At 40.8% G+C, this 128,897-nt stretch overlaps 2 protein-coding genes across 3 annotated transcripts; both read left to right on the top strand.

Annotated features, from left to right (window-relative positions):
- Window positions 1–7,244: 7,244 nt before the first annotated feature.
- Window positions 7,245–33,163, top strand: gtf2h4 (general transcription factor IIH, polypeptide 4). 2 transcript variants are annotated; one of them, XM_055157586.1, is made up of 14 exons: window positions 7,245–7,372; window positions 9,281–9,399; window positions 10,714–10,818; window positions 11,251–11,382; window positions 11,973–12,158; window positions 12,657–12,765; window positions 16,796–16,864; window positions 19,532–19,615; window positions 22,986–23,160; window positions 25,258–25,388; window positions 26,587–26,634; window positions 26,982–27,060; window positions 28,435–28,496; window positions 32,979–33,163. In XM_055157586.1, the coding sequence occupies exons 2-14, from the start codon at window positions 9,281–9,283 to the stop codon at window positions 33,087–33,089; spliced, it is 1,410 nt and encodes a 469-aa protein (XP_055013561.1). In that variant the 5' UTR covers window positions 7,245–7,372; the 3' UTR covers window positions 33,090–33,163. The 2 variants fall into 2 exon arrangements, with proteins under 2 accessions (XP_055013561.1, XP_055013562.1); XM_055157587.1 differs by lacking the exon at window positions 7,245–7,372 and adding an exon at window positions 9,860–9,940.
- Window positions 33,164–35,475: 2,312 nt separating this feature from the next.
- Window positions 35,476–80,416, top strand: sh3bp5lb (SH3-binding domain protein 5-like, b). Its single transcript, XM_055157111.1, has 7 exons — window positions 35,476–35,721; window positions 39,186–39,248; window positions 40,444–40,572; window positions 56,237–56,398; window positions 68,637–68,810; window positions 78,289–78,519; window positions 79,991–80,416. Exons 1-7 carry the CDS (start codon window positions 35,476–35,478, stop codon window positions 80,414–80,416), a joined length of 1,431 nt encoding a protein of 476 aa, XP_055013086.1.
- The last annotated feature ends 48,481 nt before the right edge of the window (window positions 80,417–128,897 follow it).

Genomic DNA, 128,897 nt, shown 5'->3' with positions numbered 1-128,897 from the left:
TTGTTTACAAAAGATAAAAATTGTTTCTTGGAGCACCACACTAAAAAGTGATGTTGTTCTGCCACTGTAAAGCTGTTACACTCTGCTTTATGTTTCATTGTTATGAAAAGTGGTTTACACATAAAGTTAGTGTTAATTTACCACACCAGACCAATGTTGAAATCTGCAACATCCCCAGAACACACTGGATGTGAAGCTCTCTCTCAAAAAAAGAGTCAGGATTGTATATTACTACCCCATATGATCATTTTCCCCAAATATCAGATTTTTTTCCTGTTACTAAAATCTAATTTGAGCCCGAGAGGGTTAAAACTGCATTTTGTGTTTAGTTGTGAGTTATCTTTGTTTAATATTTAAGTTAAGTGTGTGTGTGTTTCATAGTTCAACATTAATCATGGATGTGATTGGCCAAGGACAAAAAAATCAGGAAAATATATAGACTCATAGTGTGGCGGCGCGACAACAGTGCAGCCATTACACACACTGACCTCATTTTGACACTTTTAATGAAGTGTTAATATGCAAACACTTAGTGGCAACTCAGAAATCATTGGAAAACAATTTATTTGAGGGAAAAAAACTCAAATACATGCCAAACAATTGGTGCTGACATTTAAGGGGAAAAAAATCAAACAACCGAAGAACACTGTGCAAAGAACAGAGAAAGAGAGAAAGATGTTGCTGTGTTGGACAAAAATTGCACTTGCTGTGACAAAATGAGCCAGTTTAAGTTGTTCAGTTGTTTTTATGTATTTAATTATTCAATTTATTATCTGATTAACAAATGACATGACAGAAAAACCTGAAAATAAGACATGCCACCGGTTACCATAGCAACGGGGTCTGGGTCAGCTGACCGGGGTGGGACAGGGTTATGACTTTTCAGAAAAAAAAACAAAAAAACAGCCTATCCCATAAAACAATCAAGTGGGACTTAGTAAAGAAAAGCTTCATTCTGTTGTTGTTCAACTTATTCAAAAGTGAAATCAAAGGCAATTTAAATTTATCTGAAATTTCAATAAATCACAACTCTGCTCACGGTCAAAAAAAAAAAAAAAAAAAGAAAAAATAGCAATGTACTTTGTAACCGTGGATTTCTGTTCGTTCAGTGTTTGAATATTGTGAATCCGGAGGTCTGGTTCTTGTATTTCTTCTCCAGCAGATGGCGCCACTGCTCTGGGCGACGCAGGGGACTTGGTTCTTTGGTTTTCCTCTGTAAAACTCAGTCAAAAAGTCAAAAATTCAAAAGTAAAGCACAGCCGTCAGATTTCCCCACATTTCATAATTTTGAGATGTTACACATTTATTCAACATTACGATATTTACAGATTTACTTTTTATTCTAGCAGCAGGAGGCATTTTGGTCATGACTGAATGAATCAAACCTATAAAAAATAACTTATTTAAAGCTGCAAGATAAAAAACAGATTTAAGTTGATACAGATGATATATTAAAGTGCATATGGCATGTTAGAAATTATATTTATTAAGATTTCTACTCATTTTATTTCCTGGTTGAACACGGACAGCAGATACAGAGCCAATTTCATAACTTTTACCTCGCAACCATACTGTGAAAAAGGGTCAAGGCTTGCCTAAATGACACTATAGTTCAACTACCCGTGCATCTGAAAGTTTTAACATAGACGTATTCCTTTTTAGAACCACTACGTCCTTGATTTTTGTGCTTTTCTTTTCAACTTTTGTCCAGAAACTAACACAAAACTGATGTAAAAGTATGATAAATATTCACCACAAGTAAAAATAATTAGAAAAACTTGCCATACACACTTTCAGATCGGGCTGAAAGAGGCAGGTTTTACGCCGAAGCAACCCTCTCCATTTATCCAGGCTGGGGACTGGCACAGAGGGACACACACAGCGCCCCCCTGTGGCTGGATTAGACCCACCGCCCGTGTTCGTACAGAGTTAGTGTGTTAGTGCGTGCAGACATACTCACAGTAAACAGCAGCAGCCTCTGGACCTGTGAAGACTAGTTTAAAAGTTTAGTAAAACAGTTTAGATCTGCAATGAGAAGAGTCAGAAGAGTTAGGGTTAGAACTGTCATAAATAAGACAAGCCCAAAACAATTTTACAACAAACACAAAGGCAACGTTAATATGAGATTTAACCTTTAACCCTGTAAAGTCAAAAAAATGGTTAAACAGAAATGTCAACGTATTTCAAACTGGTTAAAACGAACAGACCCTGTGCAAACCTGTGGAAGAGTGGATTAGGATACAGTTTTTCAGTTTAGTCAGGGTTAGGACCAGAGCCATCAGACTCTATAAACCAGTCCAAATCTGGCCCACGTTTAGACCAGTTCAGACCAAACCAAATACAAAACACATCTTTAAACAATCCAAGACTCAAATCAGTTTTCAGACCTTTTTAAAACCAACTGAAACTGTTGAAGTGTCAGTTTCACCCAACCATAACATGTTTTACCAGCCTGTTTAAATCTGGCCCATATTTAGACCAATCGAGGCACACACCAAAAACACATAAGGGCCCGGGCCCAAACACAACCTGTGGAAATTATGGTCTAAACATTTAATCTGGCCCACATTTAGACCAGATCAGACCAAAAGAGACCAGCAGTCTCCATAAAAGTGAGTCAACATTTAAATATGGCCCACTTTTGGACCAGTTTACGCCCAAAACTAAAACCCTCAGCGTATTCAGGCCTCGTTTTGAGATGATGATTCACACAGAAATGTCACCTACCTGAGTTAAAGTCTCCATGAACCAGTGAAACCTGCAGCAGGGAAAGATCCCTGTAAGATGATGTGGGTCACAAACCCAAGGTCAAAGGGTCAGAACTATTACATTCAGACCACAAAAAAGTGACAGAACACAAGGACCAAAACCCAAGTCAAGATGAGTGGCTGAGCACTCACTCACAGCAAGAAGGTTCCTTTGTGTGCAGAATCTGCACAGGTGTACGGCAGTAGTGCACTGCTCCTGACAGGCTGCCCCAGCAGCACTTTGCATTTGACCCATTCCTCATCAACAGAGGGAGGATTTCCCTCAAAAGGGATGACTAAAATATACTGTACCTTAAGATTGTTCCAGATGATCAGGTTTTAAAAACATGTGGGTTTCTCCAACCTGAAAACTGAAGAGTTAGTAACATGACAGTCAACACATTTTAGCTTTAGCTGTTTTCAAATAAAATAAACTAACATCTGCTGCATTTGCCGCAGATGATTTTCATGTCTCACAGTTGTAAGACATGAAGTAAATTTAGCTTAGTTTAACTATGAACTAATTAATGATGATATTAATAAAAGTGATACCTGTAGAAGAGTTAGAGGACACGACCCAAACCTGCAAACACAAAGTAAAACAGTCAGTAACAAAATACAAGAAGTGTTTTATCTTGAGAGTACATAACTAAAACTATCTTAGCAGTATTCAACAAAGCATGGTTTCATTTAAATGTTTCTGAAAGACTAGTTTATTTCAGTAAAACCGTTTTATACTCACCTTTGAGTCTTTGGGGGGAAGCTGGCTGAAGCCCAACCCAACCCAAAACACAGAGTTTTCCTTCCAGCAAGGTGCTCTGGATCAATTCTTTCATCCATTCCATATTTTGGAACATGGCCTCTGATGTAAGATTTTCCATTCTTCTTCTTCTTAGTTCTTGAGTACTTTTTGACTTCAGATGGAGGCAAAGGTTCATTTTCACTGGTCAGAAGCACTGTTTAGGTTATATATCAGTAGTAGATATCACAGAGCTGCTGTAAAAGGGTTAGACACCAACCTAAAACCTGAAAACTAAAGGGTTAGTGAGTAACATACCACAGACATGTTTTAGCTTTAGCTGTTTTCAAATAAAATAAACTAACATCTGCTACAGTTGCCGCAGATGATTTTCATGTCTCACAGTTGCAAGACACGAAGTAGATTTATCTTAGATTAACTATGAACTAATTAACAATGATAATAATAAAACTGAAACCTGTGGAAGAGTTAGAGGACACCACCCAAACCTGCAAACACAAGGGAAAAGTTAGAAACAAAATTACAAAATACTAGTGTATTTCAGAAAAACAGTTTTATATTCACCTTTGGGTCTTTGGGGGGAAAACTGACGGACGTTCAACCCAAAACACACAGTTCAGGTAAACTCTTCCAGCAAGGTGCTCTGAGTGTGTAACAATTTTCCTTAATTATGCACTTGTTTCAGTTTTATTATGACCAACCACCCAAACGCAACACAAGAACCCAAAACCAAGTGCCACCTGTGGAAATTAAACATTCAAATCTAGTCCACATTTAGACCAGATCAACCCAACAGAGACCACACAGTCTCCATCAAAGTGTTTAGAATATGAAACATTTGGACCAGTTTAGGCCCAAATCTGAGCCATTAAAATCCTCAGCCTTCAGATTTTGTTTTGAGACGACACAAGGTGAAGAATAAAAAGAAAGATTAGAGGTTTTAGGATTCGAGGGTTACATCATGACCTTTGTACAGTTCAATGCATTTTGTATGGTTTTAAATTTCCAGGATAGAGGAGTTGATTTTTTTTGGATGATTTTTATTTTCCAAGTAGGTTTTCATCCCATTTGAAGACATCTTTCCACTTCTTGTTTTGCACTTGTTTAAATTTGCATATTTCAGCATTTTACGGCAGGTCCTGAACCATCCTTATATCATTCGTGTTTGGAAAGTGACCATTTCATATAATTCTGAGTCATTGTGTTCCAGTTCATTGACCCAAGCTTGGTGAATGTTTATAAACCTTTTCACTGCAGTTTATTATGTTTGAAAAACACATTTTTCACAACACGGTTTCTCCTTTTGTGATAAATGACATTTTCACACATTAAAATACCGAGAGATTTTATTTGAGACACGTTTTGATTTTGTTTCTCGAGTTTCGTTTGTGGCACAATTTCCTTCATTTTACGGACAAAAACCCTTTGCATTTGTTTTCCAAAAAAAGACTTTTCTGTAAGTTTCAGCACCTTCATGTTTCCTTTTATAATCCACCTTTTTCAGTGAACCATCATTTAAAACACATCCACACAGTGAAATTGATTTCCTTTCAACAAAAGCATCATTATTATTTGAAACTCATCACATCATCGCTTTATTTATTTCAATCCACGTTGCACATTGCATAAACGTGAATCAGAGCGCGGAGTAAATATGCACCAGCAGCAGCAGCTTTATTCATCAAACATTTACAACCGAACAGCGATTTCTTATTGCAATAATGATTCCGTATCGACAAATAAGACTCACCTGGACTTGTAAGACTCACCTGGACTCCTCCGTGTTGTTCGTCGTGCTGATGGTGATCCGGGTCCCGCTGCACTTTTGGCGCGTTTTCTTGAATTGCACGGGTCCTGCACCGATGGCTCCACACCGCCTTTTCTTTCTTTGTTGGTAAAAACGTCGCGCTGCCGTGAGAGGAGCTTCCTCTGACAAAAAGCAGCGTCTGAAGTGACATCAAGAGGGACTTAAGTGAAGCTGTCGACAAACAAAAACGAGTTGGCTCGACTCCCAGGGGCCAGGTCATTTAGTGACAGATACCTGTGCAGGTGAGCGCCATTTTTAAAGAACCCAGCATACCTCTGTGCCCATGTGACCCTCGCCCACCTGGAGGGAATCACCATGACAACTATCACAAGGTACCGCCCCCATGGATCGATCTATCTACCATCCATGTATCTATCTACCATCCATGTATCCATCCATCCATCCATCCATCCAGTGTTTCCCGTAGCACTTCGTAGTTGAAGCGAGCGCCTTGACTACGTTCCTCCGAACCACGTAAATCCTGCGAAACTTCGGTCCCCGCTCCTCACTTGTTCTCCATGCAGGAATCTCCCCTTCTCACTTTTTCTCCATGTAGTGACTATTTGTCAAATAAAAGTAACAAACAAAAGCGTGGGCAAACTCAGAACTAAACATAACTCAGATAATCACCTTTGGGCACCATGGGTATGTGGTTTACGCAGTACAAATCAATGTCCATGACAAGAGATGATTTTCCAAGGTTTATTTTCCAGTTTGGGCAAACAACAAGGAATACATGTTTGAGGCGACTCCTGCTGCCTCTCCTCGTGACTGGCAAAAAACCATAGGCCCACCCAGGTGCACTCTGGTCTACGTGTACCACCCTCTTTTATCCCCTAGGTGACCCGAATTAAACCAAAACAAAAAAGAGGTGCTAACGTAAATAATACCAACTTAGACTAAGAAATTAGTAAGAATAATATTAACACAGCAAAAATATATTATACACATTAACAAAACTAAATTAGTAAGCTAATTAACAAACAAAAATAATAAACAAATTTTAGAATCAACAAAATAAGCAAATAGCTCCTACACTCCACTACTGCCTTGCCAATTTTCTGTGGGAAACGCTGCTATCTATCTATCTATCTATCTATCTATCTATCTATCTATCTATCTATCTATCTATCTATCTATCTATCTATCTCTGTATCTATCTATCTATCTATCTATCTCTATCTATCTTATCTATCTATCTGTTTTCTATCTATCTATCTATCTATCTATCTATCTATCTATCTATCTATCTATCCATCCTGTCTTTCCTGTTTTAGTCCCATTTTAGTCCGATTTTAGTCCTGTTTCAGTCCTGTTTTTGTCCTTTTTCAGTCCTGTTTTATTCCTCATTTAGTCCTTTTTCAGCCCTGTTTTATTCCTGATTTAGTCCTTTTTCACTACTGTTTCAGTCCTGGTTTAGTCCTGGTTTAGTCCTATTTCAGTCCTGTTTTAGTCCCGGTTTAGTCCTTTTTCAGTGCTGTTTTATTCCTGATTTAGTCCTTTTTCAGTACTGGTTTAGTCCTGATTTAGTTCTATTTTAGTCCTTGTTCAGTCCTGTTTTAGTCCTGATTTAGTCCTTTTTCAGTCCTGTTTCAGTCCTTTTTTTTAGGCCTGGTTTAGTCCTTTTTCAGTGCTGTTTTATTCCTGATTTAGTCCTTTTTTTAGTCCTGTTTCAGACCTGGTTAAGTCCTGGGGTTCATTCAGTCATTCTGATACTGTGAAAACGAAACTCCCGTACCAAGATGGCGGCGGTATTCCCTTATGCCAAGAGGCTGAAGGCGAGATCTACTGTTTTATATCTGTACTACTGTAATAACATGTAACTGTCATATGAACCGTCTTCATCAAGAGGAGAAGTTTTATTTTTCCTGTTTCTCTGATTGACCGTGAAGTACACATACGCGCTGCCGTCCAATCACAGCCAGCGTCGCGATCACATGACCAGGCGGCATGGCGGCGTAGCGGTGAGGAGCTGCAGGACCTGGAGCTGTAAACAAAACACATGTGTCCCGATTTTTATTATATTCGATGATTACCTGACCGGTTTTAAGTCCAAAGGTATTGTATTCTAACTTTTTATAATGATATTCGGGAGTTAGGCCCTGTCGTAACTGTCCGTAGGGTGTTTGTAAGCGAAGTTTTACGGCAAAGTTAGCACAATGCAAACGAATGGAGGAAGATTAATGCTATTTAAGTGTTGTTTCTGTGGAAATGTCTTACATACATGAACATTCACAAAGACAGTGGCTTCCTCTTTTCTGCATCACTCGAGGAAAAACTTAAACTTAAACCAGGGTGACCAGACGTCCCTGTTTACCCGGAACAGTCTCAGTTTTGAGCCCTGTGTCCCCTGTCCCAGTGGATTTATCCAAAACCTGTAATTTGTCCCAGTTTTATACAAGAAATGTCCCAGGTGCAGTGTTGGGAAGGTTACTTTTAAAATGTATTCCCCTACGGATTACAGATTACATACCCCAAAATGTAGTTTGTAACGTGATCCATTAAGTTACTTTAGGTGAGTAATGTAATCTGAATATTTTGGATTACTTGATTTACTGTAGAGAAACAAAGACGAGGATATCGTAACATCAGATGTTATGTTTGCTTAAAGAAAATGAAAAGCCCAAATTAAAAATATTATTGATAGAAGAGGAGACACATCCACGCAACATGGTTTAGTCCTGTTAAATCCTGATTTAGTCCTGGTTTAGACCTGGTTTTAGTCCTGGTTTAGTCCTGGTTTAGTCCTGGTTTAGACCTGGTTTAGACCTGGTTTAGTCCTGGTTTAGATCTAGTTCAGACCTGGTTTAGTTTCCAGCAATGAGTGGAATTACTGGGAAAAAAAGAAGGATATAGCCTAAAATGTGAAAACAGGAAAATACCAAAGTGTAATCCATTTATTTCAACAAAGTAAATGTAATCCAGTTACCACTCACTGAAACAGTAACTGTAACTGAATACAGTTACTCATAATTTGTACTCTGATTACATAACTCCGGTACATGTAATCTGTTACTCCCCAACACTGCCCAGGTGTTACTATTTTTGACCAATCTGATTCCTGGCAACAGTAAAGAGAGGCATGAATTGTCATTTGATTATGTAAAATACAGAAAAAGCTCCTTAAAAATGACCAAAACACAAAGAAAATGTGACTATATTGACTCACATTTTAGTAATGAATGGTTTCTGCTTAACAATTTTCCTTAAGTACGCATTCTTTACACAATTTTATTATTAACAGCCACCAGAAAAACGAGGATATCCCAGTTTTTTATTTTGAAAATCTGGTCACCCGAACTAAAACACAACTTTGCCCACGCCAGTCCATCTTTCTCACAGTCAGGGCTTCATAAAATAGCTCCATAAAATACTTCTTTATAAACAAAAAATAGATATTTATATAACTGTATGCCGTACCTATCGAGCATAAGACGGGGCACGGTTTGAAGGGAAATCTCCAAATTTAGACTCTGGTTAGAAACAATAAATTATTTAGAAGAATATTAGGTGTAGTGAATCTTTGTGCCAACATGATCTTTTTGTCAAAGAGTTCAAATGCAAATAGAAATTTTTACTGGGCATTCCTGATATAATTTACATGTTACTTATTTTAAGGTACATTTTATTTGCTTGAGCTTTATACCTATTGCCCATGTTTACCAAAAGTTAAAAGTGTTGCACTGGTCAATTACTGTTTTATAATTGTGGAAATGGTCAAATATTGTTTTCAGGATTATTAGACAGTTGAGGATATCTGTTGTGACGTCATCTGAAACGCAAAAATCTGAAAAAAATCCCATCAAGAAAACTGTAGTGATGATTTATTCTTAATTACAAAATGGCCATGTTGTTAATGTTATATTTGTTTGGTTCTCAAGATGATTATCCAATCGAAAAGCAGAATGAGCCTCATATAAGTCTGTTTTGTGTGTGTTTGTGTGTGTGTTTGTGTGTGTGTTTCAGATGATGAAGCTGAAGGTCCAGCTGCAGTGTAAGAACCTGCACGAGTACCTGCGCGAGCTGAGCCCTGAGCTCCTGGACCGGCTCTACAACCACCCGGCGACCTGCCTCGCTGTGTACAGGTCACACGAGCTTCACTTCTATCTGCTGTCGTCTTCAGAGGACAGTTACAGTTATTTGTGTTTCATAGATTTGATCCTTAGTTGTGTTTTTTTATTTACTTCAAACAAAATGGCATTAGAAAGCAACAAAACAGTTTCAGGCATTTGGTAAAGAAAAAGAGGTAGAGCGCTTCACTGGGTCATAAAAAGTAAAAAAAAATAACAGTACAGGTGCTCTACGAGGGTTAAAACAGTATTCTTTAAACAGAAAATTACCCTTACTGGAAAATGTAAAAATGGGCAAGGTACAAACCCGAGGCATGACATGTTGTCATGTGATGTTGTCATGTATATTCAGTCGGAGTGCCTCGGGTTTGTACCTTGCCCATTTTTACATTTACCAGTAAGGGTAATTTTCTGTTTAAACTTTTAGGCATTGTGTTTTGCACTAAATAAAATGTAAACAGTGAGCATGTTTCAGGGGCAGGACGTCTGCCATTAACAGATGTGTCCATCACACAAAGGCAGAAGAGACTGAACTTCATGCATGCACCTAGACATAGTAAGACTATTTTAATACTATGAGAACAAAACTCCGTATGGAGTGAATTACTATATTAGGGCTGAACGATCTATTGTTTTGGACCGAAAATCGCAATCTCAGACAACACAATTTTGGGAGCATCAAAGCCACGTTTTTTGCAGTGCTCCAAAAGCCCAATTTATGGATTTATGGATCTGTGTCGAGGTCTATGTGCCGCGAAGTTATTCACTGCCACAACGCAAGGTCTAGGATTTAACCTGGCATTTGTGTAAAGTTCCACGCAATAGAAGCACAGAACAGACTCACCATCATCAGCACCTCTGTCACAGAGAGAACACTCATATTCCACTGAGTCGTGTCCTTTAGTCCAACAGAAGCTGAACTAGTTGTAAAACGTAAACAAATGTGCTCAAAGCTGCATTAAACACATTATTACTCAATGTATATTGAAAGAAATGAAAGTGGAGTGTATGTCTGTAGAGCGGTGGTAGAGAGGAGCATTCACAGCCCTTATTGTCTGCGTTGTTGCGTAGTTATGGTCCAGTGTCAAATCATCAGTGCAGGACTCTGGTATGATGTAAGTTTCTGTGATGTTTCTAAATGTTCATGTGCACTGAAACTTGATCTGAAAAAAATCGTGAATGAAATCAAAATCGCAATATCTGTCAGAAATATCTCAATTCAGTTTTTTCTTAAAGTCGTTCAAGCCTTATTCTATATGTTTCATTTCACAAATCCGAGCAGTGGGTCCCCCCCGAACACGGGTGTTACAGTCCTCTGGCTCTCCACAGGGAGCTGCCGTCTCTGGCCAAGAACTACGTGATGCGAATGCTGTTTCTGGACCAGCCTCTGCCCCAGGCCGCTGTGGCTCTGTGGGTGAAGAAAGACGGTCAGAAGTGAGTCTCAGCAATACATTATCTCCTCTCTTCTTCTCCTGCTCTCCTGTCCTCCTGTCCTCTTCTCTTCCTCCCCTCCTCTCCTCCTCCTACAGCTCCTATAGTTTTACCTCTACAAACATGTTCTGAAATGCAAGAAAACAGTCGCTGCAGAGTAAACATATGCAATGTTTTTTTCAGTTCCAGTCCATATTTTTGTGTTATTGTATTTTTGGTAAATTGTGTTATTGTGTTTTTGTGTTATTGTATGTTGTATTTTTGTGTTATTGTATTTTTATGTTATTGTATTTTTGTGTTATTGTATGTTGTATTTTTGTGTTATTGTATTTTTATGTTATTGTATTTTTGTGTTATTGTATGTTGTATTTTTATGTTATTGTATTTTTGTGTTATTGTATTTTTGTGTTATGTGCCAGTGTTGTTTTTGTGCAGGGATCATGACGAGTGCGTGTCGATTCTGAGCGGCCTCCGTCTGTGGCACAGTCTGCAGCTCCAGGGAGGGCTCCAGGGCTACAGCCTCAACCCAGTGTTCAAGGACAACCTGCGCATCGCTTTGCTCGGGGGGTAAGGATCTGTTTGCCCCCGGGGGGGTATCTGGGGGTAAGTGTGGCTCCGCTCGGGGGCGAGTGTGACTCTAATGAAGGGTAAGGGTGGCTCTTCTCAGGGGGGTAATATTTGGTGAAATGCTTTAAAAAACTGGGCGGTTTATAAAGTTTCAAAACCAGATTTAAATTAAAAATAACTGGAACCAGGGGGCAGGTGGTCACTGTTGAGTTTTATATCAGTTGGCCGAGTTTGAACTAAATTCAGAAAGAAAATGGATTTATTATCATTAATTTGTCATTAATGTTTTAATTATCACTGTAATTAGACAAGTGGCTTTGCTCCAGTCAATCACAGCAATTCTGTAATTTTATAATAGACTGGAGCATTAATTGTGATTGTCGAGCATTAATTGTGATAAATTGTGACTCCATTTTGATTAATGGCACAGTTCTTTGCTCAGATGCAGAAACGCTTCCTGTAATGAAACCAAGAGATAACTATGTAATGTAAATTAAAAAACCTCTCACCTCACAGAAAGACGGTTTGGGGTTTGTTTTTGTTGATTAAAAAAAATATATATATAGCGTTGTCTGTGTGGTTGTGTGCAGGGGTAAGGCCTGGGCAGACGAGGGCAGCAGTCTGGGTCCGGACCGTCACGCGCGGGACATCGAGAGCCTGGACAAATACGCCCTGGAGCGCTGGGAGGTCATCCTGCACTTCATGGTGGGATCCCCCAGCGCGGCCGTGAGCCAAGACCTCGCACAGCTCCTGGTGCAGGCTGGACTCATGAGGAGGTACTGAATCGGGAGTGGACCGGGACTGGTCCAGGACTGGGACAGGATGGAAGCAGGATCAGGACTGGATCATGATTGGATCATGATTGAACCAAGACTTAACCAGGACTCAACCAGGACTCAACCAGAACTGAACTAGGACTGAACCAGGACTGAACCAAGACTGGGCCAGAATGGAAGCAGGATCAGGATTGGATCAGGATTGAACCAAAGACTGAACCAAAGACTGAACCAAAGACTGAACCAAAGACTGAACCAAAGACTGAACCAAAGACTGAACCAAAGACTGAACCAGGACAAGCATTGAACAACGGTGGAACCAGGACTAGGCCAGGATGTAATCCGGACTAGGGCTGAATCATGACTGAACTATGACTGAGCCAGGACAGGATCAGGATGGAAGTAGGATCAGGATTGAACCGGGCTGAACCGGGACTGTACCGGGACTGTACCCGGACTGTACCCGGACTGAACCAGTATTGATCTTGTGTGTCACAGTGAGGCTGGAGAGGCTCCTTACATCACCTCTGCAGGATTCCAGTTCCTCTTGTTGGACACGGCCTCCCAGCTCTGGTACTTCACTCTGCAGTACCTCAAGACTGCCCAGGTACACACAGTACTCCAACTCAAAGCACCTCAAGAGTACACACAGTACTTCAACTCAAAGCACCTCAAGAGTACACACAGTACTTCAACTCAAAACACTTTGACCACGATGACCAGGGATGTACAAAAGTATTGAAATATCGATTAATTTTATGATACAGTATCGATATGTCGCCAAGAGCATTTTTAGGTATGTTTTACTAAATTATTTTTGTTGACATTTTCATAGTTTTGATGAGTAAACTTTGCACAAACATAATTAACTTAGCAGACTTTTATTATCACAGCCATGATTTCAGCTTTTTTTGGAAATTAACTGGAAAGTTCCCCTGAATTGTGCACTTTATAAAACTAAGTTAGTCTATATACTTAAAAAAAAAAAAAAAAAAAGCTAAGCATTTTGGAGTAAGTGCCACAACTATTTTTTCTCTTACATATTTCAATGAAATACATAGTTAAGTCCTTAAGTGATTTTGAATGATTTTTTTGTGAATTCTGTAGCTTTTTAATTTTCTTGTGTTGTGCTGCTTACAAATTATGTTCATGGCAGCAGGTAAGAAATTTATATTTTATTTAATTAATATTTCTTCCCAAATCAGCAGTTGCAGATGTTATAGGACAGACATGGCAAACTCAGGCACGGGGGCCATATTTGCCCTGCGATATAATTATGTTTGGCCCGCGAGCTCATATCAAATATGTATTAGAGCTGCCCACCAAATACAAATAGACTATAGAGACATTATTTATTTAAACATTTTTTATTACCTCCGCCAAGGAGGTTATGTTTTTGCCGGCGTTTGTCTGCTTGTTTTTTTGTTTGTCTGTTAGCAACATAACTCAAAAAGTTATGGACCGATTTTGATGAAATTTTCAGGATTTGTTGGAAATGTGAAAAGGAAGAACTGATTTCATTTTGGGGGTGATCCGGAAGAAATCCTGGATTCTGGATCACTTTGAAATTTTAGTTAACATTGTGGTAAATGGGGCCAAAAATTTTGTTTCTCAATATCTCAGTTAATTATTGACCAAACCCCATGAAATTTGACTCAGGGATGGACAATGGGATCCTCTTTCATATTCCAAAGGCTGATCCGGATCTGATCCAGAAGACTGATTTTATCGCAATTTATATAAAAAATGGGGGTAGTCCTTGGCGGAGGTCTGCGCTCTCTGAGTGCTTTTCTAGTTATTTATATTTTGCTTGTTCTGCATTCGATGTTTAAGCAAAACTATTATTAAATATTTATTTTAATAAGAAAAGGTTTAATATTACATATCTCGAAAGAAGAGAAAACATGCAGATGTTGTTAAAATTTTTCAATAACTATTTACGACTTAGTCCCAGTTTTTAATTTTGCCCCTCTGTGAATTTGAGTTTGACACCCTGTTACAGGACATGGGGAACAAGAAAAAATTATTTAAAATATGATTTCATCGTAAACTTCTGCGAGCCAATAAGGATTATATTGATATTACAGACTGAAAAAATGTGCACCACTTTGGGAAGATCAGTAAAATGACATAAACAAGGCCAGACATTTGGTCTCGCTATGTTCACATTTCAATTTATCATGATATAGAAGCTGATTTTCTAACTCGATACATCACACACTAAAGGCCAGCGAGATCGTCCCCCCTCTCCCCCGCACAGCAAGTACGCAGAGAATGGGACTCTCGAGCTGGGACTTTCAAGCCAGGGGGACGCTCGAGCCGGTGTTCCTGTATCGAATTGATTTGAAATATATCATATCATATCGAATCGAAACTGCACTGTATCGAAAAACATCGGCAACTTCTTAACGATACTCAGCCCTAACGATGACGTCTCAACACTCTCTATATTTGGGCATTACTTTTGCAGCCCCGCCCTCGGTCTTTCTCTCCTGATTGGACGAGGCTCGTTTAAACCAGAGTGGATTTAGTCTCGCTCCACTTTCTCGACGAGGGCAGCAGCTGTAGAGCCGCCGCACTGATGTAACACGGCCTATGGAATAATAACAGTCATTATCTTCCTTTTAGGCGCGTATAGGAGACACGTACTGTTCTGAAATTACATCACAAAATATTTTTACTCTGTTGCTAAGAGACAAAAGCTCCAGCCGTCAGTTATAAAAGGAGCTTCTGAAGGTTTTAACTGAGGATTTTCCGTGTGCTTTCCCCTCCGCTGGGTTTAAAGTTTCATTGTGTAACTTTTGCTTTACCTCTAATATTCCAGAGTATGGCATTAAACTTTTGTCTCCGTAGAAACAAGCAGGAGACGCCACCTGGCCAATTTACAGGGACACCTCAAAAATATATGCAGTACTTCAGCTCAAAGCACCTCAAAAGTATACACAATATACTTGTAGCACCTTAAGAGTACACACAGTACTTCATAGTTTTCATCCTGCAATACTCACAGCTCTGGTTTTGGTATGAGATACTGGGAATATTATGTTAATCATTATATAACACCTGATATCCTACAATAAAATGCTTTGTTTAAAATACACAGTTTAAGATGTAAAACTCTATAAAACCTCAATTTACAATTTTTTTAGGGGTGTAATGGAACACAAAAATCACAGTTCAAGACAAAATACTTGTTTATTTGGATGTTTATGAAACCGACAGTTTGTTTTAACATTATACAAACGGGAAAATAAAATAAATGCAAAGTGCTGCTTGGTAAAACTAATAAGTTAAATAAAATATTCTCATATAGGCAACAAATGTTTGAAATATTATAAAAAATAAATTTCTTGTAAACTTTAAACAAAACTTTTCAAAAAGTAAAGTGCAGCACAAACAGTTCCAGCGTGAAGTTTTACTCAATCTTCAGATTTTTGGCCAGAAAAACTTGACGACATTGTCTGCAGTAAGTTCAGATCTGCTGCAGTTACAACATCCACAGCGACTGAAAATATACACTTTCGCTAGGGGGGGAAGCAAAAGGCGAGAACCACGATGCAATGGCCGTAGTTTTGCAGGATTCAATGGCCGTAGTTTTGCAGGATTCACGTGACGGAGGGACATAGTCAAAGCGAGGGGCAATTGTTGTCAAGGCGGCCGCTCTAACTGTATAGTGCTGCAGGAAACAGTGCCCCAACCACAGACGAGTTTCCTTGTGAATATTAAAGAGCCGAGCCTCCGTGTAACTGCACATGTAGTGGCAGAATGTAAACAGACACAAATTGCGCGAACTCACTGTCTACATACTCTGGTGTATGAGTTTGTGTGTGAATGAGTGAGCAGTTCCTTGATGTAAAGAGCTTTGAGCCTTGAAGGTGGAAAAGCGCTGTATAAAAATGTGACCATTTACACTTAAAAGCGCTGCACCAGATTTTTACTGAAACAGATCCACTTAATTTTAAACAGTTTGCAGTGGTCCAGAGTTATCCGTCACTTACCTTTTGCATTCAGAACATTCGATTTATTCACCGTAGGGCTGCTTGATTATGGAAAAAATCATTATAATGATTATTTTGGTCAATATTGAAATCAAGATTATTCAAACGACTATTTCTTAGTTACATGGTGCATTTATTTAACAATTCTCGCTCTCAAAAAAATGATAGGCTACAAAGTTTAGCATAAACTATGCTTATTTTCAAATTGAAAATAAATGTAGTCTATAAATATGTATCTTAGAGCAGTTTTGTGATGTATAAAACATAAAATGAATAAAATATACTTTGAACATGAAATAAGGTACAGAAAAACATAAATGTATCCAAAATAAACTATATGTCCAGCAACTTGATTATATGAGTTTGGAGATCATTTGACGTGCAAATCAAAATCGTGCTCAAAATTCAGTTAATTGCACAAACTTAATTCACCGTGGTGAGTTTATAAGCACTTTTTTTGCACCTTTTTTGCCATTATAATGCTAACAACAACTAGCATGGTAACAGTGCACTTCCTGACTCTGAGATAATAAAACACATAGATGCTTATTTTAACCTGCTATTGTCTATTGTTACTTTAAATGCATGTGGGGTTCATTTTGTCAAAGTTCATGAAAGTGTGTCATGTTTGTGTTGTAGTCGAGAGGCATGGACCTGGTGGAGATCCTGTCCTTCCTGTTCCAGCTCAGCTTCTCCACTCTGGGGCGGGTGAGTGACGTCCTCCTATTCAACTATTGGAACTAAATGTTGTATTTTTTATCGGGCAAAAGTCCTCAAAGTGGCGCCAAAAAAACAAGCAACAGAAACCTTGGATTTGTTACTGTAATAAAAGAGTCTCCAGCCTTTTCCCTCCGGTGAGTCACCTTTAGAAAACAGAAATGCCAGAGAGCTGCTCATTTTAGAAGTCGCAAGAAAATATATAAGAGCCACAGCCTGACCCTGGGCTCAGAGTGTACGCGGTGCAGTGCCAGTGGCTGTGAGCATTCTATTCTGTGAGTATTGACCTATTTTTCCTAAAATGCCTGACTAAGGTGACTCTCAATTCAGACTGAATCTGTTTCTGTTTCTGAGGATAAACAAACCTCTGAACTCTTTGTGAAGTTGAGGCTCTGGAGTTTTGGCCTCTGCCGTCCTCTCACTGCCCTCTGTTCTCTAATTTGAATTGGAAACAAGAGGAAAGTCAGATTTCAAATTCGACCGACCTCCCCGGGGGATGATCTGAGAGACGGCAGAATGAGCTTTTGTTGGGTCTTAACATTTCCCAGGTCAAAGCTGAAGCAAATCTCACTAAACACCAGATTTTAGGCAAACAAGTCCAGGAATTTATTTTGTTATTTTTATTTGTGGTTTTGGAGTACAAACTGGTTCAGATTCTCCTCAGAATGGTTGATTTGGCTGAAAATAAGTGGGTTACAGATTTCCATTAATGCTTTACATGTCCATGAGATTGAGAATTTTCGTTTATCAGAAGCTGGACAAACAGAAAAAAAGTACAAAGGCCCTTATCAGCCCCCTGAAGTAACAGAGGCGCTCAGACCAGGGCCGTGGAGTCCGGTGGTCGTGGTCGAGCTGCTGCAGTGCTGTGGTGCTCCTGATTAATTCCGTTGGATTGTATTTAAGTCGAACGCTGGGGCGACTGCAGCCTTTCCCCTTCATAAATAAACAGTAATCGCATGAACACGTGTCTCTGTGCAGCCTTCAAAGGCGCTGACCACAGCAGCACACAGAGCTCTGGTCCTCGTGTGAGAGTCACTGAGACCGACCCGACTCTGAGCTGCAGGAGGACCCGAGGTAGTCTAGATGGGACCATTAGAAAACATAAACCATTATCTATATCTCAGGGACTGCAGATTGAAACTATAATCTGACATCTCTGTTTTTATGAGCCCAATGTCTCTGTAGATTGTCCCTTCAAATAAAGACTAAAGTATGTTATCCATCCATCCATTTTCGTCCGCTTATCCGGGGCCGGGTCGCGGGGGCAGCAGTCTAAGCAGGGACTCCCAGACTTCCTTCACCCCAGACACGTCCTCCAGCTCCTCCAGGGGAACCCCGAGGCGTGTTCCCAGGCCAGCCGAGAGACATAGTCCCTCCAGCGTGTCCTGGGTCTTCCCCGGGGCCTCCTCCCGGTGGGACATGCCCGGAACACCTCCCGAGGGAGGCGTCCAGGAGGCATCCGGAACAGATGCCCGAGCCACCTCAACTGGCTCCTCTCGACGTGGAGGAGCAGCGGCTCTACTCCGAGCTCCTCCCGTGTGACTGAGCTCCTCACCCTGTCTCTAAGGGAGCGCCCAGCCACCCTGCGGAGGAAACTCATTTCGAGCGCTTGTATCCGCGATCTTGTAAAGTATGTTATTAGATTCTATTTTCAGACCAAGAGTTTGTTTTCATACCTGACAGTTTCGGCTGCTCACTCACAGTCTTCCTCAAAGTCACGTGATGTTGCTGTGAGGAACAACTCAAATCGTCCATCTCTGACCACTGTAAGAGAGAGACCCACATTATGGGCTGGGATGGAGCAAACAGCATTGAGACAGAAGAAGACAAACACCGCCGCTGGATTAAATAGCCAATCGAAATACAGAAACGTGCCCACGGGACGATAAACCGGGACGAGGGGCTTTTTTACTCTCACACGCCTGGGATACTGTCCTGAGGAAGTCGGACTGCAGATGCCTGACAGTTTCGACTGCTCCCTGTGATCTTCCTCAGAGTCATGAGTCACGTGATGTTGCTTTGACGTGTCCAGTCAGCTGATTTAAACAGGTTTTGGCGCTGTCTTCCTACCGGTGGAGACAGGACGACAGCGCCAAAACCCGTTTAAATCAGCTGAACGACACGACACAGAAACATCACGAGACTCTGAGGAAAACTGTGAGTGACCAGTCGAAACTGTCAGATATGAAAAATAAAACTCTTGGTCTGAAAAAAGAACCTAATAACATAAATTATCGGAAAAGACCAAATAAACCTCACTGGGCCAAAGACTAAAGTAATTTATTAGTGCACATATTTAGGCCTCAGAACTATTCATTTACAGTGGTAACTTATCTTTTTTTGTTATATTTTGTTATTTTTGTTATTTTATTATTGTTATTTTGTTATTATTGTTAGTTATTTTTGTTTTATTATTTTTATTTTGTTATTTTATTTGTTATTTGTTATTTTTTGTTATATATTGTTATTTTGTTATATTTTGTATAATTCAAAAATCCCTTGGTGAACTGTTTGGAAGATGGTGTAGAGCTACAGGCTGGAGACTCCTGGTGTAATATGTTTCTATCTCACAATGTGCGTCTCTGCCTCTTGTTTATTGTATTGTTATTGTGTGTTTATGTGTGTTTTTGTGTATTTGTGTGTCCATGTTTCCGGCAGGATTACTCTGTGGAGGGCATGAGTGAGTCGCTCCTCACGTTCCTCCAGCACCTGCGAGAGTTTGGCCTGGTCTTCCAGAGAAAAGTGAGTCCTGCTGATGAGAACTTCTGATTAGAACTAGGGATGGGCATGATTAGTTGATTAATCGATAATTGATCATTAAGAATTTCATCGATTACGTTCATTTTAATCAACAAACCGAATGCAGGTTGCTGTGCGTAGCGTAGTGTGACCAAACGTCCGTGTCCGGGGACAAACGGAGGTCCGTACATGTAGCTCTCTGCACTCAGAAGGAGCGAGACACAAACATTCGGTCAGTCTGCAACGTGCCGAAGCGCGAATGCGTATTTAACGATGACTTGTACAAGAAATTCCATGCTTTCCATTCCGGTCGGGACAAGTGTGAGTCCATGTGCACAGTGTACAAAGCAGCACATATGTTTCTGTGTCCAGTGGGAAAAAGTTTTGCCAGGTGAGAATCGCACAATGTCAAAGACGAGTCCTCACCTCCCACCTCCCGTACGGTGTCCTGGTTTTGACAAACGCAAATATGGTCACACTAACCTGTATTCACCGAGTCGTGCCGCATCAGCGCACAAGAGCTGTTTTTTTTCCCTTCGCTTAGTTTATGCAAATTAGTCATGCGGTTTTAAGTTTCATTTCTGTGAGACTTGCGTAAAGCTGCACTAAACACATTATGTCAAACGGGCTGATGTGGCTCTAGAGTGTTTATGTTTATATGTTGTAAAGTTGAATTTATTTAGGCTGATTAGTAGTGCAGATAGTAATAATGATGATAATTTTAATATAAAAACGTTAATGATTAATCGATAATTGATCGTTAATTCTCTCGACGATCGATTAAAAAAAAATTATCGAATGCCCATCCCTAATTAGATCTGAAGTTTACCTTTCATTAAATAAAAACCAGGATTAGCTGAAATTGCAAATAACAAACCCAAACCTCGGGAATCGTAACAGCTGCCAATTTATTAAGGTCCTATGTTACGCAAAACTAACTCTTGTAAACTTTAAGTCATGTTAAAATGGTGTCACCTCCTCAAAAAACAGACCTGGAGTTGTGTTTTGTTTAATTGGTGTAGAAAACGGCGTAATATGGGCACTTTAAATAGCTCAATGCTGTTTTTTAAATTATTATTATTATTATTATTACAGTTTTAAATCAATTTAGTTAACTCATGGAAAAAGATTCTGGGTTTCTTTTACCTGTAATTTTTCACTTTATGGTATCTTATCTTCTAGTAGCTTTTAATAATATTGATAGTTTATACATAGACCTGTTGAATCTCAAAGACTAGCTGTTTAATTTTTCTTGCCATTTATGATTTCTCTCAGGTCCATTGTAAAGGCATAAAAATTATAATTACCCTTAATGAGAGCCCTTTGAGAAGCTGCCCTTTTAAGACTGTACATTTCCTTTAATCATTATAATAACTGCTTTTATCCACACGCCGTTCTGTTCAAATATCAGAGGAAATATCGACTCTTATAACTATTTCCTATATTGTTATTTTACTTACCTGACCAGCCAGCTCCTTCTGCGTTCTGTTTGAATCCAGAACCAGACTGACCAAACCTGAGACGATCCAACCACAGCCTCTAATTTCTGTCACGTGTCTCGAATGCGGAAGACGTCTCCTCTCCAAAATTCTCGTAACATTCAGAAACAAAATATATAACTTATTTTAACGGAGATAAAAAATAGTTTGGTGCTTCGATTGTGGATTCGGTGAAAATCTGCGCTGTTTCTCAGTTCTTAAAGGCGCACTGTGTAGCTTTTTGATCGGGGGTCCATCACCGTCTCCTGCTTGTTTCTATGGATACATCATTGCTCTACCTGGAATGTTCCACAGTATGGCTTTAGACAGCTCTACGTTACATTTATTCAATTACAGGGGGTTTTACAGCTCAAAAATGCAGAGAAAAACAGACTTTCTGACTGTGAGCAGGGTCGCTTCTCCACAGATCTGACCTGTAACTTGGTCTGGTTTGGTTTCCATGAAGATAGAAAGGTTTAATGCCACACTGTGAAACATTCCAGACAAAGCAGAAGAGTTACAAAATGCAACTTTTACTTTCTTCAGTACGAACACGAATTCACAGATGCGACTCTAATGTCAAAAATACGTCGTCACTTCACAGGTACTATTTATTGAGCAGAACAAACATTGATCGAGATGCCGGACTTTTGCGCCACATTCGGGCTTATGTAGGATTAAAACAGGACTAAACCACAACTGAACCAGGACTGAGTGTTGGGACGGGCCCGGAGGTGCGCCCTCATAGATCGTCGGGTGATTGCGGGTGAAAGGACCGAGCAGCTGTCGAACGATCATGCTTTCCAGACATCCTGCTCCACTGGCTTAGGGTTCTCCCTCTCTCTCTCTCTCTCAAGTCCAAGTTTAGTCCTGGTTTAGACCTGGTTTAGTCCTGGTTTAGTCCTGGTTTAGTCCTGGTTTAGTCCTGGTTTACTCCTGGTTTAGTCCTGGTTTAGACCTGGTTTAGACCTGGTTTAGTCCTGGTTTAGACCTGGTTTAGACCTGGTTTAGTCCTGGTTTAGTCCTGGTTTAGTTGGTTTAGTCCTGGTTTAGACCTGGTTTAGTCCTGGTTTAGTCCTGGTTTAGTACTGGTTTAGGCCTGGTTTAGTCCTGGTTTACTCCTGGTTTAGTACTGGTTCAGACCTGGTTTAGACCTGGTTTAGTCCTGGTTTAGACCTGGTTTAGTCCTGGTATAGACCTGGTTTAGTCCTGGTTTAGTCCTGGTTTAGTCCTGGTTTAGACCTGGTTTAGACCTGGTTTAGTCCTGGTTTAGACCTGGTTTAGTCCTGGTTTAGTCCTGGTTTAGTCCTGGTATAGACCTGGTATAGACCTGGTTTAGACCTGGTTTAGACCTGGTTTAGACTTGGTTTAGTCCTGGTTTAGTCCTGGTTTAGTCCTGGTTTAGTTCTCTCGGTTCAGTCCTCCCGGTTCAGTCCTGGGATCAGTCCTGGTTTAGTCCTTGTTCAGTCCTGGTTCAGAGTCCGTATGCGGTGCAAAAGTCTGGCATATCGATTGATTTTTCTTCTGCTCAATCAATATTGTTCTGTGAAGTGATGATATGTTTTTGACAGTCGAGTCGCTTCTGTGAATTCGTATTCACACTGAAAAAAGAATAATCATAAATTTTCTTTTCGTGATTGTAAATTCTTGATGTTGTAACTTTGCAATTCGTATTCTGATGGATAAAATACGCACACAACACTTTATGTATGACTGGACTCATTTGAGAGTTTACAAATATTTATTTTATGCTCAACTACAGACAAATATGCACAGATTTCTATCCTATGCACACAAATATTTCTGAAAGCTTCTTACTCCATATTTCAACATTTGATCTGGTTTAGTTAAAGCCTAGAAAAACAAGCAACCGTCTTATGTGTTTTTCATTACAGAGGAAGTCCCGGCGGTATTACCCCACGCGTCTGGCCATCACGCTGGCTGCAGGAGTGACCAGCTCTTCCTCATCCTCCTCCTCCTCTTCATCTTCATCCTTTAACTCTGCTCCTGGTACTGGAGACGCCGGCTTCATCGTGGTGGAGACAAACTACAGAATCTACGCGTACACAAGTGAGTCCGCGCAACAAGTCCACAAAATGTATTCAGTTTGACCCACAGGTTTTCATGTTTTTCTAATTCTGACTTGGTTTGGTGGGACAGTACCAATAGTAATCATAGTTTTCAGTCGAATTTGCTGGAGAAAAGTTGAGAGATATACTGTATGTACCTTTGACATCAACACTATAAATTCTATCCAAAATGCAAGGACTGTTTACGCATAAGAAGAGTATTTTAGGTCATTTAAACCTTCATTTAACAAAATAAAGGTGTTGCTCAGAGTCAGAATGCGTATTTTTCTAGGTGTTTTTGAGTTAAAAAAAACAAAAAACACCCGTAATTGAATACATGTATAATTGAATAAAAGTAGAGCTGTTTAATGTTTACTGTGGAACATTCCAGGTAAAACAATGACATATTCATAAAAACAAGCAGGTGACGGACCCTCAAACTGGAAAGTTACACAGTACTCCTCTTATGTCTGTTATGTTATCAACACTGAAAATTCCATCCAAAATGTAGAGCAATTTACGCCTAAGAAAGGTATTTTTCGTAGTTTAAACCTTCGTGTAACAAAATAAAGGGGTTTTCTTGTCCATAATTGTGCTATTTTGCAATTTTGGCAAGTTTTGGCCTTTGTTTATATTATGGTTGCTTGGTAACAGTTACAAAATTACCTGTAGTATGTCACATCTCCTGCCCATGTCCAGTCAGAGAGCAAAATTATAAACTTCACAGAAATAAAAATAAAAATTTGGGCCAAACTCTTCTAATATAGCCTACACATTAATAATCATTAACCACTTACCACCCGCCCGCCGGTGGGCGATTTTCCAATAAAAAATGTTCACTCTGTATATTCACCTTCATTATTGTTTTCACTACTGTCATGCCATACATCGTTTGAAAGCTTAATTTATCAATAAAACAACCATATCATTCATTTTATGCCGTACAACGAGCCCAAAACGCTATAACTTAAAAATTCACATCATAAACAAAGAATGAGATACGCGTTTCTTACCTTTGAGCCGGTTCTGTCGGTCCAAAACGCGTTCAATACATGAAAAGTTGTACTCAATAAATCCGTAATAATCCACAGAAAAAGAATATCAAGTTGTTTTTTCCATAAAATAATTCCATGTGGGTAAATACTCCAGAAAATCCTCGTCCGTATGAGTGGATGAATCCGTGAATGAAAACTATATGTTGCATTTCCGAGCCTTCTGCCTCTCTGAGTTCCCTTTCTCTCCCGCTCTTGGGTACGCTTGTTTTCCTCACACTCTTAGCTTCAAAATGAGACCCTCCCCGCTGTTGTCGGTGCCGGGGTTTAGCTGGAACAAGCCGCTGAAGAAGCTAACGCACCCACGTACTTCCTGGCTTTACGCACGCGTCATCAGTTTGCTTACGGGAAATCTCTTCAGTCATTGGATCTTCCAGAAAATGATTGACATATTGTTTTAGCCTATCACCAGAGCTTTCAAACGGTGGGTGGGACATTCAGATAGTCTTTGAAACGGACCCTGTGTTTACAAGCGCAACAAGAGAGGGAGACAGAGAAGCAGTGCTTTTTTCGAAGCAAAAAAATACAATATACATATCTACAGAAACTAGAAGGCCTAAGCTTTAAAATGGTGCCTCACACAAGCATGTGGGTTCTAAGGTTTTCTTTTAATAAGCTATGGCATTTGGGTATGTAGTGCTATTGTGCACACGCCAAAATTAGGTGGATGGTAACAGGTTAAACAAATATATACAAATATTAGTATAAAATGGCACCTTCATTTAATTGGAATATTTTTTTAAAGTGTCAGAAAAAATGTGTTTCTTGTGTAAACTATGTCCTCCTCATAGAACTATAATAAAATCTAAAGGTGAACCCAACATGGTGTCATATTGTTTTCAGTGGCCTGTGCTCTCTGCTTCCTGCCATTTTCAGTATATTAGTCAAGTTTTCTTCACAAATTGCTTCTTTATTTGTGTAAAACTGTAATTTATATTTACAACAGGTATTATCCCACCAGAAAATGAGAGAATGATAAAAACCTGTCATTTTTATCTTAAGTCTATCCATGGTCTCCAGCCTTGTTCTTGTTCTTCTTGTTCCAGACTCGGAGCTGCAGATCGCGCTGGTGGCCCTCTTCTCTGAGATGTTGTATCGTTTCCCAAACCTGGTGGTGGCTCAGGTCACCAGGGAGTCTGTGCAGCAGGCCATCGCCAACGGCATCACGGCCAACCAGGTGTTTACCCCCGTGTGAAACATGGTCTTTGTCAAAACGGTTAACAAATATATAGAGATGTAATGATATCTATATCGCTCTCAATATTCATCTCACGGTACGATTTTTATTGCGATATTTTGTGGAGGTTAACGAAACTGTGAATATGCTTTTCCTTTTAAAACACCTGGACAAGACTTAACCCAAAGAACTAAGAAAAAGAAACAACAACAACAATTTATAACGCACTTTTAACCCTCTCCAAATTCCAATTACTTACTTACTCCACATCCATATTTTATGAGCTTTTTTTACTCAGGAGCCTTTTCTCCCATCCATGCTGATAAACATGGACGATGCAGACTGTGCAAGAATGGCTACACGCAAACGGCCTGCCAGAAGTGCAAAATACTTTTTTTGTTTACAAAGGATAAAAAAGTCAGGATTGTATATTACTACCCCATATTATAATTTTCCCCAAATATCAGATTTTTCCTGATACTAAAAATTAATTTAAGCCTGAGAGGGTTAAAAATAAGGTTTACAAAGTGCTGTACAAAAATCCGTACTAAAGCATAAAAGAGCACACAGAAAAAAAAAAACAGAGGCACATCAAAAATGATAATCAAAAATACGGTCAAACAATTCAATCAATTATAATAAATAAATTCATAAAATGGAATAAAAATAAGTCAAGCTAAAGCCAGTTAAAGGAAGGTCAGTCGGTTAAAAAAATGAGTTTTTTAGAAGTAATTTAAAAGATTATATTGATGGGCCTTATTTTCTCAGGTAGGTTGTTCCAAAGCCGACACGCAGATGAATACTGTTGTTGTGTTTTTGGGCAAGACACTTAACCCACCTTGCCCCCAGTGTCTGTGTACACTGGTGTATGAGTGTGAGTGTGAATGGGTGAGTGGTTCCTTGTTGTAAAGAGCTTTGAATGCCTTGAAGCTGGAAAAGCTATTTATAAAAATGTGATAATTTATGGGAAAAATCAAGAAATGTACTTCGCTGTACCGTCGCTGTTGAACTCCATACACCTGGACTTGTCTATGATCAAAAATAAAGGCCTGGAACAGGACTCAACCAGGTCCAAACAAAGCACAAACACAACTTTAGATCCTGAGACACCAAAACTCCTTACCTAATTATAGGAAATAACCGACAATGTGTAAAATTTGAAGAGTAAAATGACTTTGTTGTGTTTTTGTTTCCACAGATTATCCACTTTCTGAAGACGCGCGCTCACCCGGTCATGCTCAAACAGGTACGAGGAGATCTTGGCCTTTTTATTCTTCTGAAGTACACTTTATTTATATGGAGTGTTTCACATACAGTCACAAAGTTCTTCAAAGTACAAAATCATCAAAAATCTGCAATAAAAATACAGTGAATATGTCAATGAGGTTAAAATACTTGCAAGTCCCTCCCCTCCCCTTTCAAAATGAGGTAAAACTGAATACAACTACACACAAAAATTAAGTGGAAAAAGCAAAAGGATGTCAGAATTAGTCCGTTATATATGGGTAATTAATCTGGTTAGATGTAGACATACAGTATTTTCTCAAGATTTAATTATTTGTTAGACCTGTGTATGACCCTGTATTCTCTTAGACCCCCGTGCTGCCCCCCACCATCACGGACCAGATCAGGCTGTGGGAGCTGGAGAGAGACCGGCTGCAGTTCACAGAAGGTACCTCCAGAACACTTCCACCTTATCACCAGCAGGGGGCGACCTCAGAGCAGCACCTGGAGATACAATTCCAGGTCTTTAACCAGGTTTATATAGTCGGAAATCTGGGACTTTCTTGCAGTGAGACGACTTTTTAGGTACTCGCCGTGCTCCCGGTTGTGTACATGTTATTACTTAATACAGTGTAAGACAAGGTTGACAAAAAATTTAGATTAATTAAAAAAAAAAAATAGTGTTGAAACAAGAATTTAAAGGTGCACTGTGAAACTTTTCAGGTGGAGGATAATCCGTGTATGATTCGTTAATTCGTTTTTCAAAATAAAACCAAAAATAAGAAATTTGTCTCCCAAAACAAAATGAAAAATCAGTCTCAGTCCCGGATTCTGGTCCCTGATCCCGGTCTGGTCCCGGTCTCAGTCCTGATCACCCGACAGTCTGCGTGGGGCCACCTCTGGGCCCGTCCCGACTCTCAGTACTGGTTCAGTCCTGGTTTAGACCTGGTGTAGTCCTGGTTCAGTCCTGGTTCAGTCCTGGGATCAGTCCTGGGATCAGTCTGGGATCAGTCCTGGTTTAGTCCTGGGATCAGTCCTGGGATCAGTCCTGGTTTAGTTTGTTATCTGTTTTTTTTCCATTCCATTCCATTTAAACACAAAATTTAAATGAATAATGGAAAAAACGGATAACGGACTAAACCAGGACTGATCCCAGGACAAAAAATACGGCACTATACTACTTACTATCCTAAGTTTGTGCAAAACCCAAAACACTTGTAAATGTTTTAAATCTGTATAATTCCCTGATGTCGATGCAGAACAAGCAGCTGGTGTCTTGTAATTATTGCAGAGGTTCAGTCACGGTCGGCCCCAGCGGCTCATCGAAACAAGGAGCTGTTGTGAATAATTGAAAGGGCCCAGTGTGACGGGTGCTTCTGCGGTGCCCTCTCTGCGCTCGTGGTGCTCCTCACATCAGTCAGGACCTTAGAGCACCTCGCAGCTACACACGGGTTTATTTAAGACACTGTTTGAGTTTAGGATCCTGTCGCTGGGATTCAGATCACATCACAACGTTCTATAGGCCAATATTTTTAATACAGATGGGGAAAAGCTAAAATTAATATTATTCAGCTACAGATTTTTTGAGTAAATGGTCTAGTCTGTAATAGAAATCATCAGGTTCAACATTATTTCAGGGAAAATACAAGGTAATCAACAGGAAAAGCTGTAATTTTTTCATCAAATTTATTGCAGATAAACAAAAATCACAAAGATTACAAAACAAAGGGGTAGTTAAATGATTCAGATTAATCATAAGTTAAGTAGAGTGTTTATTTGAAAGGTTTTCTAAAACAATATTGTGTTCCTCGTGTGTTTTCAGGTGTTCTCTACAACCAGTTTCTCTCTCAGGCTGATTTCGAGATGCTACGAGACAGAGCACAGGTAAGAATCTGAAATATCATCACTATTAGAGCTGTGATGTGTGGTTTAAAGGTGCACTGTGTAACTTTTTGGTTGGGGGTGGGGGTCTGTCACTTGCTTGTTTCACTGGATATGTCATTTCGAGGAAGAGGCTGTAGCTGTAAGTGAGTTTTATTCAGGTTTTATACTACAATAAAATCTGAAGGTGAATCCAAGGTGGTGTCATATTTTTTTTAGTGGCCTTTGCTCAGTGGTAGTCAGGCTGGTGCCACCTAATGCCTTCACTCAGTTGCATTTCTCTCCAGCGATTAGGTCAGGAATCGGAATACACTAGACGATTTGCAAGAACCCCGCAAGTGCGAGTTGGGGCACCAGCCAATCAGCGAAGAGCCATATATTCTGTGTTGGCAACGATTCCCGAGATCGAGGATTTAAAGCCAGAACAAAGAGAATGTTTTGCTGAATTTTATCAAGGGGAAAGACGTTATTGCCCTGTCTTTCTACAGGATTTGGGAAAAGCTTAATAAACAAGTTAACCCCGTTAGTGGTGTATTACATACGTCATGACCAAATAGCAGCGATTGGTTAAATAAAAAAAGTACCCGCCTACCGTCGTGCAAATTTATTCTAACACTGCGAGGTCAGACGGTTTCCACAAAGTGAAACTGACTGATGAATCAGGCTAGCTGAAAAATAATTTTCTCTTCCACATTTACTTTCTCAGTACGGGCAAGCACCTCCCATCCGTGTGACGTCTGTAAAGTGCACAGCGTGGAGTGTTTTGACTCAGAGCGTGGCTAGGCTAAGTCTTATAAAGGATTTAAAAAGTTAGAAAGTTTATGTTATGAAAATAGATTGGATTTTGTAGGATTCTTTTCTTTGCGAAAGGTGGATTCTCTGTCAGCTGAACACAGGCAGCTTGAATTCCCCAAAAATGCTCTGTGCTTCTATGGGAGAATTCTTCCTGAGCCTAAACTCTCGGGAGCTGCAGTACCTGGAGCGGCCACAAGTCTGTCTCTAGATAACTGGATAAGGTGTTCCAACTTATTTAGTTTTTATTATAGATCCATGAAACCAGAGCCACTCCCGAACTCCACCTGCACACAGCACAAACAAGCGCAATCAGAGATATCAACCTGGTCCCCCATGAGGCGTTATGTGTGCGCCAACTTGTGTGATGATTGGGTGAATATTTTACCCTGCAGATGGTTTAGAAAATTAAGAAATTGCCGATCCTTTATAATGCTGTGACCTTTCAATTGACCTGTGTGAGCTCAAATGACCTCGGATCGTCGCCAAACTTTTTATTGCGACAGCGGGCACGGGGGCTTGACCCACGTACCAAATTTGGTGACAATCGGTCCATAAATGGCAGAATTATCATGGGTGGACAGACACACAGACACACAGGGTGAATACAAAACCTGGTCAACACTTCGGGGACCAGGTAACTATTAAATACACGGCCACAAGGGGGCAGCCAAGACAAGGACATGACAACTGCAAAAAGAAACATCTGTAAAAGTCAAATATGATGTTATTTATGCAACAGTATGTTTGAGATTTCTTTACAAGGCCTATATTTTGTCACTGTTTTTAAGAAATGTCTGCGTAGCTTTGAAATGGAGTGACAGTGATTTCATTTTTTTTAGGACTAGAATTCTAGAAGATGAAGAATATTAAAAATGTCAAGTCTTGTTTGGGGCCATCTAATGCTGACAAAACTTGTGATTGTTCCTACCCCTGCAGTTATGTATCTGTAATCAGAAACACCAGGCTGTTATCAGGGGACAGACACTCAGTTTTTCACTGATTTCTACCAGAAAGCTGCAACTTTACCTGGTTTGCACTAAAATTGTGAAAAAAAAAGGACTAGAAGCTGTGGACAATTTCTATTAAAACACCATATACATAGTTTGGTAGCAAAAAAAAAAGATTTAATGTTTAGTTTTACATTTCTTCTTTGAGTTATGGACGTTAATAAGCCTCTGTTGTGCCTAAAAACGTTTTTAAAAAGTCTCAGAGAGGAGAGCGTCCAGTAAAATCTGCTACATCACCGTGCAGCTGTTTTATTACTGCGCAAATGAAGATAAATTCGTATTTTTTCATCTGAATTGTCGGCTGCTAGATCAGGTTCTGGTTTCAAGGTTTCATCAAGTCTTTGTTTTTACCCCATTGTCTCTGCGGATGGTTCGTGTAAAAATAGATCTCCAAAGCTGAAAACCTAATCAGATTTTGAAACTGCAGTTTGAATGACTGCAATTATGAAATTACCAAAGGGTGCAATTATTATCAACGGTCTCAGGCAGAAAAGTACAGTTCGACGTTTAGTTTCAAAAGCTTTAATCTCTCTTCAAACCTGTTAGAAATGTTATTTAAGGGAAAGTTGAACTAGCAAGTCAGAACTGCTCATTCTTTTGAACCTGTGATCAGAAGTGGATTGCCCATTTACTTAAGTACAAGATCTCGTAAGATAAAATTGCCAGATCGTGCAGACATGTGGAAATTGATCTTGTGACATTGTTTTACATTTAGTTTTACATCTAGATTGGACAAAAAGAGTTAAGGGCTGGTAAATGACATCGCTTGTGGAGCTCTGGTTCCAAAAAGAAGGTCTACTACTACAGCAAACATATTTATATTTATTTTATTTTATTTTACCATATTTTCTGGGCTATTAGACGCGCTCTTAAGCCTCTAACCCCATCGAAAAATTACCATGCGCCCTGTACACGAATCCACTCGGATGTCCCAACACGACTTCAGTAAACTACAAAGCCGCAAACACACACGGAGCAGACAGCGACCGCACAGCGAAAAACACCCACAGACACACTCATCACCCCACGCCGACGAGGAACGGAACGGAGGAACGAACCGAAAAAGCAGAGAGTGCAATGTGCCACTTCTAGACACGACTGAACAACTGAGTCACTGCGAACACGTCGACAATCCGCTGGTCCCAGACAGCACCCTCCCTACACGCCACAACTGAACAAAGCCCAGAGTCACCGTGAACACCACAAACAAACAAAACCACTCACCCATCACACTGTTGTGTTTACTTTTAAAGTCCGGTGCGGTATATTTGTGAAAAAAGTTTGAAAATAGACCATTTAATGACAGTGCGCCTTATAATCCAGAGCGCCTAATAGTCTGGAAAATACGGTATTTGTTTGGTGGATAAGCCCCTTGAGATGTCTCACCATTTCGTTTTTCGAGGGGGTCCTCATTAAATACAACGATAAAAGACAGATACAATAGGGCAGACAGTAGAATGCGTAAATTCAAATAAGTATCAGAACAACAAAATCAACACAAGCACACACACACTTGACTGTTTGACACATGATAAAACAAATTCGAGAGAAAAAAAAACTAAAAAACTAAAACAGAGTTCAAAAATAGTCACAAACAAAATGATCAAAAAAACAATTACATGGGTTCTGTAAATATTGAACCAGAGCATTTTTAAATGAAGGGACAGAAGAAAAAGAATTCTATTAAATAAATTAGAAAATGTTAGGCCAAAACTGCAAACGAGATCACACAATTATTTTAGTTTAAACTGTTTCAGAATCTCGTCTTGTTTTGGTTTCGTGGACCTACTCTCGTGTTTCGTCTTGTGGAAATTGTGTCTCTTCCCATCCTTACGAACTTGATTAATGTTTTTTAAATCAAATTATAATTCCTGGGGTAGTTTTAAGTGGTCATACTTTTACTTCTACTTATTATAATATATGCTGTAATATGTATGAAGTAACAGTACTCTTACTTAAGTAAAAGTAAAAGTGAGTCTATAGTGACAGAAGTTTTATGTTAATCAAATGAAACAGAAAACGCAGACCAAAGTTCAAATGTAAGGAGCAGAAACTTAAAAGTGAAAATATGCATAGCACACTCAGATGGCCGATATCTAAAAGTTTTTTTTTAATTTTTGTTTTTAAATCACATTTTGTCAAAAATCCTTCATCAGATCATTTTTCTTGCTTTGGATCATATTATACCAGTCCAGTAAACTGATATCTAAAGCAAGAAAAATGATCTGATGAAGGATTTTTGCTGAAACATTATAAAACAAAAAACAAAACAAAAAAAAAACCCTTTGGATATCAGCCATGTGAGTGTGCTATGCATATTTTCACTTTTCACATTTTTTCACTCAGAAGTTTAATTTTATGTTGACAGTATGAAATGATTTGAACATTTGTGATTTAATTTGTCTCATTTGTGCGAGTATCATTTGAAAAAAAAAAAAGATTATTATTAGAAACATACAATTTTTTGTTCTGCCAGTTACAAAAATGAGATGGACTTACTTGAGTAGTAGTTTTCTCAAATATTTCTATACTCTTACTTTTAGACATTTCCTGGACCACTATTTCATACTACTTTACTTGAGTACAATATTTCGCTGATGTACCATCTAGCTTTGTGCTCGTCTCTATTGCATGTATGTTTTTCCCCTGATAAAACTCTTGTGTTTGTGTTTTGTTTTTGCAGAGCCTGGGCTGTCTGGTGTGGCAGGACGCCCCCCACAGGGTGATGGTGGTAACGCCTCAGGGACACAGCGAAGTCAAGAGGTTCTGGAAACGACAAAGGTCCAACACGTAGCACTAAACCAATGTCTCAAAATATTCACTTTTTTCTATGTCAAATGTTTTTTATTAAATATGTTAAATATGAAACTCTGTGTTTTGTTTGTTTCTTGTTGTAAATGTGTTCATGACTTCTGAAACAAGTTATTATTAATTTAATTTAAAAGACAAATGGAATATGAGGAAGGAAGTACAAACTGAGTTATGGAAAATGTCTCTTCTTGATTGAGACCAGGGGAACCAAAAAGGGGCCCAGGGGCTAAACTTGGCCCTTCACATGGCCCCCACATGCCAAACTCTGGAAGATTCTAGCCAAGGGAGCAACATTTACATGGAAACAAGCAGAGGAGGTCCTCTTCCAGGCCGGGCAAGACTCAAGTTTATGGAGATGCAAGCCCGCTCAAAGTAAGGACGCATGTTTTTCAGTTTAATAAATGCAACCAATGTAAAAAAAAAAAAAATGTGGCTTTAAACTTTTAAAATGTAAACGTATTCAGTTTTTTCTTTTGTTCAATGTAGACTTGGCAAGACGTGAAATTATTTTAGATAAATCCCATCTATCACCATCAGGTCTAAAGGCTTTGGAGCACTGTTGGTCACTGTCCATGGTGCTAAATATCAATATTTCAATTTCCCTGAAGTTACTGTCACATTTTAATTTTGTACATAATAATGTAATAATAGTTTTTGTTGAGCTGACTTATCATAGCGTTTTCATTAATTTACAAATCACATCAGACAGCATCTCAAATTCAGCAAACACAGGTAACCAGTCGTCCCTTTTTACCCGGGACAGTCCCAGTTTTGAGCTCTGTGTCCCCTGTCCCAGCAGATTTGTTCCAATTTTATACAAGAAATGTCCCAGGTGTCCCAATTTTTGACCAATTTGATCCCTGCTCACAGTAAAGAGAGGCATAAACTGTCATTTGTTCAGGTAAAATACAGAAAAGCTGCTTAAAAATGACCAAAACACAAAGAAAATGTGATCATACTGATTCAGTGCATAATAATTTACCTTAAATACGCACTCGTGTCACAATTTTATTATTACCAACCAGCCCAAATCAGGGATGTCCCAGTTTTTGATTTTGAAATTCTGGTCACCCTTACAGCTGCCAAATATATGGTAATATGCCGTTGGAAATCAGTTCAACCTCTGACTGAGCGAGAATGGCTCTTATCTTACACAGAAATCGTTCAACTGGAGCTTTCTACTGCTCAAACGCATGGAGCAAAAGCCAAAAACGTCTTGCTGGTTCGATCTACTGACCAAATTGAGATCTAAATGTATTATATAGTTCTTACTTGGAGACCTTTATTATAGTACAAGTTCACAGAATGTACACAATATTTATACTCTTAGGTAATTTTTTTATATATGGTACATAATAAGCATGTATAGTGCAATTTCTGCTAATGTTTTTTGATGAAAGGAATTTAAACTTTGACGTTCTTTTTTTAATCTTTTTTTAATGTATGTATGCGTGTGTGTGAATGTATGTTTAGGTATGTAAATGTGTGTATGTACATATATATATTGTATTATGTGTATATGTGTGTGTTCTACATATATATTTGGGGTCAGCCCTATGTTCTCTCAGCTCTATGTTCCCTTATTTCTAAGATTTTTCTCAAAATTAAACTCTTAAGTCAAGCCATTTTTATTTTTATACCATATTTAAAGGGACAATTCAGAGTAATTTCAACCTAGGATCTTTTGCACCATGACCTCTGCATTACATCTGTATTCAACTGTTGCTGGAGAATAGGTTGGGTGTAATTCATGACCAAATTGGGAGAAATGGGGATAAATTCTGACGCACATAGGCACGCTCCCATGTATTTATGTTTATGTATGTATGTGTGTATACATATATTTTCTGTATATGCCCATTGAAAAGGAGTTTCAGGGTGGGAGGTGTGGGGTTTAAAAGTAAAAGGGAGAAAAATGCAATGCCAACCAGAACCTGAATAACAATTTGATTACAAAAAAAAAAAAAAAGAAATTCTGGTCACATTAAGTAAAAGAGTGGACTAATTTGGCTCCATACATCATTGCATTTCATTTAATATTCATTTTCATACTTTACATAAAAGATGATATAGTAAAATTTTTAACATTTGTAAGTGATATAAAGCCTATAAAATAAAAGATTTGTAAAATAAATAGTCGTTGACAGCCCAGAGTGTGGGGCAGACCCGCGGCACGCCCACTGTGATGCTGATGTGATGCTAACAGTTAGCCGCCTGCTACACCCACAACATACCGCTAGTTTGCATCATGTGAACCGCGGACTTTTTTTATTTTTAACCTTTTAACATCAAAAATTTCCAGATAATTTCATTTCGATTTAACACAACCCAACACGGAGCTCCGGTGTCCCATCCTCCGCGGGCCGTAGATGGAGCCGGGGACTGGCGTGGACGGCTCCGCGGGCTCGGGGTGCGCTCGTGCGGCCGGCGTGCGGGAGGAGACCCCGGGGGAAGAGGCGAAGGGCGGAGAGGGGAGCGCCGCGATGTCCAAGCGGAGAGGAGAGGACGGCCCCGCGGCGGACGAGGCGAGGGAGGCCGGGGAGGAGGATGGAGAGACCCGGGGGAAGGCGGAGGAGGAGGGGAAATACGAGGAGGAGCTGGACCCGAGAATACAGGCACGATGGGGTCATTATTTTTATGATTGGACAGTTGTTTACTCTTTAAATTGGAATAAACAATAGATAAACAAAGCTAACACGTGCTAATAGGGGGTTTATATCAGAATTATGGTAAAAATAATACATTTTTAAAGTGCATATTAATGCTTTGCACGTTTAATGACTTGGTTTGGTGAGATAGTACATGTAGTCAATATTTATTATAGTTTTACATTAGTTAAATGGTTTGTGAAAAGAAAAGTTTGGGTGACCAGATGTCCCCATTTACCCGGGACAGTCTCAACTTTGAGCCCTGTGTCCCCTGTCCCAGCAGATTGATCAAAAAACATTAATTTGTCACAGTTTTATACAAGAAATGTCCCTATTTTTGACCAGTCTGATCCCTGCCAACAGTAAAGAGAGGCATACATTGTTTTTGTTTCGTTAAAATACAGAAAAGCGGCTTAAAATGACAAAAACACAAAGAAAATGTGACTATACTGACTCACATAGTGCAAAACAATTTTCCTAACATACTCGAATCACTATTTTATTATTACCAATCACCTCAAACTGAGAGTGTCCCAGTTTTTGGTTTTGATATTCTAGTCACCCGAACATTAGTTAAATGGTTTGTGGAGAAAAAAAAAAAGTTCAAGAGAAAAGTACAAACACTGCAAAAAAGCTTGGCTAAAATTTAAGATATAAACACTTAAATCTATCAGAAAATGACTTAAAAGTAGTGAAATGATCTACCCATGCAACAAGTTAATTTTACTTGGCAAGTTATCTTAAAATAAACAATCTCTAGACTATTTATTTTATTTTAGTTATTCAATATTTTACCAAGTAAGTCAGAGCACCTTCTTATTTACAATGACGACCTGGCCGAGAGGCAGAATAAAAGAAAAGCATAAACAGAAAACACTCACACATAAACCATAACACCAAACAGTGAATAGAAATATAAGACAGTGAAACATTTGCAGATTAAACATATAAAAGTGTTAAAAGCATGTGCAATTATCCTGTGAAATACTCTGGATGGTGTTTTTAAAAGTCAACAGAGGTAAGAAGGAGTAGAATTAAGCAGCTTCAGAACTAGTAAGTAGATAATAAATCTGAAAACAAAATGAATAACCTGACATAAGTTTTAAAATCTTGGCCAGATCAGAGAAATTTGCAGTGAATATACAGGAATTGTTGATTGAAACTAAGCTAAATGGAGGCACAGCTCTGTCTGAAGCTCTGTTACTCAAGTTAGACTTTAATCTGAGCTTTGTTTTAACACAATCTGACCAGAAAAAACTGAATTAGCATGAACTACAGCTTTTTTTGTTGAAAATCAAACTCCTAAACACAATCAGGGAGGCTCATATTGATGTACCTGACAACAGTGTTTGCTAATGTGTGTATTTTAATTTATGAATATTTTTAAGGGTGCATATTATTCAAAATTGACTTTTCTGAGCTTGTAAACGTTTTATAATGACGTTCGCTTATCATTAGCTGACTCAAAGTAGTATTTCCACTGAGTCAAGCATGTAGGAGTGATTCTGAGTCTTGAGCGCCCACATCGCTGTTCTTGGATTTAATTAGAAAAATTAAGATCAAATCAGACGAAATAGGTTCAGACATGTTCAGTACATTCTTAAAAAAATAAAACACCTACGTAAAATTTTGCTGCTTGCTGCTGTAGTGAAAGTTCTGCAGTTGTGAACAGGAAGTCAAATGAGCTGTTTCTATTACTAAGCTGTTTTAGATCAATATTGCATTTGTCAGTGGAAAAAAAATCAACATTATGTCCGACTAATTACCAGAAACTTTATAATATGTCCTGTTTAAGTGTTATCCGGAATTTCCACTCTTGAGCTGATTGTTTCTCATTTAAAACCAACTTATGGCCCATTCAGATGTTGGTTCAGTGTATGAAATGAAACTGCTGTTGCTTTGAAAGTGGTCACATGACTTTGGTTTCAGAATGAGTACAAGGAGCACTTTCGATATGACTGTTAATGTTGCCGATGGTGATTCAATTTTAAACTCTTAACGCGGTGTCAAAATTCAATCACTGTCCTTGTGCCATCTGGAGATTCTGCTGCAAGGCTGTGACAAAGAATCTGCAGGGTTGCCAGATTTTCAGAGAGGAACAAGCAAGCAGCCCCTTGAGAAACAGCTCAAACAGGAAAAAAAAAAAAAAGTGATGTGTCACTGCTGAATGTTTGCAGATTACATTTAGGATTTTTTTTTGTCTAGTTAAAGGTGCACTGTGTAACTTTTTGGTTGGGGATGGGTCACCTGCTTGTTTTTACTGTATGGAGATGTCATTGCTCTGCCTGGAATGTTCCACAGTATGACATTAAACAGCTCTACCTTATATTTATTCAGTTACAGGTGGTTTTCTAGCTCAAAAATACCTAGAAAAACAGACATACTTGCCACAGATCTGACCTGTAACTTGGTCTGGTTTGGTCTCCATGAAGATGGCAAAGGAGAAATTCAATGAACTGAACAAAAGTTTGTTTTGTTTTTGGTTGAATACATTTCGCAGCTCACCCAAGCTGCTTCTTCAGTGCTGGTCAGATGCTGGTGGACACTAGGGCTGGTATCATTAAGAAGTTGCTGATACGATACATATCTCGATACAGTGAGCTTATGATTCGATATGACTCAATATGATATATTTCAAATTGATTCAATATGATTCAATAAAATTAAAGGCTAAATCATGGCTGTGACACTAAAAGTCTTTGTTAAACCACTTCTTGTGCAAAGTTCACATGAAACACACTAATTTTAATAATCAAAACTGTGAAAATGTGAAATGTGTCACATAAACGAGTTTCCTTCCTCTAAACAAACAACAAAACTGCAGTGCTGTAACAAAATAACGTAGTAAAATACACCAAAAAATACTCTTGGCGATATATCAATACAGCAGTCCCTGATATCGATCACTGTATCATCACATAAAACGATACGATATATTGATATTTCAATAGTTTTGCACACCCCTAGTAGACACTGATTTATATCTACCTGAGGGGTGGAGTTAAGTACACTGAAACTACTCTGGAACAGTGTAGTTAGCTCCCTCTTCAGGCAGTGTCCACCAGCGTCTGACCAAAACTGAAGAAGTAACTTGGATGAGCTACAAAACATATTTGACCAAAAAAAAAAAAAGTACTTTTGTTCAGTTGACAAATTGAATTTCTCCTTTGCCATGGATTCTACCTGGACGTCTGAGGGATTTTACCTCCATGAAGATATGAAGCTTTAATACCATACTGTGAAACATTTCCAGACAAAGCAATAACATCTCCATGGAGAAAAGCATCTGACCGACCCTCCACCAGAAAATTTACACTATCCACCTTTAACTTTAACACATTTTACACCTTTAAGATAAGAGATGACTGGGTGTATTCACAAAGAACTGACCTCTAACACTCTGTAACTCTCCTCTCTGCTGCTGTTTGTAGGAGGAGCTGGAGCACTTGAACCAGGCCAGTGAAGAGATCAACAAACTGGAGCTGCAGCTGGACGTGAGCTACTTTACTGAAATATATGAATCTTTATTTATAGAGCCCCTTAGAACACACAAGGTGACCAAAGTACTAAAATCAACACAGTATCAAACATTAAACAATGTAATAAAACAAAGTGCGCAAAGTGTCACTGCATTACTGAGTTTTGAAAGCCAGTTTGAATATGTTTTTTTTTTTTTAAATCAAGATGTTTTTATTGTTTTCAAATTGTCAAATATACATATACAACTCACAGATGTTACATTTCTGCAGAGCTGGAATGAAACTAAAACATCCAAAATGCGAGTCCCCCACCAGAACAGGTCCACATGAGAAATGGCAGCTGCAAAAATAATAATAGTAGAAAAAAAGTACAAAAATAAAGAAACTGCATGGGTAGAATATTTACACCAGGTTCTGTATTTATTCACATGTAACTATGCCCCAGCCTGTTCTTTCTAAAAAGCTGAATACAACTGTAGGAAACGGAAATGTTTTCTCAAATGCACTAATATTTTGCTTCAATGAACATCATTTTTTTCTAGCTTTAGACACGACATGACACCACTATAAATGTGAAGGAGGGTTAATGTCCTTCCACATGAATAAATGACTTAGTAAGTAATGTAAAGAATATTTTTTTGTAGCACTAAAATGTACATGATCCTCCAAAACACCAAAAAGCTCCAGTACAGGGTTTGGTTCCAGCCTTCCAGAGTGTTAAAAATGTTGCTCCAGTAGGTTTTTCAGGCATGAGTGAATAGATAAGTTTAGAGCCTGGATTTGAAGAGGCCAAAGTCTGTGATAGTGAGTATATATATTGGTGTGAAGTTTGTTCCATATATCGCTCAAGTGTCAAGGTACAGTCAATTTAGTGTGTGAATATGACTGTCACTTTTACTTTATTCTTATTGTAGTATTTCTGATGTAAAATGAAGGATGGAAATGAGCTTACACATCACAATATAATATAATCACAAAGAGAAAAAAATAAAATTGTATAATAAATTCAATATAAGTAGCAAAAATAACAAATATAATAAAAAAGAGACTGGTGTCCAATAAGGCATAATATATATAGACATAGGGTTATCTGTACAAGCTGTAGGAGCCTGTTCCTTTATACTGATGACTTGTTGTGTTGTATTGCTGCTGATGTTGTGTTGTTGCTGATGATGTTGTGTTGTTGCTGACGCGTTGTGTTGTTCTGTAGGATGCGCGCTCCAGCTACAGGAGGATCCTCACAGACTCGGCTCGGAGGCTGAACGCTCAGGGTTCTGCTCTGGGCGCCTGCATCGAGAAAGCACGACCGTACTACGAGGCCCGCAGACTCGCCAAAGAGGTCTCACACTGCACCTGTAACACTACTACACCTGTACTACACCTGTACTACGCCTGTACTTCATCTGTAGTACACCTGCACTATACAAGAACACTACTACACCTGTACTACACCTACTGTACTTCATCTGTACTACACAAGAACACTACTACACCTGCACTACACCTGCACTACACCTGCACCACACTTGTACTACACCTGTACCACACCTGTACTATGCCTGTACCACACCTGTACCGCACCGGTACCACACCTGTATTGCATCTGTACTGCCCCTGTATCACATCTGTACTACACCTGTACTACACGAGAACACTACAAAACAACATCTCACACTGCACCTGCATTATACGAGAACACTACTACACCTGTACTGCACCTGTACTACTTCTGTACTGCACTTGCACTGCACCTTTATTACACCTGTAGTTCACCTGTACTACACGAGAAAACTACTACACCTGTACTACACGTGTACTACACCTGTACTACACCTGCACTACACCTGTACTGCATGAGAAAACTACTACACCTGTACTACATGAGAAAACTACTAGACCTGTACTACACCTGTACTACACCTGTACTGCATGAGAAAACTACTACACCTGTACTTCACCTGTACTTCACCTGTACTGCACCCGTACCACACCTGTACTGCGCCTGTACTACGTGAGAACACTACTACACTTGTACTGCATCTATACTACACCTGTACTACACTAGAACACTACATACAGAAATATATTACCTCACCTTTTTCCATGTAATCATCATTTTATAATCACAGTACATCATTTACATTTTCAGTGGCACACATGCTGTTTATGTTTATAATGTGAACTTTATTAAACATGTCATAATGATGTTCCCTGATCGTACCATCGTCACTCATAAATAGTATTTTAATTGATTCATGCCTGAGTAATCCTTTAGTGTGCTGCATTTGAGACTTGAATGCTGTGAAATGTTTTCTGTATCTCCATCCTCTGCCCTGTAATTATGGTGTTCATTGAAAAATTCATTACATTGCATAATTAACATTTCTGTAAACACACCAGATCTAAATGTAAATGTAAAATAGTCTCTAGTTTACTACCAAACATAAAAAAAAACATAAAATTATCTATTTAAAATGTACATTTAACATAAAAAAACCTGATGATTTTATGTTGAATTAAATTATTTTATATAGGATGAAAAAACAACTCCTTTTACTTCTAGTCCATTTCACAGTGCAGTTCATTTTTAAAGCTTTAGGTACACACAAAAAAACATCATGACGCCGATTTAGTGCTATTTTACGTTCTAGAATAATATGATTTTGACTGTAAAATCGAAATAATATCCTTAATAAACCAATGTACCTTTCTGTATACAAATAATAAGGAAGAGATGAAGTGGTTTGAGGAACACGCTGCTGTCCGTGGTGCTGATTCCAGAACATGAGAATTTATGTATGACACCTCTCCTCCCCTCCGCGATGGCCCAGCTGTTTGACCATTTAAAGATTTGACATTTGGGAGCACGGTGCTTAATGTTCAGCAGTTAATTTCCGCTAAACAGAAAATAATAACTGATGTATTGTTTTGTGCAGCCTGGCTTTTTTTGTGAAATATTATACGCATTGATGTGGAAATTCAGCATCTGTTCGGTTGTTGGAAAAGTACATTTAGCGTCTCTTTTCAGTGTGGTTATATGAGCAGTGTTGGGCAGTATCCAGCGAGAAAGTGAGATATTTTTGTTTTGTTTTATAAATCTGACACTTTAGAATATGGAAATTAAGTGATTGGATTACAGTACAGGCCCTAAATCCAGGTATCATTTGTTTATTCATTTTTCAATATAAAACCAAAAATAAGAAAACGAAATAACAACAGTTTTCTTCATTATTTGTCTCTAAAACCAAAATGAAAAAACTGATAATTTGTTTTTTTCAGTTTTCAATTTTGTGTTTAAATGAAAAATGGAAAAAAACAGATCACGACCATTTCCCGTTTCCGTGACTGAAACTGCGATGCCAGACTGAACCAGAACTAAACCAGGTCCGGGACCAGACTGGGACTGAGACCAAGACTTATACTGGGACCAGACCAGGACGGAGACCGGGACCAGATTGGGACGAGACCGGGACCAGGACCAGACCAGACCCAGACCCAGACCAGGACCAGACTGGGACTGAGACTGGGACCAGACCAGAACTGAGACCAGGACAGAGACCGGGACCAGACCAGGACTGAGACCGGGACCAGACCAGGACTGAGACCGGGACCAGACCAGGACTGAGACCAGGACAGAGACCGGGACTGAGACTGGGACTGAGACCAGGAACAGGACCAGGACTGAGACCAGGACTGAGGCCGGGACCAGACTGGGACCAGACCAGGACCAGACCAGACTGAGACTGGGACCAGACCGGGACTGAGACTGGGACCAGACCAGAACAGAGACCAGGACTGAGACCAGGACCAGACCAGGACCAGCTCGGGACTGAGACCAGGACCAGATCGGGACTGAGACTGGAACTGAGACTGGGACCAGACCTGGACCTGACCAGGAGTGAGACAGGGACTGAGACCAGGACTGAAAACGGTTTAGTCCTAGTTTAGTCCTGTTTTAGTCCTGGTTTAGTCAGTTTTGCGGCGCAAATGTCTGCCATCGCAGTTTAAGTCACGTTTTTTCCGTTTTTTCCATTATTCATTTAAACACAAAATCAAAAACTGAAAAAAAAAAAAAAAAAAAACTGAGAATAGTTAACTGTTTTTTAATTTTGGTTTTGGAGACAAATAATGAAGAAAATAGTTGTTTTTTTCCTTTTCTTATTTTTGGTTTTATATTGAAAAACAAATGAACCAATGACACACGGATTGCTCTAGTGACTTTTAGTGAAGTTAGTTAATTAAGGCAACACCGTGTTTTGATGAGAGACACAGATCAACTGTGAACCAAATCCAGTACAGTTTGGTTCATGAATCACCTTTGCTGTTTTTTAATATCAGGCTAAATCAGTGAATGTTTAATAAATGGGAAGATTTCATGCTTTTTAACTTCGTTCGTGAGCTGTTATGTTTCCTTTTTAGTCCAGGAGCCAGACCCCTCCTCTGCGATTATTTTTCTACCTTTTCTTTTAACTATTATTTTTATTATTACACACCTCGGAACATTGTGAGTTCAGGGTCTTTTGTTTCAAGCCCAGTCTCAGCCCTGTTCTGTCTCAGGACCTGCAAAACCCCTTTTGTGGGACCCACCTTGTGTGAAATAATATGAATCTGTTAAAAGTGAATCTATAGTCACATACAGTGTCATATAGTCGGGAAATTTGGAACAAAGAATTCTGACATGATAAGGAATTCAACAATATAACCTTACAGCGGTTTATGTATTTCTGTTTACAGTTATTAGACCATTTATAGAAGTAAATATCAAAAAATTACATTCTCAAGCACAAATCCTCTCCACAAACTGACTGATTGCGAAACATGGAATTACAGTTTCATTTGTAAATAGAAAACTTTTCCAATTTGTCATCCTCAAATAAAGCCCAAGATGAGCTCTGTGTCTCCAGCGGATCATCTGCTATAGCAGAAATAATGTTTATTTTAGTAATTTATAGTGAACAGTAGGAATGTAACGATATTCAAATTTCTCTGTACAATATTTTCCCGATATCTCACGGCATTATATTTATTGCGATATTTTGTATAGGCAAAAAAAAAATTGTGAATATGCTACTTTCCTTTAAAAATATCTTGACAAGACTTTGTTTCAGTCCAATCTGCACAGTGAAATAACTTTGAAATCTTAACTTTTTGGTTTATGACAGAACCAGAGCAAAGGATCATGGTCTATGTAGTTCCCTCTGTTTCTTTTAGCTATTGCTGCAACACAACAATGAATTTAAACAAAGACACTTGAGATTCAATATACTGTGATGGTCCACGATATTATATATTATTGAGAGATTTTTGATAATACGATATCATGATATTTTGGTTATTGTTACATCACTAGTAACCAGTGATCTATTTACTTTTGAAAGTAGTTGTAATTGGTTGGTTTAACTATGACTTAGAGCAAGGGTGTCAAACTCATTTTGTTCCGGGGGCCGTATCCAACCTACTTTGATCCCAAAGGGGCCGGATCAGAAAACTCATGTCATATAAACCACAAAAATAACAATAAGTTCAAATATTTGTGCAGAGAAACACAAATCTATTACAGAAATCTTTTTTAATTGGTGAATTCTTTCTTTTACAAAAATATTATAATATTATGAACAACCTGAAACTTTAAGAAAAATGCAATTTCAACACAATGTTTTAACATTAACTTGTTTGTAAATAGGAATAAGTCGATTTTTCTTGGAAAATCCTGCACTCGGCTCCACTTTTCTCATTTTTGACATTTTTCTGATGAGTGTGTCACGGTCAACAGTCAAAACGATCGTCCTTTAAGAGCGTTTGGAAAGAGACAAGTCTTCATTTGTGCTGCTCTGGTGGGAGGGGCCACGTACAGAGACGCTGGAGACGCTGCTGTGATAAACACTGCAGAAAATTACCAATATTTTAATAGAGAATATAATTAAAATATTTGAGTACAAAATCAGGCGAGGGCCAGATTAAAGGTCTTGGAGGGCCGGATCCAGCCCCCGGGCCGTATGTTTGACACTCCTGGTTTAGAGCATCCACATTTACAGAGGTGTTAGCAGTAAAACTTACAACATATCCAAATAATCCAAATTCATTTTACAGATGATGACTTGGACCACAGACATAGCGTATGTCTTTAAGCTGCATACATTAGTGGAATCGGACAATAAAATAAATACTGTATGTTCTAATTTTCAATATCAAAGGCCCACATTGTGTTATTTTCTGATCTATGTTATAATGTTATTTATTTCCTCACCAAAACACGTTACTTTTAGAAGGCGTAATATTTCAATAATATAAGTCTGGCCAACAGTGTCCACCAAACACATTGTCAGTGTTATTTTCAACATCACATTGGCCTTGTGGTGTGGTTCGTCACTGTTTGGAGGAGCTGCAGTCGTTGTGGGCCTGATCCCTGCTGTCTCATGTGGAAGTGTTGAGGACAGAGCTGTGTCACTGTCCAAGGTGCTGATGCTGAGACTAGAGGCCCAGGCTGAAGGATCCTAATCTATTCCAATCATTTAAGTGGTTGCAATTAGAACATCATAAAAGTACTGTCTTTTTAATGAATTAGGAGTGTAATTAGAAAAGAAGTATCTTGTTTCCATGGGGTTTTATATTTTGTACTTTGCAATCCACTGGGTTTCAGAATGATGAAAAAGTAGGACCACTGCCACAGCAATTAAACTTTTAAACAAAATATTATGGTAAATGGTCACTTTTACATAACATTTTTCCACCTTCTAGACACCCTTTACAACAAGAAACCACTCACGCGAGGTCAGTTAAGTGTCTTGCCCAAGGACACAATAAAAGTATTCTTCTGTGGGAGCTGGAATCACACCACCAACCTGTGTGTGCGTGGATCTGACGCTCAACCAATCATGTTTTTTTTATTTTATCGAGAGCAGGATTCTAACCGCCAACCATCAGATCAGATATAATATTTTCCGGGCTATCAGACGCGCTCTTAAGCCTCCAACCCCATCAAAAAACGACCGCGTGCCACAATCCAGAGTGCCCTATACATGAATCTACTCGGGTGTCGCAGCACGACTTCAGTAAACTACAAAGCCGCAAACACACACGGAGCAGACAGCGACCGCACAGCGAAAAACACCCGCAGCCACACTCGTCACTCCATGCCGACGATTAACGGAACGGAGGAACGAACCGGAAAAAGCGAGTGCAATGTGCCACTTCTAGACACAACTGAACAACTGAGTCACTGCGAACACGCCGACAATCCGTTGGTCCCAGACAGCACCTCCCTACACGCCACAACTGAACAAAGCCCAGAGTCACCGTGAACGAACAAACAAACAAAACCACTCACCCATCACACTGTTATGTTTCCTTTAAAGTCCGGTGCAGTTTATTTGTGAAAAACGTTCGAAAATAGACCATTTAATGACAGACTTATAATCCAGAGCGCCTAATAGTGCGGAAAAAATTATATTTTAAATGGGCAAAAATCCCAAAAAGTTTAAACTCATGAATCCCTCATATCCCTGTAGTAAATGTCTATAAACATCTTCAGTGATGTGAAGTGATGGGATTTGATTGAAGAACTCAACTGGTAGGATCCCCAAAACTTTAATAACACTGGTACCAGGAAGTTGTCACCTCAAATGTGGCAGGATCGACTTGCCAGACAAAGAACTTGACTAGTGCTTATACCATTATGATGATGAGATTACAACATACATCAGACGTGGGAATTGTTCACCTCCCAGGCCACATACGGCTCTTTGGTTGACTCTGACCGGCCGTTTAAGATCATTTGGAATTACAAAATAAACATATTTTATAATTTTACCTCATGCATGGACTAAAGCTGCTTTGCTTTTATTCTAGAGGTGCTTTTTTTAAAATTTTTTTTAACGTCATCCTCATTTTTCATTGCTTAGTCATAACAACCATAATCTCTTACCAGCTTGTCAAAACAATGATATTTTCTGCTTTTTTATAAATAAATAAAATTAATATTCTGCAGAACTGAGTTAAGCGTTCTGGCCCGGCCCTCCACAATATTTTCTGTTTCTCAGGGAAAAAAAGAATTGCCCACGTATAACATATTTTAGTACATAGGGTTTGACACTGTATGGGTAGAATACAGGGACAAAAACAGGAGGCAGCTGTACGGGCTCAAATAGGACAGCAAGTACTAAATGTCCATTAACGAAAAGATGAACTCTTATAGGCACTGGACTGTAACTTCAGTAAATGGAAACACATTGTTGTAAATCTAAAGCACATCTGGATCATGAGAAGAGGAACATTTCATTCTTACGTTCAGTAATTGTCCCACAGTGGCTCATTGTTTCAGTGGAAGTCCAGTATTCAGTTCCCAAATGGAACTAGGGCTGTCGCAGTCAGGGAATTTCTCCTGCGGTGCGGTGTAGCAACCCCCCCGCCCCCCGTCCTCCTGATTCAGTCTTGGAATTAGTCCTGGGTTAGTCCTGGGTTAGTCCTGGGTTAGTCCTGGATTAGTCCTGGGTTAGTCCTGGGTTTGTCTTGGGTCAGTGCTGGTTTAGTCTTTGTTCAGTCCTGGTTTAGTCCTCCTGGTTCAGTCCTGGAATCGGTCCTGGGTTGGTCCTGGATTAGTCCTGGGGTAGTCCTGGGTTTGTCCTGGGTTAATCCTGGGTTAGTCCTGGGTTAGTCCTGGGTTAGTCCTGGGTTAGTCCTGGGTTAGTCCTGGGTTAGTCCTGGGATAGTACTTGATTAGTCTTGGGTTAGTCCTGGGATAGTACTGGATTAGTCCTGGGTTAGTCCTGGGTTAGTCCTGGATTAGTCCTGGGTTAGTCCTGGGTTTGTCTTGGGTCAATGCTGGTTTAGTCTTTGTTCAGTCCTGGTTTAGTCCTCCTGGTTCAGTCCTGGAATCGGTCCTGGGTTGGTCCTGGATTAGTCCTGGGGTAGTCCTGGGTTAGTCCTGGGTTAGTGCTGGTTTAGTCTTTGTTCAGTCCTGGTTAGTCCTGGGTTAGTCCTGGGTTTGTCCTGGGTTAGTCTGGGTTAGTCCTGGGTTTGTCCTGGGTTTGTCCTGGGTTAGTCCTGGATTAGTCCTGGGTTAGTCCTGGGTTAGTGCTGGTTTAGTCTTTGTTCAGTCCTGGATTAGTACTCCTGTTTCAGTCCTGGAATCAGTCCTAGGTTGGTCCTGGATTAGTCCTGGGTTAGTCCTGGGCCAGTCCTGGGTTAGTCCTGGGTTAGTCCTGGGTTAGTCCTGGGTTAGTCCTGGGTTAGTCCTGGGTTTGTCCTGGGTTAGTGCTGGTTTAGTCTTTGTTCAGTCCTGGATTAGTACTCCTGTTTCAGTCCTGGAATCAGTCCTAGGTTGGTCCTGGATTAGTCCTGGGTTAGTCCTGGGTTAGTCCTGGGTTAGTCCTGGATTAGTCCTGGGTTAGTCCTGGTTAGTCCTGGGTTAGTCCTGGGTTTGTCCTGGGTTAGTGCTGGTTTAGTCTTTGTTCAGTCCTGGATTAGTACTCCTGTTTCAGTCCTGGAATCAGTCCTAGGTTGGTCCTGGATTAGTCCTGGGTTAGTCCTGGGTTAGTCCTGGGTTAGTCCTGGGTTAGTCCTGTGTTAGTCCTGGGTTAGTCCTGCGTTAGCCCTGGGTTAGTCCTGTGTTAGTCCTGGGTTAGTCCTGGATTAATCTTGGTTAATCATACCCAAGATTTTTTCCCGAAAACACTCGTCTAAACACGGAATAAAAAGTGAAGACGCTACGCCACTTTTGTGTCTTCTGTTAGGACTGTCATTATGTAAATGTAGCCTCAGATTCAAGATATAGTACTATACTACTACTATACTAGTATACTGCAATAGTATAGTAGTACTAGATATAGTTGGTTGGTCATTATTAGAATTAGACCTGGTGTTTTTCACCTGCATAATGGGTGCAACGTTGGTCTTAATTTTCATATAAGTGGTCTTTAAAAGGTCTTAAAAAAGTCTTAAATTTGGGGTAGTCAAAGACGGGGATACACTGATAACTCTTCAATTAGAGGGTTAGGATGCACAGCTGGAGAATTATCCCTGCTGGGTCAAACACGATCTACTAACCTTCTCTTATGGCAAATCACTTCTGTCACTACTGCAGCTTTTCTCTAAAAACTACTCAGATATTTCTAGACCTGTACGACCTCTTGTTTCGTGAAAGCACTGTCATTATTTGGGCATCACTAAACAACCTGTGAAACTGCCAGAGTCGCTGTCCAAGGTGCTGATCCCATCTTTATTTTAGAATAACCAAGTCCGGCCTCCCTTAATGGCTGTGCTCACTGTGCGGCGTAATGACCAGAGGGAACGAGGCTGAGCACTGCACCAGGGACCAGGCTCCATCCATCACGCCGCAGAGGCACAGCACACGCCTCACTGTTCTGATTTAGTCTTTGGTGGATAGTCTGCTTTGGAGTAATTCTTGGCCCTTTGTCGTGCTGATTAAAAAGTCGATTCAGAAGGAGGCGTGGAAGACAAAAACATCTCAAATCAAATGTACTCTCAAGTCTACACCTGCAGGAGTTCATCCAAAAACAACTACAAAACATATTAGGAAACAACATATTCAAAGTATTTAAATGAAAAAATGCAGATTAACGGTGCACTGTGTAACTTTTCGGTTGTTTTGGGTCTGTTAGTTTCTTGTTTTATCTTTGGAAATGTCATTGCTCTGCTTAAAATGTTCCACAGTGTGACATTAAACAGTTCTACCTTACATTTATTCAATTACAGGTGCTTTTATGGCCCAAAAATACCTAATAAACAGACCTTCTGACTGTGAGCAGGGTCGCCTCTCCACAGATCTGACCTGTAACTTGGTCTGGTTTGGTCTCCATGAAGATAGAAAGGTTTAATGGCATACTGTGGAACATTCCAAACAAAGCAACGACATCTACATGGAGAAAGGCATTTGACGGACCTTCTCCACCAGAAAAGCTACACAATGCACCTTCAAACTCACTAGTCATTTTTTGGCAACTTTAGAGCAAAGTGGAGAAATTTGCAACTTTCTGGTCAAAAACTGTGGCCCCATCCACACTAGTACGTATTCGAGTTGTTTTTGTTGTGGATGCAGTGTTCGTTCACACTAATCCGATGGAAAATGTCTCCAGATACGGAACGATCTGGTTCCTCCAGCTCCCACGAACTCATCTGAGTACAGATCTGATCCTGCACTGTGTGGACACCTGAAAACACTGATGTAGGCGCTCTAGTTGCGTCCTTATTGGACCACATCACTGCAACTTGTGCCTTCCTGATTCTCTGGGTTCGTGACATTGGTCATGTGACGCTATTGTGGAAAACAGTTTAAACAAACCAGAGACAAACAGGAAACAGTGGAGCTACAACTACTAGAACTACTTACACACAACAGACTCACTATCAGCAGAACATCCCTCTGTCACAGAAAGAACACTCATATTCCACTGAGTCCTGCCCTTTTTAAGTCCGACAAAAGCTGAACCATGTCTGGGCACAAGGAGTGAGCTGTTTTTTGATTGCTTAGTTTATGCAAATTAGCCATGTGGTTTTAAGTTTAGTTTCTGGAAAATGTAAACAAATACACGCAAAGCTGTGTGGATTGGGAAGGACTGCGGACACAGAAACAACATGTCTGGACGCAAATCGTTTCAGATACTGTGATATGGTGATTCGTTTCAGTGTAAACGTAACCTGAGTGTGTCCTGCCTCCAATGACCTCTTCAGTGGCAATTTCAAGTACTTCGTGACATCACACATGACTGCCCTGATCACAGCCAGGTGTTTGTATCAGAAACACTTTGGAGAGGCGGAGTTTGAACTTTGTTAGACCAAGGGAACCCAATCCCCGGGCCGGCGACTGGTACCGGACCGTGGGTCGTTTCGTACCGGGCCGTGAAAGATCGAACCCCCTGGAATGTCCCCCCCTCCTGTACGCCAAATGGAACGTCCCCCCATCCCACACGCCGCACGGACCATGCCCCTAAAACCAGGTCTAAAACATGACTAAACCAGGACTAGACCAGGACTAGACCAGGACTAGACCAGGACTAAACCAGGACTAAACCAGGACTAAACCAGGACTAGATCAGGACTACACCAGGACTAAACCAGGACTAAACCAAGGACTAAAACAGACTTAACCATGCACAAAATGTTGTCGGATATAAAACCGGTCTGTGGCGCAAAAAAGGTTGGGGACTACTGCTACTGGTACTACCAATCCCACCGTTCCTTATACCTCCAGACTCCTCCCCCTCACTCTCTCCTTTAGTCCTCCAGGTTCTGCCCAGTTTAGCAGCTCTTTTTGAAATGTGATTGTGGGTGGAATTTAGGTGTTTAGTCCCACCAAAGTAGTTTCATGGCTACACATGTTCTCAATTACAAAGTGAATTTCATTAAACCAGATCTTTGACATTTTTTGCCTTAACAACATGAAACTTGGCACTGCACATTCTCGTACCATTGGGATAACATCCTCTAAATTTGAGATCAGTCCGATGAGTGGTTTGAGAGTTAAGTGTGGAAAAGACCAACAAACAAGAGGAGACACAGACTGACGTTCCTCGCCTTAATAGGTAGATGATTCACTTTCTTCAACAACTTCATCTGCATTTTCTTTTTTTGCTGATTCATTTGGTCCCAGCAGCAAACTCTGTGCAGTGTCCGTAAAGCGTCGATAAATGACTCTAATCTCACTGCGTCCGCTTTTGTCTTGTCCAACATTTAGTAAATCTATATTGGAGTTCTCTGTGCCTGTAAACGTAGTGAGCGGCTGTGTATACTATTGTTTTTAGTGCTGGAGTCGAGGTGGGCGGAATATTTTCAACAACAGAACAATATTGGAATAGCTGTTTTTAAGATATGCAAAGTTAGAGTGTAAAGTTAAACCCAAAAGAAAAAGGAACATTATCAAAAAGCTGTGAAAAAGTTCCTAAATATAAAAGGACAGACACATAATCTTTCTGTAATGTTGTGTTTACCTTTACATTCCTTTCACTTTTCATACAATATGTGATTTTTATTTTATCCAAGATATGTAGGCATCTGTTTATCATGCTTGAAAGTATCCTCAAAGATACAGACACATTCTTTTTGTCATTGGCTCCAGATTACTTTCTGACAGTTCTGTTTCCTGACGTGAGTGTGCATAGGGCTCATTTATCGGTGTAATGAGTAGAGATGGGACAAGAGCTTGTGCCACAAGAGGAAATTTAATTAACAAGATTTTTTCCTTGTATATTTTGATATTTGCCTTGGGTAAAAAAAAGGGGGTTAACTTTGCTGAGCAACTGTAAAAGCTGTAAAACTCTAGCCCGATTTCACTTCGCGGAAACCGTCTGACCTCGCAGCATTAGAATTCGTTCGCTCGACAGTAGGCGGAACTTTTTTTATTTAACCAATCGCTGCTATTTGGTCACGACGTATGTAATGCGCCAAACCATGTCGGAAGAAGGGCAATAAAATTTTCTTTGTTCCAGTTTTAAATCCTTGATCTCGGGAATCGTTGCCAACACAAAATGTCTGTCTTCGTCTACATCCATCTCGACACTTTGTTTACTGTTGTGTTGTTCCACAAAAGGGACACAGACAGACGCGACGAGTTTGACGTCATGGCTTCACAGCTCTTCACTGATTGGTCAGTGTGCGGTCTTCAACCTGCAGGGTTCTTGCAAATCGTCTAGTGTATTCTGATTCCTGACCTAGTCGCTGGAGAGAAATGAAATTGAGCGGATGCACTAAGTGGCCCAAAAGCAGTGCTAAAATGACAGCGAAATTCTTATTCCTAATATGGAACTCGGCTCCAAATTCGCCCCATAACAGCTTGCCTCTTTGAGCTTCATTTGACTGGAGCCGAATGCTGTGGGCGACTTAAAGGGAGAGTGAGGGGAAGGAGGGACAGGCTCTGGAGGACTAAAGGGAAGAGTGAGGGGGAGGAAGGGCAGGGTCTGGAGGACTAAAGGGAAGAGTGAGGAGTGAGGGAATAAACAGCGTCTGGAGGACTAAAGGGGAGAGTGAGGAGGAGGGACAGGGTCTGGAGGACTAAAGGGGAGAGTGAGGAGGAGGGACAGGGTCTGGAGGACTAAAGGGGAGAGTGAGGAGGAGGGACAGGGTCTGGAGGACTAAAGGGGAGAGTGAGGAGGAGGAGACAGGGTCTGGAGGACTAAAGGGGAGAGTGAGGAGGAGGGACAGGGTCTGGAGGACTAAAGGGGAGAGTGAGGAGGAGGGACAGGGTCTGGAGGACTAAAGGGGAGAGTGAGGAGGAGGGACAGGGTCTGGAGGACTAAAGGAGAGAGTGAGGAGGAGGGACAAGGTCTGGAGGACTGAAGGGGAGAGTGAGGGTTGAGGAGGGGCAAGTCTGGAGGACTAAAAGGGAGATTGAGGGGGGAGGAGGGACAGGGTCTGGAGGACTAAAAGAGAAAGCAAGGGAGCAGGACGGGTCTGGAGGACTAAACGGGACAGTGCGGGTGAGGATGGATGGGGTTTTGAGGACTAAAGGGGAGAGCGAGAGTGATGAAGGATCTGGAGGACTAAAGAGAAGAGCGAGAGGGGAAGATGGACAGGGTGTGAAGGACTAAAGGGAGAGTGAGAGTGAGGAGGGGCGGGTCTGGACCAACAGGCTTGCACTTGCCCTTCAAACTCTGCAGAGTTTAACCAGAACTGGCAGCACCCACACAGTTTTTGACAGTTTCAGACCTCAGAGCTGCAAATTAACCTAGTTTAAACTAAAAGGGCAAAAATGGACTCGAAAAACAGGGGAGAATGCGACTAAAAAGCCTTAAATATACACTGTTTAGTAGCAAAATGTAGATTTAAAGGTCAACTGTGTAACTTTTTTGGAGAGGGTCTGCAACTAATCTGTTTGCATTTAGTCAACTACAGGTGTTATTAAAAAAAAAAAAAAATTAAAAAACATCCATTCTTACTGTGAGTGGAGTCGCCTCTCCACAAATCTAACCTGTAATTTGGCTCGCACCAGACGAGTTACACAGTGCACTTTTAATATTTAGTCGCACTTTACTAACAGCAATTTGCGTTCCCTGTGGCAACATTTTGCAAAGGATTTAATCAGTCTAAACGTTTCTAATTTGGCGCATAGAACAAGTCCATTATATTATTTTACAGCGGCAATAACTGATGGAGGCCAGGAAACAAAACAGAATAAAAAAACGTGATCGATACAAAGCAATTCTTTTTTGCCAATCCCTGACAGATTTCATGTTTTGACCTTTCCTTTATGAAGAGGAACAGTCAGTCCACAGGGTCGGATTAGACGTTTGCAATGCAAAAAAGCTAAGATATAAACAGTTAAATCTATGAGAAAGTGAAATTATCTAAAATAAACAACCTCTAGACTAGAACGAAGCAGTCTCTGGTAAGTGATCATGGGCTGGAAATAAGTCTATGGATGCTAAATTTTAGATAATCATACTTAAAACCAGTTTATGATTAGTATGAATGACCTAACTACTATTATGTAAGACTGATTTCAAGTACTTATATCTAGAATTTAGCATCTTTGAATTTATTATCAGGCCGTTCATACTCATAAACTTGTTTTAAGTATGTTTATCTCGAATTTAATAGAATTTAAAGCATTTTATCTAGAATTTGGCATCTATGAGGCATTTACGAGGAGACCTGACTGAGACTGACTTGCCTTATATATCTGTATATGTGTCAGTAAAGTTTTGCAGTTTCCAAATGCTCAAAAATGAAAATATAATGGCATGTAAAATGTGTACATTTTCTGGTATATTAAAGTGTATATTTTCTAATTTTGTATAAGTCTCTTGAAAAATACTTTGACAGGACAAAAACTTTTTTCTGCATTTAAAGCCACAGACATCTTAAAAATGTCTTTTGGTGCTATGGACATATTGTTAAAATTTAAATTTAAAATAACTTATACTATGGAAAATGATGAAAACACAAAGTGAGATCTGTAGTATTATTATTATTATTAGTAGTAGTATTATTAGTATTAGTATGATTATTATTACTTTTTTTATTTTTTTATTTAAGTTTACAATTTGCCCTAAAACAGCATTAACTCTCAACTCTTAATTTTTTTTTAAATTATTATTATTTTTTAAAATATAATAAAATGAGTAAAACACCACCAGCATCTGACCAAAACTGAAGAAGCAGCTTGGATGAGCTGCAAAACGTTTTCGACCAAAATAAACATTTGTCCAGTTGACAAATTTAATTTCTCCTTTTGCCTTTCTCCAAATGACCTTTTGATACTTCAAACCTGTAATATTTTTTTCAAATTTGGTTTCTTTTTCCAAATGTGTATTGGTTGAACTAAAATGATATAAAACAAACATTAATAACTAGAAAAGTGGTGGCTTTTGGGCTTAAAAATGCCCACATCACATTACTGACCCATCTGTGTGTTATGGGTCATTCTAAAGTGCTGTGACAGTGTAAAAAAAAGGAACATGGACTGATCTGAGCTCTTGTGTGTGGATAATGATAAATAAAAAATCAATATTATACTCATCTTCTATGTAATAAAATTCATGTTGACCACTCTAATATATCAAAGATAGAACAATATATTTTGGGGTCAGTGTTTATCGTGTGAACCTTTTCTTTGTACTCGTGTGGAACTTTTTATTATTTTTCTGTTCTTTGATCAGATTAGAGCTGTCGAGAGTTGTATTAATAACTTCTATGACTCATTACAGACACAGACCAAGTACTAAAGTGATTCATTCTTCTATTTTTATTTATTGCAACTCATGTTTTTGACCGTTTTGTACATTTAGAATAGTTTCGGGGGGATAATACTGATTTAGGGTTATTTACTTTCAATAACACACTTCAGATTTGTCATAAAATTGGTGTTATATTACGCAAAATTTACTCTTGGGAACTTTAAGCCATGTTATAATGTCGTTTCCTCCTCAAAATAGACCTAAACTCACACACGCTTCAGCTTGTCAACCCACTTAATAAACAGACTGGTCTCACCTCAGCGTGCCTCCTCTGTGTTTTGCTCCTGACTCTGAGTGATGGTGTTTGTGTTTCAGGCCCAGCAGGAGACCCAGAAGGCAGCCCTGAGGTACGAGCGCGCCGTGTCCATGCACTCCGCTGCCCGGGAGATGGTGTATGTGGCAGAACAGGGGCTGCTGGCCGACCGGAACACTATGGACCCCACCTGGCAGGAGATGCTCAACCACGCCACCGCTAAGGTACGTCCCCCGCCACAGACTGTGTAAAGAAATGGACTAAGGAAGTATGAATTTGGAGCTTTGGAGTTACATATTAGGAGTAGGAATTTAGTTACAGAAAAAATAGCAAAATAAAAACACCAGGATCATGTAGAGCGAGTTTGAGACGTTAGCAGTTCCAGCTTGACAGCGAGCTAAATTCTGATTAAAAGATGAGACAGTTGTCGTAGTTTTCAGATTTAATGCTCTTCTTATGAATGCAGAGTGAAACTGCAAAGAGCAAAAATGCAAAAATACAATCAGCGATCTTGATCTTAATAATTTCACATTCCATTACATGTACCGTATTTTTCAAACTGTAAGTCCCAACGGATAACAAGTCGCGCTTTTTGGGGGGAATTTATTTTATTAAATCAGAGACCAGAGCCCAACCAAAGTCAAAAACATTTTACAAAAACTGTACACATCAACTTGACAAACCTGATGTGATGTGCTGTGGCTTCATTAGCGGGACGCACGCTGATTGTGTTGTGATAGAGCTCTGAAGGTGGAGTGACTTAGCACAGAGAGCAAAAGGAGGGGGGACTCAGAGGATCAAAATGCAAAGTGAAATGTATAAAAAGTTAAAAGGCCCTTATTACACTATTTTCTGATCTAAGTTATAATGTAGTTTCCTGGTCACAAACAGAACGAGTCATGTCTGTATTCGTACTGAAGTAAGTGTAACCGTTTCCTTTCATTTTGTGATTGTAATTCTTGAAATCATAACTTTTTAATTTGTAGGCCTATTCTGATAGATGCTCCAGTTAGAATTATGGGTGTAACGATATCCAAGTCTCACGATACGATATTGTCACGGTATGAACCTCACGGTACAATATTTATTGCGATATCGTGGGAAAGCTCATGATATTGTGGGGAGGCTCACGATTAGGGATGTAACAATTTCCAAATCTCTCGGTACGATATTTTCACGATATACATCTCACGGTACAATATTTATTGCTATATATTTCTTCATGTAGTCTACACTGAAATGGAGCAAAGGATCATGGCCTATGTAGTTCTTTCTGTCTTTTTTTTAGCCATTGCTGCACCATGACTCTTCATTTAAGCAAAGAGACTTGTAATTCGATATACTGTGATGGTTCACGATATTAATGTGAGAACTTTGACGATACGATATCACAGTATTTCGTTTATTGTTACATTCCTAGTTAGAATGCTTTTAATTTGTGTGTGATTTATCACGGGGACGGGCTGGTGCGGGTCTCCAAAAACGGACCCTTGAAGGACTCTGGGTCGGGTCATGTTGGTCACGTGCGGTGATTGCGGTGGGCTTCTTAGTAACACGGTGATTCATTTTTACGGTTATCGCGACAGCATCGACAACTTTCACAAAGGTTGGATTTTGTAGATATTTTTTTCTATTTTCACAACATAAACTTTAAAAAATGTTTAAATCCTCAAAGCGCCTGAAAGTGATCTTTGTAAGACTTAGCCTTGTCCCATTCTGAGCCGCTCTAGCTCTGCACTAGACTAGTTTTGTTTTGTTTCGTTCACACACACACACACATTTAACACACAAACCCTGCATATTTAGGATTCTTAGTTCTTCTCTCAAGCAGAAAACACTCTGTTCCACCTTGTGATGTCATGTGTTAATACAGGAAGTGCTCCACTGTGTTTTTAAACTCCACACACCTTCACTAGAATCATTTGTGTCTGCGTACACTGGTGTATGAATGTGTCATGAATGGGTGAATGGTTCCTTGTTGTAAAGCGCTTTGAGTGCCTTGAAGGTGGAAAAGCGCTATAGAAAAAATGTGACCATTTACCATTTACCATTTGGATCATTTCAGCCCTGGAATTGCCCAACTTGACTGAACTAAATGGAGGTGTTCATTTGAAAAGTACAGCTTCATGACATCACAAGGTGGAACAGAGCATTTTGAGGTTTGGAGATGTAGACAGACCAATATTAAAGTGTTTCTCAAATATGTATGAATGAAAAAAACACATCTCCAGGTCTGTTTTTGAGGAGGCAACAACATTATGACATGATTTAAAGCTCAGAAGAGTAAATTATGTGTAATTTATGACCTTTAATACATTGTTTTGGTGATTATAACACTTTCAAAACAATAAAAGGCAACATGGTGAGCCAAATATGTTATGTATTAGCAGTTAACACACCGTAGAAATAAAATACCCTCTTTTTAAATATTCCCCCGGTGTCTGAGCTAACCTTTAAACAGTATGATTAATCCAGCTGGCGTTTTCGGTGTACGAAATGAAGTAGTTGTTGTAGGGACAAGGACAGGCTCTTGTTTGGTGGTAATTGGCAAACATTTGGGAGGTTCTCGAAAAGCACTGGGCCTGTTTCTTTGTTCAACTTTAAAGGTCAGTGTAGCGCTGCTGCGATGTGGGCTATGGGGTGAGGTGGAGGGGGTGGAGGGGGCGGAGGTGATGGATGGCGACTGCAGAGTTCAGCTGGAGCCCGCATTCATGTGCAGATCTGAGCCACTACATCACCCAGCCTCCATGTTCTATTCATACACTGTCAGACCTATCGCAGATTTACCACTGTGCCGCGCAGGAGTCTGGTGTGCATACAAAGGGATTACATTACCAGAATTACAATGGGGAGGTATTATGCAAAATTGACCTTTTTTAGCTTTTTATCATGTTATAAAGCTATTCCCTCATCAAAAACATGCGCGATCTCTCCTGGGCTCTATCATGGATCTATAATTAAAACTAGATAAGGAATTCCCCCTCTGTCCCAGCTCGAGACCGACTAGTGGCCGCTCCAGGTACTGCAGCTCCTGGGAACTTCAGCTCAGAAAGAAGTTTCCCACAGAGCGCAACACATTTTGGGGGAATTCAAACTGCCCGTGCTCTTTCACAAAGGTCTGATCTTGTAGGATTCTTTTCTATTTTCACAATAAACTTTTATGGAAAAAAAAACGTGCAACTAGTGCCGAAACGTCGTTTGCCTGACGAAGGCCTAGTGCCAAAACGTTGTTTGCCTGACGAAGGCCTAGTGCCGAAACGTTGCACGGTTTGTCCTAATAAATCTCACAATTTGCAAGTAATACGGTGTCCGGGAATTTTCTCCATGGTCTTAGGCTGCTCCCTCTCCTCCAACGCACCCATCTCAAGTAATTGATGTGCGAAGTTCTTATTCTTTTACAATAAACTTTTATAAAAGTTCCTAAAAGTGATTTTTGTAAGACTTAGAGAGCCCGCTCTAGCAGCTCTTGCTCTGATTGGTCCAAACGCCCCACGCTGTGCACGTTACAGTCGTCACACTGGTAGGAGGTGCTCGCCCGTATTGAGGAAGTAATTGCAGAAGAGAAACTTATTTTTGGGCCCATGCGCCAAAGAGAACAGGCCACTGAAAACAATACGACACCAACTTGGATTCACCTTCAGATTTTATTGTACAGTATTTTCCGGGCTATTAGGTGCTCTGGATTATAAGACGCACTGTCATTAAATGGTCTATTTTCAAACTTTTTTCACAAATAAACCGTGTGGGACTTTAAAGGAAACACAACAGTTGGATGGGTGAGTGCTTTTGTTTGTTTGTTCGTTCACGGTGACTCTGGGCTTTGTTCAGTTGTGGCGTGTAGGGAGGGTGCTGTCTGGGACCAACGGATTGTCGGCGTGTTCGCAGTGACTCAGTTGTTCAGTTGTGTCTAGAAGTGGCACATTGGACTCGCTTTTTCGGTTCGTTCCTCCGTTCCGTTCCTCGTCGGCGTGGAGTGATGAGTGTGTCTGTGGGTGTTTTTCGCTGTGCGGTCGCTGTCTGCTCCATGTGTGTTTGCGTGTTCTGCGGGTGGTGTGGCTTTGTAGTTTACTGAAGTCGTGCTGGGACGCCCGAGTGGATTCGTGTATGGGGCGCTCTGGATTGCGGGGCCCGCGGTCATTTTTTGATGCAGTTAGAGGCTTAAGAGCGCGTCTAATCGCCCGGAAAATACGGTAGTTCTGTGGGCCCTATTCAAACCCTCCTGTTTGGTTATAGGATTTTGTGCAACGCTCCACCCACAACCCTACGTCACCCACGCTCCCACACGACAATTCTCCATAAATATAAAAACATGATACAAAACAACACACTACAACTTCACAAACCTGATGCGATGTTGTGTTGTGATAGTGCTCTGAAGGTAAAGTGACTTAGCATAGAGAGCAAAAGGAGCTCATCTGTCTTGGTTCATGTTCTGTAGTTGTTGTTTTTGCTTATTTCGGTGTATTTTTCCTGTAGTGTTGCGTGCCCTTGGTGTTTTATTTTGACATTAGTCCTGTCTGCTTGTAGTTTGAGTTTTACTTCTTGTTTGCCCCGCCCTGATGTGTTTCACCTGTGTCTGTGTGCGTTTATACCCTGTGTTCTCCTCTGCCTTTTGCTGATCCGTTGTATTTGCCATTGTCAGTGTCTTGTATTGTCATGTCAGCTTAGTTTTGAACTTTGGATTTTTTGGATTTATAGATTTTCAGGTGTTTCTTTGTTATTAAAGAATTTTTACAGCAGTTCTGCATTTTGGCTCCTCCCTCTGTTTCTACATGACATCATTGCTGCTCATGTTAGTATCTAGTTTCAATACAAGAGACATGGTGTAGTCACCCGCTTATATAGAGATAATAGAGATAAATTTAATTCTGTACGGTGAGACATAGTTTCTCGGCTGGCCTGGGAACGCCTCGGGGTTCCCCTGGAAGAGCTGGAGGAAATGTCTGTGGAAAAGGAAGTCTGGGCGTCCCTGCTCACACTGCTGACTGCCTCCTCCTCCTGTCCCCAGATAAAGCTGAAGAAATATGAATGGATAATCTGTGGAACATTTCAGGCAGAGCAATAACATCTCCATGCTGCTCTACAAAGGAATAAGACCTTAACTCCAGAGTGTGAAACTGACAAAAATGACTTCAAAGTTTCTGTTTTGTCCAGACAAAAGTATAATAGGTAGGGCTCTCAAAATGTGACAACTAGTTCCTATAATTTTGAGCTCAATATTTTTCACAAAAAAAGGTTGTCTCAAATACCCCCAAAATGATATTAACAAATTCTCGACCAAAAATTATGTTACGGCGTTCTGATTTTGTAGGACAGCATGGGTACAAACAAACTGCAGATACAAAAGTTACATAGCAGAGCTTTAATGCAAAGTCCATCTGATGTAAAACTTGCAATTTTTACTGTTACATTATTTGGATCCTTTCAGGACTGGAATAGCCAATCTACTGAACAAAACGTAGCTGTTAACTTGAAAACTACTTCTTCATGACACTGTTTTTTTGAGCTTTAGAGATGTGGCCAGACTAAAATCTGTGTATCATTCATTCTTTCGTTTTTCAATATAAAACCAAAAATAAGAAAATGAAAAAACAACTGTTTTCTTCATTATTTGTCTCCAAAACCAAAATGAAAAAACGGATAATGATTCGTTTTTTCAGTTTTCGATTTTGTGTTTAAATGAAAAATGGAAAAAAAACGGATAACGGCCGTTTCCCGTTTGCGTGACTTCCGTGACTGTGATGCATATGGACTGAACCAGGACTGATCCAGGTCCGGGATCACACTGGGACTAGACCGGGACTGAGACCGGGACCAGACCGGGACCAGAGTGGGACTGAGAACGAGACCAGACTGAGACTGAGATCAGAACTGAAACCAGGACCAGATCGAGACTGAGACCAGACTGGGACCAGAGCGGAACTGAGACCGAGACCAGACCAGGACCAGGCCGGAACCAGACCGGGACTGAGACCGAGACCAGACCGGGACCACATCGAGATCAGACCGGGACTGAGAACGAGACCAGGCTGAGACCAGACCGAGACTGAGACCGAGACTGAGACCAAGACTAGGCTGGGACCAGACCGGAGGCTCAGAGCCCACGGCAGGGCTGGAGCTCGAAGCTGAGGCTCGGACCCTGAGGAGGCTCAGAGTCAAAGCTCGGAGTCCGCTCTGGTCCTGCTCTGGTCCCGCTCTGGTCTTGCTCTGGTCCCGGACCTGGATCAGTCCTGGTTCGGTCCGTATGCAGTGCAAAAGTCCGACATCGCAGTCACGGCCGTTATCCCTTTTTTTCATTCTTCATTTAAACATAAAATCGAAAACTGAAAAAACAAATCATTATCTGTTTTTTTTCATTTTGGTTTTGGAGACAAATAATGAAGATAACAGTTGCTTTTTCGTTTTCTTATTTTTGGTTTTATATTGAAAAACGAATGAACGAATGATACATGGATTGACTAATAACGCAGAATTACTCAAACTGAATGAAACCAAACACAACTCCAGGTCTGTTTTTGAGGAATTAACAACATTATAACCTGACTTAAACCTCACAAGAGTCAATTTTACATAATATAGGACAGAAAAGTTAAACAACACAGCTTTAATCCAAGGTCCATCTGATGTAAACCTTGCAATTTTTCCTGTTACATTACACCCCAACTTAGAGCTATTACCTATAAGGACCTGGGTTATAAATATTCAATGTGTTTCAGCGAACGTGTCTTCCTCGTTTCACTTGTAGCGTTCGTCTTAAAATAGTCCTGAGGATTATGCGCTGTCACTCTATTCTGAGCCCGTTAGCGGAGCCCTGATGAGGAGCCGACAGCTGTCAAGATTCTAGCAGATTCCAGCCGTGCCCCAATCTGTAAACACACTTGTGAGTGTACTCGGCCGTCTATAATGAAGGATCATGAATATTTGTCTGGAAAACGGTGGATTTGCGTGTAAGCAACTGTTACATTCGCACAGGCCAAAAATGTTTATTCAGAGGTGCATTCGAAAACTCTCAGAATCCTCCATCTATGCACGAATTTATAGTTTTGGGAAAGCAGTAATTATATCAACATTGTGAGGTAAATCTGGAAATCGGTGAAACTCTCAAGTCAATATACATTTCTAATCTCACCTATGAGCTCTGGTTTAGTCCTGTTTTAGGCCTGGTTTAGTCCTGGTTGAGTCCTGTTATAGTCCTGGTTTAGTTCTGTTTTAGTCCTGGTTTATTCCTGTTTAATTCCTGTTTTAGTCCTGGTTTAGTCCTCGCTTAGATTTAGTTCTGGTTTAGTCCTGGTTGAGGCCTCTTTTAGTCCTGGTTTAGTTCAGTTTTAGTCCTGGTTTAGTTCTGTTTGAGTTCTGGTTTGGTCCTGTTTTAGCCCTGGTTTAGTCCTAGTTTAGTCCTGTTGTAGTCTTGGTTTAGTCCTGGTTTAGTCTTGGTTTAGTCCTCGTTGTAGCCTTGGCTTGGTCCTGATTTAGTTCTGGTTTAGTCCTGGTTGAGGCCTTTTTTAGTCCTGGTTTAGTTCTGTTTTAATCCTGGTTTAATTCTGGTTTAGTCCTGGTTTTGTCCTGGTTTAGTCCTGGTTTAGCCTTGTTTTACCCCTGGTTTAGTCTTGGTTTAGTTCTGGTTTAGTCCTGGTTTAGTCCTGTTTTACCCCTGGTTTAGTCCTGGTTTAGTCATGGTTTAGTCCTGGTTTAGTCTTGGTTTAGTCTTGGTTTAGTCCTGGTTTAGTCCTGTTTTACCCCTGGTTTAGTCCTGTTTTAGTCCTGGTTCAGTCCTGGTTTTGTTCTGGTTTAGTCCTGGTTGATTCCTGTTTTAGTTCTGGTTTAGTTCTGGTTTTGTCCTGGTTTAGTCCTGGTTTTGTCCTGGTTTAGTCCTGTTTTAGTCCTGGTTTAGTCCTGGTTTTGTACTGGTTTAGTCCTATTTGATTCCTGTTTTAGTTCTGGTTTAGTCCTGGTTTTGTCCTGGTTTAGTCCTGTTTAGTCCTGTTTTCTGTTTCCTGTTTAGTTCTGGTTTAGTCCTGGTTTTAGTCCTGTTTAGTCCTGTTTAGTCCTGGTTTTGTTCTGGTTTAGTCCTGGTTGATTCCTGTTTTAGTTCTGGTTTATTCCTGGTTTTGTCTTGGCTTAGTCCTGTTTTACTCCTGGTTTAGTCCTGGATTAGAATAGATGATAAACTCTAGATATAAATAGACATAACTATCTTTTGTCTAATCTCTGGTTTTACCTTCACCTCTGATCTTGATCTTTGTGTAACGACCAAAAGGACCAGATTGGTGCTCCTTTAAAAGTAGGGTGAGGAGCTCAGAGTAGAGTCGCTGCTCCTCCACGTCGAGATCTGAGGTGGGTGAGGTGAGGTGAGGTTGGGTCTCTATCGCACATAAATATATCAATCAGAAACAGCTACAACTTGCAAAAATGATCTTTTATTACCTTTAAAGCAGGTTTTCTGTCATTGTGACTGAACTCAGGGCGATTTATCAAGACAAACGCTAAACTACAAATGCAAATGGACAGATAGAAAGAAAGACAGATAGATACAAAGATAGATAGACGCACAACATTCATCATAAGAGAGACACATTAAACGCATTTAAAAATACATCACAATAAAAGACAACAGCAGCCTGAGCTCGTCTGGTAGAGTTCAAAGGCGATTTTTTTTAGACTTAGACAAACTTTATGGATCCACAAGGGAAATTATTTGCGCATTATTTTATGTTTACGTTTAGAAGTTGCACCTCTTATTCCTACCTTAAAATATGTTAATGGGAGTGTAGCATCTGAGCAATAGGCCAAGGTGATGACTTTGATTTTTGTGTAGCTTTTCTTTTAAACATTAATTAAAAAACAATTAAAACGATCTTACTAGTCATAAAAATCCAGACGTGTCCTATTCATGTTTAAGAACCACGCTGAGGATAGTTTTTCTTGTCAGACTCTTCCCTCTGTTGAAATATCGTCCTGAAAAAGTTCAGATTTGGGGCAGTGGTGGAGCGGTGTGACTCAGTACAGCAGACCTTTACATTCACGCTCTCAACCTGAAATCACAGTGACAGTTGAAAAGAACAGCACTTTGGGAATGAAGTACCGTCATTGTGATCCAAACGGGGCTAAATATACTCGCTGATGTTCAGAGCTGGATCTCAGGAGCACTTTTTGGGGAGTGCGCAGTAATGTGTCCGGTGTTGATGGTTTTCAGTCAGACTTTAGAGTGGGGGACAAGAGACTTTCGTAATAACTGGGTTTCACGTGACGTCACAGGGCTACGTTTGTCAGCACACAAAATCAGATGGAGGGCAGGAAGTGAACTGACTGGAGGAAAATGCCGATGTGTTGTGTAGGTTACGGCTGTGCCAAAGAAGGAAAAGCAATTCTTTAGAGTACCGAAGATAGTCGTCCACAAAGGTCAGAAATGGGAAAAATTGACAGAACAACGCCGTAAAAAGTGGATTAAAAACCTACTTTTGCTTTCGGGAGGAGCAGAATCCGCAAATGCTCGTGTCTGCAGTGACCAGTTCGTCAAAGGTTTGTTACAAAGCTAAATAGTTTTTTGTGGTTTACCTAAACATAAACGAATCATTAACGACTAACGGCTAACGACGTTTGTTGACATTAAATAGTTTGGATAGACGTTACTGCCGATACACTGCAGTTTTTTCCATAACGGTCTATACACATAAAATAAGAGAAACACTCGACCAAACGATAATCATCATTTAGGCGTTTTGCACCAAGGTTGTGGACCCATCCACTGACAAAAAAAGTTATATCCCTCCAAACTTTTGTACGCCTTCATCTGTTGTCTGGTGTAGAACGATGTCTGAAGAGCTAAATAGTTCGTGATCTCCTCTGCCTCAATTGTCGGCAAATCTTTTACTTCGGTCGAAAACTCTCTCATTTTCAATAAGATCAGGGTCACGTCCAATATATTTGTTGACTAACTGCTCGTACTTTTGCCTTGCTACTGGCTCTAAATCCTTACAATAAGAACTCTTCTCCATATCTGTGTTCTCCAGAGCCGTGTTTGTCGTGTTTGTCTTCACTTCCTGCCCTCCGCCTGAAATTTGCGCGTCATCGTGATCACGTGACTGAACCCCTCCTATTGATTACATTGTACTTTGCCAGAAAATATAAAAAAGTAGTAAGAAAAGTAAATTCCCAAATATAAAACCTGATCATTTCTATTATTGACTAGACCCAAGCCCATGCTGTACTGCAAAAAAAAATCTGCAGTTGAACAGTATTAATTTTAAAAACATCCTCCCATCTATGGCTGCTTGATTAAGGGAAAAATTATTGTCATGATTATTTTGGTCATTACTGAAAAAACGATTATTCAAACAATTATTTTTAGTTACATGATGCATTTATTCAGAATTTTGCTCTCTGTCCAAAAAAACAAAACAAAAAAAAACACTTTGTTATTGATAATTTACACAAAACTTTCCAATTAAAAATAAATTCAGGCTACAACTGAGTACCTTAGAACAGTTTTGTGATGTATAAAACATAAAATGAATAAAATATACTTTGAACATGAAATAAGGTTTAAATGTATCCAAAATAAACTATATATCCAGCTGTTCTACAATCTCTATATTTAAAAAATTAAATAAACAGTGCTGTTTATAAAATGTTTCAGAAGAAGCGCTTCCTGGACCTCCAGAGGATAATACACAGTAGATCCAACTCAGTGGTGCTCTTTGAGAAGGGAAGTCAGTACAAAGATGCAAAAAACCCAAGGCACTCACTGGTTCAAAATAAAATGCCTTTATTAGTTTACGGCATGTCTTATTGGACAACTTACAAAGTCCCGACGCGTTTCAGCCTATGGCTTTCCTGCAGTTATATTATATTTTTATAACTGCATGGTATATTCTGTATACATTTTATATTTTTGTAAATAATAAGCTTTTATATTCCCTATGATGTCCTACTGTTTTAACACTACCATCTTGTGGCGTTATTAGGTGATGTCCACAGGTGAGTCTCCACCCCTCCTCTTCCAGGTGGAGCAGCCCTATTGGTGTTTTTTTTTTGTATTTAATTCACATGATTTTCTCTCAATTCTGTTTGTCCCCTGAGGAAAGCCATAGGCTGAAACGTCGGGAATTTGTAAGTTGTCCATTAAGACATGCCGTAAACTAATAAAAACAGTGCTGTTTGTTTACATGTCTATTAAATAGTGAGGCAGATATGAGTCTTGTTGCAATACGTGCTCCTCTGTTTATGGTTATAATCATTACTGTAGCTTCCATTACACACATTACACACAGCACATAGGTCACCAAGTTCTTGCAGTGAATCCTCGTAAAACTACGGTCGTTGTGCCCCAGTCCTCACTTTCGCCAGCACGCAATTCGTTTCAACTCGATTATATGAGTTTGGAGATCGTTTGACACACTAATCCAAATCGTGATCAAAATTCAAATTTAATTTCCCAGCCTTACCCCCATCTTTATCAAATAATATTGGGCTATAGAATGTAGAGATGTCATCTGAAACCCACCAACAGACAAGACCAAAGAACTCACTGTATTATTTATTTATTTAAAACATTTTTAAATGCAAGATTATAGGTCCAAAACATTAATAACACTACATACAAATTCAAATGGTGAGACAAAAGGCATAACCAGTTTGCAGACAAGACAAAATAATGATAATAACAGTGATAGAATAAATTTATTTTTTATTCTAGAACTCATGGTATTATAACAGTATTCATTTTAGCTGTCCCCATCTGTATTAAATATGATTCACCCATAGCAGGGGTCTTCAACCTGTTGCTCGGGAGCTACCGGCAGCTCCCCTCTTCCAAGTAGCTCGTCAAAGGACTTATGTGCTGAAAAAGTAAAATTTTATTAATTAAATGCTTTTACTATTGTACATGCATCATTTTGATGCCTGACTTCGTGCACTAATAAATGGATAATGGTTTATGTTTGATACGTGTCTAACTGTACCTCATCTAACGCCGTGGCTCTTTTATAGTCAGTTTCTTGTGACTGCTAAAATGAGCAGCTCTCTGGCATTTTCGTTTTATAAAGGAGCTCACCGGTGGAAAAAGGTTGGAGACCCCTAACCTATAGAAGGTTGTAAAGTCATTTGAAAACCAGCATTAATATATTTAAAAAAAAATAATAAAATACAGTTACAACTTTCAATATCTGGACAGGCCTCATGTGAAAGCTCAGAACCTCCAGAATTGCCTCCCTGAGCTGCAGAGGCTGCACTAGCACTGATTCAGGATTGGTGCAGGTGCTGGGGTTTAATTAGTGACAGTTTTCAGATCAGAGAGAGATATTTAAGGTTTAAAAAAACAACTTTGTGTCACTTTAATTCACCCCTAAAGAGCTTTGGAACTTTACAGGGCCATTAAAATCAGATAACTAGAATAATCAGCTCAATAATTAAATCTGATGTATGTGTGTGTCTGTGTGTGTGTGTGTCTGTGTGTGTGTGCAGGTGAACGAGGCCGAGGAGGAGCGTCTCCGCAGTGAGAGGGAGCACCAGAGGGTCACTCAGTTGTGTCAGGAGGCTGAGGCCAGGGTCCAGACTCTGCAGAAGGCCCTCAAGAAGGTCATCCTCAAGTCCAAACCGTACTTCGAACTCAAGGCCCAGTTCAACCACATCCTGGAGGTCAGTCACACACACACACACACACGCACACACACACGCACACACAGGCTCATGGTCACTATCAGGGCATGGGCTAACAGCTGTTTGAGGAAGTAGCAGTATACAGTTTTTACCAGAGATCCACCAGTAGCGATATTGTTGTAGAACAGGGGTGTCCACACTTTTTCAGCATGCGAGCTACTTAAAAAATGACCAAGTCAAAATGAACTACCTACTACAAAAATGCAAATCTTTTATTTATAGATATATTGACAATCACCAAACCAAACGGACCTCGTGACAAATACAGATACATTTGTACACTTTTATTAGGCACACTTCATCCACATCTCGCGGTAGATCTGTTCTGTGCTGTAGGTCTGCTTTGTGCCAACACTGTAACATAAATTTAGATTAGTTTTTGCTTCGTGTTTCGTCTTGCCCTTCTAATCAACGCGCATTGAGGAGGATCCTGTGTGCGCTATATGCGGGGAGGAGAGCGTGAAAAGGCGAGGAGCGGCGCGCTGATGTGAGGCAGGTGGACAGGTAGGATGTTTGTTACGACCCAGGAAGATGAGTCCCAACATATTAAAAGGACAAGGAAACCAAATTAAAGTTTAGAGTTTTTTTTTTTTTTTTCCTTTCTGTGGAGATGTTTTTAAACCCAAAAAGAAACCTTTAACCCGTGCCCAAACCAAGAAACCAAGAAAAGTCAGAAAGACATTTAACCTGCCCTGTGATATACACTTATACACGAGGGTACACGCTGCTGCGGAGAAGACATGTGCTGCGGGCGTGTTTGTTTGTGACGTGTCGTGCAGAGTCCGCAGGCTCCAGATTAGCGCACAGGCTGCAGTGACACGCCCCGCACACTCTCTCGCACACCGGTACAAATTTATTGTCAACAACAGCGGCCGTGATGAAATGTGATCGCACTTGTCGAGTTTCTGACCTCGAGTCCGAGACAAGACCAAGTCCAAACGCAGTCGAGTCCAAACACGGTCGAGTCCAAACACGGTCAAGTCCAAATGCCATCAAGTCCGAGATGAGACCAAGACCGTAAAAAAATGGTCTCGAGTTTTACAACACTACGCTTGACCCACCCTACCTCGGCGATCAATTGGTAGATTGCGATCGACGTTTTGGGCTCCCCTGGTGTAGAATATAGCGCTTATACTGACCAAAAAAAATCCTTTTAATTCGATGTAATAAGATTTTAAACTTTTAAAGTGAACTTTTATTCATACAAAGCTGTTGAGTAGCGATGTGAAGGATAAATAACAGTTACATAATGCAACTGGGGCTCTTGTGTAATGAGTTAACAGTTTTTAAGCAAATAAGTGCCATTTTCTGTCCCTACACTGGTATCGGCGAGCATCAGGTATCGGCATTTCGGCAGATAAAGTAAAAGTATTGATATCGGTATCCTTAATTCTCCAGGTCAAATAATCCTCAGGTTTGTGGAGATACAAGTCCGCTCAAGGTAAGGGTGTAGGTTTTATCTTGTTTTTAGTGCAATAATACATGTAAAACAAAACATGCTTTCATTTTTGTCTATTGTTTGGCTAAAAGTTACACTGTAGAGCTTTAACCAGAAGCAGATTTGTAGTAGGGATTCAGTGTAGGGATGTAACCATACAGTTCTTACTATACTACCCTACGCTAACATTTCAGTCTCAGCCCATTAGTAGTAATTGTGCAGTTATTAAAGGTTTTTAGAGTGTAAAGTATAAAGAAAATTGCAATGAAATGGACTTTCTTCCGCTTTTTATGTATCTGGTATTTTTCAGGTCCATAATTACATCATTTGGCATTTTATATTTTTAACCATTACTCACAAATCACCGAAGCAGTTTTTAAAGGTGTAGATCCATTAGATGCAACAATTTAATACAGCAGAAAGTATTAGGAAAAAAGTAAAAGTTTCATTTATAAAGCTGTTGAACCCAATTCAATGATCCAGTTCAGTCCAACTTTATTTGAATAGCACATTTTATAAAGAAGACAGCTTCCAAAGGCTTCACACAGCAATATTTAGCTGTAAAAAATCAGCAGAATTATGTTACAAACAAAAGGAGCTAAAACACTCAATAGATAAAAGAATAATAATAAAATCAGTGAATACATAAAGCAATAAATGAAAGTAGTACTAAAAAAATAAAATAGATAAAACAAAACATAAATAGAAAAATAAAATAATAAATAAATAAGTAAATAAATACATAAATAAATAAATAAAAATATCCAAAAGCTAAACTCACAATTGTTGAACCTGGTATTTTCAATTCTTGACTAAACCCAAGAACCCAAGAAATTACAACATATTTTTGCATTTCAACCATATTAATTACTGTTGTTCCGATTTAAAAAAAAAAAAAATTGGGATCCGATCCGATACTTGGCCTTGGTGTACTCGCTGATGCCGATACCAGTCCGATACCACATAGTGTAAAGAAGTAGACTAAAGCTACTCAGTTTCGTTACAGTACAAGAGCTATAAATAAATCTACTAAAAGTCTATCTCTAAAGAAAATCTAAAAGAATAAATTATATTTCGAGAACTAAGTGTTAAGAGTCAAATATATAATGACCATAAGTAGTGCTGATTTAAGCACTTATACTTTTCTAACTCGCTACTTTTGCCGCTGTTGTCGGGCTGCACTCTCTGAAGTGCAATTCTTTTTACTAAGTTCAGTGTCCACACCAAAGGCTAAATGACGGTATCAAAGAGGAAACACAAATGTCTTTTCTGTAATTATCAGCATGTTTTAAGAGTCTGCAGAGCCTCCACACTTTATTTAACTCGCTCTGGGCTCATCTGCTCATCTACAGACTCATTGGGATAAATACAGAGTAGTACCAGATCAGTGGTTTGGGCTGAGTACTCGCCGATACCGATACCTGAAAAAAATGTGCAGTATCGGAGCTTTTGCTGATACCAGCATCGCTACCGGAACAATCCTGAAAAGAATTTTTGCTGCCCTCCGTCTGTATTAATTGCTGTATTTTTCGGACTATAAGTCGCACTTTTTTCATGGTTTGGGTGGTCATGCAACTTATACTCAGGTGCGACTTATATATTAAAATGTTCACACTGAAGCGTCGAGAAGTTCTAGTCTTGAGTGTCAGTATCTGCTGCTCCTGTTCCTCCTGTACCACTGTCACTTGACGCTACTGCACATGTCTCCTGCAGAAAGAGCCTCTGTTCTGTCTGTATCGTGTCAGTCGATCGCACCATTACTTCTGTACCACGGAAAATTTAAAATTTAAACAAACTTATAAAGACGACTGAGAAGATTGAACACAAATGCCCCCAAAAAGAAAATCAGATTTTGCAGATTACAAGATGCAAGTCGCGAAATATTCAGCCGAATATGGTAATCGAGCAACAGAAAGAAAGTTTGGAGTGAGCGAGAAACTTGTGACATCGGGAGGATGCACCATGAAACTTTCCTGAAGTCACTGGATGGATGGACAAAGCCTGGACTTCAGTGACACTGAAAACCATCCTGTCGGGATTCAGAAAGGCCGGAATAATTCTAACTGGAACTGATGCTGAGTCTGACAACAGCTACACAGAAGAGGAAGAGGCGCTCTGTTTACCTCCGGAGGTCGCGGAGTTGCTCAGAAGTGACACCGAGGATGAAGAATTGAATGGATTTAGTGATTTGGAGTGAGATGGAGAGTTTGGTAAACTTGTTCTGTTCTGTTGTTTATGTTATAATTATTTGAAGAACTGTTCATATGTGACGTCAACAGTCTGTTGTTCTCTCTTCTATTGTTTTTACTAGAACTTGACTTTACACAGGAAATGTCGGTTCCTGGTCTCTGATTTTATACAATAAATTTCCCCCAAAAAATGTGAGTTATAGTCTGGTGCAACTTATATATGTTTCTTTTCTTCTTCATTATGCATATTTTGGCTGGTGCGACTTATACTCTGGAGCAACTTATAGTCTGAAAAATATGGTAATATTGTCCTATAGAATGCTGTGAAGTCATCTAAAATCCACCAATATAGTTACACTCCAAATTTCTCTGATCTGGCCAAGAATTTAAAACGTATATCAGGATATTCATCTTGTTTTCTAATTTATTCTCTACTTACTAGTTCTGAAACTGCTAAATTCTAATCTAGAAGTAGTTTATTTTAAGATAACTTGTCAAGTGAAACGTGGACAGAACATTTCACTACTTTTAGGTCATTTTCTGATAGATTTAAATGTTCATATCTTAAATTTTGGCCAAGCTTTTTTTGTAGTGTAGTGAGTTTGAATATTTATTTCAAACCTGCATATACAAACATTCATGGGGATGGATCTATAGCGACGGGCGATATCTGAGATGCAGTCTTAGTTGGACCCAGAGCTGGAGTTGAAGCAGGTCCTGGAGGGAGGCTGCTCAGGCTGCTGATGTGGCTCTGCTGTGGGAGTGCTGCCTCTGCACAAAGCACCACTCATATTTACGACCCAGGGCTTTGAAAACTGCAACTCAAACTGTTCAACTATTACTCACTGAAGAGGCCCGAACTGTAAAAAGTTTAAATCATTATATACAGTATAACTTGCAAACTGAAGTATATGAGTTGGGGGGAAAACATTTAATGAGCAAAACGGGTCTTCATTTTCATAATAATAAAATAATTATAATACATTGGGCTCACTCAGAGATGCTTTATAAATAGGAAGTAATACTAGAATCCGTGTATCATTCGTTCATTCGTTTTTCATTATAAAACCAAAAATAAGAAAATGAAAAAACAACAATTTTCTTCATTATTTGTCTCTAAAACCAAAATGAAAAAATGGATAATGATTCGTTTTAACAGCCCGTTTTCATGACGTAAACTGTGATGCCGTATTTTTGCGCTGCAAACAGACTGAACCAGGACTAAATCAGAATTAAACCAGGACCAAACCGGGATTAAACCAGGTCCGGCACCAGACCGGAACCAGACAGGGAATGAGACCAGGACTGAAAACAGTTTAGTCCTGGGTTAGTCCTGTTTCAATCCTGTTTCAGTCCATATGCGGTGCAAAAGTCCAGTCCAGCAAACGAATCGTTACCGTTTTTTCATTTTGGTTTTGGAGACAAATAATGAAGAAAATAGTTGTTTTTTCATTTTGTTACTTTTGGTTTTATATTGAAAAACGAATGAACGAATGATACATGGATTCACTAGGCCTGTAACGATAATCAATAAATCAATCAATCGCACGATAACTTTTAACAAGCTTGATAACTTTTTCCAGACATGATAATTTCTGTTTGCTTGTTTGTTTTCCTCGTCTCCCTCTCTCTACCAAAGAGACTGAATGTCAGAAGGCTTCTATCGCTCTCTACTGACTGTTCTCGTTTCCTTAGTGTAATGACGCTTGAACGAACGTGTCAATTAGGCAATTTGCCAGCACAGACTCATGCACAGACTGTATATAAAAGTGCACTAAGCGAGTGTGACGTCACCCACAGTGTTCAGAGACGCTCACATGAAGCTTGTGATGCTCACGGATACAGGGACGTATTCGGAGCCGGGCTCTATGTTTTAATAGGATTTTTTTTAATGGACAAAATAGGGAAATAGGATCGTGTAGAGCAGGTTAATATGAACATTTTAAGACCAAATTGACAAGGTTCACATTAGCTGTAACAGAGAGAGGGGACAACTATTCCAATGTACCGTATTTGTCGGACTATAAGTTGCTCTGGAGTGTAAGTCGCACCAGCCAAAAAATGTGTAATGAAGAATAAAAGAACATATAAGTCGCACTTTTTGGGGGAAATTTATTTGATAAAATCAGAGACCAGGAGCTGACATTTCCTGTGTAAAGTCAAGTTTTAGTAATAACAATAGAAGAGAGAACAACAGACTGTTAACGTCACATATGAACAGTTCTTCAGATAAACTATAACATAAACAACAGAACAGAACAAGTTTACCAAACTCTCCATCTCACTCCAAATCACTAAATCCATTCAATTCTTCATCCTCGGTGTCACTTCTGAGCAACTCCGCGACCTCCGGAGGTAAACAGAGCGCCGCTTCCTCTTCTGTGTCGCTGTCGTCAGACTCAGCATCAGTTCCAGTTAGAATTATTCCGGCCTTTCTGAATCCCGACAGGATGGTTTTGGTGTCACTGAAGTCCAGGCTTTGTCCATCCATCCAGTGACTTCAGGAAAGTTGGATGGCACATCCTCTCGATCACAAGTTCTCGATCACAAGTTTCTCGTTCACTCCAAACTTTCTTTCTGCTGCTCGATTACTAGAGCGCCCTCTCGCAGCTTCAGTGTGAAAAATATAATATATACAGTAAGTCACACCAGAGTATAAGTCGCAGGACCACCCAAACTATGAAAATAAGTGCGATTTATAGTCCGAAAAATACGGTACTTGCCCATTTTACAGAGAGGTACAGGCTCAGTGCTGGTGGGCTGTTGGTTTGCCTGTTTGACTATGTTAGTGTGTTTTGCTTAATTGGGATTTATGTGTTTATGTATTGAGAAAAACTCAAATATGTGCTCAGACTGCTCTGCTCTGTCTTTCTGTGTTGTGTCAAAATGTTGAAAACTGAATAAAATATGTTTAAAAGAAAGAAAGAAAGAAAGAAAAATCACCTCTTCCCTGTCTGTAACTGCTGGTTTCAGGCTCATCTTTTTGGTCCTAAAATGTTCGTATTAACCTGCTCTATATGATCCTGGGATTTGGGATTTGTTCAAACGCCATGGGTGGCCTCATGCTCCTTTATTCCACTTCTTTAAACAGTCTGTGGTGGGACAGAGCACTTAAAGGCTGAGTTAAAGACGTTCTACCTGATTTATATACACCTGAGTCTTTAAAAACTTGAAAAATAGAACTAGAGCAACAGTTTGCAAGCAGCATTCAGAGCATCCTAGTTATTCACCACGATGAGTTTATAAGCGAATGGGAATGAAACAAAACAAAACACAACTCCAGGTATGGTGTTGATGAGGTAACATGGCTTTAAACTCACAATTAAAGCTAAATTTTGCGTAATATAGGACCTTAAAATTCAAATCCTAGTATCCAGTTCATAAGTCTAGTTAATATCTGGTTCATAAGTCTGCATATTATTGTTGTAGCAGGTTGGGTTCTGCTGGAGTGCTGTGAGATGATTTGTTCCTCTGACTCTGCCAACTCCGTCCAAATGTACTGAGCCAAAGCCCTCTCAGATCTGCTGCCAGGGTTTTGCAGCACTACTGTTAGTTATGGTCTAGTTATGGAACGGTTCGGATTTATTATCAGGGGGCTCTCCTAAATTCCTGCAACTCTACCAGTAAAAAGTTAAGACGCACTTTTACATCTAATATTTTTCTTTATTTCCATCACTTTTTACATTTTAGATTCTCACTGAAGTTATCAAAAATATGAATGGACACACGCATATGAAGGTAGCAAAAAAAAAGTGTGAAAAACGTAAACAGATTTAGATTTTTAAAGAGTTTCGGTAAAAAAATAGTGCTTAAGGTACATGGTCCATTCACCTAGAAGAAGAAAGACCAAGAAACGTTTAGTCTGAGGGCCAGATTTGGTAGTGTATGCATCGTGAATGTTTCCTTGAGCAAGACACTTCACCCATCTTGCCCAGATCACCCAAAAACTCAAAAATTTAAGGGTTTGCAGCTCTGTGAACAAAGCAAAGGGTGGCTGCTTTGACAATGTTTTTGGCTTCTTTACTATATAATTCCATACAGTTTGATGCATATATTTAAATAGGATGATGCAAAATCTCATGCCGACAGATCTCGTGAGACAAAATTGCCACAAGATCATGCGAGAACTTTTTTTTTCCCAGTGTTTGCCTTTGGATTGGACAAAAAAGGGTTACGTGTTGGTAAGATGGTCTGTGTACCATTTGTTCTTTTGAATTTTGAAGAATAAAAAACAATAAAATCTGAAAACGGTTTGTTATTTCATTATTCATTTTTTTTTCCCCGTTTACTACTTTGCACGATATAGATACATATGGACATTAAATATTAGGGATGGGACGAGACAATTTCCACAAAATGAGATGAGATACGAGATTGGGTCCACGAGAACGAGATAAAATGAGATTATAACATAATTCCTAATAAATACATTTCACGATTCAGTTTCCAATTTTGGCCTCACATTTTTTTATTTATTTGATTTCATATTTTTGTTTCCATTATAGTGCTGCTGTTTTTAATAAGAGATGTAACTCAGGTCCATGTACCACTTTTTCTTTTGAATTTCAGTGTAATGGGAAAATACCGTTACTGCTACTACGTCGAGTTATTCATTTTCATTGCGTGTTTTATATCCTGTTTTGAAGAGAGCTGCTCTCCTCATTTTAGGGAGTAACTGTCTTTGTGTATGCTTTGGGGCATCATGACCCAGCACAGATGCAAATGTTTCTTTTCTTTTGGTAATACTTATTTTAGACACTACTATATTTGTTTTGTGAGTCTGACGCTACTTCAGACAGAGTTACAACCCTGCATTGAACAGACTTGTCCTCTGCCTCTCTTTACAAAGATATTAAATAAAGTCTTGTTTCTGTCTATTATTTTAAAAAGATAATTTTCCATGACATCAGTTAAAAACAATAAAATGGGAAAACATTATGCGGCAGTAGTGTTAAACAAAAAAGCAGATTTCGACCTCTATTTCCAATATTTAATTTAAAGTTTATTTCAAATAACACCAATCAAAAAACATCGTCAATGTGCCTATTTCAGTTTTGATATTTTATTCTCTCTGGTTTATTTGCCCCCGAAGTTCTGCTGTTAGAAGGACTTACCTGAAAAATCGTTGCAATTTTGTGGACAAACATGTCGTTTTCTTTTATAGCAAAACGTTTACTTTAAGGTCTTAGAAAGTCATTGTTGAACTCCATGACAAGAAACAGGCAAAACAACGATAAACTCTCCTTTGTTCAGTTGACACCGAATTCACACGCGGCGTTCTGAGGAGCAGAACTCTCAGAGCAAATAATCAGAGAATAAAATATAAAATTGAAATAGATACGAGACTGTTTTTTGATTGGCGTTATTTGAAATAAACTATAATTAAATATTGGAAATAGAGGTCGAAATCTGTTTTTTGTTTGACACTAAAATGGAATAATGAAATTACAAACTGTTTTTTCATTTTATTCTTTTTCATTCTTAATTGAAATTCAAAAGAACGAATGGTACATGGACCTGAGTTACAAATTACTTATTTACTTACTTATTCAAAACAACAGTAATGTATGTGAGTATGTGAGGCCAAAATTGGAAGCTGAATCGTGAAATGTATATATTAGGAATTATGTTCTCATCTTGTTTTGTTCTCATGGACCTAATCTCGTATCTTGTCTTGCGGAAATTGTGTCTCGTTCCATCCCTAATATTTAATGTCCATATGTACCTATATCGTGCAAAGTACATTCAACAAACTTTACAAACATTTCTCATGTTATGAACTCCACACTTCCTCTCCAGGCCTAAACAGATTGCCTTTCCTTTGTTCCAGGAGCACAAGGCGAAAGTGGTGCATCTGGAGGAGCAGGTGTCCAAAGTGAAGACGCGTTACTCTGTGGCCCTCAGGAACCTGGAGCAGATCAGTGAGCAGATCCACGCGCAGAGAGGACGGATCACAGCCACCACCAGGGGGAGCCACGTGATGTGTGGGGGGCGCAGCTCTCCTGTGGGGGCCGAGGCAGAGGTCAGGGCGAGCATCAGCGTGCAGGTGGGAGCAAAGTCTGCGTCAATGCATTTTAGAATGATTTTTGATTTAAGATCTCTCAGTAATTGTTAGAAAATATTATTAGATGCAACAATACTTGATTTAAAGGTGCACTGGGTAACTTTTCTCTCCAAGGAGATGTTAATACTTTGGTTAAATTGTTTAGAGTATGGTATTAAACAAATCTTGTATTTATTTATCTCCAGGTGTTTAAGTTTTCAAAAATATCTTTAAAAACATCCTTTCTTACTGTGAGTGGGGTCGCCTCTCCTCAAATTTAACCTGTAATTTGGCTTGTAAGTTTCCATGGAGATTCATAAGTTTATGGTCATACTGTGGAACATTCTAGGCACATCTCCATGGAAACAAGCAGGTGATGGACTCTCCACCAGACAAATTACACAGTGCATCTTTAGAGGACAAATGTTATTATTGTCATAGTCCTAATTTTCTTAGTTTAATTCTGTCCGTCATTGTATATTATAAGAAATTGTAGTCTTTAAGTAATTTAAGTTTATAGTAAGTGAGTTTAAGTAATAAAACATTGATATCACAATTTTTAAGGGACCCACAATACATAAAATGACCCATGGGAGTCCCTGAACCCCCCTTTGAGAACCACCACTGGTCTAGACCTTGTATGTCTAGACCTTCTCACTGTCATTTGCCACGTTTACATGAGAGCTTTAATTCTGAATAAAAATAATTTAATTCTGAATAAAAATTTATTCCGCTTTAAAAAGACCATGTAAACACTTAATTCCCAATGAAAATGATGATTTGGAATTAAACATAATTCCGAAGTAAGTGGGTGTTTGTTTTTTTCAGATTTTAAAGAATTAATTTATTCCTCAGTCTTGTAAACGTTTATTCATCTTAAAAATAATTCCGGTCGTTCAGTTCATGCTCGTTGGGTCGTCCTTCTGATGCGATCCGGACGATCCGGCTCCACCAGTCCTGGCTTCGGACTTTCATCCACGTCTCTTTGGATTTGTGAGCGGGATGTGGGAGTGGGCTGAGGTAGAGCAGCCTCAGACTCAGTTTGTCTTCTTCCTCCTTCTCCGACACTCTTCCCTTCTCCTCCTCAGCCGACAGACGTAAAGTTTGATGAGAAAATTCTTCAGCTGCTGCACAATTATCATCAGAACGACCGCAGAAAAAGTTTGGATCGTGTTTGTGTCCGCGGCGTAACGACAAACTGAGATGACAGAAAAGCCGGTAGCAGCTGAAGTGTGTGTTTTCTTTCGGTCGACATAAATACGTTTGTGTCTCTGTCCAATCAGAACCTTCCCCAACCCCTGATGCTGAGCGGAATTAAATAAAGACGATTTAACGAGTTTTCCATATAAACCTCAATTCAGAATTATTATTTCCATGTAAACTCAAAGAAGAATATTTGAAGTCAGAACTATTTCATTCAGAACAATTAATTCAACATCATGTAAACGTGGTCATTGTTACACGGTTGACGCTTTGCTCCGTCCTGCAGGTGGGAGGAGCCAACAGCGACTGGGCGCAGCAGTGGGTGGAGCGTCACCGTCAGAGCGGGTGGGGCCAGGGGGAGCAGGAGGGGGGTCCCGACGGTCCCGAGGGCTCCGACCGCCTGTCCGTCATCAGCCTGCAGACCATCGCCTCCGACCTGGAGAAGTGCGATTCCGTGGAGCACCTGGGAGACATGAGCGACTGCGGCAGCGTGCGGGGGGAGGGCGGGTGGGAGAGGAGAGGGACCCCCCGCGGACGCCCCCTCAGCACCCTGCTCCCACCCACCGCCGCTGTTGCTGTGGCGGTGGAGGGGGGGCCCGCCGGGGGGGTCCAGGGGGCGGCGCACAGGGGCCCCACGGAGCAGCCCACACCCGTCAGGAGGGAGCGGAGAGAGAGCTTCGTCAAACAGCATCACAGGAGCGTCAGCCTATAGCGCCGTTATCTCTGGAAGGTAACGGCTCAGTGGTTACAGTGTTCACCCAAAAACTCAAAGGTTGCTGGTTCAATCCCACTTTGTATCGCCAGTTCCTTTGGGCAAGACACTTCATCCAGCTTGGCCAGTTCAGTTGTTGGTTCAATTCCAGCTTTGATCACTTTATAGTGCTAGTTTTTTTGGGCAATATAACTAGTTTATGTTGTCAGTGTTTCCTTGAGCAAGACACTTCTTCCAGCTTGCCCACTCTGTCCCAAAAACTCAAAAATTGCCAAAAACCCTGAAGGTTCCAACTTTAGCTAATTTGTATTGTCATATTTTTCTTTAGACACAGTGCAGTTTGTCCTTAAATCAAAGGGTTGCCGGTTCGAATTTCAGCCCTGAATTACTAGGTTATTAGATAAATTATTTTGTCATTGTTTACTTGCGCAAGACATTTCAGCTTGCCCACATCGTTCCAATAACTCGAAGGTCGCCGTTGTAATTCCATCTTTAACTTCATGATGACATTGTTTCCTTGGGCAAGACACCTCACCCATCTTGTCTTCAGTATCAGATAATTGACGTGGTTTAGTTAAAGCGCAATATGTTCCCTGCTACTGCTGCCAGTTCAGTTGCTGGTTCAGTTCCAGCTTTGACCACTATATTGTTGTTGTGTCCTTCGCCATGACACTTCACGCAACTTGCCCAGTTCAGCCAAAAAGGTTGCCAGTTTAATTCAAAGTTTAAGAAAAAAAGTTTATACTGTAGCACAGTTTTATCTTTGGACAGCTGTGGCTCATTGGTTAGAGTATTCACCCAAAAACTCTAAGATACATACTCAGTTCCAACTTTAGCTAGATTATATTGTCTTTTTTTTCTCCAAAACTCAAAGTGTGCCGGTTGAATTCCAGCTTTGGCCAGTTTATATTGTTGTTTTGTTTATACACTTCACCCAGCTTGCTGAGTTTGTTCAAAAACTCAAATGTTGCTTGTACAATTCCATCTTTTAACTGGTTTATATTGTCAATTTTCCTTGGGCACGACACTTCAACCAGCTTGCCCAGTTCAGTCAGAAACTCGCTGGTTCAATTTCATCTTTAACACTCATTTAAATCTATCATTATTTCATTGGGCAAGACACTGCACCTTGCTGGCCTTCAATATTAGATCAGTGGCATGGTTTAAAGTTAAAGGTGGGCTATGTACATTTTCCGAAGGTGGGTGTAGCCTGTCTTCTTGTTTCTTTGCAGAGAATATTTCACAGTATGGTATTATCTTGCATTTATTCAATTACAGGTGTTATTGCTCAAAAAATACCTAGAAAACTGTGTGTAAAACCCCTTAATCAATCCATGGCAAAGGAGAAATTCAAATGTGTGAACTGGACAAAAGTTTATTTTGGTCAAATACGTTCTCACCCAAGCAGCTTCTTCACTTCTGGTCAGAATGTTGGTGGTGCTGGTGACGTATTCGACCAAAATAAACTTTTTTGAATTTCTCATTTGCCATACCTAGAAAAACATGCATTCTTACTTTAGAGCACGGTCACCGCTCCACAGATCTGACCTCTCTGTTATTGTGAAGGTTGAGCTTTGGACCAGTCTCCAGGAAATTAAAAGGTGCTTGTTTTCGGGCCTAGTTTAACCCATTTTGAGTGTTAATGTAGACTTAGTTTGATCCTGTTCTAGTCCTGGTTTAATTTTGGATTTAGTCTCAGTTTAGATTCATTTCAGATTTCAAGTATGAACTCACCGTTGTCATGTAAAGTCTCCCCAAAGCACTGACACGTAACCTTGTCCATAAACCCACACTTCCCTCTGTTTGCCCCGGGGCAGCTGTGACTCCAGAAACGAGCTGTAAGTCGTGAGTAAATAATGCACATGACTTGTTAAAATGTTATATAAGACTAATGCATCATAATTATGTGTATTAGTATTAATTATTGCTTTTAGCCTTGGGTAGATGGAGCCACCAACTGTAGCTGAGGAATGAGACAGTAATTTTGATTTTTGCTACTATGGAAAATGGTAAGTGATTATGCAAATATATATTTTTTTGGAAATCAGGCATCGCATTTTAGAAAGATTTTTACATACAAAATGAGGGAGTCGGGCTGTAATGGTTTTAATTAAGCTTTACAGCACCAACCTTGTTTTTTGTTACATTTTAAAGTAGGAGAAAGTTATTTACCCGGTCTTATTGCGGTGAAGAAGAGGCTGAAGAGATAACAGGTTGTCGTTATGGTGAGCATATGGCGACTAGAGGTGTGCAAAAATGTTGAAATATCGATATATCGTATTGTTTAATGTGAGGATACAGTATCGACATCGTGGGCTGCTGTATCGATACATCCGCAAGACTATTTTTTGGTGATTTTACTAAATTATTTTGTTACAGAGCTACAGTTTTGTTGCTTGTTTAGAGGAAGGAAACTTATTTATGCAACACTTTTGGCATTTTCATGGTTTTGATGATTAAATGTTTATGTTTCATATGAACTTTGCACAAGAAGTGGTTTAACAAAGACTTTTATTTGATTTGAAATATATCGTATCGAATCAAAAAGTAACTGTCTTGACATATGTATTGTATCGTGGCCTTCGTATCGATTTATTTATTGTATCGGCAACTTCTTAATGATACTCAGCCCTAGTATAGACTGTGTAAAGAAGTGGGCTCCAGTCAAATGAAGCTCATCGAGGTTGGCAGTTACAGGAGTGAATTTGTAGCTGAGTTCCATATTTGGACAAAAAAATTATTTACGGACAAAATAGTGAAATAAAAACACCAGGATCGTGTGGAGCAGGTTAATACGAACAGTTTTAAGAGCAAAATGACGAGGCTTTAGGTGTCATCCAGGCATGTTTGAGTAATCTAGCGAGCTCTCCCTATTCGAACCCTCCTCATGTTTAGCAGTACAATCCTGTCCCACAAATCCACGTCATCCAATTTTTCATAAATACACAAAAGCATGAAACAAAACAAACTCTGATGCAATGTGCAGTAGTTTCATTAGCACTATGCACGCTGATTATGTTATGATAGCGCTCTGAAGGGGGGGTAACTTAGTGTGGAGAGCAAAGGGAGGGGAGACTCAGAGGATAAAAAAATGAACAAAAAATCCAGTGCAGAATTGATTCCCTTTAAAACACCAACAGAGTGTGGTTAAAAAATTAAAAAAAAAATTTGTAGACATAAAAATTTTATATTATAAGAAGTTTTGGGCCAACATTGGCTAATAAATATTCTTATTACACCTGTTTATAGACCAAAAGGTGATGTCCGATATAGGGGTGAATTTGCAGCTGAGTTCCTTATTTGGAATAGGAATTGATTTAAGGACAAAACAGCAAAATAAAAACACCAGGCTCATGTAGAGCGGGTTAATACGAACATTTTAAGACCAGAGAGAGGAACCACAGTTTTTGAATACAAAGTGAATTGGAGCGAGAGTCTGTGGTTATGGGTGATATATCAGTTCAAATATCGGTATCAGTGATATTGGAAGAAATAGTTTTTTAACCTTGTTTTTTGTTACTAGGAGAAAGTTATTTAGTCTATGGTAGTGATAAGGGGTGGAATTAAGAGGAAGGTTGTTATGGTTGAAGGCTGGTACATTGGAGGAAGAAGAAAAGGAGAGAAACTGTACCGTATTTTCCGGGCTATTAGACGCGCTCTTAAGCTTCTAACCCCATCAAAAAACGATTGCACGCCCCACAATCCAGAGCGCCTTATACACGACTCCACTCGGGTGTCCCAGCACGACTTCAGTAAACTACAAAGCCACAAACACACACGGAGCAGACAGCGACCGCACAGCGAAAAACACACACAGACACACTCATCACCCCACGCTGACGAGGAACGGAACGGAGTAATGAACCGAAAAAGCGAGTGCAATGTGCCACTTCTAGACACAACTGAACAACTGAGTCACTGCGAACACGTCGACAATCCGTTGGTCCCAGACAGCACCTCCCTACACGCCACAACTGAACAAAGCCCAGAGTCACCGTGAACGCCACAAACAAACAAAACCACTCACCCATCCAACTGTTGTGTTTCCTTTAAAGTCCCACGTGGTTTATTTGTGAAAAAAAGTTCGAAAATAGACCATTTAATGACAGTGTGTCTTATAATCCAGAGCCCAGAAAATAGGGTATTTATATGAATCATCTGGAGAGCTGATTGGTTGAGAGTATAGACTGTATATATAAATGCACATAGTTAACCCGTTAGAAAATGTTCGTATTTACCCGCTCTACATGATCCTGGTGTATTTATTTCGCTATTTTGTCCATAAATCACTCACCTCCAACTTCCCTCCTGTAACGGCTCGCCTCGTTGAGCTTCATTTGACTGGAGCTGAACGTTGTGGGTGACGTCACACTCCGTTGGTCCACTTCTTTATACATTCTGTGGTTGAGAGGCAGCGGTTTTGTGCTGTAATCAGGATCATTTCCACGTCGGTGAGAGCTCTCTGGGTTTTTTTTGCAGAGTCGTGCTAAAAATTATAAATACAAAGAGATCAGGCGGTGGACAGGGAGCCGAGGGTGGATGTTAATGACTACATGTTAAATAATTACAGATGTTGTTGTTCAAAAACTGATTAGAAAAACATGCACTCTAACTGGGAGCAGGGTCACGTTTCCGCAGATCTGGCCTGTAACTGGACGTGCTCAAATCTATAAATGCAAACGGATCGGGCAGCGGACAGGGAGCTGAAGTGGATGTGCATGTGGATGTTAGAGGACCACTTAAAACCAAAATCACTTTTTTCTACTGATGAGCTGTGGAAATGAGTCTAAAATAGAAGTGTGTCTCTATCCCTGGCCTTATTTTGGTGTTTTTGGTCGTTTTAGTGCATATTTGTTAAAACTCCATGTCTTTAGGATCAACCAGGACATTTTAATTTTCAAGTTGGACTAATGGCACCGATGAGTCAGATTCAGGTTATTATGTGACAAGCGCAGTCACTGGCGTCTACGGGCGGGGCGTGAGGAGCCCCTCTCAGCCCCGACCTGGGACCGACAGGCGAGAGAAAAGAAAAACTTTGTGATCCGAAGCGCAAATGTCCACTCTGTTTCAAAGTCCTGAGCGCACTGGTTCGTGTTGAGTTGTTGTGGCTGTCGGTCGGCTGTCAATCATCGCTCTAGAACTCACCCCACACCCGTTCCCCCCAAACTCGCCACACAGCGCCCACTCTGGAGGATTTTTCAGATTTTGCTTAATGGCGGTGTAAAGCTTCAGGAGAGTGTTTAATTCCTCTTTAATGACTTCATGTTAAATAATCGTGGACACTAGGTAGACCTTTTTGACACCAGTGCTAACTTTTATTATAACTTAAAATTTAGACTTAATTAAAGCTTAAATGTAACAAATCAACAAAAATTGGTAGTGAAGACATATGATTTTAGATTTGTGTAGAATAAATAGCAGGAGTCCAAGAGTTGAAGAGAATGAGCATGAGGCTGGAAGTTCTAACACAGAACGACAGTATAACATGGTAGAAAGCTCCAAAAAATCTAAATTTCACGTAACACCTCGTCTTAAATTAACTTTCTGAAAATTACACCTTTTAATTTTCGCTCTTAGTTAGGCCTGCTGAATAGTTTTGTTTTATATATATATGTATTAAAACTAGAGTAAAACCACATGGTAATTTAAAAATATATACTTTTTATTTAAACGTCCCTCCATGTAATAAAGGACCTCAGGTTTGTACCTTGTCCATTTTTACATATTCCAGTGCTGACTTTTTTTGTGACCCAGTGAAGCGCTCTGCTTTTTCTCTTCATTTTCTATACTTTTTATGTTGAAAATTTAATTCATACATCTGAAAATATATGGGTTTTTTTTAATTAAAAACTAGTATTGGAGGTTATGAGTATAAATACATTCTTAGCAGCCTACTGAAAACAAACAAATCTGGCTGAACAAATCTTTACCATAAACCCATAAGCCGGAGATTTTAGATGAGTAAATATTTGTGATGGTTCCAGTGGTGCCTCCGTCCTGTCCCCGTCCTGTCCCTGCCCATGTCCCACTTGCACAGAGGTCTCTCAGAATCACCTGTCCCAGCGACCGTTGCCATGACGCTGGTGGTTTGGGAGCCAAAAGGTACAATATAAAAGTAGGTCACTGGAATCTATTCAGGCAAGGATGAAAAACAGTAAAATCTCAAATTTCAGTGAAGCCACAGCCAAATCAAGACCCACAACAGTATAGGATTTTGTGATATAGAAACATGTTCACTTTACAATTAAAAACACCAAATAACCAGTAAACCTCTAGTTCTGTGGTTAGTGGAAAATAATGTGTTTAGGTCCTTGTTTTTTAGCCAATCAGATGGCAGCATTTCTCTACGACCCGCCTCGTTTGTGACAAAACCTGCAAAACTAACTAGGAAAGCATCAACTAAGTAACTCTACGTTCATAAATAAACAGCAATAATTATGTACAGTCTGCATAAAATGAGTACACAAAGTATTAATTCTGTATTTTTTTTTTTTTTTCGTTTAAAGGACATTATGTATAATCAACTTTTTGGATCTTTCTACCATGTTATAACCCTCCCTCATTTGATTTTACATGTCATCCATGCATGTTTGAGTAATCCAGCGATCTCTGCAGGGCTCTTCTTAAACTCTACTTATGTTTAGCAGTGCAATCCTGTCCCACAAGCCCCATTTTTCATAAATATATAAAGCATATGGTACAAAACTGTGCACTACAACTCCAAAATCCCGATTCGGAGTGCAGTAGTTTCAGTGTGGAGACCAAACGGAAAAGGAGACTCAGAGTATAAAAAAACAAACAAAACAAACAGTGTAGAGACTGAAGACATAATTTATTTCCTTTAAACACCAACAGAATGTGGTTAAAAACTGAAAAAAAAAGCTTTGTAGACAGACAAGATTAACATAAAAAATGTTTTGGGTCAACATTGGTTCGTAAATAGTCTGTTGAGGATTTTCTAAACTGCAAACCTGAAAACACAGTGATACATACAGGGTTTTTATACTCGACAAGGAGAAAGATGCACAGAATGATGCAGTCCTAATCCTCTTCAGAAGATAGATAAACCTGATAAACATGTAAGATAAACATGAAACTGGGACAATAATCAGCAATATAACAAGTCAGAACCGGTTTCGGACCGATATAAGTAACACTGTCAGCAGCAGATGGTTTGAAGACCGATATCAGTGATAAATGTTCTGGTGAGGGACCAGAGTGACCTACATAGGATAACAAGATTGTAGAGCTATACATCATAGGATCACAAAACACCAGTAAGTTACTAGTCAGCCAGTTACAAAAACCCCAAACCATTAATGAGCACCCAAACCAGTGTTTCCCAGACGTTTTTTCTGGGGACCCACATTTTAAAAGTCATGAACCTTCGCGAACCAAGTCAATAAACATTATTTGTAAATCACAAAAAAAAAAAAATTGACCATTATTGAACATTAATGAGGATATTTTATTGTTGACTGAGTGATCGTGTCCCTCTGAACAATTAGTATAACTCAAGTTTTAAACAAAGAAAAAGTGTAATCAGTGTTTCCCACAGAAAATTGGTTAGGCAAGGTGCTGCTGCCAAAAAAGTGAGGAGCAGAGGGGAGCGCGCAGAGATAGCCTGGCCACCAAGTGCCTCCGCTCAATTTAATTTCTCTCCAGCGACTAGGTCAGGAATCAAAATACACTAGACGGTTTGCAAAAACCCCATAAGTGTGAGTTCGGGCACCAGCCAATCAGGGAAGACAGACATTCTGTGTTGGCAACGATTCCCGAGATCGAGGATTTAAAGCCGGAACAAAGAGAATGTTTGGTGAATTTTATCAAGGAGAAAGACGTTATTGTCCTTCTTCCTACGGGATTTGGGAAAAACTTAATATACCAGTTAACTCTGTTAGTGGCAACCAAATGTGAGATTTTGGGACCCCACAGCACCCCCTTTAATAAAGATACCCAATATTTGACAACAGAATTCACAATCTATGACCAAGAATCTATAATATTACTAATGTTCATCTTACCTAGCTCTAATTTTGTATGACGTTATGGTCTCTCAGACATGCTTATAAATTAAGGCTTCAGAAAAAGTGAGCATGGCCCCAAAATTTCAATGGGCCATAACTCAGGAACAACTCAAGGGACTGAGCTAAAATTTTAGATTCTTTCATTCGGTCATTTTAGAAATTGTTAGAATTTTTTTCAGCCAAATCTGAGATGACTCATAGGGGAGATTCCTTGAAAACGGCTGATTTCATATGGATTGAACTTATACGAGTTAACCCCGTTAGCGGCGCATTACATACATCGCGACCAAATTGCAGTGATTGGTTAAATAAAAAAAGTACCCACCTACCGTCCAGCGAACGAATCCTAATGCTGCGAGGTCAGACGGTTTCTACAAAGTGAAACCGGGTGATGAATCCAACCTGCGCGGAGATTCCATACACGGAGAAAAAGTGAGGAGCATGGAGTGTCCGGAGATTCTGTTATGATATTGCAGACCTACATGCAGATTGTGACAAGGCTACCCCAAAAATATCTCTTGCGATCCAGTCTTTGGGAAACACTGCCCTAAACTACTGTAGATAAAAGATCAGGGTGTGAAATTGGATGAAAGATTTCCACCACAACACCATTTTATAGACCAAAATGAGAAGTCCGATCCACTAAAGCCCTTTAAAATATCTCCTCTTTAATAGCTTTGAAATGCACTTTTACTTTGACAAATTGACAACATTAATCCGACTTGATACGAAAATGAAAATCTAAAAGTCTAATTAAACATACGTCCCCGTTTGAACTATACTACATCCATAAACTTACTCGACTTTTATAACAGTAGTAAAAGTGAACGGAGTTAACCAGCGCTCACAATCAACAGTCCTTTACATAACTCACACTAATGAGGCTCCAAACAAAAAAAAAAAAAGCTCTGACCTTCTCTGACCAACACTAAAAAGAAATGACCAACCAAACAGTAGGTAATACAAGCTAATTAACACTTTCACATTCACATCAAACCCAAATGAATTCTGTGTCTTTCACGAGCCTTTGACCAGCCGTAATCTGAAAACAGCTTTGGCACCGGCTCTCGAGCGCCGGCCGTGAATCGCAATCAAAAGGAACGTGTGGCTGATCATACAAATTGGTTTCTGCAACAAAATTTTAATTTCAAATCCAGATCGATGGGAATAATATTTCGTTTTAAAATTCAGCGCTCCTCTCGTTCAGCCTTGGGAAATGTTTAAACACCGCGTTCCAATGTCACTCGAGATTTGTGTCTGAAATTAGGAGCATTTCGATGTCAAAATTTGAACTGATTATTTTTGTTTTTATGTAATTGTGGCCCAGTCCTTAAAAATCACAAATTGTAGAAGAAATTGTAGCTTTTAGTCATGTTAGAATGTTACTTCATCAAAAACAGACCTGTAGTTGTGTTTTATTTCATTCACACATGTTTGAGTAACTCTTTATTTTTAGTCTGTCTACATCTCCAAAGCTGAAAATGCTCTGTTCCACCTCGTGATTTCATGAAGTGGTAGTTTTCACGTTAACAGCTCCTTTTAACAGCAAGTTAACAGCTTCTTTATCTTAAGTTCAGTAGAAATTTGCAATTCCAGGGCTGAAATGATCCAAATAATTCTAGTGAAGGTGCATGGACTTTAAAAGCACAATAGAGCACTTCCTGTATCACTGCATGACATCACAAAGTGGAGTGTTTTCTGTTTGAGAGAAGAACTCTAAGGCCCCATCCTAGTTCCTATTCGAATCGTTTTCGTTGTGGATGCAGTGTTCGTTCACACTAATCCGATGGAAAACGACTCCAGAGACGGAACGATCTGGTGGCTCCAGCTCCCACGAATTCATTTGAGTACAGATCTGATCCGGCACTGTGTGGACGCCTGAAAATGCTGATACTCTGACGTAGGAGCTCTAGTTGCGTCCTCACGTCACTGTGATTTGCGCCTTCGTGATTCGCTGGGTTCGTGACATCGGTCGTGTGAGGCTATTGCGGAAAACAGTTTAAACAAACCAGAGACAAACGGGAAACAGTGGAGCTAGAACTACTTACACAGAACAGACTCACCATCAGCAGAACATCCCTCTGTCACAGAAAGAACACTCATATTCCACTGAGTTGCGTCCTTTTAAAGTCCGACAGAAGCTGAACTGTGTCAGGACACAAAGAGCGAGCTGTTTTTATCAACACTTTATAGTTTATGCACATGAGCCATGTGGTTTTAAGGTTTGTTTCTGTAAAACGTAAACAAATATGCTCAAAGCTGCGTGGATAAGGAATGGACACAGAAACAATGTGTCTGGACGCAAATAATTTCTGACAGTTCGATGAGGTTCATTTGGTCTTCCGATAATTTATGTTATTAGGTTCTTTTTTCAGACCAAGAGTTTGTTTTCATACCAGACAGTTTCGACTGCTCACTAGCGGTCTCCCTCATAGTCACATGATGTTGCTGTTCAGCTGATTTAAACAGGTTTTGGCGCTGTCTTCCTACCGGTAGAGGCAGGACGACAGCGCCATCTGCAGTCCAACTTCCTCAGGACAGTATCCCAGGTGTGTGAGAGTAAAAAAAAAAACACCAAACCTGCCTCCACCGGTAGGAAGACAGCGCCAAAACCTGTATAAATCAGCTGACTGGACATGTCACAGCAACATCACGTGACCACTCCGAGGAAGACCGCTAATGAGTAGTCGAAACTGCCCAGTACCTAATAACATAAATAATTTCTGATACAATGATACGGTGATTTGTTTCAGTGTAAACATAACCTAAGAAGTCTAAATCTGCAGGGTTTGTGTGTTAAACATGTGTGAATGAAACAAAACACAACTCTAGATCTGTTTTTGATGAGGATAATAAAAATGAAAAAATGCACAGCACACATATGGCTGATGTCCAAAGGCTTTTTTTTTTTTTTAAATTACGTTTCGGCAAAAAAGCCTTCATCAGTATACTGTGGTCCAAAGCAAGAAAAATGATCTGACGAAGGCTTTTTTTGCCGCAACATTATTTCTGAGTGTGCTATGCATTTTTTTCACTTTATTTGCATCTCTACAAGAACTTTGGTGTGTGTTTTCTGTTTTCATGAGTTTTTGATGAGGAAACAACATTTTAACATAGATCAGAGAAGATGAGGTAAAGTGCCTTGCCCATGGACACAACAACAGTAATCGGATTTGACTCGGCATGGTTAATGGGTGAAAGCGTTTCCCAGTACTTTTTTTTGTATTTCCAACATATACTCAGATGAAATTGTGAATTATTTCTCTACAAAACACTGGCTGAAAGTGTCTTGCCCAGAGACACAAGTACCAGGTTGAGATGAGTGCTTAGGCGGGATTTGAACCGGCTACTGTTTGGTTAGTGGTTAACACTGAACCTACTACAACACTGTCTCCTGTCATTCATAAATGACGACATAACGGAGAATTTCAGTCCTTAAAAATGCACTATAATATTATCATGGATTTAAACGGGATCAAAACGTGAAAGTGAAAGTGAAAGTGCATATCACAGGTTTTTAAGTTTTTCTCATTCGGACAGTTAAAGATGCACTGTGTAACTTTTCTGGTGGAGGGTCAGTATGGCTTTAAACCTTTTCTATCTCCATGGAGACTAAACTAGACCAAGTTACAGGTCAAATCTGTGGAGAGGCGACGCCGCTCACAGTCAAAATGTTGTTTTTCTGGGTATTTTTGAGCTATAAAACCACCTGTAATTGAATAAACTGTTTAAAGTCATACTGTGGAACATTCCAGGACATATATACAGACAATATTTGGCATCGTGGATCTTTGCTGCGAAAATTTTCACTGCGAATTTTACACTTTGAACTTTGACTGTTGAAGTTGACCTGAAAATATTTGAGCTGAATATTGAAAAGGTGAATTTTTTATATTGAATTTAAAATTTCAGCGAGTAAAATTCAGAATAAAAATAATTCAAACGTCTTTTTTCAGCGTTCTAAAATTCAAAGTGTGACATTCAGCGGTATTTAAAATTCTTCCGTGCTGCCTGTGCTCAACCTGGAAGTAAAATTATTCAAGTTTCATTATTAATAAAAATGAGATAAATGTTTATAGTAAAATTTAAAATATAATTATGTGAAGTATATTTTAGTGAAATGGTTCTGACCTGTCATATGCACTTTAAGAAGGAACCATAAAATATGAACAGACTGTACATTTGTATTTATGTAAATGACGGTTTATAGTTCCCTGATGTCGTAGTGAGTTAAAGTCTAAAGCCATAAACAGAAGATTCTTTACTCAACTTAAATGGAGTTTAATGTAGGGACGGGACAAGATCTCGTGCCACAAGATCTCGCGAGACAAAATTGCCACCAGACTGTGCACACAAGAGGAAAATAATCTCGTAAGAGTTTTTTCCACATATTTTTTACATTTGCCTTTGATTAAAAAGGTTAACTTTGCAGAGTAACTCCTCTTGAGAAGCTGTAATACCAAAAATCAGTCCTACAATGGCTCCAAAACTGTAAAATTAAATACATAAAACAATTTTGAAGCGAGAATTGTGAACTGAATGGCACAATTTATTTATTAAAAATGGTAAAATATCGTCTTGTCTCATCGTGAGCTGAATCTTGTGACATCTCATCTTGTGGAAATTGTGTCTCGTCCCATCACCAGAATTTTATTAGTTTATTTTTAATTTCTACAAGTGCCTCTGGTCCGTACACGAAGGTCAGGTCCGTAGGTGAAGTTTAGGTCTGTACCTGAAGGTCAGGTCTGTACACAAAGGGTAGGTCCGTATATGAAAGCTTGGTCCATACGTGAAGATCAGGTCCATACGTGAAGGTCACGTCCATACGTGAAGTTCAGGTCCATACGTGAAGGTCTGGTCCGTACATGAAGGTTAAGTCTGTACGTCAAAGTTAGGTCCATACCTGCAGGTCAGGTTCGTACATGAAGGTAAGGTCCGTATACAAAGGTCTGGTGCATATGTGAAGGTCTGAAGCTTTGGTTCGTACGTGAAGGTTAAGTCTGTACATGAAGCTTAGGTCCATAGCTGAAGATTAAGTCCATACCTGAAGGTTAGGTCTGTATGTGAAGGTCAGGTCCGTACAGGAAGGTTAGGTCAGTATGCAAAGGGTTACGTCTGTACATGAAGGTCTGGTCTGTACGTGAAGGTTAGATCCGTACGTGAAGATCAGGTCCTTACGTGAAGGTCAGGTCCGTATGTGAAGTTTAGATCCGTAGAGGAAGATTAGGTCCGTACACAAAGGTCAGGTCCGTACGCAAAGGTTAGATCCATACGTGAAGGTCAGGTCCTTACGTGAAGGTCTGGTCCATACATGAAGGTCTGGTCCATACAAGAAGGTTAAGTCCATACGTGAAGGTGAGGTCCATACGTGAAGGTCAGAGCCGTACGTGAAGGTTAGGTTCGTTTGTTAAGATCAGTTTGTACGTGAAAGTCAGGTCCGTACATGAAGTTTAGATCTGTACATGAAGGTCAGGTCTGTACGTGAAGGTCTGGTCCGTGCACAAAGGCCTGGTCCGTACATGAAGGTCTGGTCTATACCTGAAGTTTAGGTCCATACGTGAAGGGTAGGTCCATACGTGAAGGGTAGGTCTGTATGTGATGGTCAGGTCCATACACGAAGGTTAAGTCCATACCTGAAGGTTAGATCCATACATGAAGATCAGGTCCGTACGTGAAGGTGAGGTCCATACGTGAAGGTCAGAGCCGTATGTGAAGGTTAGGTCCATTCGTTAAGATCAGTTTGTACGTGAAAGTCAGGTCCGTACGTGAAGTTTAGATCCGTACACGAAGAGTAGGTCCGTACGTGAAGGTCGGTCTGGTCTGTACCTGAACAGTAGATCCATTACTGAAGGTCTGGTCCGTACATGAAGTTAGTTGTAAAATACTGAATGAGTTTTTTTTAACTTAACTGTTGCTTTGATTGTAAATTTTTAATCTGTAATAACAAATATTGCAGATTTATTTAATTCTGTTTTTGTTCGATGTCGTTTGAACACATACACTGTGGTAATGGTAATTTATTAATGTGTTTTGTGTTTGTTTTTTTATTTTATTTTTTATAATAACTATTTATATTTTAATAAATCCAGTGTTGTGCCACAGCAGGATAAGCAGTTTTGCATTTGAACTGTTTTAACTTAAAGGAGCTGTGTGTAATTTAACACAATTTTGATTTTAAATTTTGTAAACATGTCCTGATGAGAAGAGAACGCTGATTTTATAATTTAGTGTTTTGGTTCAAGACGAATCGGTGTTGGGCCGCGTCTCATTTCTCTTTCTTCGCTTCCTTCTTAGACTTAGACAAACTTTATTGATCCTCAAGGGAAATTATTTGGACACAGCAGCTCACTTCTCCTTGATTCGTCTCCTCGATTTTCCATTTTTCAGCCGTTAATCAAACGTGTCATATTAAACGGCGTCCCAAAGAAAACCGCAGAAGGAAGGCGTAAACCCGAGGGAGTCTTCAGGAGCAGACGCCAGATAAAAGAATCAAACTTTATTGGTCTCAGTGAGGAGTTTAAAACCTCTCTCCTCGTTTTGTCTCCTCTGTGGGCGGGACTTCCTCAAACATTTCCTGCAGAATCGAGGAGAAGGAAGTGAAGGAAGGAAAGAGAAATGAGACGTGGTGGTGACGCCCGCGGGTCCGTGGAGGAAGGTTGGGTTTTATGTTCGAAAGGAGACAAAATTAAAGTTTAAAATATGAATCTCTGCAGAATTCTGGAGGTTCTGAGCTTCAACGTGAGGTCTGTCCATAAACTGAGAAAGAAACAAAAGTGGATGTATCGTTTATCTGCAGGTTAAAGCTCGACAGACACAGGTTCAGACACTTGTGATTATTACACACAGCTCCTTTAAAGGTCCCATATTACGCTTAATACACTTGGCTTTAAATTTGTTTTGTTATAATACTATATAATATGATCCTTCTCAAAAACAGACCTGGATTTATGATTAAATTCACTCCCTCGTGTTTAAATAATCCTGCCATAACCTTCTTTGACACTATCCAAGCCGGCGGTTTTCAATAGATGTCAATAGACTGATCCCAGGACTGAACTAGGACTAAAACAGGACTGAACCTGAACTGAACCAGGATCGAGTGTCGGGACGGGCCCAGAGGTGCACCTGTGTAGACCGTCGGGTGACCGCGGGCAAGAGGAGCGGCGTAGAGCTCCGCGCCTCACGGGGCGAACGCAGCTGATGCCTGAGTGCGCTTTGTGGACGCCCTGCTCCACGGGCTCGGGGTTCCTGCTCTCGCTCAAGTCCAAAATTATTCCTGGTCTAGTCCTGGTTTAGTCCTGGTTTTAGACCTGGTTTAGACCTTATTTAGACCTGGTTTAGACCTTATTTAGGACCCCCTCGAAAACGAGATGGTGACACATCTCAAGGGGCTTATCCTCCAAACAAATAAATTCAAAATTATTTAGTCCTGGTTTAATCCTGGTTTAGTCCTGGTTTAATCCTGGTTTGGACCTGGTTTAAACCTGGTTTGGACCTGATTTAGTCCTGATTTAGACCTTATTTAGACCTGGTCTATATCTGGTTTTGACCTCGTTTAGTCCTGGTTTAGACCTGGTTTAGATCTGATTTAGACCTGGTTTAGTCCTTATTTAGACCTGGTTTAGACCTGATTTAGACCTGGTTTAGTCCTGGTTTAGACCTGATTTAGACCTGATTTAGACCTTGTTTAGATCTGGTTTAGACTTGGTTTAGACCTGCTTTAGTCCTGGTTTTCGACCTGGTTTCGACCTGGTTTCGATCTGGTTTCGACCTGGTTTCGACCTGGTTTCGACCTGATTTAGACCTGATTTAGACCTGGTTTAGACCTGGTTTAGACTTGGTTTAGTCCTGGTTTAGAACTGGTTTAGACTTGGTTTAGTCCTGGTTTAGACCTGGTTTATACCTGGTTTAGTCCTGGTTTAGACCTGGTTTAGACTTGGTTTAGTCCTGGTTTAGACCTGCTTTAGACTTGGTTTAGTCCTGGTTTAGATCTGGTTTAGACTTGGTTTAGTCCTGGTTTAGACCTGGTTTAGACCTGGTTTAGGTTTAGTCCTGGTTTAGACCTGGTTTAGACTTGGTTTAGTCCTGGTTTAGACCTGGTTTAGACCTGGTTTAGACTTGGTTTAGTCTGGTTTAGTCCTGGTTTAGACCTGGTTAGACCTTTTAGACTTGGTTTAGTCCTGGTTTAGACCTGGTTTAGACTTGGTTTAGTCCTGGTTTAGTCCTGGTTTAGACCTGGTTTAGACTTGGTTTAGTCCTGGTTTAGACCTGGTTTAGACTTGGTTTAGTCCTGGTTTAGACCTGGTTTAGACTTGGTTTAGTCATGGTTTAGTCCTGGTTTAGACCTGGTTTAGAATTGGTTTAGTCCTGGTTAGACCTGGTTTAGACTTGGTTTTAGTCCTGGTTTAGTCCTGGTTTAGACCTGGTTTAGAACTGGTTTAGTCCTGGTTTAGACCTGGTTTAGACTTGGTTTAGTCCTGGTTTAGACCTGGTTTAGACTTGGTTTAGTGGTTTAACCTGGTTTAGACTTGGTTTAGTCCTGGTTTACCTGCCTGGTTTAGACCTGGTTAGACTTGGTTTAGTCCTGGTTTAGACCTGGTTTAGACTTGGTTTAGTCCTGGTTTAGACCTGGTTTAGACTTGGTTTAGTCCTGGTTTAGACCTGGTTTAGACCTGGTTTAGACCTGGTTTAGACCTGGTTTAGACTTGGTTTAGTCCTGGTTTAGACCTGGTTTAGACTTGGTTTAGTCCTGGTTTAGACCTGGTTTAGACTTGGTTTAGTCCTGGTTTAGACCTGGTTTAGACCTGGTTTAGACTTGGTTTAGTCCTGGTTTAGACCTGGTTTAGACCTGGACCTACTGGTTTAGACTGAACCTGGTTAACCTGGTTTAGAAGACCTGGTTTAGTCCTGGTTTAGACCTGTTTAGACTTGGTTTAGACCTGGTTTAGACTTGGTTTAGTCCTGGTTTAGACCTGGTTTAGACTTGGTTTAGTCCTGGTTTAGACCTGGTTTAGACCTGGTTTACATTCACCCAATTTGAAAACCCCTGAGGCCATTTCCCAAGCAATCGGCTTTATTCACGCTTACATCACAAACCAGAAAGATGTTCAGAAACAACATGCGATGACAACTTCCCCTGGGCTCTGTTCGCGGTAATAAGTCTGAAAAAATCTAGGAAAAATGAGAAAATGTCCCAGTTTTCTTCATCTCCATGTCATTGCAGCGTTCTTTTATGTTTGACTAATCAACAATTCCAACCAAACCTGAGTTTTCAACATTTTAATAATACAAAATAATACGCCAAACAAGTACTTCTCTACAAAGAACTTTCTCTAGTTTTGAGCTGCTTGTAAGTGACATTGAAGCCGCGATTAGAGTCCCGTCCCCCGTGGAAAACTTTGGCAGGTTATGACGACCGCTGCTGCTGAATCCATGGTTTTTTCAGACTTCAATGGGTTTCATCACAGTCGGTCGACGAGCCCATTGTCGAAAGTCGTCGTCGCATGTTTCCCGAACGTCTTTCTGGTTTGTGACGTAAGTGCGAATCACGCTGAGAAATCCAAAACTATTTCATTCAAAGTTTGATTAAAGCGTAATATGGGATCCTAAGTTTTCGAATGTCAAAACTTATCGACGAGACGAGCTGTAAATGTGCAATAAACGAGCGCGCTGTAACATAGAGCCGTGTACGTGATGTGTGATAAATCGTGCTCGTGTGATACGAACGCGCCGATGTCATAGTTTGAGTTATTTCTAATGTTACGACCGATTCTGTATTGTTTATCACCACAAGTGTTACTGACCGAACTGCTCAATAAACAGATACTGATTAAAGCTTTGTTGTGTTATTATTGTTATTTTTAAAGGCGCTGGACCCGAGTAACACGCACTTTCTGATTCTAAACAACATGAAGTGTCATGTTGTTTAGACCTGGTTTAGTCTTGGTTTAGACCTGGTTTAGACCTGGTTTAGACCTGGTTTTAGTCCTGGTTTGGTCCTGGGTTTAGACCTGGTTTAGACCTGGTTTTAGTCCTGGTTTAGATCTGGTTTAGACCTGGTTTTAGTCCTGGTTTAGACATGATTTAGTCCTGGTTTAGACCTGGTTTAGACCTGGTTTAGACCTGATTTTAGTCCTGGTTTAGACCTGGCTTAGACCTGATTTAGTCCTGTTTAGTCCTGCTTTTGCCCTGGTTTTAGTCCTAGTTTAGTCCTATTTTTAGTCCTGGTTTAGTCCTGGTTTTAGTCCTGGTTTTAGTCCTGGTTTAGATCTGGTTTAGACCTGGTTTAGATCTGGTTTAGACCTGGTTTTATTCCTGGTTTAGACATGATTTAGTCCTGGTTTAGATCCTGGTTTTAGTCCTGGTTTAGTCCTGGTTTAGATCTGGTTTAGACCTGGTTTAGATCTGGTTTAGACCTGGTTTTAGTCCTGGTTTAGTCCTGGTTTAGATCTGGTTTAGACCTGGTTTAGATCTGGTTTAGACCTGGTTTTAGTCCTGGTTTAGTCCTGGTTTTAGTCCTGGTTTAGTCTGGTTTAGACCTGGTTTTTAGTCCTGGTTTAGTCCTGGTTTAGATCTGGTTTAGACCTGGTTTTAGTCCTGGTTTAGACCTGTTTTAGTCCTGGTTTAGACCTGGTTTAGACCTGATTAGTCCTGCTTTTGCCCTGGTTTTAGTCCTAGTTTAATCAATAAACAGATAGTGATTAAAGCTTTGTCGTGTTATTATTGTTATTTTTAAAGGCGCTGGACCCGAGTAACACGCACTTTCTGATTCTACGACAAATCAGACGTTTTTTTTTTTATCACATGCAGACGGACAGAATGGAAAAACTTACCCTCCTCAATTCGATCAGTTACGTCAATCAGTCTTCAGATACTCACAAACATCCTGCTCCTGCACCTTTATGTACAAATACAGGTGCAGTGTTGGGAAGGTGACTTTTAAAATGTATTCCCCTACAGATTACAGATTACATACACCAAAATGTAGTTTGTAACGGAATCCATTAAATTACTTAAAGTGAGTAATGTAATCTGAATACTTTGGATTACTTGATATTGTCGTGCTTTTTAAAACAACATGAATGTAACGACCGCATCCTGAAAATTCTTCCTTTCTTTGTAAATGAGATCACTGCTGCCTGAAAGTATGTCCACCCACAGTTAAGTGTCATGTTGTTTAGACCTGGTTTAGACCTGGTTTAGTCCTGGTTTAGACCTGGTTTAGTCCTGGTTTAGTCCTGGTTTAGTCCTGGTTTAGACCTGGTTTTAGTCCTAGGTTTTAGTCCTGGTTTAGGTTTAGACCTGGTTTTAGACCTGGTTTAGTCCTGGTTTAGTCCTGGTTTAGTCCTGGTTTAGTCCTGGTTTAGACCTGGTTTAGTCCTGGTTTAGTCCTGGTTTAGACCTGGTTTAGTCCTGGTTTTGGTCCTGGTTTAGACCTGGTTTTAGTCCTGGTTTAGTCCTGGTTTAGACCTGGTTTAGTCCTGGTTTTAGTCCTGGTTTAGACCTGGTTTAGTGGTTTTAGTCCTGGTTTTAGACCTGGTTTAGTCCTGGTTTGGTCCTGGTTTTAGACCTGGTTTTAGTCCTGGTTTAGACCTGGTTTAGTCCTGGTTTAGACCTGGTTTAGACCTGGTTTTAGTCCTGGTTTCCTGGTTTAGACCTGGTTTTAGTCCTGGTTTAGTCCTGGTTTAGACCTGGTTTTAGTCCTGGTTTGGTCCTGGTTTAGACCTGGTTTAGACCTGATTTAGTCTTGTTTAGTCCTGCTTTTGCCTTGGTTTTAGTCCTAGTTTAGTCCTGGTTTTAGTCCTGGTTTAGACCTGGTTTAGTCCTGGTTTTAGACCTGTTTAGTCCTGGTTTAGACCTGATTTAGTCCTGTTTAGTCCTGCTTTTGCCCTGGTTTTAGTCCTAGTTTAGTCCTGGTTTTAGTCCTGGTTTAGTCCTGGTTTAGATCTGGTTTAGACCTGGTTTTAGTCCTGTTTAGTCCTGGTTTAGTCCTGGTTTAGTCCTGGTTTTAGTCCTGGTTTAGTCCCAAAATGTGAAAACAGGAAAATTCCGCCCTGTAATCCATTTATTTCAACAAAGTAACTGTAATCCAATTACCACTCACTGAAACAGTAACTGTAACTGAATACAGTTACTCATCATTTGTACTCTGATTACATAACTCCGGTACATGTAATCTGTTACTCCCCGACACTGTGTAGGTGTGGTGATGATAAAATCGGAGAGATGTTTGTATATCTTAGGATTCTGGATTGTACAGTATGTCTGTTGTGTGTGTGTTGTCTTTGTTTGTCTTTGTTTGTCTTTGTTTGTTTGTCTTTTTTTCTGTTTTGATTTGTTTTTTCTTTCTTTTCTGTAAATGCTGCTTTTGTTCATGTATTAAGACGCCCTCGCAAACCGAGATGCTACATTTCAAGGGGCTTCCCTTATAAATAAATAAATAAATTCACAGCTGATTTATTTTGACCTCTAGAGCTGCTTATACCGTGGCCGCGTCTCATTTCTCTTTCCTCGCTTCCTTCTCCTTGATTCGTCTCCTCGATCCTCCATATTTCAGCTGTCAATCAAATGTGTCATATTAAGTGTTGTTCCAAAGAAAACCGCGGAAGGAAGGAGGAAACCTGAGGGAGGCTTCAGGAGCAGACGTCAGAGAACAGAATTAAACTTTATTCCGTGGTTTTCTTTGAGACGCCACTTAAAGGTTGTATGGAGGATTATTTTTTTAGTTTCAAATTGTCATTGAAAGTTTAAAACTACCATTACAGAGACGCAGCAGCTTTGTAATTATGATGACCGAAAAAAAAAAAAAAGAATGAAAATCTATCAACTGTGGACGTAGTGAGGCCAGATAAACATCAGCCAATAGAAAATGAGGCTCCCTCTTTATTTATTGGCTGTTAGGTTGTCAATCAAACTCCCTACATTTTTTGTGTAACTGACTCGTTGGCGCTCGGGGATTATGTGGTTTATGCAGCGGTTCTTTGAGGCTTTTTCAAACTGTCGTTTCCTTGCAATTCGCACAAAGTTTGTTGCGATGGCGGACGAGAATCCACGACCAGTTCGCCGCAAAAGAAAGTCCGAAGGGTCTAAAAACTGACACGTCGGTCGCTGAATTATTTCTAGGCAGGTCACTTCAACAGTAATTCTGAACATGCACTGGATGTAAACAAACGTGATTTCTAGAGTAAAGAGGCGGGAGGAGGAGATGTTTCTACTGAGGAAGGTGGTGTCGCACATGCACAACATTTGAAAAAGAACTGTCGCTGTATTTCACCTCCCTTAAAAAATCCTCTATACAACCTTTAATATGACACATTTGATTAACAGTGTGAGGAGTTTATTAACCAGGCTGGCGCCATCTAGTGCATCCGCTCAATTTCATTTCTCTCCAGCGACTAGGTCAGGAATCAGAAAACACTAGAGCAGGGGTGTCAAACGTACGGCCCGGGGGCCAGTTCCGACCCTCCAAGACCTTTAATCTGGCCCTCGGCTGTTTTTCTACTAAAATATCTTGATTATATTTTAAAACCTGAAGACAGAATTTGCTATTTTTCTCACGCCATTCACAGTCAAAACCTCTAGACATGCAACTAGAAATAATAGATTTACAGTTACGACGTTTGTGAGCAGGTTTCCTCAGTAATGAACATTAACAAAACAAAGCTGTGCTCAAAGATAAACACACAACACAAACTCTGGAATGACGCTGAAAGACAGAAGCTCCTCAGGACGTGGAGTCTGACACTGATGCAGGAGAAAAGATGATGACAAGTTCCAAGAGCAAAAAGAAAACATGACTAAACTCCAGTGTTGGGGAGTAACAGATTACATGTACTGGAGTTATGTAATCAGAGTACAAATGATGAGTAACTGTATTCAGTGACAGTTACTGTTTCAGTGAGTGGTAATTGGATTACAGTTACTTTGTTGAAATAAATGGATTACACAGAGGGATTTTCCTGTTTTCACATTTTGGGCTAAACCAGGACTAAACCAGGACTAAACCAGGACTAAAACCAGGACTAAAACCAGGACTAAACCAGGACTAAACCAGGACTAAAACCAGGACTAAAACCAGGACTAAACCAGGACTAAACTAAACCAGGACTAAAACCAGGTAAACCAGGTCTAAACCAGGACTAAACCAGGACTAAACCAGGACTAAACCAGGACTCTAAACCAGGACTAAACCAGGACTCTAAACCAGGACTAAACCAGGTCTAAACCAGGACTAAACCAGGTCTAGGACTAAACCAGGACTAAACCCTAGGACTAAACCAGGACTAAAAGGAGGAAAACCAGGACTAAACCAGGACTAAACCAGGACTAAACCAGGACTAAAACAGGACTAAAACCAGGAAAACCAGGACTAAACCAGGACTAAAACCAGGATAAACCAGGACTAAACCAGGACTAAAACCAGGACTAAACCAGGACTAAACCAGGACTAAACCAGGACTAAAACCAGGACTAAACCAGGACTAAACCAGGACTAAACCAGGACTAAAACCAGGACTAAACCAGGACTAAACCAGGACTAAACCAGGACTAAAACCAGGACTAAACCAGGAAACTAAACCAGGACTAAAACTAAACCAGGACTAAACCAGGACTAAAACCAGGACTAAACCAGGACTAAACCAGGTCTAAACCAGGTAAACCAGGACTAAACTAAACCAGGACTAAACCAGGACTAAAACCAACCAGGACTAAAACCAGGACTAAAACTAAAACAGGACTAAAACCAGGACTAAAACCAGGTCTAAACCAGGTCTAAACCAGGTAAACCAGGACTAAAACCAGGTCTAAACCAGGACTAAACCAGGACTAAAACCAGGACCAGGACTAAAACTAAAACCAGGACTAAACCAGGTCTAAACCAGGACTAAACCAGGACTAAACCAGGACTAAACCAGGACTAAACCAGGACTAAACCAGGACTAAATAAACCAGGACTAAACCAGGACTAAACCAGGACTAAACCAGGACTAAACCAGGTAAACCAGGACTAAACCAGGAAACTAAACCAGGACCAGGACTAAACCAGGAAACTAAACCAGGACTAAAACCAGGACTAAACTAAACCAGGACTAAACCAGGACTAAACCAGGACTAAACCAGGACTAAAACCAGGTCCAGGTAAACCAGGACTAAACCAGGTCTAAACCAGGACTAAACCAGGACTAAAAACTAAACAGGACTAAAACCAGGTCTAAACCAGGAAACCAGGACTCTAAACCAGGACTAAACCAGGACTAAACCAGGTCTAAACCAGGACTAAACCAGGACTAAAACCAGGACTAAACCAGGTAAACCAGGACTAAACCAGGACTAAACCAGGTAAACCAGGACTAAACCAGGACTAAAACCAGGTCTAAACCAGGACTAAACCAGGACTAAACCAGGTCTAAACCAGGACTAAACCAGGACTAAAACCAGGTAAACCAGGACTAAACCAGGACTAAACCAGGACTAAACCAGGTAAACCAGGACTAAACCAGGTAAAACCAGGTAAACCAGGTCTACTAAACCAGGACTAAACCAGGACTAAACCAGGTCTAAACCAGGTCTAAACCAGGACTAAACCAGGACTAAACCAGGACTAAACCAGGACTAAACCAGGTCTAAACAGTAGGTGGACATAATTTAAAGCAGCAGTGATCTCATATAAAGATCATTTCTCTATCAACAGTATTTTTCATCTGGTTTAGGACAGACGGGGCTTTTTGTGTCTTTATCAGATAAAACATCTTCGTCTTTGCTTCTCTACAGTAAAACAAACGTCTGTTTCATGGAGACTTGGGCTCAACAGACAATTTGAAGAGAACAAACAACAAGAACAACATTTGCAGGATGTGGTTTCTACATTCATGTAGTTTTAAAAAGCATGACAATATTAAATCATCCAAAGTATTCAGATTACATTACTCACTTTAAGTAATTAAATGGATTAAGTTACAAACTACATTTTGGTGTATGTAATCTGTAATCTGTAGGGGATTACATTTTAAAAGTCACCTTCCCAACACTGCAGATTAGTAATAGTAATAATAATAATGATACTGTGGAATGTGACTTCATTTGTTAAAGTTTGTTAAACAATAAATGACTTTATAAAGTCACTTTTTTTTTGTTCTATTTCAGTCTTTTGATCTGCCACAATAATGTAATAATGAATTTAAATGAAAATACCTCAAATTGAAGGCTTTTCTCTGCAATTTTTAGGTGAGATTAAAAAGAGATTAATTAGATTAATTAATTACAGATCATAATTAATTAATCTGTCAATTTTTTTTATCACATGACAGCACTAGTTATTGTCCTTCTTCCTACGGGATTTGGGAAAAGTTTAATATACCAGTAACCCCCGTTAGTGGCGCATTACATACGTCACGACCAAATAGCAGCGCTTGGTTTAAATAAAAAAAAGGACCCGTGTACCGTCAAGTGAACGAAATCTAACACTGGGAGGTCAAACAGTTTCTACGAAGTGAAACCGGCTGATGAATCAGGCTGCGAGTTCATATCCTCTCTCCTCGCTTTGTCTCCTCTGTGGGCTGGACTTCCTCACACATTTACCGCAGAATCACAGAGAAGGAAGCGAGGAAAGAGAAATGAGACGTGGCCTGTATCTCTGTTCTGGGGCAAGACACATTTTGCTCGAGTGTTTGCAAAAGGTCAAGTACCTGACTGGAAGAGCTGTAATATTTTGTGGCCAGAACGTGAAAAAGAGATTCTAAATCTCAGCGGCAACTAACCTTTCACGGCAAGATGGATTCTCGCGGTATTTATAAGTTTAGAAACTCGGAGGATCCATCTTGGAGTGCGCCCGCTGTGAGGTTAATTGGGCAGGTGACCAATCACATCGCAGCACTGAGATCTGAGCTGAAACCAAAGGTGAAGCTCCCAAATGAACCAAAACAAATACACACGTACTTCAGCCTAGTTTAACATCAATACATTATAAGGATGTAACGATATCCACATTTCTCGATATGACACTTTCACGATGTGCATGTCACGCTGCGATTTTTATTCCAATATTTTACAGAGGCTAACCAAACTCTGAATATGTGACTTTTTTCTTTTAAAATACTTTGACAAGACTTTGGTTTTGTCACAATCCAAAGAATTTAGAAAAAAGTGCTTAAAACTGTTATTTCTTCATCTAATCGGCACTGAAACTGAGCAAAGGATCATGGTCTATGTAGTTTTTTCGCTCTATTGCTGCATTATAACTTGTGATACTTGAAATTCGACATATTGTGATGGTCCACGATATTATTGTGAGAACTTTGACGATACGATATCACGATAATTTGGTTATTGTTACGTCCCTAATACATAATATTTTGTTGCAAAAGTTTAGACTTAGACAAACTTTACTGATCCACAAGGAAACTTACTTGGACACAGTAGCTCACGTATCACAATATAATATAAGAAAGAAATTAACCAGGACCAGGACTGAGGCCGGGACCAGACCAGGCCCAGACCGGGCCTGAGACTGGGCCTGAGACCGGGACCAGACTGGGACTGAGACCAGGACTGAGACCGGGACCAGACTGGGACTGAGACCAGGACTGAGGCTGGGACCAGACCAGGACCAGACTGTAATTGAGACCGGGACTGAGACCGGGACCAGACCGGGACTGAGACTGGGACTAGACCGGGATCAGACCAGGACCAGATCGGGCCTGAGACCGGGACCAGACCAGGACTGAGACCAGGACTAAGACCGGCACCAGACTGGGACTGAGACCAGGACAGAGACCAGGACTGAGACCAGGACTGAGACCGGGACCAGACTGGGACTGAGACCAGGACTGAGGCTGGAACCAGACCAGGACCAGACCGTAATTGAGACCGGGACAGAGACTGGGACTAGACCAGGATCAGACCAGGACCAGACCGTAATTGCGTAATTGAGACCGGGACTGAGACTGAGACCAGACCAGGACTGAAAATGGTTTAGTCCTGGTTTAGTCCTGGTTTAGTCCGACATCACAGTTTAAGTCACGTAAACGGGAAACGGCCGATATCCAGTTTTTTCCATTTTTCATTTAAACACAAAATCGGAAACTGAAAAAAACTAATCATCATCTGTTTTTTTCATTTTGGTTTTGGAGACAAATAATGAAGAAAACTGTTATTTTTTCATTTTCTTATTTTTGGTTTTATATTGAAAAACGAGTGAACGAACGACACACGGATTATTGTAGTTGATAAATTTGATGTGGACACAGACAGTAATTACAGAGATTGATTTTCTCACTCTGCATTACACAATTACACGTCTCTTCACCATAATGATCTTTAGTTGTCGTTTAGCTCAGTGTCAGGTCATGTGACTGAACCCTGCGACCTGATTGGCTGTCGTGCTCACACCCTCCTGCTCTGGATTAGATCTGACCCAGCTGCGTGTGTGTTTTGTGTGTGTGTGTGTGTGTGTGTGTGTGTGTGTGTGTGACCCCCTCCCTCGTCTCATCAGATTAAGAGTTACAGTGTGGATTATCAGAGCAGAGGCTTGGACCGCGCGGGTTTAATGGTGAAATATACAAGATCTTTTATGGTTCCTTAATGTGAACTTCCCAAACTGGACGTCATTTTGTAAAGGTCCAATATGACGCAAAACTGACTCTCGTGAGGTTTTAATCATGTTAGAATTAGTGTCGTGGTAAACCAGCCTCAAAACCGCTTTTTTACGGTCTTGGGGCCTTTTTACGCAAACGACAAAATATTTGATCGGAAGTGCCTTTCGTTTGGTCTCGGTCTTGTCTTGGACTCGAGAGCATTTGGACTCGGTCTTGTCCCGGTCTTGATGGTGCTTGGTGTCGGTCTCGTCTTGGACTCGAGCACATTTGGACTCGGTCTTGTCTCGGTCTTGGTGGCGCTTGGTCTCGGTCTTGTCTCGGACTCAAGCACATTTGGACTCAGTCTTGTCTCGGAGCATTTGGACTCGGTCTCATCTTGGACTCGAGCACATTTGGACTCGGTCTTTTCTCGGTCTTGGTGACGCTTGGTCTCGGTCTCGTCTTGGACTCGAGAGCATTTGGACTCGGTCTTTTCTCGGTCCTGGTGGTGCTTGGTCTCGGTCTTGTCTCGGACTCAAGCACATTTGGACTCGGTCTTGTCTCGGACTCAAGCACATTTGGACTCGGTCTTGTCGGTCTTGATGGTGCTTTGGTCTCGGTCTCGTCTTGGACTCGAGAGCATTTGGACTCGGTCTTTTTCTCGGTCCTGGGTGCGCTTGGTCTTGGTCTCGTCTTGGACTCGAGGACATTTGGACTCGGTCTTGTCTCTCGGTCTTTGGTCTTGCGTCTTGGTCTCGGTTTCGTCTTGGACTCGAGAGCATTTGGACTCGGTCTTGTCCCAGTCTTGATGGTGCTTGGTGTCGGTCTTGTCTTGGACTCGAGCACATTTGGACTCGGTCTTGTCTCGTCTTGTCTCGGTCTTGTCTCGGTCCTGGTGGTGCTTGGTCTCGGTCTCGTCTTGGACTCGAGAGCATTTGGACTCAGTCTTGTCTCGGTCTTGATGGCGCTTGGTCTCGGTCTTGTCTTGGACTCGGTCTTGTCTCGGTCTTGTCTCGGTCCTGGTGGCTCTTGGTCTTGTCTTGGACTTGAGCACATTTGGACTTGGTCTTGTCTCGGTCTTGATAGCGTTTGGTCTCGGTCTCGTCTTGGACTCGAGAGCATTTGGACTCGGTCTTTTCTCGGTCTTGGTGGCGCTTGGTCTCGGTCTCGTCTTGGACTTGAGAGCATTTGGACTCGGTCTTGTCCCAGTCTTGATGGTGCTTGGTGTCGGTCTCGTCTTGGACTTGAGCACATTTGGACTCGGTCTTGTCTCGGTCCTGGTGGTGCTTGGTCTCGGTCTCGTCTTGGACTCGAGAGTATTTGGACTCGGGCTTTTCTTGGTCCTGGTAGCGCTTGGTCTCGATCTTGTCTTGGACTCGGTCTTGTCTCGGTCCTGGCGGCTCTTGGTCTTGTCTTGGACTTGAGCACATTTGGACTTGGTCTTGTCTCGGTCTTGATGGCGTTTGGTCTCGGTCTCGTCCTGGACTCGAGCACATTTGGACTCAGTCTGTCTCGTTCTTGATGGCGCTTGGTCTCGGTCTCGTCTTGGACTCAAGAGTATTTGGACTCGGTCTTGTCTCGGTCTTGGTAGCGCTTGGTCTCGGTCTTGTCTTGGACTCGGTCTTGTCTAGGTCCTTGGCTCTTGGTCTTGTCCTGGACTCGAGCACATTTCGACTCGGTCTTGTCTCGTTCTTGATGGCGCTTGGTCTCGGTCTCGTCTTGGACTCAAGAGTATTTGGACTCGGTCTTGTCTCGGTCCTGGTAGCGCTTGGTCTCGGTCATGTCTTGGACTCGGTCTTGTCTCGGTCTTGGTGGCTCTTTGGTCTTGTCTTGGACTCGAGCTCATTTGGACTCGGTCTTCTCGGTCCTGGTAGATGCTTGGTTCCAGTCTTGTCTTGGACTAATTTGTGGTTTAGTCCAATCTTTGTCCAATCTCTGCTACATTTACTTTTTTTTGTCCATCTTTAAACTGCTTTCAATCTTTAAACTTTAGTCCTGGTTTAGTCTTGGTTTGGACATGGTTTAGTTCTATTTTGGTCTCATTTGGAACCTGGTTTAGTCAAATCTGTGTCCAATCTCTGCTGCATTTGCTTTTTTTTTTTGTTTTTTTGTCCATCTTTGAATTGCACCATGACAGAAACTCAAGTGTCTGGGATCGTGTCTGGCTTTTTGGTTCCAATGACTCTGGTTTAGTTCTAGTTTAGTCTTGGTTTGGACATGGTTTATTTCTGGTTTAGATTCATTTGGGACCTGTTTTACTTTAATCTGTGTCCAATCTCTGCTACACTTGCTTTTTTGTCCGTCTTTAAAACGCACCATGACAGAGAATCAAGTATCTGTGATCGTGTCCGGCCTTTCATTTCCAATAATTCTGGTTTAGTTCTGGTTTAGTCTAATTTTGGACCTGATTTAGTTCAAAATGTGTCCGATCTCTGCTGCGTATCCTTTATTTTGTCCATCTTTGAATTGCACCATGACAGAGACCCAAGTGTGTGGGATCATGTCAGGCTTTTTTAGTTTCCACAGATTCTAGTTTAATTCTGGTTTAGTTCTGGTTTGGACTCATTTGGGACTTGGTTTAGTTCAAAATATGTCCAATCTCTGCCACATTTGCTTTTTTTGTCCATCTTTAAACTGCACCATGACAGAGAATCAAGTGTCTGGGATCGTCAGGCTTTTTTGTTTTCAATGATTCTGGTTTAGTTCTAGTTTAGTCTTGGTTTAGACATGGTTTAGTTTAGTTTTAGTTCTGGTATAGTTTCATTTGGGACCTCATTTTATTTCAATCTGTGTCCAATCTCTACTCTATGTGCTTTTTTGTCTGGATTTAAAATGCACCATGACAAAGAATCAACTATCCTGGATCGTGCCAGGCTTTTTTGTTTCCAATGATTCTGTCTTAGTTCTGGTTTAATTTTGGTTTAATTCTGGTTTAGTCTTGGTTTAGACATGGTTTAGTTCGGGTTTAGTCTCATTTGAAACCTGGTTTAGTCCAATCTGTGTCTAATCTCTGCTGAATTAGCTTTTTTGTCATCTTTAAACTGCACCATGACAGAGAATCTAGTGTCTGGGATTGTGTCAGACTTTTTGTTTCCAGTGGTTCTGGTTTAGTTCTGGTTTAGTCTCATTTGGGACGTTGTTTTACTTCAATCTGTGTCCAATCTCTGCTACATTTGCTTTTTTTTTTTTTGTCCACCTTGAAATTGCAACATGACAGAGAATCTAGTGTGTGTGATCATGTCAGGTCTTTTTGTTTTCACTTATTCTGGTTTAGTTCTGGTTTGGACATGGTTTAGTTCTGGTTTGGTCTCACTTGGAACTTGGTTTAGTTCCATCTGTATCCAATCTCTGCTACATTTCCGTTTTTTTGTCATCTTTAAACTGCACCTTGACAAAGAGTCAAGTGTCTGAGATAGTATCAGGCTTTTTCTTTCTAATGGTTCTGGTTTAGTTCTGGTTTGGACATGGTTTAATTCTGGTTTAGTCCTAGTTTAGTCTCATTTGGGATCTTGTTTTACTTCAATTTGTGTCCAATCTGTGCTACATTTGCTTTTTTCTCCATCATTGAATTGCACCTTTACAGAAACTCAAGTGTCTGAGATAGAGTCAAGCTTTTTTGTTTTCAATGATTCTGGTTTAGTTTTGGTTTAGTCTTGGTTTGGACATGATTTAATTCTGGTTTAGTCAAATTTTGGATGTTGTTTTACTTCAATCTGTGTCCAGTCTCTGCTACACTTGCTTTTTTGTCCATCTTTAAAATGTACCATGACAGAGAATCAAGTATCTATGATTGTGTCCGGCCTTTCATTTACAATAATTCTTGTTTAGTTCTGGTTTAGACCAATCTGTGTCCAATCTCTGCTACATTTGCTTTTTTGTCATCTTTAAAATGCACAATGACAGAGAATCAAGTGTCTGGGATCGTCAGGCTTTTTTGTTTCCAATGATTGTCTTAGTTCTGGTTTAATTTTGGTTTAATTCTGGTTTAGTCTTGGTTTAGACATGGTTTAGTTCGGGTTTAGTCTCATTTGAAACCTGGTTTAGTCCAATCTGTGTCCAATCTCTGCTCTACATTTGCTTTTATGTCATCTTTAAAATGCACCATAACTGAGACTCAAATTTCTGGGATCATGTCAGGCTTTTTTGTTTCCACAGATTCTGGTTTAGTTCTGGTTTAGTCTCATTTGGGACTTGGTTTAGTTCAAAATATGTCCAATCTCTGCCACATTTGCCTTTTTGTCTGTCTTTAAACTGCACCATGACAGAGAATCAAGTGTCTGTGCTCGTGTCAGGCCTTTCGTTTCCAATTATTCTGGTTTAGTTCTAGTTTAGTCTTGGTTTGGTCATGGTTTAGTCTCATTTAAGACCTGGTTTAGTTCCGCCTGTGTCCGATCTCTGCTACATTTGCTTTTTTTTTATCTGTCTTTAAACTGCACCATGACAGACTCGAGTGGAGAAAGTGTCAGACAGTTGGTTTCTCAGGCTTCTTAGTGAACAATGTGCCTGATTGGACCCCGTCATTATCTTCTGATTTTAGTTTTTTAACCATCACAGTTTCATCGTATTTCTTAGAAACCAGAATCAGGAACAGGTGACGGAGACTGGAATCGTCCTTTTAAAGAAGACAAATTGTGCCGCTGGATTCTGCGTATCAATGATTAAGAAAATAAGACCGGAGAATGAAGTAAGTATGTCACAGCGGGTTTGTGCTGCGGAGGTGAAAACAAGTCGATCAGAGCGATGACGTCTTGAAAACAGAAGAATAGAGATCACTCCAACATGCACAAATGATTCTTAATACATATTCGAGAGCGTAAATGAGAAAGAAACAACCATATTTGCGTTTGTCAGAACCAGGACACCGTACGGGGGGAGGGAGGTGGGGACTCGTCATCAACATTGCGCGACTCTCACCTGGCAAAACTTTCTAATGTTTTCCGGTGTCCTGATGCTTTGACGTCCCTGACACTCGCACTGGACACCGAAACATATGTGCTGCTTTGTACACTGTGCACATGGCCTCACACTTACCCCAATGATGGAAAGTGGGGAATTTCTTTTTCAAGTTATCGTTAAATGTGCATTTGTGCTTCGGCGTGTTGCAGACTGACCGACTGTTTGTGTTTGCTCGCTCCTTCTGAGTTACAGACGCTACGAGAGCCGCTCAGTTCAAAGTCCCAATGTAAGAAAATGAAAATCCGGACATTTGCATCACTTTATAAAAAAAAACTTGGACAGTCAGGACAGGACGTGAAAAACGGACATGTCAGGTGAAGGAAGGACCAAAAAGGAAACCTTTGACTGCCTAAGAAATCATCCTGAGTTTGCAGCGAACATTTTGTATGTGGAGCAACATCAAAGCGGAATCCCGTTTGTTAATGGAGAGGTTCAGAAGACAAACAGACTGAGCTGCACTTTCTTGTTCTTGTGGTTTTACAGCAACATCACGTCTTGGTCTCTTTGCAGTGGAAGGTGTTTCTTGGTGAACAGCTGGTGCCTTTCGCTTTGGCGTTGACTTTTTAAAATCATAACCAAGGTTGAGTGAGGGATCGGGGTTTTGCTTTGATGGCTCCGCATACAAAATGTTGTCTGCAAACTCGGGATGATTTAGGCAGCCAAATGTTTCCTTTTTGGTCCTTCCTGTGGATCAATCCTGCCCATCACCTTCACCTTTTACTATTTTTCAATTCCGTTGGGAAGAGAAACAGTTTGAACAGAGGTTTGAGTCACACACATCTGATTCCCTTTTGCATTTATGGAGTTCACAAACAAATTTCTCAAGCCATTTTCCACTGTTAGGATCCAACAACCACACAATTAACAATGTCCAAATCCCAAAACTAAAATATGACAATATCAGAACCAGAAACAAAAGCGATATTGTTCAAAAGACTTGAAAAGATCGACTTTGACAACAGACACATCCCACTGGGAAAACAAACATGGCAGTTTGATGCTCACGTTTTCGGAAAATCCTTCCCAGTATGAATTGCGCAATGACCGGAAGTCTGAGATTCTTGATGCGTCTATTTGGAAAGGTTTAAATAGGACTCAGGAGAGAGATCACCAAATTATTCAAACATGCATGGATGACATAAAACCTCAGGCTTGTTTTTGATGAGGAAACAACATGGTAAAAAGCTCCAAACATTTTTTCTTTAACCCCAACTCATAAGCTTATCGTAAAATGCGTTGTAGCTGGGATTGAACCGTCAGCCTTCCCGTACAAGAGCAGAGCTGAGCAGCCTGTGACACCCTTCTCCTGAACGCCGGCATCAGAGCAGTTTGTGGGTGATGTTGGGTTATTTGCATGTTTAATTAGCGTAAAATAATGAGTCTCTGACAGAGGCTGGTGTGGAGCTAATGGGATGATGAACCACAGCAGCTCGTTCCTACGCTCTGATCACATTTTCTGCTTTAAGAATAAAAACGCCAATGGGACAAATGTATTAAGAACGGGCTTTGATGTGTGTTATCTTAATTAATAATTCTACACGTTTAAAAACAATATAATCCTCTACCTGATTATATGGCGTTTTAATTGCATTGTCTGCTGTTCCTAGTGTTTTTTGGCAGATTTTCGGAGTATGAACTAGATATTTTGTGCTGCCTTCAGTGGTCTCTGTGATTTCAAGTACTACGTGACATCACAAAGGACTGCTCTGGTTACAGACAGGTGTTTCTGATACAAACATCTGGCTCTAGGGGCGGAGTTTGAAGTGTGGATACTTGTTAAATCAATCACAATGGTCCTTATAGCTCCAGACCCCGCCCCTCCTGTCCCTGATTGGCTAATCCACCTGTCAATCACAGCCATCTGAACAAAGGGAGATTCTACAACGTGAAACAAATAATGATAAAACAATTAATTACTTTTACTTACGTTTCCAACTACTCCGTTCCTTTACTTTTCACGTTGTAGTTCTTCTTCCTCACTTGCCGCTTGATCAGTCCGTCGGAAAATAGAGTCCCGCGGTCATTTCCGTTGTGGCTTTTTAATGTGTTGTGGCTTTTTTGATGTGTTTTGGCTTTCTGATGTGTTGTGGCTTTTTAATGTGTTGCGGCATTTGCGTTTGTGTTGTGGCGTTTGCATTAAAATAGAGTCCTGCGGTCATTTCCGTTGTGGCGTTTTGATGTGTTGTGGCTTTTTAATGTGTTGTGGCTTTTTGATGTGTTGTGGCTTTTTAGTGTGTTGTGGCTTTTTAATGTGTTGTGGCTTTTTGATGTGTTGTTTTTTGTGTTGTGGCTTTTTAGTGTGTTGTTTTTAATGGTTGTGGCTTTTTTGTGTGTTGTGGCTTTTTGTGTTGTGGCTTTTTAGTGTGTTGTCACTTTTTAATGTGTTGTGGCTTTTTTGATGTGTTGTGGCTTTTTAATGTGTTGTGGCTTTTTAACGTGTTGCGGTATTTGCGTGTGTTTTGTGGTGTTTGTATTTGTTGCGGCGTTTGCATTAAAACAGAGTCCTGCGGTCATTTCCATTGTGGCTTTTTTGGTGTGTTGTGGCTTTTTTTGGTGTTGTGACTTTTTTTTGGTGTGTTGTGTCTTCTTTTTTTTGGTGTGTTGTGACTTTTTTTTGGTGTGTTGTGTCTTTTTTGGTGTGTTGTGTCTTTTTTTTTGGTGTGTTGTGTCTTTTTTTTTGTGTGTTGTGTCTTTTTTTGGTGTGTGTTTGTGTCTTTTTTGGTTGTGTTTGTGACTTTTTTTTTTGGTGTGTTGTGACTTTTTTTGGTGTTTGGTTTTTTTTTTGGCGTGTTGTGTCTTTTTTTTGGTGTGTTGTGACTTTTTTTTTGTGTGTTCATAACTTTTTTGGTGTTGTGTCTTTTTTTTTGGTGTGTTGTGACTTTTTTTGGTTGTTGTGTGGTTTTTTTGGTGTCTTGTGACTTTTTTTTGCTGTGTTGTGACTTTTTTTTTGTGTTGTGTCTTTTTTTTGGTGTGTTGTGACTTTTTTTTTTGGTGTGTTGAGACTTTTTTGGTGTGTTGTCTTTTTTTGGTGTGTTGTGTATTTTTTTTGTGTGTTGTGACCTTTTTTTTCATGTGTCATGACTTTTTGGTGTTGTGTCTTTTTTGGTTTGTTGTGACTTTTTTTTTGGTGTGTTGTGTCTTTTTTTTGGTGTGTTGTGACTTTTTTTGGTGTGTTGTCTTTTTTGGCGTGTTGTGTCTTTTTTTGGTGTGTTGTGACCTTTTTTGGTGTTGTGTCTTTTTTTGGTTTGTTGTGACTTTTTTTGGTGTGTTGTCTTTTTTTGGCGTGTTGTGTCTTTTTTGGTGTGTTGTGACTTTTTTGGTATGTTGTGTCTTTTTTTTTGGTGTGTTGTGACTTTTTTTTGATGTGTCATGACTTTTTCGGTGTTGTGTCTTTTTTTGGTTTGTTGTGACTTTTTTTGGTGTGTTGTGTCTTTTTTTGGTGTGTTGTGACTTTTTTTGTGTGTTGTGACTTTTTTGGTGTGTTGTGACTTTTTTGGCGTGTGGAGACTTTTTTTGGTGTGTCGTGATTTTTTGGTGTTGTGTCTTTTTTGGTTTGTTGTGACTTTTTTTGGTGTGTTGTGTCTTTTTTTTTGGTGTGTTGTGACTTTTTTTTGGTGTGTTGTGATTTTTTTTTGGTGTGTTGTGACTTTTTTGGTGTGTTGTGACTTTTTTGGTGTGTTGTGACTTTTTTGGTGTGTTGTGACTTTTTTTGGTGTGTTGTGACTTTTTTGGTGTGTTGTTGTCTCTTTTTTGGTGTGTTGTGACTTTTTTTTGTGGTGTGTGTTGTGACTTTTTTTTGGTGTTGCTGTGGCTTTTTTTTGGTGTGTTGTTTTTTTTTTTTGGTGTGTTGTGTCTTTTTTTTTGGTGTGTTGTGTCTCTTTTTTGTGTTGTGTCTCTTTTTTGTGTGTGTGACTTTTTTGTGTGTTGTGACTTTTTTTGGTGTGTTGTGACTTTTTTTTGGTGTGCTTGGGTGTTTTTTTTTTTTTGGTGTGTTGTGTTTTTTTTGGTGTGGTTGTGACTTTTTTGGTGTGTTGTGTCTCTTTTTTTTGTGCGTGTTGTGGCTTTCTGTCGTGTTGTCGCACTTGTATTTGTCGCGGCGTTTGCGTCTGTCGTGACCCCTCTCGGCTTCCGTACACATCATTTTCAAAACGACAAAAGGCAACACGGTGATCTAAATGTGTTTGTGTTACAGTCAGTAAAGTAAATACTCCACATTTCATCTTAATAACTGAATATTCTGGCTGTTGGTGAAGCGTAAATCTGTTTGACTTTTATCAGTGTTGTTTTTGCTACATGCTAAGCTACGGCTAATCCCATTGCCACAGCCTTCTCTCTGCGTTAGTGTTTAGCGTTTAGCGTTTAGCGTCTGTGCTCAGTCTGACAGTTTCTCAAAGGAGCTGAAGAAGCCGGTTTGAAACGCTCCGGCGCCTTCATCTGCTCCGACCGAGAGAAAAAACACACGAGGTTCAACACAGGAACGTGAAGAACGAACAGCCAACACGCCTCTGAAGAGAGAGAAGAAGAGAGAAGAGGAGAGGAGAAGAGGAGAGAGCCAAATATGCAAGGTTCAACATAGAAACGTGAAAAACTAGGATACAAAACTCATCTGAGGAGAGAGAGAGAGGAGAGGAGAGAGAAAAAGAGAGGGAGAAGAGGAGGAGAGGCGAAGAGGAGAGAGGAAATGCAAGGTTCAACACAGAAACATGAAAAACTAGAATCCAAAGAAAATTCATCTGAGGAGAGAGAGAAGAAGAGAGAGGGAAAGAGAGAGAGGGAGTGAGGTCGAGGAGGAGAGAGAGAGAGGAGAGGGAGGACGAAGAGAGGGAGAGAGGGTAGGAGGGAGAGAGAAAGAGAAGGACGGAGAGAGGGAGGGAGAGCAGAAAAGAGGGAGGAGGAGAGAGGAAGAGAGAGAAGAGGAGGGGGAAGAGACGGAGGGAGAGAAGAGGAGGAGGGAGAGGAGGAGAGAGAGGAGAGAGAGGAGAGAGAGGAGAGGAGGAGGGAGAGGAGGAAAAGAGGGAGAGGGACTGAGGTAGAGGTGGAGAGAGGTAAAGGAGGAGAGAGAGGGAAAGAGAGAGGAGACAAGGAGAAAGAGGAGAGGATTAGAGAGGGAGAGAGAGTAGAGGAGGAGAGAGGGAGAGAGAGGAGAGGAGGAGAGAGGGAGAGAGAGGAGAGAGGAGAGAAGAGAGGAGAGGAGGAGAGAGAGGAGAGAGAGGAGAGAGGGAGAGAGAGGAGAGGAGGAGAGAGAGAGGAGACAAGGAGAGAGGGAGAGAGAAGAGAGGAAGAGAGAGAGGAGATTAGGAGAGGAGGAGAGAGAGGAGGAAAAGAGGGAGAGAGAGAAGGAGAGAATGAGAGGGGAAGAGCCAAATACCCAAGGTTCACAGCAGAAGCGAGAAAAACTAGACTCCAAAACTCATCTGAGGAGAGAGAGAGAGGAGAGGAGGAGAGAAAAAGAGAGGGAGAAGAGGAGGAGAGAGAGCCAAATCCACAAGGTTCACAGCGGAAATGTGAAAAACTAGAATAAAGAAAATTCATCTGAGGAGAGAGAGAGAGAAAGAGAGAAGGGAGGGAGAGAGGGAAGGAGAGAGGGGAGAGGAGGAGAGAGGGACACAGAGGAAAGGAGGAGAGAGAGGAGAGGAGGAAGAGAGGAGAGGAGAGAGAGAGGAGTGAGTAGAGGAGGAGAGAGGTAAAGGAGGAAGAAGAGAGGAGGAGAGAGGAAGGACAGAGAGAGAGAGAGAGAGGAGGGGGAAGAGACAGAGGGAGAAGAAGAGAGGAGGAGAAGAGAGGAGGAGGAGAGGAGGAGGAGGAGAGGGGAAGAGCCAAATCCACAAGGTTCACAGCAGAAACGTGAAAAACTAGAATCCAAAGAAAATTCTTCTGAGGAGAGAGAGAGAAGAGAGGAGGAGAGAGATAGAGGGAGAGAAAGTAGAGGAGAAGTGGAAAGGAGGGAGGGAAAAAGAGAGAAAGGGAGAGGAGAGAGATAGAGGAGGAGAGAGAGAAGGAAAGAGGGAGAGAGGGGGAGGGAGAAAAGGAGGGAGAGAGAAAGGAAGGAAAAAGGGAGAGGGAGAGAGTGGGGGAGAGGAGAAGAACGGGAGGGAGAGAGAGGAGTGAGAGAGGAAGGGAGAGTGGAAGAGAGGAAGGAGAGAGGGAGAGAGGAAGAGAGTGAAAGGAAGAGCCAAATCCACGAGGTTCACTGGATAAATGTGCCAAACAAGAATCCAAAGAAAACTCATGTGAGGAAAACGAGGGAGGAGCGGAGAGAGGGAGAGAGAGGGAGGGAGAGAGAGGCAAATGGAGGGAGGGTGATAGAGAAGGGAGGAGGAGGGAGGGAGAGAGAGAAGTAGGAGGAGAGAGAGTTAAAGAGAGTGAAGAGGAGAGGGATGGAAGGAGGGAGCGAGAGGCGAAAGTGAGACCGATAAAGAGCACGAGAGGAAGGAGAGGAAGATGAAGGGAGGAAAAAGGGAGTGTGGGGGGCATGAAGAGAGGGAGAGAATAAGGGAGGAAGAGGGAGGGAGAGAGAAAGTGAAGTAGAGAAAGAGAAAAGAGAGGGAGGAAGAGAGAGGAGAGGAAGAGAGAAGAGGGACGAGGAGAAGGAGAGATAGAGGGATGGAGAGAGGAAGAAATAGAGATGGGGATGGAGGGGTGAGATAGAGAAAGAGAGTGAAGAGGAGGAGAGGGAAAGTTAAAGAGAGTGAAAAAATGGAAGGGTAGAAAGAGGGAGAGTGTGAGAGAAAAGGAAGAAAACAGAAATATAAAGAGTGCGAGGAGGAGGAGGGTATGGAGGGAGGAAAAGAGAGAAGGAGGAAGGAGAGAGCGATCAGAGAGAGGGAGGAAGAGAGGGGGAAGAGAGAGAAGAGAGAGAAAAAGAGAGAGAGAGAGAGAGAGAGATAAAGAGAGAGAAAGAGGGAGAAAGAGAGAAGGCCTGTGCCAAATCTGAGACTTGAACAAGATCCAGAACCAGACCTGGCACAGAGGAACAGACCAGGATTAAGTCTGGTCTCCTTCCCACAAGCGCAGACAGGAGCAGACAGGAGCAGAGACAGGAGCAGACAGGAGCACAGACAGGAGCAGAGACAGGAGCACAGACAGGAGCAGAGAGCAGAGACAGGAGCACAGGCAGGAGCAGAGGCAGGAGCAGAGACAGGTGCACAAGCAGGAGCAGAGACAGGAGCACAGACAGGAGCAGAAACAGGAGAAGACAGGAGCAGAGACAGGAGCACAGGCAGGAGCAGAGGCAGGAGCAGAGACAGGTGCACAGGCAGGAGCAGAGGCAGGAGCAGAGACAGGTGCACAAGCAGGAGCAGAGACAGGAGCACAGACAGGAGCAGAGACAGGAGCAGACAGGAGCAGAGACAGGAGCAGACAGGAGCAGAGACAGGAGCAGACAGGAGCAGACAGACAGAGCAGAAACAGGAGAAGACAGGAGCAGAGACAGGAGCACAGGCAGGAGCAGAGGCAGGAGCAGAGACAGGTGCACAGGCAGGAGCAGAGGCAGGAGCAGAGACAGGTGCACAAGCAGGAGCAGAGACAGGAGCACAGACAGGAGCAGAAACAGGAGAAGACAGGAGCAAGACAGGAGCAGACAGAGCAGAGACAGGAGCAGACAGGAGCAGACAGACAGGACAGAAACAGGAGAAGACAGGAGCAGAGACAGAGCACAGACAGGAGCACAGACAGGAGCACAAACAGGAGCACAGACAGGAGCACAGACAGGAGCACAGACAGGAGCACAGACAGGAGCACAGATAGGAACAGACAGGAGCACAGATAGGAACAGACAGGAGCAGAGACAGGAGCACAGACAGGAGCAGAGACGGGTGCACAGACAGGAGCACAGACAGGACCAGACAGGAGCAGAGACAGGACCAGACAGGAGCAGAGACAGGAGCACAGACAGGAGCAGAGACAGGACCAGACAGGAGCAGAGACAGGACCAGACAGGAGCAGAGACAGGAGCACAGACAGGAGCAGAGACAGGAGCACAGACAGGAGCAGAGACAGGTGCACAGACAGGAGCACAGACAGGACCAGACAGGAGCAGAGACAGGACCAGACAGGAGCAGAGACAGGACCAGACAGGAGCAGAGACAGGAGCACAGACAGGACCAGACAGGAGCCGAGACAGGAGGAGAGACAGGAGCAGAGACGGGTGCACAGACAGGAGCAGAGACGGGTGCACAGACAGGAGCAGACAGACACAGACAGACAGAGCAGCAGACAGGAGCACAGACAGGACAGAGACGGGTGCACAGACAGGAGCACAGACAGGACCAGACAGGAGCAGAGACAGGACCACGGACAGGAGCACAGACAGGACCAGACAGGAGCAGAGACAGGAGCACAGACAGGAGCAGACAGGAGCACAGACAGGAGCACAGACAGGACAGACAGGACAGGAGCACAGACAGGAGCACAGACAGGAGCAGACAGGAGCACAGACAGGAGCACAGACAGGAGCACAGACAGGAGCACAGACAGGAGCAGACAGGAGCAGAGACAGGAGCAGACAGGAGCAGACAGGAGCACAGACAGGAGCACAGACAGGAGCACAGACAGGAGCAGACAGGAGCACAGACAGGAGCAGACAGGAGCAGAGAGCAGGACAGAGCAGGACAGGAAGCAGACAGGAGCACAGACAGGAGCAGACAGGAGCAGACAGGAGCAGACAGGAGCACAGGAGCACAGACAGGAGCAGACAGGAGCAGACAGGAGCACAGACAGGAGCACAGACAGGAGCAGACAGGAGCACAGACACAAATTGGTTTTCGCTCAAATAAAATCACAAAAAAGTGTCTGACGTTACAAAATGTTCCTAAAACTTGCACGTTTTTTGTTTTTTTTTCCAATCACCATGTTCCTGTTCCTGGGTTTAAAGCTTCACTGTGGAGTTTTTCAGCTCCGTGCACCTGCCAAATGGAACAGAAGATGGGATGAGATTGGGTTCAGCTCTGCACGTTTCTCGGCGAAAAGCAGCGACTGAGAAAACCATTAAAGTCTAAGAACGACTCGGGGCAGAAACCATTTGATTCCACTTAAATCCAGAGACTTTCCTCCAACTCCGGCTCGTCCTGTGACTCTCCAGGTTTTTACTCCGGTTTGTCGTCCTCGACTCTTTCCACGAATCTGAGCAGCTTTTGTCTCGCCCCAGTTCAGATAGTTTATATGAGCAGGTTAAAATAAGTTTAGTGTGTTGTTCTGTCTGCGTCTAATCATGAAGCGTTTTATGAAGGACACAGCAGCATGTTAGTTGTTGTTGTTGTTGTAATGAGAAAAGTGTCTATAAACATACTTAAAGACCTGGAGTCATGTTTTGTTTCATTCACATGTTTGAGTCATATTTTGTTATTTGTCTGTCTACATCTCCAAAGCTCCAAATGCTCTGTTCCACCTTGTGATGTCATGAAGCAGCTCCTTTTTTCTTTAAGGCCTCGTCCACGCAAGCAGTGTTGAAGAGTAACAGATTACATGTATCGGAGTTACGTAATCACGGTGTCAGCGGCAAGGGGGGGGGGTATTTGAGGGCCGTGCCCCCCCTACCGGCCACTGGTGCCCACCGCCCCACCCCCCAGCACAGGCCGTTATTATGACTATTTAAAAATGATTCTGATTGGCGCATTTCACTTCAGGTTGAGGGCACAAACTTTAGCGCCCAGACTAATGACATCACAGTCTCTGTTTATTTAGTGTAATCTGATTGGACAACTGTCCTGTCACTCACGTCACGTCAACCTGCTGCGTCAACTCGTAGCATCTTCACGATTAGCGGCAGCTGCGACTTCAGCCTAAAGCTCCACACAGAAAATGGCGAGAACAGAGTCAAAGACACACGGACAGACCCGCCGCCGGGACCCGGGACTGTCTTTGCCGGGACTGGGGCAGTTGCCACCGGGCCGGAGCTTTCGCTGCCGCCGCCGGGGCCAGGCAGAGGAGAGTCTCTCCGCCTTTGTCCGCTCGTTTCTGGGTGTAATAGTTTGTCCTGGGCGTAGCGCAGAGGCATAAATCTACCTGGTGTCCTGGTGCTGATGTGGACTGGTGGAACTTTCAGATTTAAGTGGGAAGTGGGATTAAGTTTTAGTTTTACAACCAGCTCGTGCATTCTGTTCCTGGACCTCGCGTCACGGACCAGACTGGACCGGGACTTGGACCAGTTTCATCTCTTCATATTGGACAATAGACTTTTGGAAACAGAACCAGTGGACAGTGGACAGAGGAAACACTCTGCTTCAGTCTCTGGAGAAGGTAAGAGGCTGGTTTTCTTTAGTTTGCGGCAAATCTGAAGATGGAGCGTCACAGGTAAAGAGTCTTACAGTTAAATAGTGCGTAAATGAGCTGGTGGGTGCGGGGGTTGTTCTGTCGTGCACTGATGTCGTGTGTTCATGTTGTGACCAGAGCCTTTTATCTTATTGTAATTTTATTGTCGTTGTTGGTCTGGGTGTGAGCGGCGTGTTACGTTCATTGTGTCTGATATAGTTCAGCCACTAGAAACCAAAATATTCATAATATATATTTATAATTTTGGCCTTGGTGCCCCTACCAAAAATTATACCACCATTTTTTAAATATATTTTTGTTTTTGCAGGTTAATTTTCTTTTTGAATGTTTAAAGTTTCTGTTTTAGTTGAATCCGTGTATCATTCATTTAATAGTTTTTCAAAATAAAATAAAAAAAAATAAGAAAAAGGAAAAAAAAAGCCAACTATTTTCTTCATTATTTGTCTCCAGATAATGATAAAAAATAGACAACAAAAGGAGCCCAAATGTATCAAGAACACAGATCTGAAAATAGAAAATATTATAATATGCATCTTTAAGGTGTAGTTATTCTAAACTGAAACCAAAATATTTTAGCCGATAACTATTTATGGGTTCGGTCAAGTGGTAACGGAGGGAAACAGGGGCAGATTTTTGACATTCAAATGTCTCTTATTCAGAAACTAGAGGCACTATTGAAATAAGTAAAGTATCAGAATGTAGGAAAGAGTTACACTCCAACAGGGTCAAGTTAAACCTGTGATTTTCTTTCAAGTTGTTGACAAAACATTTAAAAACTCATGTCGGTAACGGAGGGAATGAAATATGCAGCACTTTTTGGGCAATAAATCCAAACAGTGATAACTCTTGGTTCTCACTTACATATCCTTAACAAACTGGTTTGAATATTTGCTTCATATAGTTTTCTACCATATGGTACAAGATTAGGTTGAAAAACCTCTTACTTTTTGACTCATGAGATTTTTTATGAAGAAAGTTCATGGTAACGGAGGGAAAAGTAACGGAGGGAAAATTGTACAAACAAGTAGAAGGTGCAGGATTTTACATCATTTGTAGCTTTTTTCTTCCGAATACTTTAATATTACTTCAAAATGAAAGGAAACTATTTCTATAAAATATGTCAGTCCTTCCAAGCAAATTTTTTTCATTTTAAATGTTTTTTTTTTTTTTTGAAAAATCCTGTCCCTTCATCAACAGTTCAAAGATGGAATAACACAAGATATGATGAAATACATCCATTTATTTACATGATTTTCAGGTCTTTGAAATTTGGGAAATAATTTTTGTTCCATGTTTCATACATGGTCTGTTTAAAACATATGGAACTTTAGAACCAAAAATGGTACAGAAAAAAGGTCAACAGTTTCATAAACTAGAGTACATATGTATCTGTTCAATACATTTTTATATCAGATGAATTAACTTGAATTTTTGGCCTTGTTGTTTACTTCTGCTTGACCGGGCCTATGTAAAAAAAAAAAGAAAAGTTCCTTATTTCTGCTTTTTTTTTTTCCAGACTAAACTCTCCAGGGGTCAGTCCAGACTCCAGTATTATTATTATTATTATTATTATTATTATTATCATTATTCCTGTTCTGTTCACTGTAATTTCCTCCTCCACACTGATCCTGTAATAAACTCGAGTGCAGCAATTTCACCCACCAGCACCGGGGTCAAGGGTTCAATCCCAGCTCTAACCCCGCTATCATTGTACCCTTGGGCAAGACACTTCATACAGTAGATCTGTGGTAGTTTTTGTTATTATGTTTTCTCACAGTCGGTCTGAGCTCTCTGTTCCTTTTCCATCTTTCCCGCTCTTCTGTCTTCAATTCTCCATTTTTTTTTAAAACTTCACACCTCTATTTCTCCTCCCTCTCCCCTTTCACGTCACTCCTCCTCTTCATTCCATCTCTATCCATCCTCCTTCTCTCCCTCTCTCCTCCCAACCTCCCCTTCTCATTTCCTCCTCTCCTCTCCTTCCCTTTCCTCTCTTCTCCTCCTCCATTTCAGCCGTATACTTCTCACGCCTCACCTCCTCTTTTTCCAGCCTTTTCTTCTCTTTCTCCCTTCCTCTTCTCTCTTTCTCTTCCCCTCTGTCCCTTCTCCTCTCTACCTTTCTTTCCTCCTCCTCTTTCACTCTTTCTCCCTCCAACTCTCCCTCTCCTTTCTCTAACTCTCGCTCCTCTCCTTCTCTTTTCTCAACTTCTCTCTTCCTCTTCTTCCTCCTCCTGCTTCATTCTAACTCTCTTTCTCCTCCTCCCCCCCTTTCATTTCCTTCTCTCTCCCCCTCTCTCTCCTCCTCTATTTCATGTCGCTTCTCCTCTTTTCCAGCCGTTTCCAGCTCTTTCTCCCCTCCTCTTCTTTTCCTCTTCCTCTGTCCCTTCTCCTCTTCTCTCTGCTCTCTACCTTTCTTTTCTCTTCCTCCTTCACACTTTCTCCCCCCTGCTTCTCTACCTCTCTGCTCTCCTCTTTTTTTCACCTTCCTTCTAAGTCTCTCTCCTCTCTACCCACCCTCCTTCTTTCCCTCTCTCCTCCCAACCTCCCCTTTTCATTTATTCCCCTCTTCCCCTCTCTCCTCTCCTTTCCGTGCTCCTCCCCTCTTCTTTTCTAGCTTTTTCTTCTCTTTCTCTTCCTCTGTCCCTTCTCCTCTTCTCTCTGCGGTCTACCTTTCTTTTCTCTTCCCCCTTCACTCTTTCTCCCCCAATTCTCCCCTCTCTCTACTTTCTCTACCCCTCGCTCCTCTCCCCTCCTCCTCTTTTCTCACCTTCTCTCTCCCTCTCTCCTCCTAACCTCCTCTTCTCATTTCCTCCCCTCCTTTCTTCCCTCCTCTATTTTACTTCTTCACCTCTCGCTCCTCTTTCACTCCTCATTTCCAGCCTTTTCTCCCCTTTCTCCCCTCGTCTTCTCTCTCTCTCTCATCCCCTCTCTTCCCTTCTCTTCTTCATTCCTCTTCTCTCTGCCTCTCTACCTTTCATTCCTCTTCCTCTTTCACTCTTTCTCCCCCTAACTCTCCCTCTTCTCTCCGCTCTCCTCCTCTTTTCTCACCTTCTCTCTCTCTCCCTTCTCTTCATCCTCCTCCTCTTCCTCCTACTTCATCCTTGCTCTCTTTCTCCTCTCTACCTATCCTCCTTCCTCTTCCCCCTCTTCTCATTTCCTCCTCTCTCCTCCTCTCCTTGCTCCTCTCTTCCTCTTTTTATTCTCTTTCTCTTCTTTCCTCCTCTTTTCTCTTTCTCTTCCTCTGCCCCTTCTCTTCTTCATTCATCTTCTCTCCGCTTTCTGCCTTTCTTTCCTCTTCCCCTTCACTCTTCCTCCTTCTAATTCTTCTCCCTCTCTCCATTCTTCACTCTCTTCCCTCCCCTTTTCTACACCTCCTCTCTGCCTCTTCTTCCTCCTCCTTCTCCACTCTATCTATCCTCCTTCTCTCCCTCTCTCCTCCCAACCACCCCTTCCTTTCCTCTCTTCCCCTTTCTCCCTCCTTTTTTTTCTCCATTCTCCTTTTCCAGCCTTTTCTTCTCTTCTGTCTCTCTTCCTCTCTCCCTTCTTCTCTTCATTCCACTTCTCTCTATCTTTCTTCCCCCTTTACTCTCTCCTCCTATTTCTCCTCTCTCTCTTTTGCCTCCCCCATCTCACCTCCTCCATCCCTTCATCTCTCTCCTCCCCTCTTCCTCTCTGTTCTCCTCCTCTTTTCTCACCTGCTTTTACCCTTTACAGTCTCCTCTTTCCTCTCTACCTCTCCTCCCTCTTTTATGACTCCCCCTCTCCTCTCTTCTCTTCTCCTCCCTCCATAAATCCCACCATTATTGCTGCTGTCATCTTTCCGAGCTTGATAGATCTGACCATTCCAAAACGTGTCTCTCTGGAAGTCGCCGTTGTCAGAAATGATGAACGGAGCGCATTATTTTCACTGAGGGGGAAAAAAAAAAAAAAAGAGGGAGAAAAGCAAAACGTACAAACGCGGAGAAGACGAGAGCGCATTAAAATAAAACAGTAAGCAGCTTAGAAAGACGGAGTTTAGAAAAGACTGAAAGAAAGACGGACGTGTTAATGTACACAGTGTCTTATGTCGGGAGTGTGGGGCTTTATTTAGACCGGGAATGTTGTTCTTTATTCACGTCACAAACATGGAGGCGCTGCTCTGTTACTCGACTTACACTTTAATCTCATCTTTGTTTTAACCAGGTCTGAGCAGAAAGATCTGACGGAGCTGGAACTAAAACAGGTGAGAAGATTTGTGCAGTTAAACAAGTCCCAGTCACAAACCAGCTCGCATTATCCCACAGCTTTTAGTTAAAAATTAAACTCCTAAACTTCACCATGAAAGCTCGGATTGAAAACAGGCACTGAAAATGTGTTCTTTAAATTAGGGTTGTTACGGCTCCAGGCCTTAGTTCCAATTAGTTTGTGTGATTTTTGCCAAGTTCTCCTGATTCCTGCTGCAGGAGCCCTGGTTCGTGATTGGTGGGGCAGGTCGACGCCCACCTCACCTGCAGCCACCGCCCCCTATTTAAGGAGATGACCAGCACCTGATCAGGGCTGCTGGTCTTGGTGGTCAGTCTGCCATTTTGGTTTCGTGTGTGTAGTTTAGTCTAGTTCTGTTTTGTGCTTTTTTTTATTTGGTCACTCGATTCTGTTTGTGGGTTTATGTGGTTTAATTTGGGGAACTTGTGTTTTAGTTTAGTGTGTGTCCCTTAATTTTACCACTTGTTTTTGTGTGAACCTGTGTGACCCCTTTTCTGGCACAAAACTCTGTTTATTCTGTTGTTCTGTTTCTTAGTTTAGGTTGTTTTCTGTATATTTTTAGTCTTTTGTTAATTTACCTTTACCTTCCTGTTAATTAAACATTATTTAATTTATTCCATTTTACATCTTGGTTTTTATTTTTGTTACTTCCCTCACCCAAATGAGCTGGGTCGTAACAAGGGTGACCAGATTTTCAAAACTCTAAACTGGGACACACCCGAGTTGAGACGGTTGGTTTAAATAAAATTATGAAAAGAGCGTGTGACATTGTGCATCTCGTGTCAGTCGTGATCTGACGGACTTAGAAAAGACTGATCCTGTCAGATCTCAGAAGCTCAGCAGGTCTGGGCCTGGTTAGTCCTTGGATGGAGACACTGGGAAAATGAGGAGCCACAGGAGGCACCAGTCACAAAAACTGTTGTTGTGTCCTTAGGCAAGACACTTCACCCACATTGTCTAGTATGAATGTGGTTTGTGTGTGAGTGATGGTGGTGGTCGGAGGAACCGATGGCGCCGATTGTCATGGCAGCCGCGCTTCTCTCAGTGTGCCCCAGGGCAACTGTGGCTACAATAGTAGTTTACCATCACCAGATGTAGAGTGAATGAATAATGCTGAATAATGTTCTGTAAACTGGAGGGACTATGTCTCTGGACTGGCCTGGGAACGCCTCGGGGTCCCCTGGAAGAGCTGGAGGAAGTGTCTGGGGTGAGGAAGTCTGGGAGTCCCTGCTTAGACTGATGCCCCCGCGACCCAGCCCCAGATAAGCGCAAGAAGATGGATGGATGGATGGAATGTTCTGTAAACTGTTTTTGTGACAAATGTCTGTGAAAGTGTTTATATAAATAAAGACTTACTTACACTTTTTTGTTTCATGTCATTTGCAAACACGGTTTTCTCTATTTTGGCTAAACATCCATCCATCCATTTTCTTCTACTTATCCAGGGCAGGGACTCCCAGACTTCCTTCACCCCGGACACTTCCTCCAGCTCCTCCAGGGGAACCCCGAGGTGTTCCCAGGGACTCCTTCCAGTGGGACATGCCCAGAACACCTCCCGAGAAAGGAACCTAGGAGACATCCAGAACAAATGTCCTCCCCTCAGCTGTTCCTCTCGAAATGGAGGAGCAGCGGCTGTAATCCGAGCTCCTCCCGTGTGACTGAGCTCCTCACTCTATCTCTAAGGAAGCGCCCAGCCACCCTGCGGAGGAAACTCATTTCGAGCGCTTGTATCCACGATCCCGTCCTTTCGGTCACTACCCAGAGCTCATGACCAGAGGTGAGGGGAGGAACAAAGATTGACGGTAAATCGAGAGCTTTGTCTTTTGGCTCAGCTCCTCTTCACCACAACGGTCCGATACAGCGACCGCATCACTGCAGACGCTGCACCGATCCACCTGTCAATCTCACGCTCCATCCTCCCCTCACTCGTGAACAAGACCCCGAGACCCTGAGGAGGAGTTTGGCTAAACAAATGACAGTTTATGCTCCTTTTTACTCTTTACTGGGAGCTGATTAGTCAAAAACTGTAACAGTACTGTTTTAGTCCTGGTTTAGACCTAATATAGTTTTGGTTTAGTCTTAGTTTAGTTCTGGTTTAGACCTGGTTTAGATCAAACTGGTCAAAATAGAGACACCTGGGACATTTCTTGTAAAAATGGGACAAATCATTGGTTTTGGATAAATCTGCTGGGACAAGATCCATTTTGTATTTTTTTCTTGGTGTCACAGGGTTTTTCTTTACTTGAATGAAAAGAAATGATGTCTCAGCCACAAAAACTTCACTTCAGAGTTTTTTTTTTACTCTCACCAGAGCACAAACTGTTCAAATAATGCAGTATTTACAATGCAGGTTTACAAAAACTCTGAGAGACAGTGTCCAGCAGAGCGCCCCTAGCCCTGCCTCTAGGAGACCAATTA

Source organism: Boleophthalmus pectinirostris, unplaced genomic scaffold (assembly GCF_026225935.1).
Source record: "Boleophthalmus pectinirostris isolate CB_2022bp ecotype Guang Dong unplaced genomic scaffold, ASM2622593v1 HiC_scaffold_21, whole genome shotgun sequence".
In the NCBI taxonomy this organism is placed as follows: domain Eukaryota; kingdom Metazoa; phylum Chordata; class Actinopteri; order Gobiiformes; family Gobiidae; genus Boleophthalmus; species Boleophthalmus pectinirostris.
This window is presented reverse-complemented; position numbering and strand designations above follow the sequence as displayed.

Coding starts and splice junctions, on each gene's coding strand:
- gtf2h4 (XM_055157586.1), top strand. CDS start 9,281: ATGATGAAGCTGAAGGTCCAGCTGCAGTGTAAGAACCTGCACGAGTAC. Junction 19,616..22,985: donor GCCTGGTCTTCCAGAGAAAA/GTGAGTCCTGCT, acceptor TTTTCATTACAG/AGGAAGTCCCGGCGGTATTA. Junction 27,061..28,434: donor CCGGCTGCAGTTCACAGAAG/GTACCTCCAGAA, acceptor GTGTGTTTTCAG/GTGTTCTCTACAACCAGTTT.
- sh3bp5lb (XM_055157111.1), top strand. CDS start 35,476: ATGGAGCCGGGGACTGGCGTGGACGGCTCCGCGGGCTCGGGGTGCGCT. Junction 35,722..39,185: donor AGCTGGACCCGAGAATACAG/GCACGATGGGGT, acceptor TGCTGTTTGTAG/GAGGAGCTGGAGCACTTGAA. Junction 68,811..78,288: donor AGTTCAACCACATCCTGGAG/GTCAGTCACACA, acceptor CCTTTGTTCCAG/GAGCACAAGGCGAAAGTGGT.